The 144,179-nt window shown below is 44.8% G+C and overlaps 3 protein-coding genes and 1 long non-coding RNA gene across 4 annotated transcripts; 2 read left to right on the top strand and 2 right to left on the bottom strand.

Moving 5' to 3' along the window:
• Positions 1 to 17,139: 17,139 nt before the first annotated feature.
• Positions 17,140 to 18,254, top strand: LOC139281557 (lactosylceramide 4-alpha-galactosyltransferase-like). The gene has a single exon (XM_070901721.1). The coding sequence runs from the start codon at positions 17,154 to 17,156 to the stop codon at positions 18,252 to 18,254; it is 1,101 nt and encodes a 366-aa protein (XP_070757822.1). The 5' UTR covers positions 17,140 to 17,153.
• A 36,529-nt stretch (positions 18,255 to 54,783) lies between these two features.
• Positions 54,784 to 77,123, bottom strand: cdpf1 (cysteine rich DPF motif domain containing 1). Its single transcript, XM_070900613.1, has 4 exons — positions 76,837 to 77,123; positions 61,492 to 61,604; positions 55,933 to 56,044; positions 54,784 to 55,191 (listed from the first exon to the last, which is right to left on the bottom strand). The coding sequence occupies exons 1-4, from the start codon at positions 76,897 to 76,899 to the stop codon at positions 55,060 to 55,062; spliced, it is 420 nt and encodes a 139-aa protein (XP_070756714.1). The 5' UTR covers positions 76,900 to 77,123; the 3' UTR covers positions 54,784 to 55,059.
• A 63-nt stretch (positions 77,124 to 77,186) lies between these two features.
• LOC139280858 (uncharacterized) lies at positions 77,187 to 97,050 on the bottom strand. Its single transcript, XR_011596784.1, has 3 exons — positions 96,557 to 97,050; positions 77,397 to 77,557; positions 77,187 to 77,265 (listed from the first exon to the last, which is right to left on the bottom strand). It is a non-coding gene; the product is annotated as an uncharacterized lncRNA (long non-coding RNA).
• nampt1 (nicotinamide phosphoribosyltransferase 1) lies at positions 96,740 to 127,991 on the top strand. Its single transcript, XM_070900612.1, has 11 exons — positions 96,740 to 96,983; positions 105,157 to 105,313; positions 108,241 to 108,344; positions 110,523 to 110,651; positions 110,815 to 110,973; positions 111,477 to 111,613; positions 115,163 to 115,388; positions 116,925 to 117,044; positions 119,121 to 119,261; positions 119,942 to 120,076; positions 126,053 to 127,991. Exons 1-11 carry the CDS (start codon positions 96,930 to 96,932, stop codon positions 126,161 to 126,163), a joined length of 1,473 nt encoding a protein of 490 aa, XP_070756713.1. The 5' UTR covers positions 96,740 to 96,929; the 3' UTR covers positions 126,164 to 127,991.
• The last annotated feature ends 16,188 nt before the right edge of the window (positions 127,992 to 144,179 follow it).

The following is a 144,179-nucleotide window of genomic DNA, read 5'->3' as shown; positions in this document are numbered from 1 at the left end:
ACTGAGTACTGCAGACGTGAGTAAGTGTGACCTTAGTTCCTTTATTCTAACTCCATGTGTTGGTACAGCATCGGAGACCTGCTGATATACAGTGCTCCCAAGGATGCTAGGATCCCTTGGGACTCCAACAGGTATGCCCTCTGGTGGTGGTATAATACTGGTTACATAGGGTTGCATACATAACATCACTTTCTCCCAAAGTCAATAGTATACTTATTTACAGGGTGAGACGATCTGGGGCCTTTCGCTTCATAGTCGATCATCTCAGTACAAATGAATGTATAGGTGAGTTGGTTGGTTCTTCGCTGGACTGCTGTGCAGCTGTGTAGCTGGCCTTGTTGGGCTGCTGGGGATGGTGAGTTTAGCTTCGTGGTCAACCGTGATGTCGGTTGCCACTTGTGTGTGTGTTGGAGGGTCGAAGTTGGTGGTGTCCTCTTTGGGCTGCTCGTGGCTGTCAGTGAATCACAGTTTGGTTTGGTCCAAATGTTTTCTACAAGTTAGTCCATTTGCGAGATTGACCTTGTAAAGTCCTGTCCCCTCAGTACAGATTCACACGAGGCATGTAGTGAAGTCAAGGTCACTCTGGACCTGCACCTTTATTTCACAGCTCTGGAATGCTGCACTTGCCTGAGACCTGTCCTTATATATCTGTCTCTTGCAAGTGCAACCCTGGTGGTAAGGTATGCTGGTGGTTACAGGTCATATCTTATTACAGTCATGTATAGCATGTTAGGATACAGTTATATATAATAATGTAAGATACATGACAGACCTGAAACACCCTACTCCCTTCTTTGGCTATGACAGTGCCAGCAAGCCATTTGGGACCATGTCCATAGTTGAGTACAAATACAGGGTCATTGACTTCAAGAGCATTGAGGAGGTGCGTGAAGAGGAAGTCGGGACTTCGGCGAGAGGCCTATAAAAGGCACAGCAGGGAGTCCAGGGCCCAGTGTCGAGGAGGTGCATGGAGAGGCTTGTGCAGCTACAGAGAGAAGGCAAAAAAGTAGTAAGAAATAGAAAGGTGACGTCACAACCAAGTGGGTAAGTGATTGGCTGTTGATTGGTGAGTAGTTTTTCTTTTTTCTCTTCTATAACAGTGAGTAAACTTTAGCATTGTTGTTGCCAATTTAAGTGTATCTAAGGGTTAAGTCTTGGCAGGAGAGCTCGGACATGTGTTATGCTCCTGCTGTACTATGTGGGAAATCAGGGACGCCTCCGGTGTCCCTGACGACTACGTGTGCGGGAAGTGTATCCACCTCCAGCTCCTGACGAACCGCGTTGCGGAATTGAAGCTGAAGGTGGATTCACTCTGGAGCATCCACAATGCTGAGAATGACGTGAATAGCACATTTAGTGAGTTGGTCTTACCGCAGGTAAAGGGTCCACAGCCAGATAGGGAATGGAAAACCAATAGGAAGAGCAGTGCAAGTAAGGTAGTGCAGGGATCCCCTGCGGTCATCCCCTTGCAAAACAGATACAATGCTTTGAGTACTGTTGAGGGGGATGACTCATCAGGGGGGAGCAGCAGCAGCCAAGTTCATGGCACTATGACTGGCTCTGCTGCACAGGAGGGCAGGAAAAGGAGTGGGAGAGCGATAGTGATAGGGGATTCAATTGTAAGGGGAATAGATAGGTGTTTCTGCGGCCGCAACCGAGACTCCAGGATGGTATGTTGCCTCCCTGGTGCAAGTGTCAAGGATGTCTCGGAGCGGGTGCAGGACATTCTGAAATGGGAGGGTGAACAGCCAGTTGTCGTGGTGCACATTGGTACCAACGATATAGGTAAAAAATGGGATGAGGTCCTACAAGACGAATTTAAGGAGCTAGGAGATAAATTTAAAAAGTAGGACCTCAAAAGTAGTAATCTTGGGATTGCTACCAGTGCCACGTGCTAGTCAGAGTAGTAATCGCAGGATAGCTCAGATGAATATGTGGCTTGAGCAGTGGTGCAGCAGGGAGGGATTCAAATTCCTGGGGCATTGGAACCGGTTCTGGGGGAGGTGGGACCAGGACAAACCGGACGGTCTGCACCTAGGCAGGACTGGAACCAATTTCCGAGGAGGAGTGTTTGCTAGTGTTGTTGGGGAGGAGTTAAACTAATATGGCATGGGGATGGGAACCAATGCAGGGAGACAGGAAAACAAAATGGAGACAGAAGCAAAAGACAGAAAAGAGATGAGTAAAAGTGGAGGGGAGAGAAACCCAAGGCAAAAAACAAAAAGAGCCACTTTGCAGCAAAATTATAAAGGGTCAAAGTGTGTTAAAAAGGCAAGCGTGAAGGCTCTGTGCCTCAATGCGAGGAGTATTCAGAATAAGGTGGATGAATTAACTGTGTAGATAGCAGTTAACGGATATGATGTGGCTGGCATCACGGAGACATGGCTCCAGGGTGACCAAGGCTGGGAACTCAACATCCAAGGGTATTCAACATTTAGGAAGGATAGACAGAAAGGAAAAGGAGGCGGGGTGGCGTTGCTTGTTAAAGAGGAAATTAATGCAATTGTAAGGAAATACATTAGCTTGGATGATGTGGAATCAGTATGGGTGGAGCTACAGAATACCAAAGGGCAGAAAACGCGAGTGGGAATTGTGTACAGACCTCCAAACAGTAGTAGTGATGTTTGGGAGGGCATCAAACAGGAAATTAGGGGTGCATGCAATAAAGGTGCAGCAGTTATCATGGATGACTTTAATATGCATATAGATTGGGCTAACCAAACTGGAAGCAATACGGTGGAGGAGGATTTCCTGGAGTGCATAAGGGATGGGTATGATTTGGTGGCCATTACACAAACGTGGTTGCAGGGTGGCCAAGACTGGGAATTAAACATACAGGGGTATCTGACGATTCGGAAAGACAGACAAGAAGGGAAAGGAGGTGGGGTAGCTCTGTTAATAAAGGATGATATCAGGGCAGTTGTGAGAGACGACATTGGCTCTAATGAACAAAATGTTGAATCATTGTGGGTGGAGATTAGAGATTGTAAGGGGAAAAAGTCACTGGTGGGCGTAGTTTATAGGCCCACAAATAATAACTTCACGGTGGGGTGGGCAATAATCAAGGGAATAATGGAGGCATGTGAAACAGGAACGGCAGTAATCATGGGGGATTTTAACCTCCATATCGATTGGTCAAATCAAATCGCATGAGGTAGCCTGGAGGAGGAATTCATAGAATGCATACGGGATTGTTTCTTAGAACAGTATGTAACAGAACCTACAAGGAAGCAAGCTATCTTAGATCTGGTCCTGTGTAATGAGACAGTAAAAATAAACAATCTCCCAGTAAAAGATCCTCTCGGAATGAGTGATCACAGTATGGTTGAATTTTTAATACAGATTGAGGGTGAGGAAGTAATGTCTCAAACAAGCATACTATGCTTAAACAAAGGGAACTACAGTAGGATGAGGGCAGAGTTTGCTAAAGTAGACTGGAAACACAGACTAAACGGTGGCACAATTGAGGAACAGTGGAGGACTTTTAAGGAGCTCTTTCATAGTGCTCAACAAAAATATATTCTAGTGAAAAAGAAGGGCAGTAAGAGAAGGGATAACCAGCCATGGATAACCAAGGAAATAACGGAGAGTATCAAATCCAAAACCAATGCAGATAAGATGGCCAAGATTAGTGGGAAAATAGAAGATTGGGAAAATTTTAAACGACAGCAAAGAATGACTAAGAAAGCAATAAAAAAAGAAAAGATAGATTATGAAGGTAAACTTGCGCAAAACATAAAAACGGATAGTAAAAGCTTTTACAGATACATAAAACGGAAAAGAGTGACTAAAGTAAATGTTGGTCCCTTAGAACATGAGAAGGGGGATTTAATAATGGGAAATGTGGAAATGGCTGAGACCTTAAACAATTATTTTGCTTCGGTCTTCACAGTGGAAGACACAGAAACCATGCCAGAAATTGCTGGTCACAGGAATGTGGGAAGGGAGGACCTTGAGACAATCACTATCACTAGGGGGGTAGTGCTGGACAGGCTAATGGGATTCAAGGTCGACAAGTCCCCTGGTCCTGATGAAATGCATCCCAGGATATTAAAAGAGATGGCGGAATTTATAGCAGATGCATTCGTTATAATCTACCAAAATTTTCTGGACTCTGGGGAGGTACCAGCGGATTGGAAAGCAGCTAATGTAACGCCTCTGTTTAAAAAAGGGAGCAGATAAAAGGCAGGTAACTATAGGCTGATTAGTTTAACATCTGTAGTGGGGAAAATGCTTCAAACTATCATTAAGGTAGAAATAGCGGGACATCTAGATAGGAATAGTGCAATCAAGCAGACGCAGCATGGACTCATGAAGGGGAAATCATGTTTAACTAATTTACTGGAATTCTTTGAGGATATAACGAGCATGGTGGATAGAGGTGTACTGCTGGATGTGGTGTATTTAGATTTCCAAAAGGCATTCGATAAGGTGCCACACAAAAGGTTACTGCAGAAGATAAAGGTACATGGAGTCAGTGGAAATGTATTAGCATGTATAGGAAATTGGCTGGCTAACATAAAGCAGAGAGTCGGGATAAATGGGTTCTTTTCGGGTTGGAAATCGGCGGTTAGTGGTGTGCCAGAGGGATCGGTGCTGGGACCACAACTGTTTACAATATACATAGATGACCTGGAAGAGGGGACAGAGTGCAGTGTAACAAAATTTGCAGATGACACAAAGATTAGTGGAAAAGCAGGTTGTGTAGAGGACACAGAGAGGCTGCAAAGAGATTTAGATCAGTAAAGCGAATGGGCTAAGGTTTGGCAGATGGAATACAATGTCGAAAGTGTGAGGTCATCCAGCTTGGGAAAAAAAACAGTAAAAGGGAATATTATTTGAATGGGGAGAAATTACAACATGCTGCGGTGCAGAGGGACCTGGGGGTCCTTGTGCATGAATCCCAAAAAATTAGTTTGCAGATGCAACAGGTAATCAGGAAGGCGAATGGAATGTTGGCCTTCATTGCGAGAGGGATGGAATACAAAAGCAGGGAGGTCCTTCTGCAACTGTATAGGGTATTGGTGAGGCTGCACCTGGAGTACTGCGTGCAGTTTTGGTCACCTTACTTAAGGAAGGATATACTAGCTTTGGAGGGGGTACAGAGACGATTCACTAGGCTGATTCCAGAGATGAGAGGGTTACCTTATGATGATAGATTGAGTAGACTGGGTCTTTACTCGTTGGAGTTCAGAAGGATGAGGGGTGATCTTATAGAAACATTTAAAATAATGAAAGGGATAGACAAGATAGAGGCAGAGAGGTTGTTTCCACTGGTCGGGGAGACTAGAACGAGGGGGCACAGCCTCAAAATATGGGAGAGCCAATTTAAAACCGAGTTGAGAAGGAATTTCTTCTCCCAGAGGGTTGTGAATCTGTGGAATTCTCTGCCCAAGTTAGCAGTTGAGGCTAGCTCATTGAATGTATTCAAGTCACAGATAGATAGATTTTTAACCAATAAGGGAATTAAGGGTTATGGGGAGCAGGCGGGTAAGTGGAGCTCAGTCCACAGCCAGATCAGCCATGATCTTGTTGAATGGCGGAGCAGGCTCGAGGGGCTAGATGGCCTACTCCTGTTCCTAATTCTTATGTTCTTATGGTTTTCTAGACCAATATGTCGAGGAACCAACTAGGGGGGAGGCCATCTTAGACTGGCTGTTGTGTAATGAGAGAGGATTAATTAACAATCTCGTTGTGCGAGGCGCCTTGGGGAAGAGTGACCATAATATGGTGGAATTCTACATTAGGATGGAGAATGAAACAGTTAAGTCAGAGACCATGGTCCAAAACTTAAAGAAGGGTAACTTTGAAGTATAAGGCATGAATTGGCTAGGATAAATTGGCGATTGATACTTAAGGGGTTGACAGTGGATGGGCAATGGCAGACATTTAGAGACCGCATGGATGAAATACAACAATTGTACATCCCTGTCTGGCGTAAAAATAAAAAAGGGAAGGTGGCTCAACCGTGGCTATCAAGGAAAATCAGGGATAGTATTAAAGCCAAGGAAGGTCCCCTGTAGGTCCCCTGCAGTCAGAATCAGGGGAAGTCATAACTGGGAATAAAGAAATGGCAAACCAATTGAACAAGTACTTTGGTTGGTATTCATTAAGGAGGACACAAACAACCTTCCGGATATAAAAGGGGTCAGAGGGTCTCGTAAGATGGAGGAACTGAGGGAAATCCTTATTAATCGGGAAATTGTGTTGGGGAAATTGATGGGATTGAAGGCCGATAAATCCCCAGGGCCTGATGGTCTGCATCCCAGAGTACTTAAGGAGGTGGCCTTGGAAATAGCGGATGCATTGACAGTCATTTTCCAACATTCGATAGACTCTGGATCAGTTCCTATGGAGTGGAGGGTAGCCAATGTAACCCCACTTTTTAAAAAAGGAGGGAGAGAGAAAACAGGGAATTATAGACTGGTCAGCCTGACCTCAGTAGTGGGTAAAATGATGGAATCAATTATTAAGGATGTCATGGCAGCGCATTTGGAAAGAGGTGACGTGATAGGTTCAAGTCAGCATGGATTTGTGAAAGGGAAATCATACTTGACAAATCTTCTGGAATTTTTTGAGGATGTTTCCAATAGAGTGGACAAAGGAGAACCAGTTGATGTGGTATATTTGGACTTTCAGAAGGCTTTCGACAAGGTCCCACACAAGAGATTAATGTGCAAAGTTAAAGCACATGGGATTGGGGGTTAGTGTGCTGACGTGGATTGAGAACTGGTTGGCAGACAGGAAGCAAAGAGTAGGAGTAAATGGGGACTTTTCAGAATGGCAGGCAGTGACTAGTGGGGTACCGCAAGGTTCTGTGCTGGGGCCTCAGCTGTTTACATTGTACATTAATGATTTAAACGAGGGGATTAAATGTAGTATCTCCAAATTTGCAGATGACAGTAAGTTGAGTGGTAGTGTGAGCTGCGAGGAGGATGCTATGAGGCTGCAGAGTGACTTGGATAGGTTAGGTGAGTGGGTAAATGCATGGCAGATGAAGTATAATGTGGATAAATGTGAGGTTATCCACTTTTGTGGTAAAAACAGAGAGACAGACTATTATCTGAATGGTGACAGATTAGGAAAAGGGGAGGTGCAACGAGACCTGGGTGTCATGGTACATCAGTCATTGAAGGTTGGCATGCAGGTACAGCAGGCAGTTAAGAAAACAAATGGCATGTTGGCCTTCATAGCGAGGGGATTTGAGTACAGGGGCAGGGAGGTGTTGCTACAGTTGTACAGGGCCTTGGTGAGGCCACACCTGGAGTATTGTGTACAGTTTTGGTCTCCTAACTTGAGGAAGGACATTCTTGCTATTGAGGGAGTGCAGCGAAGGTTCACCAGACAGATTCCCAGGATGGCGGGACTGACATATCAAGAAAGACTGGATCAACTGGGCTTGTATTCATTGGAGTTCAGAAGAATGAGAGGGGATCGCGTAGAAACGTTTAAAATTCTGACGGGTTTAGACATGTTAGATGCAGTAAGAATGTTCCCAATGTTGGGGAAGTCCAGAACCAGGGGTCACAGTCTAAGGATAAGGGGAAAGCCATTTAGCACCGAGATGAGGAGAAACTTCTTCACCCAGAGAGTGGTGAACCTGTGGAATTCTCTACCACAGAAAGTTGTTGAGGCCAATTCACTAAATATATTCAAAAAGGAGTTAGATGTAGTCCTTACTACTAGGGGGATCAAGGGGTATGGCGAGAAAGCAGGAATGGGGTACTGAAGTTGCATGTTCAGTCATGAACTCATTGAATGGCGGTGCAGGCTAGAGGGGCTGAATGGCCTACTCCTGCACCTATTTTCTATGTTTCTATGTTTCTGTGTAATATCGCGTGACAAAATTGCGTGATCATGGTACATGCTTTGTTGATGCCGCCTTTCCTCGACGTGATCATGGAGATCAGGGTGGACAAGAGAGAGACTTGTTTTGAGCGCCCTTTTCATGAGCAGCTCGGCTGGGGGAACCCTGGTGAGCAAGTAGGGTCTGGTGCGGTAGCTGAGCAGGACTCGGGACAGGCAGGTCTGCAGAGAGCCTTCCGACACGCGTTTCAAGCTTTGCTTGATGGTTTGGACTGCCCGTTCTGCCTGGCCGTTGGATGGGGCTTGAAAGGGGCAGATGTGATTTACTTGGTCCCATTGCGGGTCATGAATTTCTTGAATTCAGCGCTGGTGAAGCAGGGCCCATTGTTGCTGACAAGGACATCGCAGGCTGTGCATGGCAAACGTGGCTGGTAGGCTTTCAATAGTGGCAGTGGATAAGCATCCATAACACCCAAAAACATTTTGTCTAGAAACAAGCCAGTAAAGTCAACATGGATCCTAGACCACGGTTTGGAGGGCCACGACCACAAACTTAGTGGTGCCTCCCTGGGTTCATTGCTCAGTTGAGAGCAAGTGTTGCATTGGCGCACACAAGACTCCAAATCTGAGTCGATGCCAGGCCACCACACATGGGATCTGGCTATAGCTTTCATCATTACTATGCCTGGGCGGGTACTGTGTAGGTCGCGTATGTACGTTTCCCTGCCTTTCTTGGGCAAAACCATGCGATTACCCCACAAAAGACAGTCCGTCTGCATGGACATTTTGTCTTTGCGCCACTGGAATGGCTTGATCTCTTCCTACATCTCCGCTGGGACGCTGGACCAGCTCCCATGGAGGACACAGTTTTTTTACAAGTGACAGTAAAGGGTCCTGGCTGGTCCAGGTCCTGATCTGGCCCGCCGTAATGGGTGATTTTTCGTTTTCAAATCCATCCATCACCAAGAGCAAGTATGCAGGCTGTGCCATTTCCAACCCGGTGGTGGGCAATGGTAGCCGACTGAGGGCGCCAGTGCAGTTCTCTATGCCTGGCCTGTGGCGGATTACATAGTTATATGCAGACAGCGTGAGCGCCTATCTTTGGATGCGAGCAGAGGCACTGGTATTAATCCCTTTGCTCTCTGAGAATCGCGATATAAGCGGCTTCTGGTCAGTTTCTAACTCAAACTTAAGACCCAAATAGATACTGTTGCATTTCTTTTACCCCGTAAAAAGAGCTTCTTTTTCAATCATGCTGTAGGCCCTTTCGGCCTTGGACAAACTCCTGGACGCATAGGCGACCAGTTGCAATGTTCTCGACTCATTTGCTTGTTGTAACACACACCCGACCCCATACGAAGATGCATCGCAAGCTAGCACTAAACATTTCCATGGGTCATACCGAGCAAGCGGTTTGTTGGAACATAACAGATTTCTGGCTTTCTCAAAAGCAGCCTCTTGTGATTTCCCCCATAACCAGCCATTTCCCTTGCGTAGCAACACATGTCGCCGTTCTAGCAAGGTGCTTAAACAGGGTAGGAAATTACCAAAATAATTGAGGAGTCCCAGGAACGACCACAGCTCCGTCACGTTCTGTGGTTTCGGCGCATTCTTGATGGCCTCCGTCTTGGCGTCGGTGGGTCTGATGCCGTTTGCCGCGATTCTTCTCCCTAAGAAATTGACCTCTGGCACCAGGAAAACACACTTCGAGCATTTCAACCTGAGTCCCACACGATCTAGCCGACTTAGAACCTCTTCCAGGTTCTGCAGGTGTTCGATGGTGTCCCGACCTGTGATCAATATTTCGTCCTGGAAAACCATGGTGTGCGGAACTGACTTTAGCAGGCTCTCCATGTTCCTTTGAAAAATAGCCGCGGCCAGTCGAATCCCAAACGGGCATCTATTATAGATGAACAGACCTTTATGCGTGTTGATGCAGGTGAGGCTTTTTGAAGATTCCACCAGCTAATGCGTTATAGGACGAGGTCAGGTCCAACTTGGTGAACGTCTTTCCTCCTGCCAGAGTCGCAAATAGGCTGCCTTGGGTAGCGGGTACTGGTCCTGTAGCGAAAAATGGTTAATCGTTACTTTGTAGTCCCCACAAATTCTGACCGTGCCATCGCCTTTGAGGACCAGTATAATTGGACTGGCCCACTCGTTGAACTCCACAGGTGCGATGATGCCCTCTCGTTGCAGCCTGTCCAGCTCGATCTCCACTTTCTCTCGCATCATGTATGGCACCGCCCAAGCCTTGTGGTGGATGGGTCATGCACCGGGAACCAAGTGGATCTGCACCTTCGCCCCTGAGAAACTTCCGATGCCTGGCTCAAACAACAACGGAAACTTGCTCAGAACCTGGGCACATGAGACGTCATCGACAGACGAGAGCGCTCAGCTGTCATCCCAGTTCCAGCGGATTTTCCCCAGCCAGCTTCTGCTGGACAGTGTGGGGCCATCTACTGGTACAATCCATAGTGGGAGTTCATGCACTCCTCCATCATAGGAGACTTTTTCTGCTGCGCTGCCAATTACAGGGATCAGCTCTTTAGTGTAAGTTCTCAGCTTGGTATGAATGGGGCTCAGCTTGGGTCTGTGTGCCTTGTTGCACCATAGCCTGCCGAAGGCCTTTTTGCTCATGATAGACTGGCTCGCACCCGTGTCCAGTTCCATGGATATTGGAATTCCGTCCAGTTCGACTTTTAACATGATCGTTGGACATTTCGTGGTGAAGGTGTGTACCCAGTACACTTCTGCCTCCTCAGTTCAAGTCTCTAGTTCAGTTTGATCCGCCATGGATCGATCTTCCTCTGCAACGTGGTGGTTTGCAGGGTTTGCAGCTCGTCTGTACATTCGCTGGAGGTGTCCCATTGTTCCACAGCCTTTGCACGCATAGTGTTTGAAGCGGCATTGATGGGCTCGATGGGTAGAAGACACTAAAAACATTCCAATAGTGGATAATCAAGGGACTATAGGGAGGGAGGAACTTAATACAATTACTATCATTAAAGAAAAAGTACTCGGTAAAATAATGGGACTAAAGGTGGACAAGTCCCCTGGACCTAAAGGCCTGCATCCTAGGGTCTTAAAAGAAGTGGCTGCAGAGATAGTGGATGCATTGGTTGTAATCTACCAAATTTTCCTGGATTCTGGAGAGGTCCAGCGGATTGGAAAACCGCAAATATAATGCCCCTATTTTTAAAAAAGGAGGTAGACAAAAAGCAGGAAACTATAGACCAGTTTTCCTAATATCTGTCATTGGGAAAATGCTGGAGTCCATTATTAAGGAAGCAGTAGCAGGACATTTGGCAAAGCATAACATAGTCAAGCAGAGTCAGTATGGTTTTCTGAAAGGGAAATCTTGTTTCACAAATTTGCTGGAGTTCTTTGAGGATGCAATGAATAGGGTGGATAAGGGGTAACCGGTGGATGTGGTGTATTTGGATTTCCAGAAAGCATTCGATAAGGTGCCTGCACAAGATAAAAGTTCACGGGGTTGGGGGTAATATATTAGTAAGGATAATGGATTGCTAACTAACAGAAAACAGAGCCGGGATAAATGGATCTTTTTCCGATTAGCAAACAGTAACGAGTGGGATGCCACAGGGACCGATGCTGGGGCCTCAACTATTTACAATATAATATTAATGACTTGGATGAAGGGACGGAGTGTAATGTAGCCAAGTTTGCTGATGATACAAAGATAGGTAGGAAAGCAAGTTGTGAGGAGGACACGAATAATCTACAAAGGGATATAAACAGGCTAAGTGAATGGGCAAATATTTGGCAGATGAAATATAATGTGGGCAAGTGTGAGGTTATCCACTTTGGCAGGAAAAATAAAAAAGCAAATTATTATCTAAATGGGGAGAAATTACAAAATGCTGCAGTACAGAAGGACCTGGGGGTCCTTATGCAATGAACACAAAAAGTTAGTATGCAGGTACAGCAAGTAATCGGGAAGGCAAATGGAATGTTGGCCTTTATTGCAAGGGGGATGGAGTATAAAAGCAGGGAAGTCCTGCTACAACTGTACAGGGTATTGGTGAGACCACACCTGGAGTACTGTGTACAGTTTTGGTCTCCTTATTTAAGGAGGGATACACTTGCATTGGAGGCAGTTCAGAGAAGGTTCACTAGGTTGATTCCAGTGATGAAGGGGTTGAATTATGAAGAAAGGTTGAGCAGGTTGGGTCTATACTCATTGGAGTTTAGAAGAAAGAGAGATGATCTTATTGAAACATATAAGATACTGAGGGGGCTCGACAAAGTAGATGCAGAGAGGATGTTTTCCCTTGTGGGGAAATCCAGAACTAGGGGACATAGTCTCAGAATAAGTGATTGCCCATTTAGAATGGCGATGAGGAGGAATTTCTTCTCTTAGAGGGTCGTAAATCTATGGAATTCTCTGCCCCAGAGAGCTGGGTCATTGAATATATTTAAGGAGGAGATGGACAGATTTTTGAGCGATAAGGGAGTGAAGGGTTATGGGGAGCAGGCAAGGAAGTGGAGCTGAGCCCAAGATTAGATCAGCCATGATCTTATTAAATGGCGGAGCAGGCTCGACGGGGCCAAATGTCCTACTCCTGCTCCTATTTCTTATGTTACCCTCCCTGGTGGCCCAGTGGACCAAGGTATTACTGCATACAGATCTGACCTGGGTCAGTTTGGAATCAGGATAAAACAGATCTGTAATATTTAGAAATGGATATGATCTGATGATTCTTAGTACATCCTGAAGGAAGCGAAGCGGACAATGGGTTGCTTGTGGAAAGCAGAGATAAGCAGAAAGCAGCTTGGATCATAGCAGGAAAAAGAAAGAGGGAGAACTGTTGAAAATAAATGAGACAGATTTGGGTGTGTCGAAGGATGGACAAACATCAACATTGCCTGTCGGAGTGCAGTACACGGACATAATAGAATTGTGGTTCTCCATTGTGCACCAAGGCCATGAAGGCTGATGCCAGTGTCAGGATCTGAATCGCAGCAACATGAACAACACTGAGGTAGATGCAAGAGTCAGGATAGGACACTGAATGGGTCAGAGCGATATACGTCCCGAGGTAACAATGGCTCCAATGAAGGACGTTGTCGCCAAGACAACATAGCAGTTGGTGTATTCCAATGTGCGATATGAAATTGTATCAGTTGTACTAGATATGACTGATGTAACATTACCAAATGGTTTATGTGATGGACTGTATTAAATGTGGCTAAATGTGACTATGAATGTTGTTAGACGTTAGATCATAAATTACTCCACGGTAGACAACGACGGTGGGGGTGGGAAGGAAATGGGAAGTGTTGAGTGAAGATTAAAACCAGGATAATCGGCAGACTTCCCCCCCGAAGGAAGGAAAGATCAATAACCAATTGAGTAGTGGGAGGAGCAGCCACAGGAGTAGATAGGTTAGACTTTGAAAATCAATACTATGATCAGGACAAATCAATAACACTTTTTTTTAAACTTATCTGAAGAAAATAAAGGTGATAAGGGACTTAATCAATAAACAGATGGAAAGCATCTTATCATTTAAAAAGATAGTGGGGACGATGAATTTAACTATGAATAAGATAAATGAGACAATTAATAAATATCCGATAATGGCTCTCGAGGGGTCACCAGTAGTTCGCATGCACCCTACTGGGAAGACCTCCCCCTGATGTGCTGGCCTGAGATGACACAATGGGACTGTTCACTTATTTACATTCCCCTTGTAAGGATGTCTCTGTCCACCTCAAGGGTCTGTTCCCAGCTTTGACCATTCCCTCCTATCTATATTCCCTCTGCTGGATCAGTCCCGATGGAGAGACCGTTTCCAGCTCTAACATTCTGCTGCCGTTAAAATCCTGGTTAAAGTGAAAAGTTTCAAAGCATTAAAGGTTTATTTCTTTCCATTGATTTGCTGCTATTGATTTAAAGGTTTTTTTTAAAAACAGTGCGATGAAGAGATCTCTGGTTCATACATGTAAAATTAAAAGGCATCACTTGCTATTGGATTGGAATCTGATGAATTATGAACCAAAGGCCCCTCCATCACATGTATCTGTCTCCCTATTGCCCCTCGATGACTCAGTAATTGTGAGCTGTTCTCTGCTCCACCCAGCACCAGCTTTAACTCCCAGTGAAAAATCCAGCAGCCCAGATGGTTCTTTAATTCATTTTCAGAATGTGGGCCGGCATTTATTGCCCAATACTAGTTGCTCTGAGAGGGTAGTGGTGAGCCTTCTTCATAGAATCATAGATTCATAGAAATTTATAGCACGGAAGGAGGCCATTTTGGCGCATCGTGTCCGTGCCAGCCAACAAAGAGCTACCCAGCCTATTCCCACTTTCCAGCTCTTTCCGTAGCCCTGTAGGTCACGGCACTTCAAGTGCACATCCAAGGACCCTTTAAATGTGGTGAGGGTTTCTGCCTCTACCACCTTTCAGGCAGAGTTCCAGACCCCCACCACCCTCTGGTGAAGAAATTTCCCCTCAAATCCCCTCTAAACCTCCTACCAATTACTTTAAATCTATCCCCCCTGGTTGTTGATTCCTCTGCTAAGGGAAATAGGTCCTTCCTATCCACTCCATCTACGCCCCTCATAAATTTTTGCATCATCATCATCATAGGCAATCCCTCGAAACGAGGATGACTTGTTTCCATGCCAAAAAGGGATGAGTTCACAGGTGTTTCAATGAAGGACCTAATATTCCAGAGCCCAAACGACATCCTGAAGGGTGGAAGATGCCTGTGCGTGGATTTTTTTAACGTGTGGTGGCTGTTGCACACCAGCCACCACTTGGGCTTGACAGTGCTAGGTCTTGGTCCAGTGGCAAGGATTACCCAAGACAACTGGAGAGCTCTGCTGCACGGACCGAGCGCGCACACATATCAGTGTGGGCTGGCCTGTGCTGCTCTTGGGCCCTCGCCTCTTCTGGCCTCGAACTCACGCCTCTCCCGATCATGTCCCTCTACAATCTCTCGCCACTCCTTCACCCCGATCTCGCCGCTCCTGCAGTACCTGCCCACGCTCCAATCACCGACCTGGACCTTGATGACATCCCTCTTCGCTGCCGTCGCTCTCCTGCACCAGCTTGCGCTGTACCTTGAGTGGTCATGGCCGCCACACTCAATGAGGTCTCCCCTCCGCCTCCTCTGTTCTACAGAAAACAAACACAGCCTGTCCAATATTGCCTCATCATCTTGAACCACTGCAATCTGTTCTTTGCAGCGATTTGATACAATCACTTGCTCGGCCACTTTAGAAGGCAATTAAGAGTTAACCACGTTGGTGTTTGGAGTCTGACCAGGTAAGAATGGTGTTTTTCTTTCCCTAAAGGGCATTAGCAACCCAGTTGGGTTTATATGACAATTCGACAGCTTCGTCAGTTTTACTGATACCAGCTTTTTATTTGTAGAATTTTTGAACTGAAATCAAACCCTCAAACTCCCCGGGTGGGATTTCAACTTGCGTTCCCTGGATTGTAAGTTCAGGCCTTTGGATGACTAAGACTGTAAGCACTAGGAGATGTATTCTGTCATTGAAGACCCCTATAGAAATAGAACTCCTTTTTGTCAGCCTGATTTATATATTTCAGCCCCTTGATGTGCAATGTCCTGAACATATCTAAAATTTGATAGCTCACTGAGCATTGGAATGTTACATAGTGATATCGTAATAGAAGTTATACGGATCCCAGTGCCATATAATTGTGCTTTAACACTGGAAAGTAATTACGTCACTGAACCTCCTGACATTGGATGTGACTGATTCTGGTACTGATGTACAATCAGATGTGCCGGTCCCAACCCTCCGTAGACACAACAATGAAAGACCTGGGTCACAACCTCAAAACCCAGTGTTCTTCAGTAACCAGTGCTTCTTTCCTTAATGGCTCTTGAGAATTCTTTATTTTTAGCTGGTGGTTAAACATCTGTGAGAGATCTGCCTTGTCATCTATTGCTGCCTGTCGTATAGCTCCCCCTAGTGGACTACTGCTCCACCTAATGGACAACCGATGTAATGCAACTACTGATGTAAATACAATAAAAGGATCATGTGGAAAGTCACATGATGACAGATTGGAGTCATCTTGTTGAGTGTGTTAGTGATGTCATAAGAATACACACAAACATTGAGTAACAAGGCTGTTATTTAATAAAAGGCTTCAACTACTACAAAGAGTAGTTGAGGCAAAGAGCATAGATGCATTTAAGAGGAAGCTAGCTAAATACATAAGGGAGAAAGGGATAGAAGGTTATGCTAATATGGTGGGAGGAGACTCGTGTGAAGCATGGACCAGTTGGGCGGAATAGCCTGTTTCTGTGCTGTAAATACTATGCAAAAATATGTTTAAAAAAGCATATATTAAGCAGTACTGCACTCCAGTTGCGTACTTTGTGAAGGAGGTAGTAAGTCTACTATATTTTTTTTTACAATTCTACAAATCAACTTGCTAGGATCTTGCCTGTTTTTCTTTTTTTGGAATCTGTGCTGTTTCAGATTTGAGACTCATCACTTGTTCATTGCTGGTTTTAATGTAAGCAAAACTCACTGCATTTTCCACATTCAGCCACCCTGGGAACATAAACAATTCACTAATTTTCAAAGTTAGTGACCTTGTGAATCCAAAATGAGCTTTCGAATTGAATGAATGGGAGGGGTGGCGGATGCAAAAGAGGAATTCCGATTCTGTTAAAAATCAAAGTTCAAGCGTGTTGGAAAATGAAAACCTCATGAGAATGTTGCCATTGTGAGTTTACGTTCTAAATCCATACAATGCCAGAAGCATCAACATCTGCAATGAAATGCCCGCACTTTTCGCGGGATCACAACAGCAACCGAAAAATCAAAAGTGAACGTTTCATTTTGTGAATTGTTTATACCAAAACCACAACGGTAACAATAACCGTCACGAAAGTCATAGTCAGTCAGCTTCTCTTCAGCTTCTATTGATTACTGATTGTTTTTTTATGTTTCCTTCTTGAACCATTCTGTAGTGAGAGGCAAGTGGTCTGTGGTGATCTGTTCTTAAGACTCTTAATGTTGCTCTTTTAGGAGCTATAAGACAGAAGGTGTGATTTTATTTCCCTCGCTGCCTGGAGAGTTCACTGCCGTCCCTCCCTCGATGGTGTCATTGCCTGTTTGGACAATCCTATTTCCTGTGGTGCCTTGTGTCAGAATCCCACTACTGCATTGCATTGAATTCTCTTACAATAGCTGTTTTAATTTGGCTCTGGTTTAATTCATTGAACAATAACTGGTCATAATATGAAAACTCAAAAATATTTTTTGTCTTTTTGTCTGTAGAAAAACTTAAGCTGCAAATTGGTACATTCGCTTCACGAAGGTTTAAAAAAAAAATGAGCCAGGGTCCCTCAAAGTCGCCTGAAGAAAAGCTGAAGAAGCAGAAGTCTTTCATTTGCAGATATTTAGTACCAAGGAATACAACATGTCTATGTATTTTGATTTCATTAAAGTTGGTTTCTTTGGTTACATTAATGCTGTGCTACAACTTCAAAAGTGCTGCAAAAAGTGAAGCTGTGAAGTTCAGGTTACCTCACCACATCAAATGCCCGTCCATTGACTTTAATTATGGTGGGAATGCTTCCCATCCCACTGAAAGTAATATAACTATTTTCTTTGTCGAGACCTCTGAACGAACCAACCCAACTTTTCTGTCCATGTGTTCTGTAGAATCTGCGGCTAGGTTGCACCGCACAGCCAAGATCGTCCTTTTTATGAAGGGCCTTTCAACTGTAAAAAACACACAAACCTTGGGGATTTCCCTGTTGAACTGTTTTCCTAATGTCGAGATCAAGCCATTGGATTTGAAAGATCTTTTTGCAGATACTCCACTGTCCTTGTGGTATTCAAGACTGGACCAATGGTGGCAACCCTATCGAATGCCAATTATCTCTGATGCCTGCAGACTTGTCCTCATGTGGAAATATGGCGGGATTTACTTAGACACTGACATTATTGTTCTTAAAAACCTGCTAAATCTCACCAACAGCATTGGGAGAGAACAAAAATATTTAGTGAATTCAGCCTTTCTGGCTTTTGAGCAGCATCATGACTTCATTGGACACTGTTTGAAGGACTTTGTTGAGCACTTCAATGGATGGCTCTGGGGCCACCAGGGACCTCAGTTAGTAACTCGTGTTCTTAAAAAGTGGTGTAAAAAGATGAGCATCACCAAGATCCAGCAGTGCAAAGGAGTGAGGATGTTACCTTCTGAGGCTTTCTATCCAATTCGTTGGCAGGACTGGAAAAAGTACTTTGAGGTGATGAGTGAGTCAGAGTCTCAGGAATTGCTGAAGAATTCTTATGCTGTTCATGTCTGGAACAAAAAGAGTTATGGTACCCAATTTCAGATAGGATCCAAAGTGATGATTGACCAACTCAGCTCAGACTACTGTCCTTTCTCATACCAAATAATGAGCTGGCAGGGAAATGCATAACACTGACAACAAAGCAATTATTGCCGTGTTACTTTAAGGTCAATCAAATTAAAGTAATCAAATCGGATCGAAATACAACCATAACGATACACCAAGTGGAAGAGTTGGAAATCTGCAAAGGCATTGACCTTAAATATATACATTTTAAAGTTATACTCCAGTTGATATGACTGACTGTGTATGTCTGTTTAATAATACTGCAGAGTGGTTGGCTGGGTGATAACCTTGTGTGTGTAACTGTGGTAGTAATAGATGCTGTATTTTTGCAGAGCCAAATATCAATCTTAGTCATGAGAAGGAGCTTGAGACATTTCTGTGTTACTTATCAAATAGATGTTCGGCAATTTCAAAATGTCTTAGCCAGGGTTGAGATACAGAGTTTACAATATCCTATCTGTTTAAATTGCAGTGCATTTGGAGTGATGAAAGAATAAATTGTACTCCCAGGATGGAGCAGGTTATCAAGGATAATTGCTGATTTCCTGTCAGTGTCCTGTGGCGCCTGTATATATCTGGCAATTTGCTGAAACTGTGGCATATACCAATCTTTGTAACTTGACAATATAAGAGTGTGTGCATTTTATATAGCAATTTTCACATCAAAGCGTCTGAAACTACAGCCCCAATATTGACAGGGAGGGTTTTCCGAGTAAGGGGGGGGGCAGAGTTTGGGATGGAAAATCCAGAAGACCAGGTATCCCCGCATTCTGTGGAGTTTTTGACAGGTTCCCTGGCCAGAAGTCAGCCTGATTGAAAAGCTTGGGGCTTCCAGTCAGGCAGGGAGCACACTGGAGCAGGCCACAGCTGTCGGTAAGGAGCCTGCAGCTGCTAGTGGGAGCGTCATGTGGTGGTGGTGGGGGGAGGGGGTGCTTTGGATGGGGGAGGGGTACGAAGGTAAGCTTGGGGGACCGGGAGGAAGCACTCTTGCTCCTCCAGTCCCAGAAGCAATACTGCAAGGACTCTTACCTTTTCCCCAATGCTGTCCGCTCCTCCCGTGAGCTGCCGGGTTTCCCGAAGCCTGGGGAAACTGGCCAGCCAGGGTTAAACCTGTTAGGGAAACTAAATGTGAGTCTCCCAGACTGTTATAATATTTAAATGGGTTCTTGGTGCGGGTTGGCTGCCCGCCCTCTGTCCCGCCTCCATTAAACTCGGAAGTAGGTGGGTTGGAATTGATTTGAGATTTTTTTACGTTTTACATCTCACCCGACCCCAACCCACCCATTTGGGGGTTAAAATTCACTACGTTTCACAATGAATTATTTTCTGAAGTGCAATGACCGTTGTTACATCGTTAAAGGCAGTAGCTACCTCTGCACAGCATCATCCCATAAATAGACACGAGATGCATCATCAGCTTTTAGGTGGTAGTGGTTGAGGGAGAAATGTTGACAATATAAGTAAAAATAACTTGCTGTTTTCCAAATAGTGCTGTGGAATCTTTAACAGTCAACCGAGAATCACCAAAACTGGCTGTCTGGGCCTTGATTTAACATCTCCTCAACCAAAGAGATGGGATCAGGTTATCTATTTGATCCTGAGCTGAGTTACCGATTCCATATCCTCTCCATCACAAAGACCACCAACTTCCACTTCTGTAACGTTGCTCACCTCCGCCTCTGCCTGGGCCCATTAGCTTCTGAAACCTCCCTCCAAGCCTTTGTCGCCTCCAGACTCGACTATTCTAACCTTCCACCTTCAATAAAGTTTAGCTCACCCAGATCCTATCGCACACCCAAGTCCTGTGCACCCATCACCCCTGAGCTCGCTGACCTACATTGGCACCTGGTCTTCCAATGCCTCAAATTTAAAATTCTCTTCCTTGTGTTTAATTCCTTTTCCAAACCACATCGAACCCAGCCATTTCCAGTTATAACGGAGGCGGAATGAGGGATGGGCGACGAATCTTCTTTCGGGAGTCAGGTCGGTTGTTGAAGCCTTTCAAGGCGGCTGCATCCCTTCATTCTAACAGGGTTTCTATTGTTAACGGCAGTTGGCCAGGTTTCCTGGAACTCGGGAAACGCTGCAGGTAAAAGGAAGTGAGAAGGGCTGGATCCATCACCAAACATCTATGGAGATAGGTCGCAGATCAGCCATGCTCTCATTGAATGGCGGAGCAGGCTCATAGGGCATAGAGGAGCAGGAGTAGGCCATTTAGCCCCATGACCCTCCATCTCCCTCTAGCGATCTCCAACTTTCCCCCCGCCCCCCCCCAATCTCCGACGCACCTCTGATTACTCCCTGACCACCCGTGATTCTTAATCACCCCTACCCTTCTAACCAGGCTGCAATCACCCACCCCGGTGATCTCTACCCCCAGCAACTTCTAAATCTACCTGCTGCGGCTTATTCTTGAACATTCTCTATCCGACAGGCAGCTAAACCATCAATCAGGCTGGCTTCCAGGCAGAGAATCCTTTTCTTCTAAAAAAAACAAGCATGCCGTGGAGTTAGGACTCCGGCATTCTGGAAACCCAGACTTCACCTGACCATAGATTGTTTGAACAGAAAATGTATGGTGGCTCACAGCTACGGCTCACACCGGGAAAAATGAAGAATGAAATCCTCTGGCCTGCTCCCACTTTACACAAAACAATCCTTCAACCTCACATACACCCATTCCTCATTTCCCATTGGGTCCGTCGTGTATTGACATTCACCATGGAACAAGTGAAAGGGCAAGTTGACACTCGGGATGCAATAATGAACATGACGTGGAAGTGGTGCTAATCAATAAATTTTATGTGCCGTTGTATAAAAAGGAAACAATCTAACCCTTATGCATACCCGTGGTGAATCACAATAGCATTCTCTTGCACTTCCTATCATTTCTACATGGTGGATCCCCTGTGGCTTCAGCAGAGGGAGGCAGGCTGCTCAGATCCCTGCTCTGACTGCGGAGCTGCTTTTGGCCTATGATCTCTGGGTTTTGGAGTCTCTGAGGGTCAAGACTGCACCACCTGTGCAGGGGAAGACTCGACATCAGGTGACGAGGCAGCATGTCGGGGACTGGCTGAGGTGGGGCGGGGTGGGGCAGTGAGTGAGAAGTGCGAGCACTTTGAATGGAGTTCCTACTACCATGTTCTCTTTAGCCAACATCTCTCTCCTGGACCAGCGCCACATCACTCCCACCACTCTGCTGGGGAGCAGCTTGGTGAAAATCAGTGACCTGTTGTAAGGGTAATGCATCTGTCATCCTGGTTAAGGTGACAGACATCTCCTGCACAGCCATGGTCATGGCTTGCATGGACTTATTTGAGAGCTATGCTTGAAGTTCGATGGAGGCGGCCTGTCTCTCCATGATAGACATTCTCGCAATTACCTGCGACACCAATCCACTACTGTTGGAGTTGGACTCTACGGTGGAGAGTGTGCGTGGTATGTCTGTCATTACCTGGCTAAGTTGCTGATGCACCTCTAGCATTCTCCTTTTCAACGGTGGACCCCGGGGTTCAGCATCTGTGTTCAGCCATCCCTGCCACCAGTATCTGCTCGTGCTCACTCGTGAGGTGTGAATCACCAGGTGAAAACCCAACTAACTGCCCAAGAGGACCCACCGAAGTGTGTGTATCTGCACTGGTGCATGGCTGTACATTGTGTGACGGTGCACCCTTCGAATGAATGAGGTCCTCTAAGGAATTGTCCTCACGATTGTCCTGCGACTCTGTATGCGTGAAGGCCCTGGACGCCAAAAGAAACAATACAATTTACTCGTGACAAAGTTGCGATCTTGAAAATCATCATATTTAGTCTTCCCATAGTTAAGTCATTGATGAAATAAAGTCAGCATTTTTGTCAGAGATATTCATAATTCTGTCATCAGTGAGTTCCCTGTCTCTCCATCTCCGATTGAAAGGGACGCAGATGTGCCACTTATCCCCAAGGCACTTCCCTCTGCATCTGTGAGCTGGACTATTTGTGGTGGGCCATCTCCAGTCCTCTCCCTCTCCTTTGCGTTTTGTGCTCTCTTCTACAAAAAAACAGACCTGTGAGTGGCTGAAGGTCACATATTCAGCCGATGGATGCAGTGCATTCGGTGAGGGTGACTATCAGACAGATCCATCATATTGCATAAGGATTGGGGTGAGTGGGGGCAGCGGTGGATGGATAAATGAGGAGGTGAAGAAGTGCAAAGGAAGTGAACTATGGGTGCTGTTGAAATCCAAGTGGGTGTGAGGAATGATGTGATGGAGTACGCTTAGCAAGACAGAGTGAGGTGGGTGGGTTGTATACCACAGGGCGTATGTGAAGCAACACATGTACTCACTTTTCCTGACCTGATTAGGTCATTAAATCACTTCTTGCACTGCACTTAAGACCGGGGCACAATGCTGCTGCTGCTCACCCCCTCAGCCACCTCCAACCACGCCTTTTTGGTGATGCAGCAGGTTTCTTCCTCCCATTGCTGAGGAAAATGATCTCCTGCCTGCTCCTGACTGCACCCAGCACTAATTCAATGGAAGCATCATTAAATCCGTATGCTGGCCTTGCTCATCCTGAATCCATGTCTGCTAACTCTCACCATCTCCCTCCAAGGCCTCCTAGCTCCGCCAAATTCAACTTTTACATCGGCTCTTTAAATAGTGGAGCTGGGATCGCATCCTGCAGGTGCTCATCACGCCCGCTGTCGCAGCTTGGAGACACGAAACCCGGAAGGAAATATTTAATTAGGCTGCCATGTTGAAATTGGACATTCTGACTCGCTAAAGTTACTTCTGTGCACCCCCAGTCAGAGCCCACTTCTGCATTAATATCTGGCCCTTAATATTTTGAGAACAGCTTGTGCAGAGACATGTTCCACCAAACGAGGTGTCATGTCCCCATTCTGAAACACACCAAACCTCCAACATGCTTGCTAGTTTGGCTATTGCTGATATCTTCAGTCATCAGTATTTTGACTTTTTCAGCCTGTTATAACTTTTGAGTTTTTATAGATCTGTTTTCTCTCTCAATGAATTTTCAGCAGTTGACAGAAGCAAATCTGGTTGTCTCTGAACTGGAAGCTGTACTTTTATTGGTGTCTGGCCTTTCGCAGAGTGGTGTGATGAGGATGAACTATTACTCTAACTTGAAGTAATCCTGCTTATTGGATGTGCCTCGATCTTGCATTACAACATTGCTCGCTTTACATTGGTGAAATACTAAATGTAACCCGAGTTTTCCAGTCCAAAGTATCTGAGAATATTTAATAACCTTTCAATGTGCAAATATGAGGTACAAAAGAATTTAGCAACTACTATTGTATCAGAAATCTCTTGTACATATGTATTCTGTCCAGAACTTTGACATAGTTTTTCCTCCGGCTTTTTATGTCATTATTTAACATTGTTTAATCAGTTATGATTATTAGTCCTTACGCAAGCAGCTCCTGGTGATATTGTACTTGCAGTGATTGGTAGTGTAGCTCCACTGTATCCTGCGTTGCTGCCTCCTACACATTTAAAAACAAATAAAGTATATTTTGAGAAAAGGCTCTGAGAAATGACTTTGGATTGACAAATTTGTCCTTGATCTCTAAGCTTATTTTGATGTTGGTGTTGACGTGGACTTAAATCATGAGGGTAGATTTTCCGATTGTCTGGCTTGGAAATTTGCACAGTGCCCATTTTGGGGGGGGGAAGACGGGGGCTGCTGGGCCCAATATGATGTGGGATATCCACAACAGAATTGGTTAGGACCACCCTGTATTTGCCCAGGACACCTGCCTGAAACAATTGTTCGGTCCATTGCCTATTTCAGGCCCCTTTGCGAACTTGCACTGCAGGCTCCATTCATTATTTTACACACTCCCCCTGTGAGTTTTCTCTGGGGCCGGGTTTGGTGCCCACAGCTATCTGGCAGCAAACAATTGAGGCTGTCAAACCAATTGGCTGTGGTCCTGAGGCAAGCTTCTTTAGGCACATGCTGTGGGGCAGGACCCAAATTGCACCCCCACTTTACAGGCACTATCTGATTTCCCGGCTGTGATGCCTGATTACTAGACACGAAGGGGAAGGAAGGAGCCTGGGCTCCTTTCCACGAGCGCTCAATCAGACTGGCCTTTGGGCCGTTCTGAAATTGGGCCTCAAGACTCATCGACATTTTCAGGGCCAGTTGCCAGCACTTGACATACCCCGAGAAAAATGCATTTTGGGTCACTGGATGTGACCCTCCGGTAAGTTTCTTGAGGGGTTTAGATCGGTCAACGGTGGAGGGAGGCAATTGCCAGGACTGCGGAGTTGGGAGAGCCCTGCTGCTTCTCCTGCCTTCACAGAAGGAAAACATTAAACACTTGCCTTTCATTGAGTGTGTGGGGGGGTTAACTGAAGAATCCTGAGAAGTGATTCAATGTTATAGGAATCTGCTGAGACTTCAGAATCGCAGTAATACTGGTTTAATACGTGGGAATCTCCTGGGCAAACCAGCAAAGTGTAACAATAATACAGTTCAAAAATCAAACAGCAACTTGTATTTATATAGCACCTTTAATGTAATGAAACGTCCCAAGGTGCTTCACTGGCATATTATGATATTAAAAATGTGACACCGAGCCGCACAAGTAGAAATTAGCACAGGTGACCAAAAGCTTGGTCAAAGAGGTAAGTTTTAAGGAGTGTCTTGAAGGAGGAAAGAAAGAAAGGTTAAGGGAGAGTTCCAGAGCTTGGGGCCTAGGCAACAGAAGACACAGCAACCAATGGTTGAGCGGTTATAATCAGGGATACTCAAGAGGGAAGAATTAGAGGAGTGCAGACATCTCTTGGGGGGAGGGGGAGGGCGTTGTGGGACTGGAAGAGATTACAGAGATAGGGAGAAAGCAGATTCCTACACAATTGAACTAAATGTGCTATCATGAAGAAGCTAAGATACATTTCCATCTGCATAGCTTTATACTGTATACATTTTACCAGACAGGCAAAAGGGATAATCAGTTATTGTTTTCAGTACACAGGAACAATCTGTGGTTTACATCCAGGAGGCTATTGTCTGGACTTCATTTCAAACTGTTAGAAATGCCACAAGCAAATCCATACATTAGTGACAGTTCCTTTGGTTGAGAAAATATGTTGTACATCAGAATCTTCTATTGTGTAGAGAGAGCACTGCCCAGCGATATTGAATGGCGCACTTGGGGTTGATTTTCACTGCCTTTGCCGTTAATGAGTGCTAACAACCTCAAAATGAGGTCGTGGCCTGACTGCCCAGTTAACACCAGCGATGCGGCTGCCTCCACTTCAAAAAGGGCCTGTCAGTGGGTGTCAAAAGCGCCCACCAGTTTCAGGCAATAGACCCCTTTAATACGGAAATCGGGGTCCTATGACATAAATGTCTGATCGGCACTGGTTGGAGACTGCGATCAGTTCTAGAGGCAATGAAACCGAATAGGCCCACCAAAGGTGAGTGGTAGATTATGTTTCGGCTCCAGGGCTCACAAAAATAATCTGAGCCGTTGCTGCCCCAGGACCCCACCCCTCACAATCACGACATCCCGCCGCCCCGCCCCACCACGCCCCCCAAACTCGGAATTTACTTGGCCGGTGGCGACATGGGCCCCATTTTGAGGCCTCAATCCGGCGAGCTGCACTCGGACACCTGTTCCGCACCCTGGCAGCGCACCTGCCAGATTTAAATGAGGCCGGGCTTCAAAATCGCGGGGGAAGCTTTCACTGTTGGAATGAACGGCCAATCTGCGCACTTTGCCGCTCAATCACCCAACAGTCAAAATTGGAGTTCTGTCATCACCGTGAAATATTGCTGGCTGAGAAATAGCTCGCACTTCAATTGTGTGGTATTGAAGGGAGGCATGATCGTCACATTCTGCAGTGGGTTCTTCTCGTTTGGTTTACGTTTGGTGGACAACAAGCCTTCTGGATTTCCTGACATTTCATGATGCAGCTCTTTGGAACTGCAGCAATTTGGAAGGTTTGCGTCAAGTTCCATACAGCTCATCCAGCTTGCGGAAGGCGCTCTCTGTCAAGCTGCAGAATCGTCACCAGGAGCAATTCTCAGGGCATTTAATAGTCAATAGATCATAGAGCTAATTTCATAAAGGGTTTTTCACCTTAGCTACTGTCGGAACTATAGTTGAGTTTTTTTATTTTAAAACTGAGCAGCAACTGTTTTTAATAACCTTATTTCAGACAACAAAATAACATTTCGCCTCGTTTAAACCAACTCTCCTCCCACACAAAACAAAAGGTAGAGACAAGCCATTGTAACAATGCTTTGAAGAGGATTTCTTTATCTGTTCACAGAAATAAACAAAATAAAAGCAATGTCTGTCTGTTTGCCCACCAACCACCTCTACTGAGTTGGTAAGACTGTTGACACCTCCACCAGTTATTTTCTTTTACATGAGAGATAAAGGGACGGGCTATCTGGCACTGTAACTGATAGTCCCCTAACTGGCATGATAACTATTGTGTAGCAAGTTATTCTGGTGTACGTCACGAACTCGAGCACCATAACATGATTCACAAAACACCTCTGCACACAGACTTACAGAGTGAGTTTGAAAGGTTGCTAGGGATTTCGTTTCAAGGCCGCGTTGGGTTGTGAGTTTCAGTCCTACTCCGAAATTTGAGCACATAACTCGAATGGCACATTATCTGAATCGTCATCTTTTGGGCGAGATGTTAAATAATATTCAAGCTGTAATTGTGAGTATGGAAACAGTTTCTTTTGAAGTGGCTCCTCCCACATTCTAAGGTCACTTTATATGAATTGCTCTTTATCTGTATTTGTGTAAACATTACATTGCCCAGTGACATTGGATAATGCACTTGAGGCTAGACTTTTGGCACATCGGCCATTTAGTGCCCATATAAGCGCTGAGATTCAGGCTATCGCCTATATTTGATGAAAAATGCAAATTCGCGCCCGATTATAGCCCATTTATCAGCAACTTTCGGCATACAGGAATGAGTTGCATTGCCCGGCCTATTTTTTTATTTTTAAATATGACATCATCCTCGTGCAAGGCCCAGAATATTACTTATAATGGAAACGGGTGCCCGACTATCACCGAGCGCTACTTTCGGCATTTCGCCCATAATTCGCCCAAATGATCACTCGCCCAAAAAGACGCTCAAGAAAAGCAGAACTCACCTGACTTTAACCCGGCGGTATGGATGCCATGGAGGATCTTTAATAAAAGGCTGCTTGAAGTAATTGGGAGGAGAAGTAATTTGTGAGTAATTTTAAGGGCGATTTTGAATCTTGCCAATCATCTAATCACTGTATTTGTTGAGGACAATTTAAGAAGACAGATTATTGCATTTCTAGTGATTTAAAGTGATGGGATCTGTCATTTCTCAACCAGTATTGATGACTACTCACATGCTGCAGAATAGAGATGGCAGAAAGTTCATTGAAGAGCATTATGTGCCCAATCAAAGAGTTGGCAGCCTGCTGAGGAGGAGGAGACGTTACACCCAACGCATTTACAGGGATGTTCCTCGCAGGTCGGGGCCATAAAAGGAGTGGCGAGTGGCAGCCATGGGCAGCGGGGAGGCCCCGATCTGCGAGGGAACATCAGCGGCAGCTCTGGGCCATAAAAGGAGTGGCGTGCGGCCCAGGGAGCAGCGTGGAGTCGTACCACTGCAAGGTACAGCACAAGCTGGTGCAGGAGGGCGACGGCAGCGAAGAGTGATGACATCAAGGTCCAGGTCGGTGATTGGAGAATGGGTAGGAACAGCAGGAGCAGCGAGGTCAGGGTGAAGGAGCTGCGAGAGACTGTGGAGGGACGTGATCGGGGCCCAGGGGAGGTGCGAATTTGGGGCAAAGGGCCCAGGGGCAGCACGGCTAGCCCACACTGCGATATGTGTGCGGACTAGGTCTGTGCAGCAGAGCTGGTCTCCAGTTGTCTTGGGTAATCCTTGCCACTGGACCAAGACCTAGCTCTGTCAAGCCCGTGTGGTGACTGATGTGCAACGGCCACCCCACATTTAAAAAATGCACACACAGGCATCTTCCACCCTTCAGGATGTAGTTCGGGTCCTTCATTGAAACACTTGTGAACTCGTCCTTTTTTTGGCGTGGAAGCAAGTCATCCTCGATTCGAGGGACCGCCTATGATGATGATTACAGGGATAAGCGATCATACCTGGACTTGTCCGCTAACACATGCGTTAGAAGGCTGAGATTTTAAAAGGAGGTCATCAGTGAGATATGCCAGCTCATTAACGGAGATCTGCAGCTTACCACCACCACCAGGAGTGCACTGCCCATTGAGGTTAAGGTTACTGCAGCACTTTCCTTCTACGCATCGGGCTCCTTTCAGGCCTCTGCTGACGACATTTGCAGTATCTCTCAGCATGCCACACATTGCAACATTCGACAGGATTTACGCTCGCAGGATGGACTTTATAAACTTCCCTATGACCAGGGAGGCACAGAGTGAGACGGCTTTGGGGTTCTCGAGAATAACAAACTTCCCCAAGGTACAGGGAGCAATAGACTGTACGCACATCGCCCTGCAAGCACCTTTCCAGGATGTAGAGATGTTTCAGAATCGAAAAGGATTCCACGCCCTCAATGTGCAGCTCATTGTCGACCAGAAGCAAATAATCATGGCAGTAAATGCAAATTTTCCAGGCAGCATCTATGATGTGCACATCTTGCGTGAGAACACTGTCTCTGACCTGTTTAAGAGTCAGCCACAAGGTCATAGTTGGATGCTGGGGGTAAAGGATTTGGTCTTGCCCAAGCTGGCTCATGACCCCCCTGCGTAAGCTCCAGATAGAAGGCGAGAAGCGCTACAACGAAAGCCATATAGCCACATGCAATATCGTCGAAAAGGCAAGTTCTGAAGCAGCTTTTCAGATGCCTGGCCCACTCAGGAGGTGACTTACAATACCACCCTGAGCAGATCGCTGAGTTGATTGTGGTGTGCTTCATGTTGCATAGCCCAGCTATCAGGGGAGAACAATTCCAGATGAGACTGCTGGTCCACGTCAGGAGAGAGGGGAGGCGGAAGTGGAGGATGAGGAGGAGCACAAGGACCTCGGGGAGAGCAATCAGCCTGGCGATGAGCCCATGCCCCCACGCGCCCCCCGTCCTGCCCCCCCCGCCGCCACAACATTGGAAAAGCCCCATGATAGTTACGCAGCTGAAAAACTGTTGCGTCAGCAGCTCATAAATGAAGTTACATTGGTGACGGTTACAGTTGCGTTATGTTTCATCCTTGCCTGGCCATGGCCATTGTTTGCAACCCTTGTCTTGATGTTTTACCTTATGTTATTAGAAGACACTTCATAACAATTGTAAAGTTAAATAAAAAATTTTAATAATTTAACAGGTGGTTTAAAAAATTTTAACAAACATATATAACGCCCACCCCCCAACAGTGAACAACATTTTTTCCACAACAATATAACAAGAACAACCTCCCACCATCCCCAACAGTCAACAATCAACACATTTCTTTTAGTAGCAAAACAATAATAGACGGCTCCCCCCGACCCGCCACCTGCGGCCACGCTTCCCTCCTCTAACGTAACCCACCCCCCCCCCTCATTGCAACCCCCAGTTTCCCGCGTAATCCCCGAGTAACGGGACCAAGACATCGTGCAGCAGAGCACCTCAAGGGCTGCTGCTATGTGTAGGGGAGTGACGTCGGTAGAAAGACCTCAGTGGATCGAGAAGACGATTGCGAAGAAAGGTCTTCCGAATCAGAAGGAAGTTTTCCCTCCTGTCTCACATCTGTCATGCTGGTTGGTGGTACGGCACCGTGGGGTGCAGTGCCGTATCCCGAAACTATTGCGTGCCACAGGCATCGACAGAGTCGGGTCATTCGCCCCATTGACGCAGCCATCTGTCCCATGCCCTCCGATATTCTGGCAGTGCGGCAATGTTGCCAGACAGCCCACCAAGCGCCTGGAGGAGCTCTCGACCAATGTCGACGCTCACCCTCGACAGTGACCCCATGTCCTTGTTGAAATATGCCTGTCGCAGTGCGTGCCTAGCTCGCCGACTCAACCTCCGCGGGATCGGCATGGGCACTGGACGACTCAGAGTGCCCTGCTGCAAGCCGCTTGGCCCCGCTACTTCATCCGTTGAGGATGACATAAGAACATAAGAATTAGGGACAGGAGTAGGCCATCTAACCCCTCGAGCCTGCTCCGCCATTCAACAAGATCATGGCTGATCTGGCCGTGGACTGAGCTCCACTTACCCGCCCGCTCCCCGTAACCCTTAATTCCCTTATTGGTTAAAAATCTATCTATCTGTGACTTGAATACATTCAATGAGCTAGCCTCAACTGCTTCCTTGGGCAGAGAATTCCACAGGTTCACAACCCTCTGGGAGAAGAAATTCCTTCTCAACTCAGTTTTAAATTGGCTCCCCCGTATTTTGAGGCTGTGCCCCCTAGTTCTAGTCTCTCCTACCAGTGGAAACAACCTCTCTGCCTCTATCTTGTCTATCCCTTTCATGATTTTAAATGTTTCTATAAGATCACCCCTCATCCTTCTGAACTCCAACGAGTAAAGACCCAGTCTACTCAATCTATCATCATGAGGTAACCCCCTCATCTCCAGAATCAGCCTAGTGAATCGTCTCTGTACCCCCTCCAAAGCCAGTATATCCTTCCTGAAGTAAGGTGACCAAAACTGCACGCAGTACTCCAGGTGCGGCCTCACCAATACCCTGTACAGTTGCAGCAGGACCTCCCTGCTTTTGTACTCCATCCCTCTCGCAATGAAGGCGAACATTCCATTCGCCTTCCTGATTACCTGCTGCACCTGCAAACTAACTTTTTGGGATTCATGCACAAGGACCCCCAGGTCCCTCTGCACCTCAGCATGTTGTAATTTCTCCCCATTCAAATAATATTCCCTTTACTGTTTTTTTTCCCAAGGTGGATGACCTCACACTTTCCAACATTGTATTCCATCTGCCAAACCTTAGCCCATTCGCTTAACCTATCCAAATCTCTTTGCAGCCTCTCTGTGTCCTCTACACAACCTGCTTTCCCACTAATCTTTGTGTCATCTGCAAATTTTGTTACACTACACTCTGTCCCCTCTTCCAGGTCATCTATGTATATTGTAAACAGTTGTGGTCCCAGCACCAATCCCTGTGGCACACCACTAACCACCGATTTCCAACCCGAAAAGGACCCATTTATCAAGACTCTCTGCTTTCTGTTCGCTAGCCAATTCTCTATTCACGCTAATACATTTCCTCTGACTCCGCGTACCTCCATCTTCTGCAGTAACCTTTTGTGTGGCACCTTATCGAATGCCTTTTGGAAATCTAAATACACCACATCCATCAGTACACCTCTATCCACCATGCTCGTTATATCCTCAAAGAATTCCAGTAAATTAGTTAAACATGATTTCCCCTTCATGAATCCATGCTGCGTCTGCTTGATTGCACTATTCCTATCTAGATGTCCCGCTATTTCTTCCTTAATGATAGTTTCAAGCATTTTCCCCACTACAGATGTTAAACTAACCGGCCTATACTTACCTACCTTTTGTCTGCCCCCTTTTTTAAACAGAGGCATTACATTAGCTGCTTTCCAATCCGCTGGTACCTCCCCAGAGTCCAGAGACTTTGGTAGATTATAACGAATGCATCTGCTATAACTTCCGCCATCTCTTTTAATACCCTGGGATTCATTTCATCAGGACCAGGGGACTTGTTTACCTTGAGTCCCATTAGCCTGTCCAGCACTACCCCCCGAGTGATAGTGATTGTCTCAAGGTCCTCCCTTCCCACATTCCTGTGACCAGCAATTTTTGGCATGGTTTTTGTGTCTTCCACTGTGAAGACCGAAGCAAAATAATTGTTTAAGGTCTCAGCCAATTCCACATTTCCCATTATTAAATCCCCCTTCTCATCTTCTAAGGGACCAACATTTACTTTAGTCACTCTTTTCCGTTTTAAAAATAGGTAAAAGCTTCTACTATCTGTTTTTATGTTTTGCGCAAGTTTACCTTTGTAATCTATCTTTCCTTTCTTTATTTCTTTTTAGTCATTCTTTGCTGTTGTTTAAAATTTTCCCAATCTTCTAGTTTCCCACTAACCTTGGCCACCTTATACGCATTGGTCTTTAATTTGATACTCTCCTTTATTTCCTTGGTTATCCACGGCTGGTTATCCCTTCTCTTACCACCCTTCTTTTTCACTGGAATATATTTTTGTTGCGCACTATGAAAGAGCTCCTTAAAAGTCCTCCACTGTTCCTCAATTGTGCCACCGTTTCGTCCTTGTTTCCAGTCTACTTTAGCCAACTCTGCCCTCATCCCACTGTAGTCCCCTTTGTTTGAGCATAGTACACTCGTTTCTGACACAACTTCCTCACCCTCAATCTGTATTACAAATTCAACCATACCGTGATCACTCATTCCGAGAGGATCTTTTACTAGGAGATCGTTTATTTTTCCTGTCTCATTACACAGGACCAGATCTAAGAATGCTTGCTCCCTTGTAGGTTCTGTAACATACTGTTCTAAGAAACAATCCCGTATGCATTCTATGAATTCCTCCTCCAGGCTACCCCGTGCGATTTGATTTGACCAATCGATGTGTATGTTAAAATCCCCCATGACTACTGCCGTTCCTTTTTCACATGCCTCCATTATTCCCTTGATTATTGCCCGCCCCACCGTGAAGTTATTATTTGGGGGCCTATAAACCATGCCCACCAGTGACTTTTTCCCCTTACTATCTCTAATCTCCACCCACAATGATTCAACATTTTGTTCATTAGAGCCAATATCGTCTCTCACAACTGCCCTGATATCATCCTTTATTAACAGAGCTACCCCACCTCCTTTCTCTTCTTGTCTATCTTTCCGAATCGTCAGTTTAATTGCCAGTCTTGGCCACTCTGCAACCATGTTTCTGTAATGGCCACCAAATCATACCCATTTGTAATGATTTGTGCCGTCAACTCATTTACTTTATTTCGAATGCTACGTGCGTTTAGGTAGAGTGTTTTAATCCTAGTTTTTAAACCATGATTTTTAGTTTTGACCCCTCCTGCAGCCCCTTTATATTTAGTGGCCCTTTTTGTTTTTTGCCTTGGGTTTCTCTGCCCTCCACTTTTACTCATCTCCTTTCTGTCTTTTGCTTTTGTCTCCTTTTTGTTTCCCTCTGTCTCCCTACATTGGTTCCCATCCCCCTGCCATATTAGTTTAACTCCTCCCCAACAGCACTAGCAAACACTCCCTCTAGGACATTGGTTCCGGTCCTGCCCAGGTGCAGACCGTCCGCTTTATACTGGTCCTACCTCCCCCAGAACCGGTTCCAATGCCCCAGGAATTTGAATCCCTCCCTACTGCACCACTGCTCAAGCCACGTATTCATCTGAGCTATCCTGCGATTCCTACTCTGACTAGCACGTGGCACTGGTAGCAATCCCAAGATTACTACTTTTGAGGTCCTACGTTTCAATTTAGCTCCTAGCTCCTTAAATTCGTCTCGTCGGACCTCATCCCTTTTTTTACCTATATCGTTGGTACCAATGTGCACCACGACAACTGGCTGTTCACCCTCCCTTTTCAGAATGTCCTGCACTCACTCCGAGACATCCTTGACCCTTGCACCAGGGAGGCATCATACCATCCTGGAGTCTCGGTTGCGGCCGCAGAAACGCCTATCTATTCCCCTTACAATCGAATCCCCTATCACTATTGCTCTCCCACTCTTTTTCCTGCCCTCCTGTGCAGCAGAGCCAGCCACGGTGCCATAAACTTGGCTGCTGCTGCCCTCCCCTGATGAGTCATCCCCCTTAACAGTACTCAAAACGGTGTATCTGTTTTGCAGGGGGATGACCGCAGGGGACCCATTGACTACCTTCCTTGCTCTGCTCTTCCTGCTGGTCTTCCATTCCCTAGCTGGCTGTGGACCCTTTACCAACTCACTACACATGCTACTCATGTCATTCTCAGCATCGTGGATGCTCCAGAGTGAATCCACCCTCAGCTTCAATTCCGCAACGCGGACCGTCAGGAGCTGGAGGCGTTTACAATTCCCGCACACGTAGTCGTCAGGGACACCGGATGTGTCCCTGAGTTCCCACATGGTACAGGAGGAGCATATCACGTGACCGAGCTCTCCTGCCATGACTTAACCCTTAGATACACTTAAATTGGCAACAACAATGCTAAAAGATACTCACTGTTATAGAAGAGAAAAAAGAAAAACTACTCACCAATCACCAGCCAATCACTTACCCCCTTGGCTGTGACGTCACCTTCCTATTTCTTTCTACTTCTTTTTTGCCTTCTCCCTGTAGCTGCACAAGCTGGGCCTTTATAGGCCTCTCGCTGACCCCGGACTCACGCCTCAGCGACCACGAGCTCCCGCTGCCTCTCGCGGCCTTTATAGGCCTCTCGCCAACCCCGGACTCACGCCTCAGCGACCACGAACTCCCGCTGCCTCTCGCGGCCTTTATAGGCCTCTGCCGATCCCCGGACTCATGCCTCAGCGACCATGAACTCCCGCTGCCTCTCGTGACGTGGCCGCAGGTACCACAGATGAGATTTCTGGCTCATCATCCTCCTCCTCCTCGGTTTGTTCTTCATCACCTGTGGTGAGCACGACCTGCAGCGATAGTGGTGATGCTCCAGGGGCCTCCCGTTGCGCCTGGAGAGTCTGGGGAGCTGGAAAACACAATTGAGGTTAGTAGAAGAGAAGGGAAGACATAAGAATATGTACAAGGAGCAACACTACTGCAATAAATGTGAATGAGAGACGTTACATATGATTAACATGAGAGTAAAGAAGCTGCATGCATAACATTACATCATTCACATATTATAATCAAATGGCATTAAATTACTTTAAATTACCACTGGTTTACACATTACTCATGTGATGCAACAATGGGATCTGCACCACCATGGGTGGCAGAATGATTATGCCTGCCCACTAAGGCTGCGGCACTCTCCTCCAGATCAGTGAGAGGATACAGGTCAGCAGGCCCTATCCGGTCCGCCTCCGCTCTGCCTGATTCTTAGATATCTTCCTCTGCAAACGTGACAAGAGCATGGCATAAGCTAATTGCCTAGATACTATTATGGAAACACAACAGATATTGTAATCCACAATTAATCACCCCACATGCTATTCATCGTTAACGCTATATGCTAATATGGTTTGTATCCAATGGATGCATGGTTATAACATCTACGTTCAGAGAGAATATTTAATAAGATCGTGTTTAGGAACTAATGCTTGACACCAACCCTCTCGTGTACAATTCCCAGGAAAGGCTCCATCCGCAGGCTGTGCCATTCGGCGCCTGAGGGGAGGGAGGGCGGATTATTGCAATCGATGGTGGACCCCGAGGGAGGGAAATCAGGACCACTGGTGAGCTCGGGAATGACAGGACCATGAGGGGAAGGGGCACCGTGTCCCTGGGCTGTGCTCGGAGACCTCCGTGTGACCACAGCCAATGTCCTAAAGTATCCCAGTGCAGGCTGGGTCTCTGTGTGATTGACAGCAGCCAGAGAGACTCACACAGTCTGGGTACAGCTGACCGGACCCCTCAGTGCTCAATCGTGCCTCCATCTACCAACCTAACCAAAAAGGAGATGGTGCCCAAGTTAAAGAGTTGCTCACAGCACACAAGCAGTGATATAATTTAATAATTCTCCTTCTAAACTAAAGTGGTAGAAATGCCGAGTGTTTGCTATCTGTCTGTTTTCAGTCATTCTTTTGGTCCCAATTTTCGATCAAAGCCTTTAAATAATAATGAATACTGCCGATTAAGCTTAAGGTATCTCAGCGAAATTAGAGTAAAAGGGCGCAGGTTCCGACCCCAGTCCAAATCTTAACAGGGAAGCTACCAAGATTACCCAGCTTCATTACAATCTGGCAGATTCACATTCTAATTAATGAGTTAGTGCATCATTACAATTATAAATTTAATAATTTAATACTTATTCTTGTTGATGCTACAAGACTGTTCCAGTGCTTGCGGCACTGGTCTGCCTCACGCAAACCGTGCCCAAATGTTTTGATAAATCCAGGGTGGAGGTTTCCCACGCCCACCCTGGGTTAATTGGCCCCACCGAGACGCGACCTCGTTTACTAAGGCCTCATCAGCCTCGCAACCTCGTCTGACAAAGCTTTCGCCCTCCTTCTCCCTGCAACTCTCTCCCGAATTCTCCTTGGACATCTCCATCATGTAGTATGTTCAGCGCTCCTTCAAAATACACCCCCGTCGAAAAGCTTCCTTCTCTCGCTCCCTCCCTTTGCATTCTGAGCATGCGCTGATGACCCCTGATCTCCCGAATCGGGGGAGAAGTTCTTTGCCTGAAAAAAAAACGCTGTTGCTATGGATGCCAGCCTTGCCCAACTGAATACATCGCTATCACCCATTTCACATCGCTAAGGCTATCGCCAAATTACAAAGGTGAAACTAGCGTTTTTTAAAATGGGCGATATGCCAGCGACTCTGAAAAATAAAAAATGCATTAAGGCCGGAAATATCGCTAAAGGCCATTTGGTTGAAGGTCTTGGTGATAGCTAAGAGTGTCATTTCCTGTTTTTCAGGGTTAAAAATCAGTCAACCTTGTATGACATTTTCTTTCTGCTCTACACACAGGAATAAAATTATTTTTTTTAATATATAAATTAGCTCAATCTGACTGATGCGCAGTTTTGCAGGAATAGATACAAGACATCTGTAGATTGTTGCCATGGAACAAATGGTGTTTTTTTTCTATGACTGAGTACAGAGCCTTTATTCTGGCCACCAGCTTCCCTAATAGAAGTCTAGGTAAGTGCGAGTGTCCTGCGATGATGGGTCTTGAGCTGCGTAGAGTGCTAGTGATTCCCCTGATCAGCAAATATCTTTTGTATTTGACATCCTGTTGATTTTTTGAAAATAAATGCTTGACTGGCAGCTCAGTCTGATTTGAAGGGAAAACAATGTCAATGCCCTTTGTTCTGTAACATCTTGAAAGCAATTTGGAAGTAGATTTTGGGCTGTCTTACACCAAGTTAGCAGTCAGTCTGAAGCCCTCGGAGATTGGGAGTTGGTCACAGGCTCTGGTAAAGCATTGACGAATAAGAGGTAGGGGCACAAAGCCAATTTCATGTTGTGTGTCAGCACAGGAGAAGCATTCTGATATTCAAAAGGAGAACAATAAAGTCAAAAGTCCGTTCATATTTAATCCTGTCAACGGTTTATGTACTGTGCAATAAATCTGCTAAATAGTTTGTAACCTAAGACAAGGTCCAGAACAGTTAAGTTCACTTCCTGAAACGAAGAAAACCACTTGGAGGAATATCAAATAAAAAATATAATGGAATACTGTGACAGGGATTCTGAAGTTTTCTATATTTACCTAGATATTGGGCAGGTCAAGTCATGCTCGTACGGTGAGGAGCTTGCTCATGTAATGCTGGAAAGATATGAAAGCGACCAAGAATTGACATGGTTCCAATACCATTAACTTATTGTATGTTGTCATTATGAACCTGATTCAATACTGTTTTCTAAATTAAAAGTGCTGGCCAATATTTATCCCTCAACTGACATCATTGAAACAGATTATCCGGGCATTTATCACGTTGCTATTTGTGGGGGCTTGATGTGCGCAAATTGGCTGCCGCGTTTTCTTACATTATAACAGTGACTACACTTCCAAAGTACCTCATCAGCTGTGAAGCACTTGGAAAGTCCTGAGATCGTGAAAGGCGCTGTATAAATGCAAGTCCTTCTATGTAAATACAAGATGCTGAGCACAGATTTACATTGACAATGGTCCAATCAATTCTGATAATGGTGATCTTGAGACACTTCAAGTTGTCCTGATTCCAGTCAAAATGTTAGTCTTGCTCGATAATCAGTGACTCTACTTCTGCAGAATGGAATCAAATGGGCACAAGTTTTGGGTGGAGTTTTGGAGCAACTAGTTTAGTTTGGAGTATCTTAGAAATCGCAATTCTCGGCACTTAGTTTGCTCCAGTTCTAGTGAGTTAGTTTAGGTTCGTTTTAGTTCAGGTATTTTTTTTCAAAAGGGGGTATGTCCAGCCACTTAGGTCTGTTTTGCAAGTTTTGGCAGTGAAAACTTACTCCAAACTAACTTAGAATGAAATAAGTGTCCACTTTTGTAAGTTCTGAAAAACCTTACCTTGAGTTAAGTTCAGTGCAGGCACAGCCAGAGACAGGGGGCAGGAAGCATTAAACACAAATGACTAAAGCGTTAAACACATCACTTAAAATGGCCTAAAACCTCTTTCGATGATATTTTGCCTTATGTCTGCTGAATGAGGACAGTTGTTTCTCTATGTTTCTCTTTGTATAAATAAACAAGTGTAGGCTCCCGGCTGAGGCAGACACATCAACTCCTAATTATGGCTAATGTGATCCTTTGGAAATCATCATACCCCATTAGTCCAACCTATTACTTGAATGACTCACTTCGGACTAGATTGTCTCTCATTTGTAAAAACTAACTGTTTGGAATTGTGCCTCTGTCAGGGATTGACTGTTAGAGTAACGTGTTGTAACCCACCCTAACCCACCACTGTCTCCCACACCCCCAGCAGCACTCTTAACCCCCGCCCCCCTCCCCACCTCCCAACCCTTCGCTCCGTGTGTCCCTCCTCACTCCTACACCCCCAACACCACTCTTTCTCCCCCCCACCCCCAACCCAACCCCTTGCATCCAGCAGCAGGACCGATCTGTGCGTCTCAAATACTGTAGGGCAATCAGTCACTGGCTTCCTCAGCCCACGGACATCCATCCCACTGCAACAGGAGATCTCCGAGCCATGACACGCCACACCAGCAATGCCCTTCGATCATGGCTAGGTGCGGGAAGCAGGCATGACTGCAGGTGTTCCTAATTGTTGTGTGTTGATGGACCATGATTCAGTTTTAATGTTAAGTAATAAACTTTATTGAAACGTTTGCAATGTATTTTACATTAGTGCAATAATAAAAGCATTCTTGTATCAAATTTGATATGACTCTTTCCAATCACTTAAAAACGCCAAATACTTATAAAGTTTTAAAGTTAAATTTCAATTTGTGAACAAGATCACTGAAAAACCTTAAGATAACTTTTAACGCAGTAAATTTAAACAACTTATTAAATGTGAGAACATTTATACTTTAAGATCACTTAAAAACTCTGAGATCACTTATATACTTGTACAGTTACAAAACTTAGTAAACAATTTCAATTTGACAACAGTTACAACAGTGGCATCAACAACTACAACATCAACACCAGCAGCAAAGAAAGGCTGCACCCAGCTCTCATCCACATCTCGGTGCATGTGCACTGCCTCATGGGGGGGCGGGCTGGCGGTAGGGGGAGAGAGGGGCTGGGGGGGAGAGAGGGGGGGTCCCAGCTTGGGTCTCTACAGAGGCTGATACTGGGATTGCAGTGGGAGTGGCATTTGATTGGCCGGGATGTGTGCGCTTATTGCAGCAGCTAACTGCCTGATGGCCTCTGCCAGTGTTTGCGCTGCTCCAGAGATTCCCGCACTCAGTTCACGTGGCATAACTGCTATTTGTCCAGACAGTGCTGTTAACTAATCACCAACCCCTCTAATGGTGCCCTCGAGTGAATGGGTAAGGCCATTGCCCTCCACACCAAATGCAATAACGTTAAGCTCATTTGTTGAACGCTGCATCTCAGGAGAGCCTACTCGGGTTCTCCTTCCACTTGCCCCGGCTCTGCCTCGCGGCACCCCTCCAGTGCGAGGCGCAGGGTGGGATGGTGGAGCCCTGGGTGTTCCACACTGCATTCCACCACCACCACCACCACCACCATCACTGGGACCTGCTTCCTCTGACAGTGGGGAACTGGGTGTTCCAAGCTGCATTCCACCACCACCACTGGGATTCGCAACCTCGGAAGATGTGAAACCATGGAACGTCTTATCAGAACTTACATCACTAAGCGCAGATGGGTATGTGAGGAGATGATGGCATGCCGCATCAGAACTTAAAGCACCTTAAAGCAGTACTTAAAGGATGGGGGTGGATGAAAGAGTGGAATGTTGGACAAGAACTCATGGTATTGTCTGGGAGAGTGAGGCCCTGCACTATGGACTGATCCATATTACGATCAACATTCTCCCCTGAACACATATCCATGCCCCCCTCCTCCACTCCACCGCCTTAGTCTTGATCGCATGCATCTGAATCTTCCTCTGAATCTTCTGGATTGGCATGATGATCTGCAAAATATAACCAAACAGTCAAATGGTTAGCAGCACAGGAGGGGGCAGGATGGGTGGCATGAGTAGTTTTGCACGTAGCAGGCTGGGCAGCAGGTTGATTTGAAGGGTCACATTTTCAGGACTTACCTTCTCCCAATTGTGTGGCCTAGCTTGTGCATCACTGATTGCCTTTCTCCAGGCACGACTCATCAGGGCAGCGACCCTCTGTTCCAAGGGTGTCAGTTGGTGCAGATTTGGCAGTCCTCCTTCTGTTCATGTTCTTTCCCTTCTGTTGTGAGCCAATTTCTTCTGCAAAGATGAAAATATAACTTTTTAGAGAGGGTGCCTTTCTGCTGGGTGGGACATATACAGCTGGTCACATTTACAATTGCAATTCTATTGAGAAAAGAAAGGTATTACTTACACTAACGACTTGACCAAGGTTCTGCCATTTATTTTTACACTGGGCCCCAGATCTCCTGGTATTCACCACTCCGCAGTATTTGGCTGCAACTAGGTCCCAGCATTTCTTGATTTCTTTGGGTGCCACCTTTGTGCGGCCACTGTTGCTGGAGTCCAACTCCTGCCATCTCCTCTCAATGCCATTAACTAGTGTCTCCACTTCTTCATGCAAGAAGTTCTTCGTTCCCGCTGAACGTTCTTGCTTTGCTGTACTGGATTTCCACTCAGTGATTTTTAAAAACACAGTCCTTTCCTTGCATGCACGTGTGTGCAGCACTCCTTTGCACTCCAAGAATCACTTAAAGACTTTTCACTCCTTCCCTTCCTGCACCCAAAAATCACACAGCTCGCTTTAACAGAGTGCCACGTTCTCCCTTTAAATGACCTTGCTTGCACCTATGCAGCACCTTTGCAACACTCTTTTGCACTCCAAGAATCAGTTAAATACTTTTCACTCCTTTTCCTACCTCCAACCAAAAGTCCCAGTTCGCTTTAAATGAGTGCCTGCCACGTTCTCCCTTTAAATGGCCGATTGCCAAGGTCGAAGACCCATTGCGCATGCACGCACGCTGTAACGCGCATGCGCAAGGATGCCGACTGAGAAAAACACACAGGGCCCTGGCCCCGCCTGCCTGCTGGCTGCGATCGACTTGCTCCGCCCCCCTCAGACTCCGCTGCACCACGCCACATTCCAGGACGACCCGAGAATTCCCCAGTAAGATGTCGGCGCACTTTTTTCCCCAAACAGGTTACTTAAATCACGGAGGTGCGCCGTTTTAAGCAGCATCGGAAACTTGGGCCCAATTGACTTATCCACAGTCTTCAAATTCTCCCCCATTTAAACTCCAAATGAGTAGAGATTAAAAGTAGAGATATATGGTTAAGTTAATAATTATGAAAATCAGCAACAAAAAAGACTAATTTCTTTTGTTGCAATATAATTGTAGGAAGGTTGATAAACCTATCCTTTTTCCAGGGGTGGATTAAACTAATGCTATGAATTAAAAAAGTCAGATTTTCATATATTAGTGTAAGTCAGTTTTAAATGGTTGAAGTCGTGGAAATCGGCTAAGGTAGTGTAGTGGTTTAATTAATGAACTAGTAAACCAGGGAACATGAGTTAAACTCCCACCATGGCAGCTTGAGAATTTGTGCTCAGTTTTTAAAAATCTGGAACGAAAAAGCTGGTATCAGTAAAAGTGGCCATGAAACTGTCAGATTGTCATAAAAAAAAACACTCATGGGTGTCCTTTAGGGAAGGACACCTGCCGTTCTTACCCGGTCTGGCCTATATGTGACTCCAGTCCCACAGCAATGTGGCTGACTCTTAACTGTCTTTTAAGTGTTCGGCCAAGCAACTCAATTGCATCAAACTGCTCTCAGCAACCAATTGGGATTGGCAACAAATACTGGCTTTGCCAACAATGCCCATACTCCACGGGTGAATATAACATTTTAAAATCTCACCATGTGGTAAGTAGTAATTCATTTCCTGTCATCAGACTAATTATTTACAGCTCTAGGTGTAGCTTTGAAGGAATTCAGTCCCATAATTTAACCACGACATAACGTACGCGATTTCCACCAGTTCTCAATCGTTACCACAAAACATGAATTCAAGTCACAGTCGAAAATTGCATGTCGGTGAAATTTAAAGGGAAGTAATAGAAGAGGGGACATAAATTCTAACACCTTTTGGAAAAGCTTTCCAGGAACCTCAAGCTGTTGGCAAACTTTACCAAGGCTGCAAGAGCAGACGGGTAAAACTGTCGGGCAAAAGGGAAGGGAAAGAAAAGTCAATCGGCAGGCATGAGTTGTAGACAAATGATGGAGCAGCCCAACACCCTTTTCAATGGCTCTGGACGTGGTGTTGCATGAGGTGGTTGTAAGGAAGACTGGCACTGTTTGTCACTCCATGGCACCATCCCGTTAGGTCAGCAGCGTGGCATGCTGTGGCAAGGAGATGGAGGCAATCTTCAAGCTGCAAATGACCTGTACCATCACCGCCAATGCCAGCTCCATGGTGCACATTTACTGCAAAGACACCTGCTGCTGATGGAACAGCTCTGCATCTGTTGTGACGGAGCCTGTGAAGACAGGTCCGCATGGTTGTTGCTACCTTTATAAGGTAACATTAGGGAGGGATCTTGATGGCCAACTGATACCATAACATAGGGGCCACCAGTTGATTTATGATCAGCGCTTCTCCCTTGTAGGACAATACTTGGTGTAGTCCAATCCGGCAACCTAGGTGAGCAGTGACTTTGGTCTGTAACTCTGCCCACTTTGACGGCTAGGTATAGGAGGTGTGTGGTGCTCCAGGTGAAGGCCTGGTGCTCCTCTGCCAGAGAGTCCTACCAAAAGTCCAGAACATTTGCCTCAATTAATCCTCGTGGAGGACTTAAGTCGACGGGATCCATGACAATGTTGTTGGTGTCAGCCTCCATACCTGGCTCGCGCAGAGCTAGTCCTGACAGCCTCTTGCATAAGAGGCAGAGGTAAGGCTCTATGCAGATAGCATATAATTAGCGGTACGTGGAGCATCAGTCACTCATTACTGGCCACCATCACATGCAAGAAATAATCAACATGCAACAACATTATCCTATCCCATGAATTTCACTTGTTTATCTTTATCTAGAACACACATAGCAATGCATTTTAAGGCTGTGATGCACCTCATGGTGGAATGTTAAAACACTAGCCAAACTTCACTCTTACAGTTTATGGTGTCAATTCAAACTCCAAGGTGTGTAATTGCTTTGAAACGCGTTTAGGTTTGCATGTCCTATATCGCAATGTATCACTATTTCAGGTATAATACCTCACTTCAGAAAGATTTTCATATATTTCCGAATGAAAATTAAGGATTAAAAGCCCAAATCATGGCACTTGAACAATTGTTATTTCACTCCTCTGCAATAGGTCAATTGCTTAAATCTAAATGCCCAACATCAAAATGGTCTAAACAAAGTGAAAGACATTGGCTCGGATTTTTCAATAGGAATAACAGATAGACTGTCAACGCTCACTGTTATAACAGAGTAAATCGCACAGCAACTTCCGGGGTACACACATGCGCAGTTAAACGTGGAAATCCAGAAGTTGCTGTCAGAGATACCCTGCTCCTCCATAGGGTGTGCTGTAACAGTACCTCGCCGATAGACTCGTCACTGAAATCAATGCAATGGTGTGAAGTTGCTGTACTTGCCCACTAGTTACCCACTGCAGATAGCAGAAAAAGTTAGGGCTGGTGCATTCGGGGGGAGTAAGTGAACTTTTAACAGAGTGATAAGTGGTAATTACTGCCAAACAACCTCTCTGGTCCTCAATATGTAATTTTACAAGTGTGGAGTCTCCTTCCTTCAGAGATTAATTAGTGATGGAGACTATTTTTTAATTAAATTTTAAAAAACTTTTTCTGCCTGATTCTCTTATCTCTCTCTCTTAATCCCATCTGTCTTTCCTAATCTTTATTTCACTTTCTGTACACAATTTAAATCTAATTTATATTTCCTGCTTTATATTTCCTGGTTTAAACTCTGCATATCTCAGTGAGGATTCTTCAGTCTGATTGGTTGAAGAGTCTCGCTGTTGCTTGGCTTGCTCACAGATGCCCATAGAGGACGCTGTGCTGGGTCAAACAGCAGATTAGAGTAAGTCCCTGCTCAAATGTCCGAGAAAACTTTGTGAGCAGCTGTCAGTCAGTGGCACCCTGCAACATGGGAAGCCTGTTATCCTGACGAAGCCGCGTACTCATTCTGACTGCTTCTCTCTGCCAAGAAATACAGGGCCTCATTCACCTCCATTATACAGGAGTGGATGGTAAACTGGGCGATATTACAGATGTTGCTTGCTCCAGCCTGGAAGGAGCCCGATGCGAAGAAGTTCAAGGTGAGGGTCACCTTTACAGTCACTGGCAATGCTGTCCTCGCCCTAGACTGAGCCGCAGGTCTGCCTGCAGCAGGTGGCAGTTTTCATTGAGCTTTTCCTTAGTAAAACGTAGACGTCGCACACACTGTTCATCACTGACGTTGTTATAGGAGAATTGCTCCCCGAACACCTTGGCCGGATATGGCCACCTGCTGAATGCCCTTTTCTCCCGCTCCTCCTCCTCCTCCTGCCTCTTCTAGCAGCTTGTCCTGCTCTGTGTTGCCTCTGCTCATTCTCCCTGTCATGTTGCAGGCCAAGGGGGATACAAACCACTACACCCATGCCTGGGAGCAACTGGTCTCAACAGACCCCTTGCAAGTCAGTATCAAGTCTTTGAGCACATGCCACACCACTCCTTGTAGACTTTAGGCAAGATTTCGAGAAAGCACCCAACATTTCCACAAGCTCAGCAATAGCTAGTACAAATCAATCAGCAACTAACGATCTGCATACATCCAGCGCACACTCCCAGCACTGATGCTAACACCCTCACCAAAATACCGTCCGGCATGCACCAGCATTCCGCGCACATTGCTCGGACGCCATTTTCAGCTCAAAACGCCATCGTAGCGCCCAAACAATTGGCGGTGTGCAACCAAATTTTTAGCCCAAGTGAGTTTAGTACCTAAATGCAGACTTGGCCTTCACTAGACCAGTTAACATCTGGCTTTTATAGTTTCTGACTTGTGTTTATCCAGCTGAATGGCAGCTTACAAAGAATCCATGTGATGGAAATAATTACCTTGATGGGTCACCAAAAATAATGTACCCTTAAGTGGGATTTATTTTGTTACATAAAAGGTAAAATTTATCCACTCGAAAGTAAAACTTTACTTTAGCATTGCCTTTGGGAATGTTAGAAGCCTAAAGGAAATTCTGAACAACTTTGTAGGTCTGTCCTCTAAGCAGAAAGCTTAGTGAAATTTGAAAGATTTAGGGGACGAAATTGCCCCTCTGAGAAAGGCCCGATGGCATCTCCAGGAGGCATTAATGGAACGCGATAGGGTTTTTGCTCGGGCGCAGACACCCTCCCCCTCCCCCCCACCCCCAACCCCGGAATTACCCCAGGGTTCGGCATGCATCACACCCCGCGATTAGTGGCACAGTGCAAGCACGGCGATGATGTCATCGCCAAACTCGCCAACCCCTTTGCAGCCCGCGGGGGAATTGGCCCGCGGGACGTGAGGTTGGCATGGGGCGATGCCACCGACAGCTTCGAGGGGTGAGACACTGTGGTGGCTGGAGGGCCTGGCCGCCCTTAAAGCGGGGTGGTAGCGCCGCCGCCGCCAGCTTCTTTCTGTCGGCCGACTCTTCAGTTGGCCCCGACAATGGCTGCCACTGGTGTGGCTGGGCCGCCAACGTGCAGTCTGGCACCCCCTCTTGGGTGCCGGGCCATTGGTCCAGCTGACTGCCTCCCTGGTGGCCCAGTGGGTGCCACTAAAGTGGCTGCAGAGCTCGCAATGGCCCTCCCCTTTAAAAGGGGAGGGACATTGTGACACGTCAGCATGATCCGGCATATCAGCGCCGCGCACCGTGACCACCCCATTACCGCCCACAACTTTTTTTACTCCATGGCCCCAATTTCTCCCGTTTTGGCAGTCCATCTCACCTGGCGCTAAATTTTCAATATTTCAAATTATGCGCCCAAAGCCAGGCACGTGGCCCCTAAGTATTTAATCGAACAAAAGTAAACTTGTAAAGTCCGTCACAACTGTTAGTTAATAGCTCAAGTGTTTGAACACTGTATCGCTGATAAAATAGTCTTCTAATGATACAGAGAAATGTCTAGATGCTACATTAGTTAAGCAAAGATGAGAAGAAGATGGCTGAAGAAAAAGACAAAAATTCCACGTGGCAACTCACTGCAGGTGATCCCAAAGGGAAGCCAAACATTCCGGGATGCAGCAAAAATACCCAATGGTGCAATAACCCATACCAAGAGAAGGACAAGGTCCTTTGTCTTGTATCTCAGAGAGATAGCTTAAATACTGGAAACGTACTTGTGACACATTGAAAACAAACCCTAAACATAACCTTGCTCAACAGCACTGTAATCTGAAAATGAACATAGCTGATACATTGAATTAAGCAAAGCCCAGCTAATGCTGAAATACTGCGAAATATGTAAACTATATTTTTGACAATGGTGATTTATACTCTATTACTTAATAAATATTTATGTTTATGTACTCTTTAAAGTTTAGCCTCGCAATTTTTTATTTATTCATTCCGGGATGTGGGCGTCATGGGCAAGGCCAGCATTTATTGCCCATCTCTAATTGCCCTTGAGAAGGTGGTGGTGAGCCGCCTTCTTGAACCGCTGCAGTCCGTGTGGTGAAGGTGCTCCCACAGTGCTGTCAGGGAGGGAGTTCCAGGATTTTGACCCAGCGACAATGAAGGAACAGCGATATACTTCCAAGTCAAGATGGTGTGTAACTTGGAGGGGAACTTGCAGGTGATGGTGTTCTCATGCGCCTGCTGCCTATGTCCTTCTCGGTGGTATAAGTCGCGGGTTTGGGAGGTGCTGCCGAAGAAGCCTTGGTGAGTTGCTGCAGTGCATCTTGTAGATGGTACACACTGCAGCCACAGTGTGCCAGTGGTGGAGGGAGTGAATGTTTAAGGTGGTGGATGGGGTGCCAATCAAGCAGGCTGCTTTGTCTTGGATGGTATCGAACTTCTTAAGTGTTGTTGGACCTGCACTTATCCAGGCAAGTGGAGAGTATTCCATCACACTCCTGACTTGTGCCTTGTAGATGGTGAAAAGGCTTTGGGGAGTCAGGTGAGACACACCCCTGCAGAATACCCAGCCTCTGACCCACTCTTGTTGCCACAGTATTTATGTGCTTGGTCCAGTTAAGTTTCTGGTTAATGGTGACCCCCAAGATGTTGATGGTGAGGGATTCGGCGATGGTAATGCCATTGAATATCAAGCGGAGGTGGTTAGACTCTCGCTTGTTGAAGAGTCATTGCCTGGCACTTGTGTGGCATGAATGTTACTTGTCACTTATCAGCCCAAACCTGAATGTCGTCCAGGTCCTGCTGTATGCGGGCATGGACTGCTTCATTTTCTGAGGAGTTGCAAATGGAACTGAACACTGTGCAGTCATCAACGAACATCCCCACTTCTGACCGTATGATGGAAGGAAGGTCATTGATGAAGCAGCTGAAGATGGTTGGGCCTAGGACACTGCCCTGAGGAACTCCTGAAGTGAACTCCTGGGGCTGAGATGATTTTAGTCTATTAATTATGTTATCAAATATGTTAAATGAAGTATGTTAATTGATGCATCTTTGCAACTGACTTCATCCGTGATTTTGACGGAGCTGAGTTAATGCCGCTTTGCTCAGTCTTGTAATGCATCCCTATGCTGATCGGTTTGGCTTGATAGCTACTAATATAATTTGGACCGGGTTATACAAAATGGTCTAAAGACAACATCGTTAAGGCATCTTATAAACCTTAGATATGAATGGAAATTTCCAACCCAGTTTTCTGATGTGTGCCTATTCGGAAAGGCAGGGGAGGCGGGGAAGAAGATTTATCTGATACCCTTTCACTAATATTGATTACCAATTGGGATTGTGGATGCAAAATTTTATGTAACTTATGGATTTATTGTTAATCAGCTTTACACATTGAAAGCTCACGAGGCCAAGATTTGAGCTGCCCAAGACATGCGGGCCATTATTAAGCTACAGTCAGTCTTTAACATGCATGAATTTTGATGCCATTGCACCATAGTGGGGCGGGGCAGGGGTATTAAAGTGAGGAATAGAGAGAGAGGGAGGGAGGAGAAGAGATGAGGGGAGTGGACTATATAAAATGCTTCAGGTCTTTTGAGGTTGCATACTCCGCTTATATCCCTTTAACTCTCTAGCACTGGCTCAAGGCTTGATGCTCCCTTCCCTCGCGTTTCTCTCAGCTGGTTCAGTGACCTTTCCTTGAATTACCTCTGGTGTCACTGATCTCTTGAGCTGCTGGCCATTCACTCTGTACCTGTCATGTCTCTGCTGATCAGATACTCAGTACTTGCCTCATTTCCTGCCGCCAATCTGTGCTCTGCCATTTGGCAACAACCATTCGCATTGATGTAGCACCACCTCCTGGCAACAGTTGGGAATTGCATGCATATTGAAAGTTGCAGATTAGCATTACTGGATGGGCAGTAATATAACATTACCTGAGCCCCATTGTAATTAATCTGCCACATAATGTGGCTACATAGCTCCACTTGCATTTTATGACAATCTCAATGATTTTAATAACAGGTTTTGCAAACTGTAACTGAGAGAATTTGAACTCTTGGTGAAAAATCAAGAACTGAAGTGTTCCAGCTAAGAATAAAAGTCATACTAAGAGTAAATGGTTAATAAGATAAGCTGCTTGTGGAATTGTCAGTGAAAAGGGGATTGAGCTGTTGGCAATCAAAGGAGTCGAGTCACAAACCCTGACTTAAAACGAAGGATGGTGATTTAAATGGAGTTACTGTAGTCAGTATTTCAACTTGCAGATATTGAAAGGTTCATGTTGGTAGAGCTGCTGCTTAAATGAAAACTGAGCCCACAACTGTGTCACAGTCCCAAAATGGCATAATACCAAGCCAAAAATGAACTCCTTCAAGTGGTGATTGTGAGTCCTGAAATGTTAAAGCAGTCACAGGCTGCCATTGAAGAGGAGCTACTCATAGAGGGGTTTAATAGCTGGACAAATCTGGACACAAAGTCAGGAACTTGTAGACGTACAAAATGAAACTTCTGTACGTTAAAAAGCTAAGTAATCAAAATTAGCTATCACACCCTCTCTTGTGCTGAATATATTTTCACACCGAGAAGTTAAGCATGGGGCTGACAAGGGGGAAACAAAACAAATGCAAATGGAGTCACATATAAAGAAATAAAACAGCAGTTAATGCAGAACTCCAGAAAATGGAAGCTAAAATTTAGCAAAGGTTTAAATATTTTAAACAAGTTAGCTCAAAAAGAAACAGAATTAACTGGTCCGTAGCAGAAAGGATAACGTAGACTGTTCACAACCTCGGCATCCGATTGAACAACCTATTCTCTCCATCACCTAGTCCGCCTACTTCCACTCTCGTAACATCGCCCGTCTCCACCCTTGCCTTAGCTTATCTGCAGCTGAAACACTCATCCATGCTTTTGTTATTTCCAGGTTCGACTATTCCAATGCTCTCATGGCCAGCCTCCCATCTTCCACCCTCTGTAAAGTTCAACTTGTCCAAAATTCTGCTGCCTGTATCCTAACACACCAAGTCCGTTCAGCCATCATTCCTGTGCTCGCTGACCTACATTGGTTCCCATGTCCAGCAATGCCTCACATTCAAAATTCTCATTCTTGTGTTCAAATCTCTCCAGGGCCTCGTCCCTCCCTATCTCTGCAACCTCCTCCAGCCCTACAAGCCTCCGGAACTCAACATTCCACTAATTCTGCCCTCCAGTGCATCCCCCACCCCACCAATGAAGGCCGTGCCTTTGGCTATCTAGGCCCTAAGCTCTGGAATACCCTCCTCAAACCTCCACCTCTCTCTCCACCCTCTTCACATACTTCTCTCACCAAGCTCCTGGTTACCCATCCTAATATTTCCATATGTGACTCGATGTCAAAGAATGCTCCTGTGAAGCACCTTGGAACGTCTTACTACATTAAAATCACTATATAAATGCAAGTTGTTGTTGTTGTTCTTGTTCTAGTGTCAAGAAATAAAAAATATCCCAAAAGGAGCTCCAATTACAAGGGAGCAGAAGGCAGGGGAAACGCCCAGACAAACAGAGCTCATATAAAATAAAGATGAGCTAATAGGATAAAAGGAGTATACTGTTACAATCAAAAGAATTAGTCAAAAAGGAGTAACGTTTAATGAAAACTACATCAGGCAGTGGGACAGTGCTTTGGTTTTAAACAGCAGAGTAAAGGAACAAGGCTCAGGAAATTTAGATGGCAGGTAAAGGCAGGACTTAGAGGTCAGATATAACCAAGCTCAAGATGAAATTAAGCAGCTTAATCGTCTTATATGTTCTAATTACGAATGTGTCAGAATGAAGACTATGGTGAGGATGTTACACTAAAAGTTAGAAGCAGTTGCTGGTCAACCGGAACAGATGCGAACGCAGAGTAGAGAACAGTGTAATGACTTGGACATTCTCAGTGACACCTGTCAAGAGGCAGGAACCTGTCTTTCACAGCTTGCAACCTTGACCTCCAACTTAGAGTCAACTTCGCCATCATCTTTCTGCACCACAACCGATTCTCATTCCCACGGCAAAAACCTCCATCCTCTGATACTCTACCCTTCAAATAGCTTCTGGATTTCACTCGCCCGCTACACCCATCTCTGAACTTGGACAATTCGTCGATGCTCCACGCCAACTCCATCCTACCTACGTCAACTTTTTCCCTCCACAGGACCTCTGACTTTAACTCTCTACTCCCTCCTATTGTCGCCAGCCTATTCTCTGTTACTACCAGAAAATATGTATCCCAGTAATTGCTATATAACCAGGCCTATGTTACTTGAGATTTTCCCTGTGTCCATTTGCGTGCGCATTTTGGCTGCCGTTCCGTACCCAGGCCATTCTCTTCTATTTCCACATTTTGCCCCCATTTTTCTTTTCTCTCTATTCCTCCCTGGCTGCTCTTTCCTGTCGTCATGCTGCCTTTCAGCCCTCCTCTCTCGGATACTCTGCCCTCCAAAGTCCCTACCCCAACCCTTTATTACTCTTTAACATTCCTACTCTCCTGTTGTCATCCCAGGTTGACTTCTTCTTAGATAAGCCTACAGCTTCCCTCTGTGCCTCTCTTGGTATCCTCCAAAGGGCTCGCCGTGGCACTTGTTGTTGCCTCCTTACGAGCAGCAACACTAACTGTCCCATCCTACTCTCTCACCGACCTTCCCGCAGAGCACGCCTGCTGGGGGCTAATCTTGCCAATCTCCTCACTGTCCAACTCACACCCCAGCGCTGACCCTGTGGGTGCTGGCAGTGGATCAGCTGTTACCAACCCTCTCCGCATCTCCCTGCAGAACGTCCGTTCACTTGCGAACAAGTCCCTTGCCATCTGTGAGCTTATCGTGGATGATTGCATCGACATCATGGTCCTGATGGTAACTGGCTGAGGAGTGATGGCACCTTACACTTAAGCGAAGTCTCCCCACCTGGCTATGCCGTCCACCACTTGCCCTGCCCAGAACGCTGTGGTGGCAGTGTGGTTCTCATCACCAAATCACACCTTGGTCAGTCCCCCTACCCGTCTAGCACAATCTCTGCCTTTGAATATCTCACTTTATTCCACCCCTCTCACCTCTCATTTCAAATTCTCGTTCTCTACCACCCACCCAAGTACCATTAAAATTTTATCACCGAGATATCTTCATCGCTTTCCTCCCTTGGCCTCTGCACCAAGCAACTTCTTATCCTCGGTGATTTCAACCTCCATCTCAATTCATCATGCTCTCTCTCCTCTGAGTTCACCAGCCTCCCATCCTCCCTTAATCTCTCCCGCCATGTGAACTCCCCAACCCATATTCACGGCCACCCCCTTGGCCTTGCCACCTCTCATGGTCTTGCTGCTCCCATTGTGTCAATTACAGATAAGGCCATCTCTGACCACTTCCTTGTATCGCTCTCCACCTACATCCCCCACCACCATCCTCCCCCCCCTCCCCATCCCCAAACCTACCTCCTTCAGTAACCGCCTCTGGAAAAAACTCTCTCCCAACTCTCTTATAACTGTACTTACAAAACCCAACTATCCAGCTTTTGGCCCTCCATTCACCATGACATTTCTGAAGCTCAACCATACCCTCCCCACTAGCTTTGATACCTGAATCCCTATTTAAAACAATTAATCTCTCCCATCCTGACCATTCCCCCTGATACGGCCCTCATCTTCGCTCCCTTATGTCTAAGGGACACAGACTTGAATGGATATGGTGGACAACTGGTTTAGCCATTCACCACCAGATCAGGCTGGACCACATAAAGCGTTATTAGGTCCTGCTCTCGTCTGTCAAAACTACTCACTATTCCAGGATCATTCTGGAATGCAAAGATAACCCCCGGCTTCTATTCTCTAATGCTAGCCATCTTCTTAAACTCCTCTCCCCCATCTTTTCCACACTCACCTCCATCAACATGTGTGAGGAGCTCATGGATTTCTTTGTCTCTAAAATTGAGACCATCCAATCAACTGCCTCTGCCACTTGCCTTCCTTCTCCTCGCCCATTGGGCCAAACCTCCTCTAATGTTCCCCCCTGCCCTAGCCCTGAATTATCATCTTTCTCCAGTTTCTCGCCAATCTTCTCTCATGACCTCTCCGCACTCATCTTGTCGATGAGATCCACTTCCTGCTCCCTTGACCCTATTCCCACCAAAATGCTGATAACCCAACTTCATTTTCTGGCTCCCATGTTAGCTGATATTGTTAACGGTTCTCTTTCCTTTCTTCAAATCTGAATTGTGGAGCTGCTGAAAAAACATGCATAGTGTTGTGATATTTCTCTTCCCCCAGCTGTATGGCCCCAATGCTACAGACAACACATTTTTCGATATCAAAGTCTATTTATTACCAAAGGAATACATGATTTTAGTGCTGAGAATTATACTAATCTTGTTTATAAATCAAAATGTTGCGAGTGAGTGATGCATCCATCTAAGGAAGCTTTGGCGATGCCTATGCTCCAATATGTTTTGCCCCAGAGTAGTGGTATGGAGTTTACCACCAGTTTCTTATACGGTGAGTGCTTGATCTCGACAGTTCTGTCAGGGAGATATGCACAGCAGAAGCAAGGTGCATTCTGTCAGAATAAACATGCACTTCTGGTCATGAGTGGTACCAGGAAAGGACTATGAACAAGAATGGTTCAACCTTGTAAACCATGTACTAAGGATAAACATAAGTGGGGAGAAATTAGCCTCCTCTGTGCCTCCTGTTCGCGCCTGCAGGGAGCGATAACATAAGAATTAGGAGCAGGAGTAGGCCATTTGACCCCTCTAGTCTGCTCTGCCATTTTAATGAGATCATGGCTGACCTTCTAACTCAACCGCACTATCCCCATATCCCTTGATTCCCTTAATATCCAAACATCTATCGATCTCTGTCTTCAATATACTCAACGACTGAGCATATACCCAACGACCGGTCACTACCGGCTTTCTGACCGAGCACGGCGAGAGTACCGATGCCCGTGAACTTCCCTTGCAGGTTAGCGGCGGCGGTAAACCCAACGCCTCGATCTCCTGCGCCCCGGAGATCGTGATGTCATCCAGTGCGCAGCGCCTCGGTACCGGCCCAGATGCTAACTTCACTTCCACCCTGTGCAGCATTGCCGTGCCTCAACACTGGTAGCTACAGGAGGCATTGTAAGGCCGGCCAGCTGCTTGGGGAGTGGTAGTTAAAGGAATTGCTGGTGAGGTAAGGGAACATTTTTTATTCAACACATTTTTTTTCAATTTTTCTACTGCCGCAATTGATCAGCCCTGCACTCTGTTAGAGTGCTTGGGGCTGATCATCGCGGATCGCGGGTGCCATCGGTGAGCAGGGGCTTAGATTTATTGCAGAGCCTGCAGCAATGGTCCTTCCCTTTAAGCGCTCTGCCACTATCGTCCCTCTTGCCTGGATTAGCATTCTAAGGGAAGTGGTAGTGCTTGATTTAGTGCTCCACTTCCCTCCTGGAACGCTAAACCGCAAGTTCGCATCCGCTCGAATTGCATAGTGCCCGGCGATACTTTTGCACTTCCACAAAAGTTAGCACCCCAAACAGGGGGGCGGGGGGGAGGGGTGCTACGCAATTTCTCCCCAAAGGGTTTTTTTTCTGTATTGGTGACTGAGCAATGGGGCTGTCTTTTTCCTCTTGTAGACCAATTCTGTCAGTTAGTATTGCTGCTTCAGTCTATTGGCCCTGCAATTCAAACTGAAATATGCTTTCCAAACCTTCTCACCTTCATTGCGGAATAGATGCCTTCACAAGCTTCTTTCAACAAAGTAAAAAATATATATATATTTTTTTCTTAAGGCTACTTTATTTTTCCAATGTAGTTTACTTGAAACCATTTAAAACATGCTTCATGCAGATGATGCCAAAATATTGCTTGTTACATGGAGTAAATTTGCTGGACTTTTACAGCAAGTGTTTCCAACAGAAATGGCAGAGTTCATTTGGAATAAACTATTGACTTTTACTTCATTTTTAGAAAAATAAATGCCCTCTCGAAGGTCCAGGTTATTGTGAATGTTTGACTCCCACGTTTTCTTCTTAAAACTGATTCTGTGCTGTGTTCAACTGGAGCCCTGAGGGTTTTGCTGAAGCTGCTTCTTCTGTAGGTCCAGCTGAATCTCTCCAGGAAATTCATCCAGGTGCTCCTTTACACAGGGAATGCAGAATCGCTTTGTATAGAAAAGGCTACATTCCTAAAAGGATTATGAAAGTATTGCAGAGAGGGAGAAAAGCAGTAAGTTCAGAAAAAAGATGGTTTTCCAAAGAGTGGGTGTGCTTGTGATCCCACACCCCTCGCCCACACACCCTCTATCACAACTGTCTCCTACTCTCTTTGTGGCATTTAGCTTTTTCAAAATTATATTGCAAACTCCCTCCCACTCTTGGTCCTTGCCTCAGTACCATATGCCACCCATTTGCATTCTTCTGAGCTCTTGTTCAGATTCTAATTCATACTTTACAATGCAACAGACAAAAGCAGTTAAAATTAAGATTTTGAGAACCAGAGGTATGTGATTGGTCAAATGTCTGGTCTCAAGGAGAGCAGGAATGGACAAAGAAGGAGGCTTGCGAGCCCAAACCAAGACAAGGCAAGCTGAGGAAGGGGAAGGCTACGCAAAACACCTTCGGGGACAACAAGCAAGTAAAGGTAGCGGAAGGTACGGTCAGGTCAGCGAGCAGTAGGAAGGACACGAAAATACAGAATAGGGTAAACAGACAAGGAAGAGAACGGGAGAGGTGAGCAATGCAATGTAAGGGATTCTAAAGCAAAGTGACGAAGTGGCAGCAAGGGCAAGCTAAGGATGGGGAAGGCTCTTTGACAGAACAGGGCAAGGCAGTACACAAAAAGGCAATGCAGGTAATGGAATGCAATGCAATGGAGTGGTTTTGCTTCCTAAATTACTGATAAATAAGCAATGATGTGACATACTCACCTGCCCAACACACACGGCACTGTTGCACAGGCTACAGTGTGAGCCAAGGATGAGAAACTTGTCTTTTTGAGAGGTGAATGGATCATTCATGGTATAGCACTTCTCCAACAATCTATGGAAAAAAGCATGTCTATTTGTACAAATATTGTGGAATGGATGGGTAATCTCTACTCGGTCCTGCTGAAATCACCATTCTAGGTCACTTCAATGTTGTTCTCCAACAGTGGTTCAGCTTCTACACATCAAGCTGGTGCTAATGCCAAAGCCTTTATCTTTAATGGGCTTGAAAAACTTGTCATTTAGCAAATCTAATCTGCTATCGTTTTCTTGTATTGAGGTCACTTAAACAATATTCTACAAAGAGAAAATGTTTACACGCAAGTTTATATTTATCAGGGTTGACATTGTGTTCATGTAGTTCATGGGCTAAGTGCTCCACGCACAGAACATATTCCCAGTTTATTCAATAGTAACACATTCTTTTTCATTTAATGTTCTCTAGGCTTTCAAGGCAGAGAAGGTGGTAACTAGGCAGCTGAAGGAAGATGTATTGACCACTATCACAGGTCTAAGAAAGGTTGAGAGGAGTACTTTGTGTGGATCCAATCCAGATGAACAAATTCTACCACTTTCTACAAAGCTTTCCGGGGGAGTAATCTGGATTCCCATCTTTTTTGAGGGTCCAGAAAAATCAAGATGAAGCAATGAAACATTAGGGGCTAGAACCTCCACTTTTGTGCTTATCACCCAAAAATGGGCGTTATTTCCGGCGTGGGAGGTAAAAAAGGGTTTTCAGATCGCCGGCTTCTCACCCATTCTCAAAACACCTAGTTTATATTTTTGAAAATGGGTGTTACCATGAGTGATATCAAAAAGGCGGTAGCGTTAAATTTTTTTGACCCTCTGCCTTAAAGTGTGGCCATCCGTAGCAACGACATAGCAACGCTCGATTACCGCGATTCTGGAGGTCAAGGATCACCATGACATGCACAGAAGAGAGAGAGAGAGAGGGAGCTCAGAGGGACTGAAGGCGTGTCTGGGTGTGGTGTGGCTGCTTTGGGAGGAAGGAGGGAGACTTTAGAGCTTCACAGCAAGTAGGCAAACAAAAAATAGCTATTCCCAGCCACATATTTGGCCGAATTTGTCCTATAATGGAGGGAGAGGAGGAGGCATCACAGCACGCTGTGGAAACTGATGCTGGAGAGAGCAGTGAGGTGGGAGAGGAACACATTAGAGGCCACAAAAGAGCCAGGAGGTTCTCGGATGAGGCAAATGCCTCCCTCCTACAGGAGGTCGAGTCACTCTGGGGTCATTTGACACAGGGAGGGCATGAGAAGCCCACCCCAAAGGCCTACCAGAGGATATAGACTGAGATATCAGAGGTGGTCTCGTCGGTGACCAATGAGGTGCGTGAGGGAAACCAATGCCGCAAACGATGGAACAACTTTGTGGGATCTGCAAGAGTATTACATTGATTTACATGTACTTATGTATTTATATAATTTGATTTGTAACAGTTATGAGTGACTATCAGCAGATGTGAGGTCTTGCACTTTTACCGGGACTGTTTTACTCAAAGCCTGTGGTCATGGTGTATGTCTTTAGGTAAAGAATGATAATAATCATATTAATCATGATTACATCTGTTGGTTATATGTTGTATCAGTCTCTGTGACAGTACCTAGCAATGATATCACACAATGATCTCATGCCATGTCGTCATGTCATCTTTTACAGAAGAAGCTATTGTCGACAAGGTCCGTGCAGAGGGGGGCCACCAGTCCCCAGCGACATCACAGAGATAGAGGAGTGAGTGCTAGCACTCGTGGGGAAGCACCCCCGGACAGCCACGGATGCATCTGCAGACCCTGAAGTGATGCCACGTGAGTAAAGCTTACACCATTGCGTGACGTAAAGTCAATAGATGTCACACCAACTCATATCAGAACAATCATATATGATAGATGATTTCTAAAAGTGTCATAGAAATAATGCTGGCCTAATGAAAATCATTGCAATGCACAATATGTTGATGGTCATGAAATGTGATGTCTGCGATGATTTTGAGAGCAGTGGTACTTTTGTCGTGCATATGCTGGACTCACCTTGTCACCCTAGCACCCCCTTCTCCTCTAATAACCTCATTTGTGTCTTGCAGCTCAGCCAGCAGTGCAGCCCCAAGCAAGACCACAGAGGCCAGAAGGTGGGGGCACGGGACAGGAGTCAGCAGATGATCCTACCGCATCTAATGATGAGGAGATCCGATTGTCGCCCATCAATCCTGGGTCTGTTCTCGACAAATGAGAGCACGGACTTCTTAGAACCTGCATCGCCACGCTCCAGAACCAATTCCACCCCAAGGCCATCTAGTGGTCTTCCGGTCATTCCCGCCTCCACTCTGGAGGTGCCGGCCTCAAGCACCTTTCCACAGGGCACCCCATTTGTCCCCAGGAGAGTGCCGACCCTGCGGAGGCCTCGTGGACACTGCAGGTCTGTTCCACGAGCGCAACATGACAGCGGAGATATGGTACAGTTGTCCAGGAGGACTGCAGATATTGGTGAGCAAATCCTTGAAGCATTGGGAGGCATATCCCGACACCTGGCCACCATGATCGAGTACATTCCACACATGGCGGAGTCCCTGGATGCGATAGCCAGGAACACTGCTGCCACAGGCCTCCCACTGGTCCCAGAGCGCGGCACTCCACTCCTAGGTTCCGCACCACCACTGCGAACGACAGATGAGAGCAAGGACCAAGATCCTGCTTCTGCATCAGAGAATGTTGGCCCCTCGGCACCCCACGCTCCCGTACCCGTGCAACCACCGCATCTGCCTTCATCCCCCCAGTGAGGCACCGCCTGAGGAGCTCTTCACCATGGAGCGAGGAGTGGAAGGGGTAGAGATGGGGAGAAGGCGAGGGGGGAAGGAAAGTGAGGTGCATGTGCGCAGGTGATGGCTGTGTTATATCTCCATCTGGGTGTATGCAATTTGTTTTAATGTATGGGGGCTGGGGACCATGCTCCTGCTTTGCCTTTGTATTCTGTGTTGCTGGACATGTTGAACATGTGATTTATGTCAATGGTGGAAAAAGTGGGGTGTGGGCGGGGGTTGGGTGTTATTGGCTGTGATACTTATGATTTCAGATCAATGTTGGTATTAAACTTTTGTTATTGAACATAACCTTGTTGCGCAATGTCTCAGATAGCTGGACCGTTACATTGGTGATTCCTTACCATGAAAGGGTTAAATACAAGTTAACATCAATCAACTTAATCTTTAACTGGCACCAAGGTGATAGGCGCCATTGGTGTCTGAGCTGCACACACACAGCAGTGTGTCAGCGTTGTCACTCACATCAGTGCTCTTTCAGTCAAATCTTTCCGATATCAACTCCTCACGTAAGAGTGGGATTTAACAAATGCCAGCCACAGCGCTGGTGTTCATTTCAGTTAGTTCCACTTTTTGTGGGTGTTTTTTTGAGCAAGCGATATTGTGGGTGATATGTGTGCGAGGTGGTGAAATTGAAGATGGGCGATCTCCATGGCCGCTAGTTTGGGTAAATATGCTCTACGACAAAAAACAGTGGGCGGGCATTAATATTGAATCTCGCCATTAATTCCGTGCAGAAAGTAATGCTGGGCGATATTATGGGCGTTGAATTCGCCCATTCTGCTGATTCCGCTCAAAAAGGAGACTTATCGCCGAGTGTTATTTTCCCAATGGGCGGGCGGTGGGATTTTTTCTCGGCATTAAGCCCATTGAGAAAATAACGCTCGGCGCTAAGTCTCCTAAAAAAGCCCGTCAGTTTCCATTTTGTGCCAGAATGGGCAATATATGGGCGTTATATGTCATTTCAGCGGTAAAATGGTGGTTAAGTGAGCGTTAAGCATGCAAAAAAAATGGAGGTTCTAGCCCTAGGTTTCTATAGAATAAATGCTCAATGAAGTTAATGAAAGTGAGAAGCCTGATGGCCACAGGAACACACAAAACTATTACCAAAAGCAGTCCTGAACTGAAAGTAACTTTTGATCAGATGTTACTGAAAGTTGTAATTTTCCGATTTAAAATAAAGCATTGATTACGTTACGGAGGAAAGGTAAGGACCCCTCTATATTGAAGGTCTGTTATCATCAACTCCAAGATTTTGACATTTATTTTGTCAAATCAGCATGGTTACGCAACTCCCACACTTTACGCATGTAGATAGCGTGATTCTATAAAGGGATACTTCTCATCAAATATGGTAAAAGGTTGTGTAGTCTACCAGGTCAGTGATCTGTCTCATCTTTTCAATAAAGTAGTTTGTCATTTTTTGGGGGCAATTGACTTGCGTATCTGCCATCATCCCACACCAATGGGGCAGGCACCAGGCAATTCCATTCCATAACCAATTGCCTATCAGAAAATTTCTGAGGGTAATCTGGAGTGGCTTTTCCCTGGCAGTCTGCTTCAAGATCATGAGTGGTGCAGGGCTTTTAATGGAAAAATGATCAACAAAAATCCATCAATCTCAGATTTAAAATTAACAATTGATCTAGCATTAACTGTCATTTGCGGAAGTTCCACACTTCTACCACCCTTTACGTGTCAAAGTGTTTCCTAACTTCACCCCTGAAAAACCTGGCTCTAATTTTTAGGCTATGTCCCCTAGTCCTAAACACCCTACCAGTGTAAATAGTTTCTCTCTATCTACCCCATCAGTTCTCCTTAATAGCTTGAAAACTATTAAAACTATCACCCTTAACCTTCTAAATTCCAGTGAATACAACCTTAGTTTGTGTAATCTCCCCACGTAATTTAACTCTTGCAGCCAGGTATCATTCTGGTTTAAAAATATCTGTAGGTCTAGAGTTTCCTCCTTGGGCTCAACCCAGAAGTTAGACCCGAAAATGTGCCCAATGTTGCTCTCATTTTTGCGATGTCAAGATACACCCAAGTATTGCCCCAATCTCATTAGAGTACACATGAACTTAAAATGAGTACAAATCAAGGTAAACAATCAGGGGTTTCAGTGAAGATCATTTTTTTTAAACACTCAAAAAATTGCAATTAAAGGACCAGAAAATGATTTTGTGTCTGGCTGCGCCTGAAAACCTTGAGAGACTCCCCGAACAAGCGCATTTAGGCTATTCGCATTTGAGAGCTGGGAGCGTGCCCAGTTTGGTGGGTGGAGATTCTGTTCGGACAGAAGGTCTGATTGACGGACGTAAAAGATCGAGAAGACTTGGGGTGTATTGTAGTTACACGGGTAACCCACATACGCTCAAAATTCCGGCATCTTTTAAGCTATGTAATTGGTTTGCACACAGATTACAAATGTATCTGGGCGCAAACGTGGAGGAAATATAGGCCGTCATGTTTAAATAGTCACTGCGTACTTTAAATATAAACATGGGAGACTAAGCATGACTGCTCTTTCAAAGAACCAGCACAGGCACGATGGGCCATATGCTCCCCTTCTGCACTGTAAGTTTCTACGATTCTATAAAATAGATGGTGGGAATCTGTACAATCTGTCGGTGTTTGACCCGCCATTCTAAACCTCGAAAGTCACTAACACAATAGAGCGTGCATTTGGTGGTTTCTGTCCATGATAGTTGTACGGTGCTCTGAGTCCACACAGCCTGCATTCAAACAATCCTTTTGGCTCCGGCTCTTCAATGGACTGCATCTGAAACAAAGGTAGAAGAAATCATTTCAACTTCATTGCACTGCGCACATGGCAAAAGCAGGTTTTCATTTACAGACACATTAAGCAAATAGAATTATTAGCATTAGCACTCTTACAATTGGCAGCACACACATTAGAAATCAGTTTCCAGCTAGCCCCATGAGACTAGCTATGCAGACTCGGAGGGTCCAGATTCACTTGTGGGTTTGTACGCAGTTATCTGATCTTTATCAGTGGGGCACAACAGTTGGCCTTTATGAGTAGCGGGGAGAACTGATCAGTGAGAGTTCCTACTTTTAATTGTGATCCAATAACCCACTGTTTAAAGTACGCTTCATTGGGGGCGAGAACAAGATTTGATTTGACTGTGATGCCTCCCCAATGTTGAATAGCCTTATACCACTCACTCTCTGGGCTCGACTAAAGAATGGCAGCTTGCATTCTCCCTAGTTGTTAAGTCTCCTCACTCCCTGAGTTACTGCTGCCACCCCCACATTCCAAATTGCTGCTCGAACTCCCACGACCAGTCTCCAAATCGTTGATTTTTTCCTTAAATGTAGTTTACTATCTTCTCATTGGTGCTATTTTTCAATGTTTTGGAAGATGAGATTGTAACATTATTTTCGGTTCTGCAAAATGTAAATGTTAAAGAACTTTAAAAGGAAAGCGAAAGATATATAGATGGGTAGCAATAATAGCCGGTGGGTTAAAACAGGAACGCTCATCAATAATAAAACTTCTTTGATGTCCCTGATCTCCAGCACCTAATAAAAATTGCTCCCTATCAGGGGTCTAGCCTTGGGCTCAAGCACATGCCAAATCTGCAGAATTTATCATACGTACTATAATATAACCTCAGCAACAAAATGGTGACATATGAGTAATGCTTCGAATCTGTCCTTGCTGCTGCCCAAGACAGTGTGGAAATAAATTTGTACATAGCAGTGTACATGACATGTGGTTCTCTACATCATCGCACAAATATCACTGCACAAACCAAAGAATGAGCCATCGCCCTGTCAGCCCTTGTCACAACACTCAGTAAAGAAGTTAGTTGTGGCTCAGTCACAAGTGTCTGACTGGAAGCCAATTTCATTGACGAATCAGAAAAAGGTTTCTCTTTTGAGATGCTCAACAACAACAACAATTTGCATTTATATAGCCCCTTTAATCTAGTAGAACGTCCTAAGGTGCTGCCCGGGAGCATAATCAGACAAAAATGGACACCGAGCCAAAGAAGGAGATATTGGGATCGGTGACCAAACAGTGCAATTCCCTGCACCTTCTCAGAAAGCTGTACAGTTGTGGGTGTGCCGATTTGTTCAAGTTTGGTGATGCACAATAGACTTTAACCATTTTCTCCAGGATTCTCACTTACAATAATCTGCGCTAACAATAGATATGTATACAAAAGCAAAATACTGCAGAGGCTGGAATCTGAAATAAAAACAGAGAATGCTGGAAATCTCAGCGGGTCAGGCAGCATCTGTGGAGAGAAAAACAGAGTTAATGTTTCGGGTCGATGACGATTAGAACTGGCGAATGTTCGAAAAGAACAGATTCTTAAGGAACACTGAAAGGGGGAGGGGAAGAAAAAACAAAAGGAAAGGTCTGTGATAGAATGGAAGACAGGAGAGATTAGAGAGACAAAAGGGATGATGGGCTGACTTGAAATGGTAATGGCAGAGGTTAGTAAAAGGTTAATCTGGATAGGGTAAGAAAGGCGGAATAATGACCAGCTGCCATTAGAGACAGAGATTAAAAAATTACATAAGATCAGGGTGGGGGGAGTGGTGTAGAAGGGAGACAAAGATGGGCAGAGGTTATGGTCTGAAATTGTTGAACTCGATGTTGAGTCCAGAAGGCTGTAAAGTGCCTAATCGAAAGATGAGGTGCTGTTCCTCGAGCTTGCATTGAGCTTCATTAGAACAGTGTAGGAGTCCGAGGACAGAGATATCAGAGTGGGAGTGGAGCGGGGAATTAAAGTGACGGGCGACCGGAAGCTCAGGGTCACACTTACGGACTGAACGGAGGTGTTCCACAAAGTGGTCACCCAATCTGCGTCTGGTCGCCCCAATGTAGAGAAGACCACATCGTGAGCAGCAAATACAGTATACTAAATTGAAAGAAATACAAGTAAATCGCTATTTCACCTGGAAGGAGTGTTTGGGGCCCTGGATAGTGGGGAGGGAGGAGGTAAAATGGCAGGTGTTGCATCTCCTGCGCTTGTACAGGAAGGTGCCGAGGGAAGGGGAGCTGGGGGTGACTGCAGAATGGACCAGGGTGTCACGGAGGGAGCGGTCCCTTCGGAATGCTGAGAGGGGAGGGGAGGGGAAGATGTGATTGGTGGTGGGATCATGCTGGAGGTGATGAAAATGGCAGAGGATGATCCGTTGAACCTGGAGACTGGTGGGGTGAAAGGTGAGGACAAGGGGAACCCTGTCATGGTTCTGAGAGGAAGGGGTGAGAGTAGAGGTGCAGGAAATAGAACGGACACAGTCAAGGGCCATGTTAGCCACGGCGGAGGGGAATCCTCGGTTGAGGAAAAAGGAAGACATGTCAGAGGCACTAGTGTGAAAAGTGGTGTCATCAGAGCAGATGTGATGGAGACGGAAAAATTGGAAGAATCAAATGGAGTCCTTACAGGATGCGGGTGGGAGGAAGTATAGTCCAGGTAACTTTGGGAGTCAGTGGGCTTATAGTGAATATTGGTCGATAGTCTATCCCCAGAAATGGAGACAGAGAAGTCAAGGAAGGGAAGGGATGAGTCGGAAATGGACCAGGTGAAGGTGAGGGAAGGGTGGAAATTGAATACAAAGTGAATGAACTTTTCTAATTCAGCGCGAGAGCAGGAAACGGCACTGATACAGTCATCAATCATTCGGAAAAAGAGGTGAGGGAGGGGACCAGAGTAGGACTGGATCAAAGAATGTTCCACATATCCCATGAAAAGGTAGGCATAGCTAGGACCCATGTGGGTTCCCATAGCAACACCTTTAATTTGGCGAAAGTGAGTGGAGTTAAAGGAGAAGTTGTTCAATGTGAGAACAAGTTCAGGCAGGCGGAGGAGGGTGGTGGGGGATGGGGACTGGTTGGGCCTCTGCTCGAGGAAGAAGCAGAGCACCCTCAGACCATCCTGGTGGGGGATGGAAGTGTAGAGGGATTGGACGTCCATGGTGAAAAGGAGACGGTTGGGGCCAGGAAAGTGGAAACTGTTAAAGTGACAGAGTGCGTCGGAGGAGTTGCGGGTGTAGGTGGGAAGAGTGGACAAGGGGAGAAAAATATAGGAAGAAATAAGTTCTGTGGGACAAGAACATGCCGAGGAATAGATATGTATGTCTTATTGTGAGAACAGGAATTAGCTGCTGTATTTCAAATAGCTAATGTATTGGAGTTAGTTATATACAGCACGCAAAAGAAATATCAGAATTGAAATTTAAGATTAAAGATACTGGAATCCAAAATTTGTCAAGTTGCGTTTATTGAGATCACACTTAGTCTCATAAGAACATAAGAAATAGGAGCAGGAGTAGGCCATTTGGCCGCTCAAGCCTGTTCCGCCATTTAATAAGATCATTGCTAATCTGATCTGGGCTCAGCTCCACGTCCCTGCCCGCTCCCCTCTCTGTGCTAGTCACATTCCAGTGAAGTAATGTACTGCACCTTAAGGATAGATCCATGTTTTAATGTTGTATTTTAGTCTAAATGCAGATCATAAACTAGATTGTTTCTGGGAGTTGGAAGAGTGACTACAAGCAGTCATTACAAAATAATGTTTTTTGGGGGATGGAGCGAAATACTGACGTGTGATATTTTTGTATTTTTTTTAACAAGGATTAATAATTATAGCAATAAAACTAAGGCAGAAAAGATATTTTTAAGTAAAGATTGAATAAAAAAGCACCGTGATGTTTTTATTCTGCTTTGAATAGGCGAGTTTAATTGTAATTGATCCCTTGTGAGCTGCCACAGTTTTGATGTATAAAAGTTGCTATTTGCCAATAGATAATACGAGCCATATTCAAGATGCTTCATTGGGAGTAAATGGAAGCTTTATGATAAAACTTCTTGTGTGTTTTGTGCTTATCAATTTTCTTTATTCTGTCTCTGTTTTTCTTCTAACTGATTGAAACTGCTTGAACAGAGTGACCTTGGAGTATATGTCCACAGATCCTTAAAGGTAGCAGGACAAGTCGATAAGGTAGTTAAAAAGGCATACGGAATGCTTTCCTTTATTAGCCGAGGCATAGTATATAAGAGCAGGGAAGTTATGCTAGAACTGTATACAGGTGCAGCGTCGAAAATTCGGAACCCTCGGGACCGAGACCGTCTGGATTCCGGGCTTTTCCCGACTTTCGATCGTCTTTCTGACGTCATAAATCTCGGAATGTCAGAAAGGGGGGGCGGGGTCCCCGTCGAGGAGCTGTTCAGGCCGGCCAGTCCCGTCGAGTAGGTCGTCAGGAGGGGCCCCGTCGCGGAGGAGTAGTTCGGGCGGGGCCGGCCCTGGAGGAGGTGTTCGGGCGGGGCCCCGCCGAGGAGAGGCTGTTTGGGCAGGGCCCTACTGAGGAGGATCTGTTCGTGCCGGCATGCGAGAAGGCACCGCGGTAAGGGCAGCAGCGGCGAGCGGGGCGAGGTAAGGGTAGCAGCGACGAGATAAGGGCAGCGGTGACAAGGCGAGGCCCGAGGTCGAGCAGTGGTGGGGCCCCGAGGTCGGCGGGTCCGGATTCCAGAACATTTTATGGATTCCGGACGACCCTGCCTCCGATCGGTCTGGAGTCTGGATTCTGGAACATTCCGGATTCTGGAACTCCGGATTTTCAACGCTACACCTGTACAACACTAGTTAGGCCACAGCTTGAGTATTGCATACAGTTCTGGTCACCCGTTACAGGAAAGATGTGTTTGCAGTAGAGAGGGTGGAGAGGAGATTTATGCGGATGTTGCCAGGACTGGAAAATTTTAGCTATGAGGAAAGATTGGATAGGCTGGGTTTGTTTTCTTTGGAACAGAGGAGACTAAGGGGAGATTTAATTGAGGTGCATAAAATTATGAAGGGCCTAGATAGAGTGGATAAGATAGACCTATTTCCCTTAGCAGAGGGGCAAGAACCAGGGGGCATAGATTTAAGGTAATTGGTAGAAGGATTAGAGGGGAGATGAGGAAAATAAATTTCACCCAGAGGGTGGTGGGGGTCTGGAACTCACTGCCTGAAAGGGTGGCAGAAACCCTCATCACATTTAAAAAGTACTTGGATGTGCACTTAAAGTGCCGTAACCTACAAGATTACGGACCAAGAGCCGGAAAGTGGGATTAGCCTGGGAAACTCTTTTTCGCCCGACATGGACATGATGGGCCGAATGGCCTTTTTCGGTGTTGTAATTTTCTACGATTCTATGAAAATTCCTCCCCTACTCAATTATGAATGCCTAAAAGTAAAATTTATTGCATAATAAACATTTTTTTAAATCACAAAATGTCGCAAACTCACCCATAAAACTGGTTCTTGCAATTTTCCCTCCCTCACTTCCCCAAACAGCATATTTTTGGCCCTCTCCTATCCCTTCCTCCTCCACCCCTACAATCCCAGAGCCTTACTGGCCAGCTGCCTCCCCATATTCTGACGTAACAATGCCGATCGACGCAGAGATCAACAGGTGCAGCGATGCCAGCGATCTATCTTCAACATAAAAGACTAAGATCGCCAAGAGTTACCAGATGGCTCGGACTATAACACGTGCAAAGGAGCAGTAAAATTCTTCATATGCACAGGTGCGAATAAACCCCCAGTTTTAATTAGTCAGCAATCGTTCAGGTTCACTCGCTGGACACACCAGTGAAGAATGGCTATTTGAGCAAGGTACTGAAAGGTGCTGGCCAGGTGGAACCATAGCTTAACAAGCATCGACCATCGGGAGAAAAAACAGGAGCCAACAAAGACCAAATAAAAAACTGAGGCTTCGGTTTAACATATCATCCGAAAGACAGCACCTCCGACAGCACTGCACTGGAGTGTCAACCTAGATTTTGTGCTCAAATCTCTGGAGTGGGACTTGAACCCACAACTTTCTGACTTAGGGGCAAGACTGCTCCTTACCCACTGAGCCACAGCTGGCTCTTGGAATTCCTGTTGGAATTAAAGACATTTTACTAAAAACTAGAAAGAAAAACTTGCATTTATATGGCACCTTTCACAACCACTGGACATCTCAAAGTGCTTCACAGCCAATGAAGTACTTATTGGCGTGTAGTCACTGTTGTAAAGTTAAAAGTTTAAGATCACATTTGTTTAAAACCAAAGTTGTTTACAGTTTATTAAATTTTATATTGCTGTTCTACTAATTTTGTACCAAGATATACAGACCAGGGATCAGAAGTTCAACCCCCGGTCTGAATGAACTGATCTTACCTGGATCAGCAATTCAAACAACTGCCTCCTGATTATTATACAGTGACCTCCGATGGTGTAATGTCTGTAAGCTTGTAATGTTTGTAGTTCCACACTGTGGATGTGGATGTATTGTGTACTGCAACTGCAGAGTTAATAATAAACAGAACCAGGCTGTTCCGGAGGCTTCCGACAGAGCTGCCTGCCATGTTAGGAACTGTGTGTGCTGTGCTCTGTGAATATATCAAATTTGTCGATGAGATGGGATTTTTCGGATGATTTAAAGCTTAAATTTTGTTGGTGAAGGATTCAGCCAGCCGACAGAGAGACTTTGGAAGTTTCTGTTTTTGGAAAAAGTTACAAAAATCCGAGGTAAAATACAGCACACGGTGTGAACAGCTAGAGATTAAAATGGCAGGTGTAATGGGACATTTAGGCGAATATAGACACGACCGGGAACATTTTAAAGCATTTGTGAATCGGCTAGAAATGTATCTCACTGCAAATAACATAATCGAAGTTCCAGACAATGCAGTCCAGAGCCGTGCTGTGTTGGAACGTAAGAGAGCAATCTTCTTATCGGAGGCAGGTCCGGCATTGTATGAAAGGCTGGTAAATCTGCTTGTGCCTGACGAGTCAATGGACACAACGCTTAAAAAGATTTTAATGAAGCTGGAGCAGCACTATAATCCTAAACCGTTAGAAATTGCTGAAAGCTATAGTTTCGGGATTCGGAATCAAAAGACTGATGAAATTATCAGTGATTACATCGTCGCATTAAAATGCTATTGATGCACTGTAATTTTGGAAACATTCAAAACTGAGCATTACGGGATCGTTTTGTTTGTAGGGTGAAAAATGATGCAATCAGAAGGAAGTTATTGACGACGGATGACTTGACTTTTGAGATTACTGGTCAGACAGCGAGGTCGACGGGCATGGCCGAACAATATTCCCGAGATTAAATAATAATTACGGTCATCTGTCAACCGAGGTAAATTATCTGCAGGTTCAAAGTAAAAGACGGTGGGGGCCCAAAGTCTCAGAAACTAGAAATTCTGGCAGTTGGGCCCCAAGGTTTCAGCAACGGGCAATGGTAACAGAGCGTCGAAGTCGTGCTATAGGTGCCTGGGACAACACATTGCTCAAAGTTGTCCATACGTGAAGGCAGAGTGTTTCTTCTGCAGAAAGACTTGGCATCTTGCGAAGGCATGCCGACTGAAGGGTAAATCAGCATTCAAAGCTATGAGTAGAAATCCCAAGAGACTACATAGCATGGAAGAACAACAACAGGACGAGGAGATGTTAAGAGTTATACGTCATCAGGAGCACAAGGTTAATAGACAGCGATTTGGAAAGTATCAAAATCCAAATAGCTGTTGCGGGATTCAAGATACCAATGGAAATCGACACGGGTGCATCCGTGAGTGTAGTACCGGAGTCGCTGTACGTTGACAAATTGCGTGATTTCCAACTGGAGAAATCCAAGATAGAGCTGCGAGGCTACTCGGGAGAGAAAATTCCTGTGGTAGGTCGTATCACTGTACCGGTGAAATATAAAGATCAATTTCAGAACTTGCCTCTAATAGTAGTGAAAGGAGACAAGTCTGCCTTACTCGGAAGAAATTGGTTGAGCTCACTGAAGCTGGATTGGAGTGAGATTTTCTGCGTGGAAGCGAGATTTTCATCAACGGATGAGGTTATCAAGAAGTATTCGAAGGTGTTCTGCGAAACGGGCAGTCTGATCCAAGGCTTCAAGGCGAGTGTCAGGATACAGAAGGACGCTAGATCGGTTTACTACAAGCCACGTTCCGTAGTATATGAACTCAAGGAGAAAGTTGAGCAAGAACTCAAAAGACTAGAGACTGAGAACATTATTTGTAAGATAAATCGATGTAATTGGGCTACACCCATTGTTGTTGTACCTAAGTTCGATGGTAAGGTAAGATTGTGTGGTGATTATAAAGTAACTGTAAACCAGGTTCTAGAGGGTAATGTCCCCAATACATTGTCGAATATAGAAGATTTGTTCACAACACCGACAGGTGGTCAGATCTTCTCAAAACTGGATCTTACGAATGTCTACTTACAGCTTGAACTAGATGAGGAGTCCAAGTCATGTTTGACAATAAATACTCATCTAGGCCTATATCAATTTAATAGGCTACCATTTGGAGTGTCTTCTGCCCCTGCCATATTCCAAGGGGTGATGAACCAGATTTTGCAAGGTATTGAAGGGGTAGTATGTTATTTGGATGACAAACTAATTTCAGCACCAAATAGGCAAATTCATAATAACATATTGAATGAAGTCCTCAAACGGCTAGAGAAGCACAGAGTACGAGTGTCTGCTCATAAGTGTGTTATTTAAAAACTCAGCGGAGTACTTAGGGTACAGAGTAGACATAGATGGTTTACATCCAACCAAGGAAAAACTGGATGCAATCAGAAATGCACCCACTCCCAGGAATGTCACTGAACTTCGAAGTTCCTACCAAATTTGGCTACAGTATTACATCCACTGAATGAACTTTTGAAAAAACAGGTCCATTGGAAGTGGTCAAAAGAATGCGATACAGCATTCCAGGAGTGTAAAAGCAAATTGGTAGCGAGCACCATGTTAGCTCACTATGACATATCTAAGGAGATTAAGCTAGCATGTGATGCCTCTCTGTATGGAGTTGGGGCAGTGATCGCTCATGTATCACGTAGTGGGGAGGAGAGACCAATTGCTTTTGCTTCATGCACTCTCAGTGCCAGTGAGAGTAATTATGCGCAAATTGAAAGGGAAGCTTTGGCATTCATTTTTGGGGTCAACAAGTTTCACAAATACTTGTATGGTTGTAAGTTTACCATCTTTACGGACCATAAGCCCCTAACAGCAATCCTCCATCCAAAGCCCCCAGTTCCAATATTAGCTGCAGCCCGAATGCAGAAATGGGCTTTAATTTTGTCAGCATATACATATGATATTGAATATAGACAATCAGCTGATCACAGTAATGCTGAGGCAATGTCTAGATTGCCTTCCTCAGCACAAGCTGCACCCGATAGGGAAAAAGAGTTTTATTTTTAATACATTGATGAACTGCCAGTCACAGCTGAAGAGATTGGTAGGGCAACCAAATGTGACCCAGTGATGTCAAAGGCATATGATTATATTGCAAATGGATAGCCAAACCAGGTAACAGACAAAGATACACATCCATTCTTCATTCGTAGGAATGAATTATCAGTCGATAAAGATTGTATCATGTGGGGTGCAAGAATGGTTATACCAAATAAATTCAGGTCCAAATTATTAGGAGACCTCCATGACCAGCACCTGGGAATGTGCTTGACCAAGAGTTTTGCACATAGTTATTTATGATGGCCAGGTCTTGATAAAGATATAGAGTACATCGTGAGTCAGTGTACAACATGTCAATCAGTAAGCAAGCAACCACCATCAGTACCATTACAGCCATGGAAATGGCCTCCCAGGGTGTGGCTACATATTGATTTTGCTGAGTTAGAAGGACAACAATTGTTCATTGTGATTGATAGCCATTCGAAGTGGGTTGAAGTGTTCCCAATGTGTAAAACATTGGACATTTTACGAAGATTATTTTCTTCATTTGGCCTCCCTGAAGAAATTGTTTTGGATAATGGACCACAATTTCGTTCAGAAGAATTTGCACAACTCACGAGCAAAAATGGTGTGAAACATACCAAGGTTCCACCATACCATCCTGCTCCAATAGTGCAGCAGAGCGCACTATACAAATTGTAAAACGTGCCCTCATAAAACAAATTTTAGATCCAAATCCAAGGAAACGATAGTTGTCATTGGATCACAAATTGGCTAATTTTTTGATTACATATCGTAATACTCCTCATACAACTACTGGTATAACTCCAGTAGAGTTGTTTCTCAAACGACAGCCACAAACCAGATTCTCGTTGTTAAAACCAAATTTGGCACAGTCCGTAGAAGAGACACAATTAAGACAGAAAGAGAATCATGATAGAGGTAGAGTAAAATAGAGAAGTGTGAAATTAAATCAGAAGGTGAGAGTGAAGAACCATCACCATAAATGGTTAAAGTGGTTACTAGGAAGAGTGGTGAAAATATGTGGTCCTCGCACATATTTGGTAAAAATGTTTGATAATGGACAAGTTAGGTTTGTTCATCTTGATCATATTTTACCTAGACATGGAAGGAGTTGAAGGTGGGAATGATTCAATTATTTCTGACTCATCAGATAGCTTTGATACACCAGTAGCAAATCCTAAATCCAATGTACTGGAGACAAATCCAGGAGAGAATTAGAATGAAAGTCTGAGTCCGAGTCAGGAAAACAAAGAGCCTGAAGTCTGAGTGAGTTCAAATGAAAATCAAGGAAATTCCGTGGAGGAAAACGTTCCTCAGGATGAGCCTCGAATGAGTGTGAAATCGACACTATGTTTGGATGGTTCTGCTCGAGAGTGTAGGTATCCTTTTCGAAATAGAAAGCAAGTTAAATTTGTAAATATGGAAAAAAAAATGTCTATATCCTGTTATGTATAAAAATTTAAGTTATGTATGATGTTTGTTATAGTAACTTCTTCATTAAGGAAGGAGAAGTGTAATGTCTATAAGCTTGTAAGGGTTTTGGAGTGAGTTAAGAACACTGTCAAAATCAATAATACAGATCAACTTTTTTTTAACCTGTCTATATAGAAGTGTAAATTTGTTATTTTCAGAAGTTCTTTCATTTTTTTTTTACTCACTCACACACCACCACCGAAAGCAGGGCTGAAGGGTCGTAGCTTTGGCCGGCAGAATCAGCCCTACGCCCAGACACAGCGGCTCGGGGCTCGGTTACAAAACAAGCCACAGTAGGGGGGGGAGTGAGAGAAAGAGAGGGAGAGAGAGAGCGAGGTACCAATTGGAAGGCTTCGAGCCCGGGAAGCGAGGTACCTTCTGCACTGCAATGAGTGGGGAGTGGGGGGAGAGAGAGAGAAGGGGGGAAGTCATAATATTCCAATTAGTTAAGGGGGGGGAGGAGAGAGAAGTCACAAGACTCCAATTAGTAAATGGAGGATGGGGAAGAGAGGATAAATCACAAGACCTTTGGATGTGGGCCATCCATACAGACCTTGGGGAGAGAGAGAACTGAAAACTTGTCCTGTTTTCCTGCCGTTTTGAGCTTCTTTCAAAGGTTAAATTTAAGTATGGGGGCAATACTGACAATGCCATACCTTGTGCGAGCCTTCTGCATCATGGTAGGAGACAATTGATTCAACTTCATCGCATCAGGAACATCAGAGTCCGTAGGGTGCTGGGCAGGAGGCCTTACCCACCTCAGGTATGTCGAGACAGGCATTCATACCGCCACCTGAGTGATGCAGACTGTGTCAGCAGGCTGTGTTTCCGCAAAGAAGTTGTAAGTGAGATCTGTGAGCTGGTCAAAGCAGACCTGCAACCTAGAAGCATCAGGAGGATTGCTTTGTCAGTTGAAGTGAAGGTTACAGCTGCACTTTCATTCTATGCCTCCGGGTCATTTCAAGCTACAACTGGGGATGTGTGTGCCATCTCTCAACATGCAACACATGTCTCCAGGTCACGGCTGCACTGTATGCGCGTAGGAATGACTTCATAAAGTTCCCCATGACCGCCCAAGTAATCCATGACAAGGCTGTGGGTTTCTCCAGGATTGCTGGTTTCCCAAAGGTACAGGGCTGCATTGATTGTACCCACATCGCTTTGCAAGTATCTTTGAAGGATTCCGAGATGTATAGGAACAGAAAAGGCTTCCACTCCATTAATGTGCAGCTCGTGTGTGACGACATGCACCATATCATGTTAGTCGATGCAAGATACCCTGGCAGCACCCATGATGCGTTCATCCTACATGACAGCAATATATCTGCCATGTTTCAGCAGCTGCAGCCAGAAGGGCAGAGCTGGCTACTAGGAGACAAAGGGTACGGCCTCCCCACCTGGCTCATGATGCCCCGACACGTAACCCGGACGGAAGCTGACCGTCAATACAACATTTTGCACATTGCGACGTGCAGCATCATTGAGAGGACCAAGGGCATATTGAAACAGCGTTTCCAATGCCTAGACCATTCCAGGGGCTACTTGCTATACTCCCCTGAGATTGTTGGTCAGTTCACTGTTGTGTGCTGCATACTGCGTAACTTAGCCATCATGAGGTAGTGGAAGACCCACCTGCGGTGAGAGTGGCTGATGATAATGATGTGGAAGATGCAGGAGGAGGAGGAGGAGGAAGACGACAAGGATAAGGAAGCCATGCAAGTACCTGAGGCTGGAGCACGACGGCAGTGGAGGCCATCGTGCCCCTTTAACAATTGCTCAAGCCTTGCGCCAGCAGCTCATCCGTGAACACTTTACTGATGCCTGAGGGCTCAGTGACAACTATTCCACATGGACATGTTTACTGTTCCGTAATATTGGGGTCAAGTTTCGGCCTGGGTTGCTCCTATTTTTTTGGAGCAACTGGTTTAGAATGGAGTATCTTAGAAATTGCAATTCTCGGCATTTAGTTTGCTCCAGTTCTAGTCAGTTAGTACAGTTTCATTTTGGAACAGATTTTTTTTTTCCAAAAGGGGGCATGTCCGGCCACTTACGCCCGTTTTGAAAGTTTAGGCAGCGAAAACTTACTCCAAACTAACTTAGAATGGAGTAAGTGGAGATTTTTGTACGCTCAGAAAAACCTTGCCTGCACTTTACAAATCAGGCGTAGGTTACAAATCAGGCGTAGGGAACGAGGTGGGGGGGGTGGGGGGGGGGGCCGGAAGGGAAGTAATTAAATTCTACAAGCATTCAACAGTCATACTTATACAAATAAAGAGCCATCCTGACTAAAAAATTATACAGAAAGCAAAGACAAAATATTGAATATTCCTACCTGTGTGAAGCAGCAGCAGCCTTCGAGCTGCGGTGCTACAGGCAGGCCTTCCATGTAGGAGACAGGGGCGGCATCAGTGACTCGACGGCAACCCAACAACAGCAGCATCAAGCAGCCTTCAAGCTGCAGTGCTTCAGGCAGGCTTTCCTTCCATGTAGGAGACAGGGGCGGTGTCAGTGGCTCGATGGCAACCGAAGACACAGCAAGCAGCCTTCGAGCTGCGAAGGAAACTGAGGCCATTCGGTCAAGGACAGGGAGAGGCAGCCAGATCGCCAGTTTGAAACTTAAATTTGCAGAATGGGTGCTGCATTGTCAACACCACGGATTATGCAATGGTTCGCCAGCAATTCACTGCATAGGAGAGAATTGATTAGAGCTCACCGCACCAGGAAAGTCATATCCCGTAGGCTGATGGGCAGGAGACCTTACCCACGTCGGCAATATCGAGCCAGGCACTCGTACCTGGGCATGAGCGAGGCTGATTGTGTCAAAAGGCTGTATTTCCACAGAGAAGTTGTCGTTGAGATCTGTGATATGCTGTGAGCAGATTTGCAGTCCAGAAGCAGAACGCCAACTGCCTTGTCTGTTGAAGTGAAGGTAACAGCTGCACTTGCCTTCTATGACTCGGGGTCATTTCAGGCTACAACTGGAGATATGTGCGCCATCTCTCAACGTGCAATACATGCCTGCGTTTACCAGGTCACGGCTGCACTGTACGCGCGGAGGAATGACTTCATCAATTTCCCAATGACCGCACAAGCAATCCATGAGAGGGCTGCGGGCTTCTTCAGGATTGCCGGCTTCCCAAAGGTACAGGGCTGTATTGATTGTACCCATATAGCCTTGCGAGCACCTGTGGAGGATTCCGAGCAGTACAGGAATAGAAAAGGTTTCCACTCCATCAATGTGCAGCTCGTGTGTGACGACATGCAGCGCATCATGTCAGTCGATGCGAGATACCCTGGCAGCACCCATGATGCGTTCATCCTATGCGACAGCATTATATCTGACATGTTTGAGCAGCAGCCAGAAGGGCAGAGCTGGCTACTGGGAGACAAAGAGTACGGCCTGACCACCTGGCTCATGACGCCCCTACGCGTGACATAGACAGAAGCTGACCGTCAATACAACATGGCACACATTGCGACACGCAGCATCATTGAGAGGACCATTGGCATATAGAAACAGCGTTTCCGATGCCTGGGCCATTCCGGAGGCCACTTGCAATACTCTCCTCAGATTGACGGTCACTTCACTGTTGTGTGCTGCATGCTCCATAACTTAGCCATCATGAGGCAGCAGGAGCTGGTAGTGGAACCAGAAGATCCACGTGAGGGTCCAGTGCATGATGATAGTATTACGGAAGAGCAGGATGTGGATGAAGATGACGATCAGGAAAGCATGCAAGTGTTTCTGAACTTGGTACCAAGCTTATTCTTTCTAACGTCTCGGGTACGGCGCACCTTTTCGGGTTAGGGGTGGGGGTGGGGGGGTATCGGCGTCAGGCGGCAAGTTGGAGGGCCCAGGCGGCAAGTTGGAGGGCCCGGCTTGAGGCACTTCAGAGGCTGGTGTGGGGATTGAAGTGGGAGTGACAGTTGATTCTGTCAATGGGCGCGGGGGTCTGGGCGTGTTCCCTTATTGCAGTAGCTAACTCCAACATGCTGTCCCTCAGGCGTCGTGACAGTGTCTCAATGACCTGCAACATTCCCTCCCTCATGTTGGTCAAAACTGTCTGCACTACCTGCAACATTCGCTCCCTCATGGTCAGTGACGTGGTTTGTACTACCTCTGACATTCCCTCCCTCACGGTCAATGACGTGATTTGCATTAACTCTGACATTCCCTCCCTCATGGCCACTATTCCCTCACTCATGGTCCCGGATATCATTCCCATTTCTCGTGTCATTGCTGTTACTTCTCCCGAAGGTCCCGCCACCTCATTACTCACCCCACTGATGGCGTCCAGGAGTGATCGGGTAAGGGCAATGCTCTCCGCACTCAATGACATCATCTGAACCACATCTGTTAGATCCTGTACTTCAGGAGAACGCGGTCCAGCTCTCCTTCCCCTCCTCCCCACAGGTGTGCCTCGCTGCACTCCAACACTGGGACCCGCAATCTCGGATGGTATGAAACCATGGAATGTCCCATCAGCACTCAAACCACTAGTCAAGAAAGGGGTTGTCACCTCAATGAGCAGCACCTCCTCCAAAGTCAGTACAACAGTGAGAGCTTCATCCAGTTCTATCCCCTCCCACTCCCCCCGCCGCCCCTCCGCCATGTTCTTGGTCTGGAGGGTTGAATTGGAAGATGTTCTCCTCTTCAGGCTCGACCTCGTCTGAATCTTCTTCTGCATCCGCAGGGTTGGCCTCAAATTCTACAAAAGGTAACAGAACAGTCAAATGGTTAGCAGCAGAGGAGGGGGCAGGATAGGTGGCATGAGTAGGCTCACATCGCAGGCCAGGCAGCAGGCTGATTTGAAGGACCATGATGAATTTGCAGGATTACCTTCTTCCTTGAGTGTGGGCCCAGATTGTGCAGTGCTGATTCCTTTTTTGCGGGTAGGACCCATCAAAGCAGTGACCCTCTCTTCCAAGGGTGTTAATGGGTGCAGATTTGCCGGACCTCCTCCTATTCAAATTCTTTCTCTTATTATGTGCCACCTTTCTCTGCAAAGATGAAAATGCAACTTTTTAGAGAGGGTGTCTTTCTGCTGGATGGTACATATACAGCTGGTCACATTTACAATTGCAATTACATTGAATAAATGAAAATAATACTTACACTAACTACTTGACCAAGGTCCTGCCACTTCTTTTTACACTGGCCTCCAGATCTCATGGTGGTCACCACTGCGCAGTAATCTTCTGCAACTTGGTTCCAGCGTTTCTTCATTTCTTTTGGTGGAACTTTTATGTGGCCTCTGCTGGTGTCCAGCTCCTGTCACCTGTTCTCAGTCATGGTAACTAGTGCCTCCACTTCTTCCTGTAAGAAATTCTTGATCTTGCACCGTGTTGCATCTTGTATTGTTCCAGCTGTGATTTTTCCAATGCTCTCACACAGCACCCCTTCTCACACACATAATTGGCTCTTTAAAAATGGCCAATTGTCAAATCCGAGCTATACTGAGCATGCGCGTCCATTGGAAAGACATCAAAAACATAACTTTTTTTCCCCATGCATGCGCAGAAGGTGCAGCTTTGTTTTTTGGTGCAGACAGCAGGCTCCACCCCCCGAGGCAAATGGACACGCTGCGCGGCGGCAAATTTGAATTATACATTGGGGAAACTTTGGCAAATTATTTCTGTAGCATTTCTGCTCTAGAAAAATGGCCATAACTCTGGCAATATGCCAGAAAACGAGCTTGGGGAAAATTGAGCCCTACAATTGGCTTCAGCAGCCTTACATCAGGGAGAGGAAAACTGTCCAGGTACTCTGCTCCTAGCTGCATGCGCCTCTAGAAACGTGCATGTCCAGTAACTGGGTCAGAAGAGGACTGGGCTTCTCTGTGACGATCCCTGTGATTGAATAGCCTCACTGCTTAGACTCACAGAAAGAACTGCTCCTTGGGTGAGATACAGGATGACTGCTGGTGTCTGTGGATCTGTGCCCCAGTAAGAACCACTGACTTCAGGAAAGGAAGGGAGAAAATTTGGGCTGGCGTTGAAGAAGGAATATTATTTTAAAGGACTGTAAATTCAAAGTAAATAAAAATTGTCACTGTTAATCACTGACCCCCTTCAGGACACTGTTAGCTACGTCAGTGGGATAGGACTTTCAGTGCTTGGGCCGTAGGTGGTCTTGACGGTGCAAAAAAGTCCACGCACGTCGTGATTGTCAGCTAGTTGCTGGATTTCCTGCGCTTTTTCCACCCACCATCTGTTCTTTAGGTCACTGTTTTTTTTGTTGGATCTCAGCCTTCAGTTGTCTGTAGGTCTGTTTTCTTTCTCTCGAGTTGTGATGTTGTTTCCAATTCAAGAATGCCTTGCGTTTACGATTTATTAGCTCCTGGATCTCCTAGTCGTTCTCATCGAATCAATCTTGATGTTTTCTGCTAGAATAACCAAGGTGATAATTATGGTGGACTTGAGGGTAGACTAGGCGCTGTGAACACTCTGCGGCTCCGGTTGAGTGGGAGTTATCAGGTTAGCTGTGAGACGTTGACTGAATAGAGCTTTCTTTGCAGGGTCTTTGAGTGCTGCAGCGTTGATTTTTCTGACCTCATCACTCTTATCTAGAAGGAGGAGAGCATGCCAGGGGATCTCAGAGATGGCGTAATCGTGACCATCATCAAGAAAGGTGACAACTCCGATTGCGGTAATTACAGAGTAGTTTCTCTGCTGTCTGCCACAGGGAAAATTATCGTAAGAATCCTCCTCAATTGTCTCCTTCCAGTGGCTGAAGAGCTCCTCCCAGAGTCGCAAAGCGGATTCCGCCCACTAATGGGCACAAAGGACATGAACTTCACCACGCAACAAATCCAAGAAATATGTAGGGAGTATCATCAACCTCTATACATGGCCTTCTTTGACCTCACAAAGGCCTTCAACTCTGTCAACCATGAGGGATTATGGAGCGTCCTTCTCAAATTCGGCTGTCCTCAAAAATTTGTCACCATCCTCCGCCTGCTTCACAATGACATGCAAGCCGTGATCCTTACCAACGGATCCACCACAGACACAATACAAGTACAGACCGGGGTCAAGCAAGGCTGTGTCATCGCACCAATGCTCTTTTCAATCTTCCTCGCTGCAATGCTTCATCTTGCCTTTAACCATTTCCCCACTGGAGTCAAGCTAATCTACAGGACAAACGGGAAACTGTTCAACCTCTGTCGCCTCCAATTCAGATCCAAGGTTGTTCCAACCTCTGTCATTGCAGATGATGCTTGCGTTTGTGCACACTCAGAAGTCAAACTCCAAATCATCGTTAACACCTTCACCGAAGCGTACGAGCGAATAGGCCTTACATTAAACATCCGTAAGACAAAGGTTTTCTACCAACTTGCCCCCGCCACACAGCACTGCCCCCCAATTATCAAGATCCATGATGAGACCCTGAAAAATGTGGACCATTTTCCATACCTCAGGAGCCTACTGTCAGCGAGGACAAACATCGATGACCACCTTCACTGTGCCAGTGCAGCTTTCGGTCGCCTGAGGAAAAGAGTGTTCGAAGACCAAGATCTCAAATCTGGCACCAAGCTTATGGTCTAGAGCCCTCCTATATGCTTCAGAGACATGGACTATGTACAGTAGGCACCTCAAAGCACTGAAGAAGTACCACCAACTCTGCCCCCACAAGATCCTGCAAATCCATTGGCAGGATAGGCGCACCAACGTCAACATTCTCTCTCAGGCCAACATCCCCAGCATCGAAGCATTGACCACGCTCGATCAGCTCCGATGGATGGGCCACATTTTCCGCATGCCCGATGCTAGACTCCCAAAACGGGCACTCTAGTCCGAGCTCTGTCATGGCAAACAAGTCGCAGGAGGGCAGAAAAAACGCTTCAAGGACACCCTCAAAACCTCCTTGAAAAAATGTAACATCCCCACCGACTCTTGGGAATTCCAGGCCCAAGTCCGCTCAAAGTGGAGGAGAATCATCTGAGAAGGTGCCGAACACCTCGAGTCTCTTCATCGGGAGAACATGGAAGCCAAGCACAAACAACGGAAGGAGCGTACGACAAACCAAGCACTCCACCCACCTGTCCCTCCAACCACCGTCTGCCCCACCTGTGACGGAGACTGTAGAACCCGAATTATAGATCAGTCACCTTAGAACTCATATTAGTGTGGAAGCAAGTCATCCTCGACTCCGGGGGAGTGCCTAAGAAGAAGTAGAGACTGTGTCAACTGAAGTTCAAAATTTCTGTAGCTTTCCGCCGTTTTGACTGTGTGGTTACTTTTTGTGATGATTACTTCCCTGTAAGTGTTCCTGGTGAGCCGATCAACTTGAAATTTCAGATTTCCTTTCATGTTCATTTTCAGCTGAGTTTGTGTTTCTATTTTATTCCTACTTTTGTTATTTACCTTTTCTCTTTGGCTCCTGAATTTGGAAGTGCCTATCAAAATAGTTTTCTCACCTTCACGGGGAGTTGGGAGGAGGGGTGGGGCGGGGGGCAAGGATCCACCAAAATGATCTCTTCACACAGGATCCCACACACAGGCCCTGAACAGTTTCTGCAATTGGTGGGCACCACAAGGAATAGAGGGTCTGATAGACACAGATAATGAGACGAGGATTTTGATTCTAAGTGTCTTTTTGGTTTTGTTCAAATTAGACTTTATGTTAAAATTATTGTATTAGTTGTGCCTCTTGAACCAAGGGGACACTTGCAAGTTTGTTTCCTGATAATGACACTGGGGAAACCCAGGGTCACCCTTATTTGATTAACTAAAAACAAAAGGCAATGAACAGGTTGAAGCATTGCAGGGTGTAGAGGCGATAGTTGATATACATAAACACATTATGATTTAATTATTATTTGTGTATCATCACTGTTCTATATGTAGTTATTATTGTTTGTTTTAACACTCATCCTTATTTTCAAATCTCTCCATGGCCTCGCCCCTCCCTATCTCTGTAATCTCTTCCAGCCCCACAATCTCCCGAGATGTTTGCGCTCCTCTAATTCTGCCTTCTTGAGCAACCCTGATTATAATCGCTCGACCATTGGTGACCGTGCCTTCTGTTGTCTGGGCCTTAAGCTCTGGAACTCTCTGCCTAAAGCTCTCTGCCTCTCTACCTCTCTTTCCTCCTTCAAGATGCTCCTTAAAACCTGCCTCTTTGCACTAATTTCTACTTATGAGGCTCGGTGTCAAATTTTTTTAAATCTCATAATACTCCTGTGAAGTGCCTTGGAACATTTCACAACGTTAAAAGCGCTATATAAATACAAGTTGTTGTTGTTGTGGGAAGTGCCCTAGGGCAATGGTTCTCAAATTGGGGTCCACGGACCCCTGTGGATCCATAGAGACTTTCCAGGGCGTCTGCAAAATAATGTGAAACTCCTTATCGAGCACTTCAATTGAATAGAACTGCAGCGCTTGTGTGTTTTAAGTGTTCCTTTGCAGGAGCAGAGCACGCAAACTGAAGCTATAAACCCCATCGATAAGCTCATAGCAACAGGCGATATGTTACGAACCCATGGATCCGTCCATTATAAGACAATGTCAATGGAAAATAGATTCCTGACACTCCTTAATTGTTGCAACAAAAGCATGTTGGGGTGTATCCATGGAAGAACAAATGAGCCGTTTCAGTTATGAGCCCTTCCTCAGCAAGTTTATTCAGTTGGACCTCTCTGGTCCGGCACCCTCAGGACTTGACCGGTTGTGGAACAGAGAATTTTCTGAACCACGGGAGGTCACGCTTAACGGTACTGTCGACAGCCCCTGGGCTCCTGAGTCTGCATGCGCGTGCTGGCAGCCTATCACTGATTGACAGTCATTCCAGCCGATCGCTGAACCCACGTCTGAATGTCTTTGCCCACTGTCATGTTTTACTAAGAAAATTAAAGCTGCTTTAACAACTTTGAAGCCTCTTCTACTTTGCAGCAGTGCAGATATGCAGTATGGGCCCATTCAGCCTCGACTGTACCTCCAATCCAGGGCAAGTTCTGACCTCCCTCTCCCTCTTGATTACCAAGTTTGAATGGAGTACCGACACAATTCGATTGATAGCCATTCCAGCCGATCGCTGAACACACTCACTGTTTCACAGCTGCTTTAGCCAATCAAAACTTTTTTTTTTAATAAACCCTCCTCTCCCTCAGGCCCAACTAATGCCGAACCACGGATGTTTCCAGATTAGAGAGCCTTGGATTGGAGAGGTACAATCTGTACCCATAAAGTCTTGTCTATTCTCTCCACAGATATTGCCTGATACGCAAAGTATTTCTAATTTCAGATTTCCAGCATCGACAGTATTTTGTGCTGTGTTCATACTCTATTTGTTTGTTACAGTACACTAGATAGGCAATAGGACCCTGCGGGAGCTATTCACAGTTGCTGTAAACATGCTGGTTTTGGGACACCATTTTGAGAGTTGCTATAAAGGACACAGTTAAGTTACCTTACTCCTGTTTCAGTTAATCTGTTTATTTATACACAAAACATTTTGCTTTTAGTTCACTTTATTTTCTGCACCAGACATGATTTGCTTTTGAGTTCCTTTTACCATCTGGTCTCATTGTGCATGTTGATGGCATGTGAATAGATTACTTTATAATATTTGCATTTGATAATGTACCAATTATAATGCAGCTTCAGAATACCACAAGTGGCCAGTCTGCAAATTCTATCTCTGTGTCAGCCAGTGGCTCAGTGGGTAGCACTCTCACCTCTGAGTCAGAAGGTTGTGGGTTCAAAGGGCCCAAAATTTCACATTGCCTTTTCTTGGTGCTATTTAAGATTAACGGCCAATTTTTTAAGCTGAAGTAGCTCCAAAAAAAAATCCGAAGTTTTGCCACTTTTCTGTTTGAATTTGGCGCAGCGCAGAAAGTCCTTAGCTTCTGTGGGTGAAGCTAGTTGATAGCGCTGAAAAATGGAGGTCCATTCTGTGCATGCCCAAGCATTTAGGTTTCCAGAGTAACATTTAATTATACAGTTTTACTCTGTAGCTAACCCATGCTGATTTTTCCCATGCCGACCCGTTGAGATTACCAGCATTTTCTATTTTTATTCCAACATCATTTTGCTTTTGTATCCATGCTGTACCTGCCCTGGGAGTGTTTTGATGCTGAAATTCCCCGTCCCAGCCGACGGCTCCCAACTAGCCTGCCGTAGCCACCCCTATCCCTGGCCAATTGGCCCACCATTGCCGCCCCTATCTCTGGCTGAATGGCCCCCCCGCTGCTGCCCCATCCTTGGCCAAATGGCCCCACCATTGTCGCCCCTATTCCTGACAGAATGGTTCCCCGCTGCAGCTGGCCAAATGGCCTCCCGCTGCAGCCGCCGTTATCCCTGGCTGAATGACCCCACCATTGCCGCCCCTATCCCTGACTGAATGGCCCCCCGTTGCTGCCCCTATCCCCGATCGAATAGCCCCACCATTGCGGCCCCTATCCCTGGCTGAATGGCCCCCCGCTGCCGCCCCTATCCCCAGCTTGGCTTCCACTTCCCCCCTGGGCTTTTTTGGAAGACAAGCGTCGAGCTCCTGTGTCCAGCCAATGGAGTGATCCTGCAGGCCAGCACTCCGACCCTGTGTGCCTCGAGCCCGGTGAGCGGCGGTTCGATGGTGGAATTTCAACTTGCAATTTACTGCAAAAATAAAGTTTATCTTTTCCCTCTGCATAAACAAACATTTTTAATTAGTTTGGATATAATATAAGTCTTGTTCCCTCCCTCCAAAACCTATAACTCAGCTCCGATAAACAAGATGGCATCTGTAACACCGATATCTATCTGACTCCGATTTGGTAAGGTAAGGTTTTTCAAGGCGATCCCCAGCATCATTTTTGAAAAATCCTTATTGGCGAAACTCGCAAAAATGGTGTTATGGGTGGGTTTGACCCTGAGTGACATCATAAAAATTTTAACTAAAAAAAATCATCCGTTACCCATTAAGAACGACGTTATACCCTTGGTGAAACTTGCAAAATTAAGTTAGCTCCAAAAAACTGATACCTCCAAAAATTTGGCACTAAATGGTGGCAAATTTTGGGCCCCAAGTCCCACTCCACAGACTTTGGCCCCAGTCTATATGTAGATTAAAGTCACCCATGATTACTGTATTACCCTTGTTACATGCATCTCTAGTTTCCTGATTTATACTCTGCCCTACATTACAATGACTGTTTGGGGGCCTATAAATAATTCCCACCAATTTTTTCTGCCATTTGCTGTTTCTTAGCTCGACCCAAACTGATTCTACTTCTTAATTTTCTGAGCTAAGATCCTGTCTCTCTACTGTCTTAATCCCATCCTTTATTATCTGGGTTACCCCTCTTCCTTTTCCATTTTGCCGATCTCTTCTAAAAATTAAATATCCTGGAATATTTAGTTCGCACTTTGCAACCATGTCTCCGTAATGGCTATTAGATCAAACCTATTCATTTCTATCTGCGCTATTAATTCGTCAAGGTGTAGTTGCAGGCTCTTGCCATCTTATGTAAATGTAAAAGAAAACTTGTATTAAGCACTGCCATTAACGGTCCAGGCAGCAGGCGGTCGAGGGGGTCGTTCGGCCTGACTGCCTGCTTCTCTTCCGTGGTTATGTTCGCGCCCGAGTATTCCCTGGAGATGGAGCACGCAGTGTCCGCCGATTGACTTGAGGCATTCTGCGACCATTGGGCGCCGGAGGGACTGGAGTGCTTCATTTAAATGTGGTTTAATTTTGTGGTTTATTGGTTGTACTCCGTTAAAAAGGGTCACTTGCTCACGATCTTATTGGTGATGGCACCAGCCATCACTCACCGAATTTTAACATAAAGGGGGTGAAATTGGGTATCGCCACTTTTGGGCCGTTAACTTTTAAAAGTTTGAAAAATTAGCGCCAGGCCCTAATCATTTCAAACTTTAAAACAATTTGGCGTTTGCGCTACAAGAAGGAAGTGCAGCGCAATCGGCAGCAGGAGGGGCGGTGAGTGGAGCAGTGCTGCACGGAAAGGCTCCTTCCCTCCCTGAAAGGGAAGGGCCATCGCTGCAGGCTCTGCAAAGGAAAAAAAACTTACCTTCTCCACAACGGCAGCTACGATCCCGCCCGATTAGCCCAGCACTCAAGCAGGCTGCTGGGCTGATCAATCAAGGCAGGAACCCGTGAAAAAACCTGCGATCGAGAAGATAATTTTTTTTTTTACTTAACTCGGCCACCTCGCCTTTAAGCATGGTCCCTGAAATGGCCGGCCGATGCACGCCTCCTGCAGCTGTCGGTGTTTTCGCCCGGCGATGCAGCAGGGAGCGAAACGCAATTCCGGGTCCGGGACGCTACCGGGGCGATGCGCACGGTGATGGTGTAATGATCTCCGGACAAAGGATATCGGGACACATCTCCGTACCACCGCTGCAAAACAAATTTAGCAGGAGTCGCTGATCTCGCCGCGCCACAAAACCAGAGGCACTAACAGGAAGCGCAAAGGAACACAAATTTACCTCCAAAAGGTTTATTCAGTGCTGCAGGCAACTTACTGATAATATAAGCTTGTGCAAAATGGAGTAATAATGCATATTAAATCATGTTAACGGTCTATAGAGTTGCTGACCATGGGTTAGCAGAAATTCAAACTTGCCTGCCATTAAGTGAGTAATTGTGAATAATCTGAGGTTAAATAAATTCATTCTGCCGGGAGAAATTGAAACTGTTTACTACAGATTGATAATTTTTCTAGTTTGACCCTTCAGCTGATAAAAAAAACTGGGAAATGAAAGTGAAAGCTCTGGATTTCCGAGAATCTGTGGGAGCTTTTGAGCAGGATGATTTACCAATTTAACCGTTTTAAAAGAAAACAAATGTATACGTTGCCGCTATTCTTAGAGTTATCTATTGCATAGGTTAAAGTTGCATAATTTTAAAAGGAAAACGATTTTATTTGCGCTATGAATTGTTTGAATAGACCAACACTTGACGCTCTGACACACAACTAAAGTCATCCCATGAGTTTCTTTGTTTTAAGAGATTTCCGTTTTTGGTTAATCTAGGGTGTCGCCGTTCAGAATGGGATAATTTTCCACTTTTTGTATTCAGTTTTGGCATTAAGTACGAGTCACTGTGCACAGGGCTTGGGACACAAGCCCGATAACTTGCCTCAGACCGTCCTTGTGATTTAGGTGAAACTGTAGAGTGTAAACCACCCGTTGTGTCAAATGGATCAACTCCCCTAGCTTTTCTATCGTTTTATTTTTTTAGCTCCGTGGAGCACTGAGAGCAGCTCTGAGATCTGCAGTTACCAAGGCTGGTGGTGGGCCAATTTAGGGGGGCTGGGGGTGGGGGTCAATGATTACTAATCCATTTGAAACGGAATCCGTCAACTAAAAAAGTTTGAGAACCACTTCCCTAGGGCACTTGCAGTAAGGATACTTTTTTCCATCTGGTGACACTGGGGAATTCAGTCACCCGCTCCAGGTAGTTATAAAAAGGCCCAAAGCAGGTTGAACTGATTCATAGAAAATTCGGCCCTTCGAGCCTGCACTGCCATTCAATATGGTCATGACTGATCCTCGATCTCAACACCATATTCCCACTTTTTCCCCATACCCCTTGATGCCTTTTGTGTCTAGAAATCTACCTATCTCCTTCGTAAATATATTCAGTGACTTGGCCCCCACAGCCTTCTGTGGTAGAGAATTCCACAGGTTCACCACCCTGAGTGAAAAAACTTCTCCTCATCTCAGTTTTAAATTTCCTACCCCGTATCCTGAGACTGCGACTCATTGTTCTAGACTTTCTAGCCAGGGGAACCATCCTCCCCACATCCAGTCCGTCCATCCCCGTCAGAATTTTATACGTTTCAATGAGATCCCCTCTCATTCTTCTAAACTCTAATGAATACAGGCCTAGTTGACCCAACCTCTCCCCATACGACAGTCCTACCATCCCAGGAATCAGTCTGGTGAACCTTCGCTGCACTCCCTCCATAGCAAGTATATCCTTTCTTAGGTAAGGAGACCAAAACTGCACACAATACTCCGGGTGCGGTCTCACCAAGGCCCTGTATAACTGTGGTAAGATATCCCTGTTCCTGTACTCAAATCCTCTTGCAATGAAGGCCAACATGCCATTTGCCTTCCTAACTGCTTGCTGCACCTGCATGTTTACTTTCAATGACTGGTGTACAAAAACACCCAGGTCTCTCTGTACATCGACACTTCCCCAAGCCATCACCATTTAAATAATACTTTGTTCTTATGTTTTTCCTACCAAAGTGGATAACTTCACATTTATCCACATTATACTGCATCTGCCATGTGTTTGCCCAATCACTCAATCTAAATCACCTTGCAGCATATTTGCATCCTCCTCACAACTCACAATCCCACCTAGTTTTGTGTCCTCAGTAAACTTGGAAATATTACATTTGGTTCCCTCATCCAAGTCATTAATATAGATTGTAAATAGTTGAGGCCCCAGCACCGATCCCTGCGCCACCCTAATAGTTACTGTTTGCCAACCGAAAAATGACCCTGCTTTCTGTTAGTTAGCCAATCCTCTATCCATATTACCCCCAACCCTGTGAACTTTTACCTTGAGGTGGTGGTGAGCCGCTTTCTTGAAATGCTGCAGTCCATGAGATGAAGGCACACCCACAGTGTTATTAGAAAGGGAATTCCAGGATTTTGATCCAGCAACGATGAAGGAATGGCAATATGCTTCTAAGTCAGGATGGTGTGTGACTTAGAAACATAGAAAATAGGTGCAGGAGTAGGCCATTCGGCCCTTCGAGCGTGCACCGCCATTCAATGAGTTCATGGCTGAACATGCAACTTCAGTACCCCATTCCTGCTTTCTCGCCATACCCCTTGATCCCCCTAGTAGTAAGGACTTCATCTAACTCCTTTTTGAATATATTTAGTGAATTGGCCTCAACAACTTTCTGTGATAGAGAATTCCACAGGTTCACTACTCTCTGGGTGAAGAAGTTTCTCCTCATCTCGGTTCTAAATGGCTTACCCCTTATCCTTATACTGTGACCCCTGGTTCTGGACTTCCCCAACATTGGGAACATTCTTCCTGCATCTAACCTGTCTAAACCCGTCAGAATTTTAAACATTTCTATGAGATCCCCTCTCATTCTTCTGAACTCCAGTGAATTACAAGCCCAGTTGATCCAGTCTTTCTTGATATGTCAGTCCCACCATCCCGGGAATCAATCTGGTGAGCCTTCGCTGTACTCCCTCAATAGCAAGAATGTCCTTCCTCAAGTTAGGAGACCAAAACTTGTACACAATACTCCAGGTGTGGCCTCACCAAGGCCCTGTACAACTGTAGTAACACCTCCCTGCCTCTGTACTCAAATCCCCTCGCAATGAAAGCCAACATGCCATTTGCTTTCTTAACCTCACATGTATCCACATTATACTTCATCTGTCATGCATTTGCCCACTCACCTAACCTATCCAAGTCACTCTGCAGCCTCATAGCATCCTCCTCGCAGCTCACACTGCCACCCAACTTAGTGTCATCCTCAAATTTGGAGATACTGCATTTAATCTCCTCGTCCAAATCATTAATGTACAATGTAAACAGCTGGGGCCCCAGCACAGATCCTTGTGGTACCCCATCCAAAAAAAAACAAAAAAAATACACAAAAAAAAGGAAAAAAGAGGGCAGTTATAAGTGTCTGGAATGCCCCCCAGATCGGGGGGCACTTGATTTAACTGTTTTTGTTCTCCAATCAAAAGAGTTGTGGTACCCCACTAGTCACTGCCTGCCATTCTGAAAAGCAGCCATTTACTCCTACTCTTTGCTTCCTGTCTACCAACCAGTTCTCAATCCACGTCAGCACACAACCCCCAATCCCATGTGCTTTAACTTTGCACATTAATCTCTTGTGTGGGACCTTGTCGAAAGCCTTCTGAAAGTCCAAATACACCACATCAACTGGTTCTCCCTTGTCCACTCTACTGGAAACATCCTCAAAAAATTCCAGAAGATTTGTCAAGCATGATTTCCCTTTCACAAATCCATGCTGACTTGGACCTATCACGTCACCTCTTTCCAAATGCGCTGCTATGACATCCTTAATAATTGATTCCATCATTTTACCCACTACCGATGTCAGGCTGACCGGTCTATAATTCCCTGTTTTTTCTCTCCCTCCTTTTTTAAAAAGTGGGGTTACATTGGTTACCCTCCACTCCATAGGAACTGATCCAGAGTCTATGGAATGTTGGAAAATGACTGTCAATGCACCCGCTATTTCCAAGGCCATCTCCTTAAGTACTCTGAGATGCAGTCCATCAGGACCTAGGGATTTATCGGCCTTCAATCCCATCAATTTCCCCAACACAATTTCCCGACTAATAAGGATTTCCCTCAATTCCTCCTTCTTACTAGACCCTCTGACCCCATTTATATCCGGAAGGTTGTTTGTGTCCTCCTTAGTGAATACCGAACCAAAGTACTTGTTCAATTGGTCTGCCATTTCTTTGTTCCCCGTTATGACTTCCCCTGATTCTGACTGCAGGGGACCTACGTTTGTCTTTACTAACTTTTTTCTCTTTACATATCTATAGAAGCTTATGCAGTCCGTCTTAATGTTCCCTGCAAGCTTCCTCTCGTACCCTATTTTCCCTGCCCTAATCAAACCTTTTGTCCTCCTCTGCTGAGTTCTAAATTTCTCCCAGTCCCTGGGTTCGCTGCTATTTCTGGCCAATTTGTATGCCACTTCCTTGGCTTTAATACTATCCCTGATTTCCCTTGATAGCCACAGTTGAGCCACCATCCCTTTTTTATTTTTACGCCAGACAAGGATGTACAATTGTTGTAGTTCATCCATGCGATCTCTAAATGTCTGCCATTGCCCATCCACAGTCAACCCCTTAAGTATCATTCGCCAATCTATCCTAGCCAATTCACGCCTCATACCTTCAACGTTACCCTTTTTTAAGTTCTGGACAATGGTCTCTGAATTAACTGTTTCATTCTCCATCCTAATGTAGAATTCCACCATATTATGGTCACTCTTCCCCAAGGGGCCTCGCACAATGAGATTGCTAATTAATCCTCTCTCATTACACAACACCCAGTCTAAGATGGCCTCTCCCCTAGTTGGTTCCTCGACATATTGGTCTCGAAAACCATCCCTTATGCACTCCAGGAAATCCTCCTCCACCGTATTGCTTCCAGTTTGGTGAGCCCAATCTATATGCATATTAAAGTCACCAATGATAACTGCTGCACCTTTATTGCATGCACCCCTAATTTCCTGTTTGATGCTCTCCCCAACATCACTACTACTGTTTGGAGGTCTGTACACAACTCCCACTAACGTTTTTTGCCCTTTGCTGTTCTGCAGCTCTACCCATATAGATTCCACATCATCCAAGCTAATGTCCTTCCTAACTATTGCATTAATCTCCTCTTTAACTAGCAATGCTACCCCACCTCCTTTTCCTTTTATTCTATCCTTCCTGAATGTTGAATTCCCAGTCCTGATCATCCTGGAGCCACGTCTCTATGAAGGAATAGCAATATACTTCTAAGTCAGGATGATGTGTGACTTGGAGGGGTACTTACAGGTGATGGTGTTTCCATGCGCCTGCTGCCCTTGTCCTTCTAGGTGGTAGAGGTCACGGGTTTGGGAGATGCTGCTGAAGAAGCCTTGGCGAGTTACTGCAGTGCATCTTGTAGATGGTACACACTGCAGCCACGGTGCGCCGGTGGTGAAGGGAGTGAATGTCTAAGATGGTGGACGGGGTGCTAGTGAAGCGGACTGCTTTGTCCTGGTGGGTATGGTTCTTAATGAATACTTTGCATCTGTTTTCACAAAAGAGAGGGATGATGCAGACATTGCAATCAGGAGGAGGTGTATGAAATATTAGATGAAATAAACATAGTGAGAGAGGAAGTATTGAGGGGTTTAGCAGCTTTGAAAGTGGATAAATCCCTAGGCCCGGATGAAATGTATTCCAGGCTGTTAAGAGAAGCAAAAGAGGAAATAGCAGAGGCTTTGACCATCATTTTCCAGTCCTCTCTGGCTACAGGTGTGGTGCCGGAGGACTGCTGACGTGGTATCTTTGTTTAAAAAGGGAGAAAGGGATAGACCGACTAATTACAGGCCAGTCAGCCTAACCTTGGTGGTGGGAAATTATTGGAAAAAATTCTGAAGGACAGGATAAATCTTCATTTAGAAAGACATGGATTAATCAAGGACAGCCAGCATGGATTTGTTAAGGGAAGGTCGTGTCTGACTAACTTGACTGAATTTTTTGAGGAGATAACAAAGAGGGTCGATGAGGGTAGTGCGTTTGAAGAAGTGTATATAGATTTTAACAAGACTTTTGATAAGGTCCCACATGGCAGACTGGTCACAAAAGTAAAAGCCCATGGGATCTAGGGCAAAGTGGCAAGTTTGATCCAAAATTAGCTAGAGGCAGCAAGCAAAGGGTAATGGTTAATGTGTGTTTTTGTAACTGGAAGGCTGTTTCCAGTGGGGTTCCGCAGGGCTCAGTACTAGGTTCCTTGCTTTTTGTGGTCCAGGTGCAGTGTCTCGCCCTATTCCACCCCTCTCCCCTCTCATTTAAAATTCTCGTTTTCTACTGCCCACCCAAGTACCATAAAAATATAGTCTAAGTAATTCTTTTATCATTGCCAATAGACATTATGAATGAAGTGTGAAATCTGCATATATGCAGTCCTCAAAGTTGGATCAATTAGCTTGTTGACCTTCCACTGTTGAAGTTCCTTGTTGCAGTACTCCACATTTGAACCAACAGGGACATCCTCGTATTGTATATTTCAGCACACCAGTTTCTATCTATCTATTACTTATATTTCTTCACTACTTTCCTCCTTCTGCCTCTGCACCGAGCGACTTCTCATCCTTGGTGATTTCAACCTCCATCTCAATGCATCATCCTCTCTCTCCTCTGAATTCACTAGCCTCTTGTCCTCCCTTAGGGCTCAAGTTTCCACATGATTTGCGCCTGATTTTTAGGAGCAACTGGTGGAGAACGGACTATCTTAGAAATCGCAATTCTCCACATTTTTCTTTCTGCAGTTCTAGTCAGGTAGAACAGTTTCACTTTGTTACAGAATTTTTTCTTCAAAAGGGGGCGTGTCCGGCCACTGACGCCTGATTTCAAAGTTTCCACAGTGAAAACGTACTCCAAACTAACTTAGAATGGAGCAAGTGAAGATTTTTGTAGAACTGAAAAAACCTGTTCTACACATTAAAAAATCAGGCGCAGGTTACAAACTAGGCGTCCAGAACGAGGTGGGGGGGGAGGGGGAGGGAAGGGAAGTCATTAAATTCTATAATAAATCCTTATTTATACTTATACAAATATTATACAAATAAATCCAACCTGAATAAACATTTATAAGCAAAGAAAAGATTAAATAAACCATCTTCCTACCTGTGTGAAAGTGCTTCAGGCAGGCCTTTCGGGACCGAAGGCTGAACGGGCCGGCCCGAGACTTCGGGCAGGGCCCGTCCCCAGCACCAGATTTACAGGTAGGTGGCGTTGGGTCGGGTCGGGGAGGTTCGGGTCGGGGGGAGGGAGGGAGAGAGAGAGGGGGGAGGGAGAGAGAGAGAGGGAGGGGGGAGGGAGAGAGAGGGAGGGGGAGGTCAGGTCGGATCCAGTCCGGGGGCGGGGGGGGGGGAGCGGGAGTCGGGTCCAGGGGGGGAGAGAGCAGGAGCGTGTGTCGGGTCGGGTCCAGTCGGGGGGGGGGAGCAGGAGCACGGGTCGGGTCCAGTCGGGGGGCGGGAGTGGGAGTCGGGTCGGGTCCAGTCGGGGAGCGGGAGTCGGGTCGGGTCCGGGGGGGGAGTTGAGTCGGGTCCGGGAGTGGGAATCGGGTCGGGTTGGGGGCGGGGGGGGGGGGGGGGGGGGGAGCGGGAGCGGGAATCGGGTCCGGGGGGGGAGCGGGAGCGGGAATCGGGTCGGGGGGGGGGGGCGGGTGTCGGGTCCGGTCCGGGGGGGTGGGAAGCGGGAGTCGAGTCGGGTCGGGAGGAAGCAGGAGCTGGGCGTGGGAGGAGCCTTATTCACGCAGCCCCAGTGAGGCCATTCGGCCAGGGCTAGGGGCTGCGTGCTTCGGGCCACTCCCACAGTTTCGGACGCCTGGAGCTACTGCACTTGCGTGGCCACTGTAGCGCGCATGTGCAGAGGTCCCGGCACTGTTTTCAGCGCAGGGACCTGGCTCCGCCCCCCCACAGCTCGTGCTGCGCTGCGCCGAGGGCCAGAGGACCTGCAGGGAGGTGGAGAATACCGAGGATTTTTTTAGGCGCACTTTGTGGCGCGAAAAACGGGCGTCCAGGTCGGGACTGCGCCGTTCTAGGCGCGTGTGGAAACTTGGGCTCTTAATCTCTCCCTCCATGTAAACTCCCCAACCCATATACATGGCCAACCCTCGAACCTTGCCATCTCTCATGGCCTCGCTACTCCCATCGTGTCAATCGCAGATAATGCCATCTCTGACCATTTCCTCGTATCGCTCTCCACCCCCAACCATACCTTCCTCAGTGTCTGCGCCTGGAATAAACTTTCTCCCGACTCTCCAGTTGACCACTCCATCCTTCTCCAACGCCTGTCCACCATCATCCAAATGGGTGGGATTGCACTCACCTGGTTTCATTCTTATCTATCTAATCATAGCCAGAGAATTACCTGCAACGGCTCTCTTCCCGCTCCCACATCGTTGCCTCTGGTGTCCCCAAGCATCTATACATGGCCCCCTCCTATTTCTCATCTACATGTTGCCCCTTGGCATCATCTGAAAACGCAGGGTCAGTTTCCACATGTACGCCAATGACACCCAGCTCTACCTCAATACCACTTCTCTCGACTCCTCCATGGTCTCTAAATTGTCAGACTGCTTATCTGACATCCAGTTCTGGATGAGCAAAAATTTTCTCCAATTAAATATTGGGAAGACCAAAGCCATTGTTTTCGTTTCCGTTCCGTTCCCGAGCCACTGACCTCATCCCTCTCCCCAACTTTTGTCCGAGGCTGAACCACACTGTTTGCAACCTTGGTGCCATATTTGACCCTGAAATGAGCTTTCAACTACATGTCCGCAGTATAACTTAGACCATCTATTTCCACCTCTGTAACATCGCCTGTCTCTGCCCTTGCCTCAGTTCATCTGCTACACTCCTGGCTGGCCTCCCACATTCTACGCTACGTAAACTTGAGGTGATCCAAAACCCGGCTGCCCGTGTCCTAACTCATACCAAGTCCCGCTCACCCATCACCCCTGTGCTTGCTAACCTACATTGGCTCCCGTTAAGCAATACCTCAATTTAAAAATTCTCATCCTTGTTTTCAAATTCTTCCTTGGCCTCGCCCCTCCCCATCTCTGTAATCTCCTCCAGCCCCATAACCCCCCCCCCCCCGAGATATCTGCGCTCCTCTAATTCTGCCTTCTTGAGCATCCGATTATAATCGCTCAACCATTGGTGGCCGTGCCTTCTGTTGCCTAGGCCCTAAGCTCTGGAATTCCCTGACTAAACCTCTCCTCATCTGTATCTCTTTGCTTCTTTAAGACACTCCTTAAAGCCTACCTCTTTGATCAAGCTTTTGGTCACCTGCCCTAATTTCTCCTTGTGTGGCTCGGTGTCAATTTATTTTGGTCAAACATCCCCACTTTTGACCTTATGATGGAAATCATTGATAAAGCAGCTAAAGATGGTTGGGCCAACAACACTGCCCTGAGGAACTTCTGCAGCGATATCCTGGGGCTGTGCTGATTAAATGGCAATCACCAACCATCTTTCTTTGTGTTCGGTATGGCTCCATTCAGTGGAGAGTTTTTCCCCGATTCCCATTGACTTCAATTTTACAAGGGTTCCTTGATGCCAGTCGGTCAAATACTGCCTTGATTTCAAGGGTGGTCACCCTCACCTCACCTCTGGAATTCAGCTCTTTTGTCCATGTCTGGAACAATGCTGTAATGAGGTCCGGAGCCAAGTGGTCCTGGCGGAACCCAAACTAATCATCAGTGAGCAGATTATTGGTGAGTAAATGCCGGTTGATCGCACTACGTACTTAAATGTAGTCACTGGTGCAATGTAGGAAATGGTAGTAATACCCATCCTACTGTATGGCTCAGAGACGTGGACCATGTATAGTAGACACCTCAAGTCGCTGAGAAATACCAACGATGTCTTCGCAAGATCCTACAAATCCCTGGGAGGACAGACGCACCAACGTTAGCGTCCTCGTCCAGGCCAACATCCCCAACATTGAAGCACTGACCACATTTGATCAGCTCCACTGGGCAGGCCACATAGTTCGCATGCCAGACACGAAACTCCCAAAGCAAGTGCTCTACTCGGAACTCCTCCAACGCAAACAAGCCAAAGGTGGGCAGCGGAAACATTACAAGGACACCCTCAAAGCCTCCCTGATAAAGTTCAACATCCCCACCGACACCTGGGAGTCCCTAGCCAAAGACCGCCCTAAGTGGAGGAAGTGCATCTGAGAGCGCTGAGCACCTCGAGTCTCATCGCCGAGAGCCTGCAGAAATCAAGCGCAGGCAGCAGAAAGAGCATGTGGCAAACCTGTCCCACCCACCCCTTCCCTCAACGACTATCTGTCCCACCTGTGACAGAGACTGTGGCTCTCGTATTGGACTGTTCAGCCACCTAAGGACTCGTGTTAAGAGTGGAAACAAGTCTTCCTCGATTCTGAGGGACTGCCTATTATGATGAGGAATAGGAAATGGGGGGGGGGGGTGCGGAGTGGGCAGGGGCCTGAATGCAATGGCAAGTTATGTCCAGTTGACTGATATAGAAGGGATTTTCTAAAAGCAATCTGCTCAGCCATTCAATCTGGAAATTCATAGTTCCCGCTCTCGGGGAAAGCAACTCAACAGCGGCTCCTCGACCAATCGCCGGCCACCGCCTGTCACATGTCGACTTGCCTCACTCCGGCACGGCTCGGCCCCCACCCCACCCCACCCACAAACACACACCCCCAACCATCACACGCAGCGAGCTGGACATGCAGCTCCACCCCGCCCCCCAAATCACCGCCTACAAAACGTACCCGTGACCAGTACCTTACCTTTCGCGCGCACAACTGCCCGCGGCCTCTTGCCGTTCACGGCCGCCTGCCAAGTCAGTCTCCAACCGTCATCGCGCCGTCACTGTCCCTGGGGAAGGGAAGGGAAGGGAAGAGGTCTCGCGAGAGTGTCGCGCGCTGGCGCGGTGCCCGGCGGCTGGGCTGTGGTGTTGGTTGGTTGGGGGGGCGGGGCGGCGAGCGGGAGGGACAGGACAGGCGGCACGCGCGCGGATGCTGGCCCATTCGGCAGCGGTGGGAGAGTGTGTGTGTACGTCGGGCAATCGCTGTTCCTCTCAGTCCTTCATCACCATCACCCTCCTCCTCCGGAGCGACGTTACCAGGGCGAGGGGGGCAGTCCGCCGCTCGCACGCTCGAGATGGACAGCCGCAACGGTGACTTCAACATCCTGCTGGCCACCGACTCCTACAAGGTAACCGTGCGCGGGGCCACCGGCCTCCTCCGCTACCTCTACCCGCGGTGCGGCTCAACTCTTTTTTTTTGGCCGTAGGCCGCGTTACTTCCAGTCGGAAAGGTTAAAGCCATGGCCGGCCATCTATATTTATACCGCGTTCTCCTGTGCCCCAGCCCCCATCCCATACACACACACACACACGGCAGCCAGGGCCCCGGCCTCTCCCTCACCGGTCGTGCGGCGTTAACTGTCCGCTCCTGCCCCGCCCACAGCCCCGGGGCTCGGTGCTGAGCCAGGGATTTCACTGAAGGAGGAGGAGCTGGCGCCCGTCGGCATCCGCTTTCGGAAACCTCCGCTTGGCCATTTCGGGGGAAATTCAGTCTTTCAGCTCACTGAAACCTGTCCTGCTGCTTACCCACATCCCCTTCACCCTGTTCAGTGTTTGCCATAGTGTCCCCCGGATTGTTTGTTTCTTTTCAGTAGAAATTGCCTATCTCTTTTTTAAATTAAAACAGAAAATCAATTTGAAATACGTGCAATAGTTTTTTTTCTCTCTTCTCCTCCTTCCCCCCCCCCCCCCCCATTTAAATCATATTCCCTGGTAATTGTGAATAATCTGCCGGGGGAGAAATTGAAACCATTTACTGCAGATTGAGCATTTTTCCACCCGTCTGCACTTTAATCCTTGAGGTGGAAAAAACTGGGAAATGAAAGTGAAAACTCTGGATTTCCGAGAATCTGTGGGTACTTTTAAGCGGAGTGATTGACTAACCTTTTTTTAAAGAAAACAAATGTATACGTTGCCGCTATTTGCGCTATGCATTGTTTGAATAAACCAGCACTTGACACTGACACAAAACGAAAGTCATCCCATGAGTTTTATTGTGATATTTTCGCTTTTGGTTAATCTAGGGCGTCGCTGTTAAGAATGGGATAACTTTCCACTTTTTGTATTCTGTTTTGGCATTAAGCACGAGTCACTGCGCCCAGGGCTTGGGACACAAGCCCGTTAACTTGCCTCAGATCGTCCTTGTGACTTGGGTGAAACTGCAAAGTGTAAACCACCCGTTGTATCAAATGGATCAACCCCCTAGCTTTTCTATCTATTTTTTCCAGATAGGTTTTCTTTATCTGCCCATTTACATACTGGTTAGGTCTTAATTCTTCCTATTCCAACTATATTGTCTAACTAAAATTGTCAGTTTCAACCGAAAGGTGGCAGTGTTTCTCCGTATTATTTAGCAAGAATGAAACTGCTGTAAAGTTGATCACTGGAGATGCGACTGACTTTCCTGTTAACAAGACAGTGTGAAAGTGAAACGTTCAGGGTAAAAAGCGAATGAAGTTTATCAAGCCTGTATGGCTCATACTGGATTATAGCGTGATTATTTGGTCTGAGATGCATTGCTTTTAGAACCATAGAACCATAGAAAATAGGTGCAAGAGTAGGCCGTTCGGCCCTTTGAGCCTGCACCACCATTCAATAAGATCATGGCCGATCATTCCCTCAGTACCCCTTTCCTACTTTCTTTCAATACTCCTTGATCCCCTTAGCCGCAAGGGCCATATTTAACTCCCTCTTGAATATATCCAATGAACTGGCATCAACAACACTCTACGGCAGGGAATTCCACAGGTTAACAACTCTGAGTGAAGAAGTTTCTCCTCATCTCAGTCCTAAATGGCCTACCCCTTATCCTAAGACTGTGTCCCCTGGTTCTGGTCTTCCCCAACATCGGGAACATTCTACCCGCATCTAACCTGTCCCATCCCATCAGAATCTTGTATGTTTCTATGAGATCCCCTCTCATCCTTCTAAACTCCAGTGAATAAAGGCCCAGTTGATCCAGTCTCACCTCATATCACAGTCCAGCCATCCCTGGAATCAGTCTGGTGAACCTTCGCTGCACTCCCTCAATAGCAAGAATGTCCTTCCTCAAATTGGAGACCAAAACTGAACACACTATTCCAGGTGAGGTCTCAAGGCCCTGTACAACTGTAGTAAGACCTCCCTGCTCCTATACTCAAATCCCCTAGCTATGAAGGCCAACTTACCAATTGCTGCCTTCACTGCCTGCTGTACCTGTATGCCAACTTTCAATGACTGATGAACCATGACACCCAGGTCACGTTACACCTCCCCTTTTCCTAATCTGCCATTCAGATAATCTGTCTTCACGTTTTTGCCCACAAAGTGGATATCCTCACATTTATCCACATTATACTGCATCTGCCATGCAATTTGCCCACTCACCTAACCTGTCCAAGTCACCCTGCAGCCTCCTAGTGTATCCCTCACAGCTCAAACCGCCACCCAGTTTAGTGTCATCTGCAAACTTGGAGATAGTACCCTCAATTCCTTCATCCAAACCATTGATGTATATTGTAAATAGCTGGGATCCCAGCATTGAGCCCTGCGGCACTCCACTAGTCACTGCCCGCCATTCTGAAAAGGACCCGTTTATCCCGACTCTCTGCTTCCTGTCTGCCGACCAGTTCTCTATCCACGTCAGTATATTACCCCCAATACCATGTGCTTTGATTTTGCACACCAATCTCTTGTGTGGGACCTTGTCAAAAGCCTTTTGAAAGTCCAAATATACCACATTCACTGGTTCTCCCTTGCCAACTCTACTAGTTACATCCTCAAAAAAATTCCAGAAGATTTGTCAAGCATGATTTCCTCTTCATAAATCCATGCTGACTTGGACTGATCCTGTCACTACTTTCCAAAAGCGCTGCTATTTCATAATAATTGATTCCAACATTTTCCCCACTACTGATGTCAGGCTAACCGGTCTATAATTACCTGCTTTCTTTCTCCCTCCCTTTTTAAAAAGTGGTGTTACATTAGCTACCCTCCAGTCCATAGGAACTGATCCAGAGTTGATAGACTGTTGGAAAATGATCACCAATGCATCCACTATTTCTTGGGCCACTTCCTTAAGTACTCTGGGATGCAGACTATCAGGCCCCGGGGATTTATCGGCCTTCAATCCCATCAATTTCCCTAACACAATTTCCTGCTTTATAAGGATATCCTTCAGTTCCTCCTTCTCACTAGACCCTCGGTCCCCTCGTACTTTCGGAAGGTTATTTGTGTCTTCCTTCGTGAAAGCAGAACCCAAGTATTTATTTAATTGGTCTGCCATTTCTTTGTTCCCCATTATAAATTCACCTGAATCCGACTGCAAGGGACCTACGTTTGTCTTCACTAATCTTTTTCTCTTCACATATCTATAGAAGCTTTTGCAGTCAGTTTAAGATGCTTTCTGTTTAAAGCATCTTTCTTTTCTTTCCAATTCCCCCCACAAATCCAAATTGCTCATCAATTCACAAATGGCTGAAATGCATTCTTTGCTTGCCAGCCTTTTGATGTCCACTTGTACACCAGGCTTGATTACACACGTCCTGGTTTGTTACTGTGGCTTAACTGTGAAGGTTAAGTATCAGCTGTGACTCAGTGTTTAGCATACTGGCCTCTGAGTCAGAGGTTGTGGGTTCAAGTTCCACACAAAATCTAGGCTGACACTCCCTGTGCATTGCTGAGAAAGTACTGCACTGTCGGGGGTGCCATCATTTGGATGAGACATTAAACCGCAGCCCCATCTGCTCTCTCTCGAGGATGTAAAAGATCCCATAGCACTATTTTGAAGAACAGCAGGGGAGTTATCTCTGGTGTTCTGGCCAATATTTATCCCTCGATCAACATAGCCACACAGATTATCTGGTCATTATCACATTGATGTTTTTGGGAGTTTGCTGTGTGCAAATTGGCTGCTGCGCTTTCTACAATCCAGCGGTGACTACACTCCAAAACTACTTCATTGGGTGTAAAGCACTTTGAGACGTCTGGTTGTGAATGGTGCTATTTAAATGTGAGTCTTTTCTTTTTTGCAGTCGCTTGGGAGTTTATACTTCTAATTTTCATTCACTTTGGGTACAATATAAAATGTGAAAATAGTACAATTGGAAACAGTTTCACAATACAAGTACTGAAAATATTTTTTCTTGTCTAACATGGGTGGAATCTCATCCCCATACTTTCCAAACCAAGCTACTAAGAAATGTACACGAGCAGTTTCTAGTATCCAGTCGGATTCACATGGCATCCTACTGGGATTTAATCAGTCGAGATCACGGTTAAGCTTGTCCAACCAAAACTACCCTACTCATTACAAGGTTAACTGAAGGCGAGTGGGGCAATTTTCAGGTTTACTCCTGCAGATTCCACTGGTAACCAGCCTTTTTTTCTCAATCATCAGCAGTGTACTAGAATACTATGAAATCTGGCTCGGGTATTAGATGAGGGAGTTTGACACAGGATTAACTCTGTTTGAAACTTTCATTGCCTGGTGTGTTGTCTGGAAGTGCTTTGACGTCAGAGGCACTGCCAATCTTCTCCCCATTTCCTCTCCCACTCTTGGGAGGATGGTTTGTCAGACAAGTATGGGTTGGTAGTGGACAATAGGTACCAGGACTCCTCATGGGTGGCATGGTGAACAGCATACCAGAATTATGTGAGTGTATTGCCACCATGGACTCACGGCATGCTCCATGTGGTGAGTCCAGTAATTCGTATGGAACATCAACAGATCATATTGTTGTTCCCCCTGACTCTATGGGCACATAAACATGAAACTGACCTCCAGATAATGTTTTCCAGCAGGTTTCCTAAGTTGAGTTTCCTCACCAGCCATGTAACAAACATTTGCTTTTGGTGTCATAGAAGGACATACATTGGGCCCTTCTATGACACTATACACTCTATGCACTTGGAACTGTAGTTAGGACAGAATGTAGTTGGAATAAGAATAATTAAAACCTAACAATATGGTTACGTACGTAAATGGGCAGATAAAATAACATGAAAACCTAGCTGGAAAAAAAAACTGACTATAGGAAAGCTAGGGGAGTCGATCCATTTCACAACGGGTTGTTACACTCTACAATTCCACCTAAATCTGAACCTAATTCTGAACACATTAGTTAAAAACTAAAATGTCTAATGAAATGTCTTATCACTGAACGAAACTCATGGAATGACTTTCATTTTGTGTCTGAGCATCAAGTGCTGATCTATTCAAACAATTCATAGCGCAAATAAAATTGTATTCCTTTTAAAATGATGCACCTGTAACATATGCAATAGATAGCTGAAAGAATAACAGCAACATATATATATATTTATTTTTAAAAGATTAAATTAGTAAAAAGGCAACTTGAGTTACTTCACTCAAAAGCCCCCACAGAGATTTCACTTTCATTTTCCAGTTTTTTTTGCACCTCGAGGATCAAACCTGTAGTAAATGTTTCAATTTCTCCTGCCAGAATGATACCAGGCTTAATTGGCAGCAGCTCTGTAATCTAGCTCTCTTAATGGACTTTGGCAAAGAGACATGCCTGACCAGGCTTGTGCCCTCAGCGGGGTACCTAGTGACATTTTGTTGTAAGCTGGAACTGTCTTTACCTTCAAACGCACCCCTCCTTTTTTCTCTTCTCCCTCCTCTTTCCCCCCTTCCTCCCCAGCTACCCCACACACTTTTGCCATTTTTGCACTTCACAATTTGGTCCCACATTTTGCACTGAAGGAGCCCATCCATTGTATCCCTGAGTTCTGATTCAAGAAGGAAAACTCTTTGGACAGATTGAACCTGCAATCGACTTTTCTGCTGTTGAGAAAAGTTGTTGCCATTTGCTCCTCCTTTGGATGATCACAAAAGACTGTCCAAGCTGAAGTTGGCTGAATCAACAATTGGGACAGGTGCCAATCATTATATTTCAAGAACTCCTCTTTTTGCTGTACAAAGCTATAATACCACATTTGGAGGTGCCCACCACTGTAACCCACTGATTCAAGATGGTGAGTAGAGCGCATCAGACCTTCAGGTAAGTTTGCCAATAAGCAAATACCATTTCAAAAAGTAGCACTGCAATTCTTTTAGGAATGTCCATCCCTTATTGTGCTGTTCAATATACTGATGGAGACAATAGATAGGTGACTGGACAATCTTGTCTGACTTTTCCATCTGAAGAGCTGGGTTTGGTGAGGCTACCATTTCATGGATCATGGTGTTGGATTACATAGCTCTGAAGTCAAAGATTTGACCCTTCACTCCCATGGCTTCCAGCTTCTTGAGGTACTAGGTCAAAAGTCTTATGAAAATTAGTGAAAGCAATATAAACAGGTTTCCTCTGAAGCTTGCAACTCTGTAATCTTGCATAAAACTATAAAGTATCCTACATGTTCATGAGTTAAATACATCCTGTTCTTTTAATTACTTGTACCTCCAAAGTGTCTGACACCACGACAAGGGCCACTGATTTTATTGGTATTTTTTGGGGCTCACTGGAATTTCATTTCTGATTTTTTGAAAAAAATAATCCGAGTACAACTCTCTAAATAAATAGAATGTCGATCATCACCATTCTCCTCCCCAATCCTAGGCCTAGGTCAGCTTTAGGAATTTATCATGAATTGCATCCATGCCTGTTGCTGTACTATTAGCTAGGTGATTGTAGCATCAGCTGCTACTTTCTCAAAATGGTTCATTAATCTTAGGATCTGTAGAACATGCAGTCAGCTTGCCCTACATCTTACTGCCTATTGGGTCAGCTAGTAACTCTCCACTACTTTCTCCAAATCATGATGATTTAATCACAGGTCTTGATCATTGGTATTAGCCCAAAGGGACCCTTTGGACCCTAGTTTACAAAAGGATTCATGGTCAAGAAATGACGATACCAAAGAAGGGCGTTCAGAATTTAGTGCATGTGCAGCCTATTGCTGAAATCCTGAAGCTGCGGTTCACTACTTCTCCACCGGCTGCGTTGTGATCCCTAATAGAGCCGGCAATCTCTCAAATCAGGGAAACTGACAAACTACAGCTCTTCTGCAGTAATACTGCTGTTAAATTCCCCACTGAAAGTTAGGCCCAAAGAGATTAGGTGTAACTGGGGTTTTAATAGCATATTGGCTGCTAAATAAAGGTTATAGCCCTGAAAAACTAATTTTGATCAGTGTCAAATAATCAATTTTTTAAAAAAAATTAAAAATGTTAAACTAACATTTTTTTAAATTGTATGCATCTTTATTTCAGGCTTTCCTTTTCCCCATGAGAGCCTTAATCTTTGTTTTCTCAACATTTTTCTAAATTAGAAATTTAAGAACTTGCCTACTTCCTTCGCTGTCTAAGAATTCTGTGCTTTGATTGACTGCTTAGACAGCATGTTGACGTCATAGCAGCTTGCACTAGGGGATCCCGACTATACTCCGGTGATTTGAATTCCACGTTGAAAAACCCGAACTTCGTGCTTACTTCCGGGCCAGCGACAAACGCCTTTATTTCACTGCTGATTGCAAATTCTGCACCTATATTTTTATCTGATGTGCACGTTTTGTTTTTAAATCAAAGCAGTAAAAAGTTGTAGTGCCTGGGGCTGTGAAGGGCTCCTGATGTCTCAAAAAACATGAAGAAAAACATTGTAACTTGCCCAAAAAGGTATGGTCACCAGGGAGCACCAAACTATGTTGAACACATTTCACCCTGAGGTGGGCATTATAGTACAGGGAGAACCCAGCAGAGCTATATAGATAAGTATTTGCTACTTTTGGTTATAATGGAAACTTTCATTTCAATCATAACTGCTGTTGCCAACTTGCCATGATTTCTCTGTTTAGTTTTTAGATCGCTATAGCACAAGCCATATGTTTATATGCCAAATCAAGGTATTGATTTGCAAGATAAGTTTATACCTAGTACTGGCACATGGTTGGCATGCTATTTTGGTCTGATTAAATCTTGGCTTGAAATTGAAGGAGCTGCTGGTGATTGTGGACTTTGCTTCAGTTTCTTTTTGGCACCTGTGTTTTGCCTCCGACTTGGTGTAAAGTATGAAGTTGCATGGATTGGTAGCCCTGAATCCACAATATCCTCGAGCTCGGAAATTTATGTCATTAAAGAAATCACAAAGAAATCAGGAAAAGCCTAATACTGTTTTGAAATGTTTTCTACCAGCAATTTATTATATACTGGTGACGGTTGTCATAAGCTACTGTGGCTGTGTTCAATTGTGTTTTTGTGTATCTCACTTCCTTTAGTGCTACTTGGTGCATTGTAAAAAATATCACTTTTCAATTAGTCTTTGGGTATACTGTATTTACGGTGTTCCACTTTGTTCATTTACAAAGGTGACTCACTATCAGCAATACCCACCCAATACAAGCAAGGTATATTCTTACTTCGAATGTCGTGAGAAGAGGGCAGAAGATCTCAAATCCAAGAAGGTGCAGTATGAGGAAACTGTGTTCTATGGATTACAGTATATTTTGAAGAAATATTTAGCAGGTTTGTTTTAGAAACTTGATCTTGCTATTAAATGTGTGTATTCAGTAAAGCTGGTATTTGGATCACTTTTGGTATTGCTACCTATACTGTAACATATAATTGCTACTCAAGATTTCTTGATGCTCCTGCTCAATTATGTTCGATAAATGAGGAAAATAGAATCACCCAATCTGAGATGTATAGTTTCATCATAGGCAGTCCCTTGAAGCGAGGATAACTTGCTTCCACGCCAAAAAGAGATGAGTTCACAGGTGTTTCAATGAAGGACCTAATATTCCAGATCCCGAACTACATCGTGAAGGGTGGAAGATGCCTATGCTTGGATTTTTTTAAGGTAGGGTGGCCATTGCACACCAGCCACCACACGGGCTTGACAGAGCTAGGTCTTGGTCCAGTGGCAAGCATTACCCAAGACTAACTGGAGACCAGCTCCGCTACAGAGTGAGTGCGCGCACACATCGCAATGTGGGCTGTCCCATGCTGCCCCTGGACCCTCGCCTCTCCTGGGGCCCAGCTTCACGCCTCTCCTGGGCCTCGGTCACTTCCCTCGAGAACTCTTGCCGCTCCTTCGCCCATCCTGCTGTGCCTGCCCGCACTGCAATCAGCGACCTGGCTTCGTAGCCGTCGCCCTCCTGCAGCAGCACATGCTGCTCCCTGCAGTGGCATGCCGCCGGATGCCGCTCCCTCCAATGGCCCTGGCCTGCTGATGGTCTTGCAAGCCGGGACTGCGCCGATTTCCGGGCAGAGCCGCCGGACGCTGCTGCCTCCAATGGCCTCGGCCTGCTGATGGTCTTGCAGGTCGGGACCGGGCCGCTGCACCCTCCAATGGCCCCGGCCTGCTGATGGTCTTGCAGGTCGGGACTGTGCTGATTTCCGGGCCGCTGCACGCTGCACCCTCCAATGACCCCGGCCTGCTGATAGTCTTGCAGGTCGGGACTGTGCTGATTTCCGGCACGCTGCACCCTCCAATGACCCCGGCCTGCTGATGGTCTTGCAGGCCGGGGCCGCGCCGCTTTCCGGGCAGGACTGCCGTAATGTGTTGATGAATGTGGGTTCATACAGACATTGAAACAGTTACATAACATTCTTCAATGTAAACTTTAGATGTAGATCCACTGTGTTACAGGATTTCTTCCTGGATACTAGGGGAGGTGTGTGCAGCTTGCCTGCATTGGTACTTTTTTGCACAGTTAACTCTTTACACAACTTGGCCTGCCCAGATTTTGCAGTTGGCCTTGAAGGAACGGCACTCACCGTTCACTTCGCTGACAGTGCCCACAACATTTTTGCGGGCTTTTGAGCAGAAACTTGCTCTAATCCGACGTCTGATCCAGTGTGGTGCCCTCTACAGGACATCCGTGGTGTCTGAGCAGGTCACGCAACAGCAAGGCTCTTCAACCAATCGGATTGAAGAATCCTCATTGAGACATGGAGTCTAAACCTAAGCAGGAAATGCAAATTAGATTTAAATCATGTACAGAAAGCAAAATAAAGATTGGGAAAGGCAGATTGAAAAAAAAATAGATTTTTTAAATGTTAAATCTCCAACACTATAACTTCTGAAGGAATGAGACTCTACACTTGTAAAATTAATTTTTCAGGGCCAGAGAGCTTGATTGGCATTAATTATCACTTATCACACCGTTAAAAATTCACCTACACCTGAACGTATTAGCTCTAACTTTTTCTGGCGTCTTCAGTGGAGAACTAGTGACTAAGTACCCTAACTTCACGCAATTGCATTGGTTTTGGTGCTGAGCCTATTGGCGAGGACTGTTCTGATGCACCCTGTGGAGGAGCAGAGTATCTGACAGCAACATCCGCGCTTAACTGTGCTTGTGTGAATGCCAGCAGTTCGATTTACTACATTATAATGGTGAGCACTAACTATCTTGTTCTCGACACGAAATCTGGGCCATTGAGTTTGTTCTTACCATATTCTTATTGACATCTGTCTTGAATTTACATTTTAAACCCCTGAACTTGTACCATCCTGGGCATGTAGCAGTATTGTTTTCGGTTTGCTTTCTCTATCCCATTAAGCATTTTATATATCTCAAAGGTCCCTGCAGACATATCACTGAGGCCTTGGCTTATCCAGTAGTAGTTCATTGTTGTTGCCTCTGACACTGGAGTGCAACCAAGTTGATCCCCTCTGCACTGCCTCGAGAGCCTGGGTGTTCCATGATTATTACGGTGACCAAAATTGTATGTAGTACTCCAGGTACAGCCTGACCAAGACACTGTACGGCTTTAACATGATTTCTTGGGATGCAAACTCACCTGATTGGATAAACTTGATTTATTACTGCCTCACTGTTTAGACAGTGAGCACAGTCAACAAGCACCTTGAAGAGCTCCACTTTTCGTTTGGCAAATTCTCTTACCCAGAGTACAAGTGCCTCCTGGCACTCTGGAATACAGTAAATTGGACTGAACATTTATCAATGATCAGCCCAGTGTAAAGCCTATTCAGTTCTTCATAATATCTTGGCTGCTTCCTCTGAGTCCACAGGTTGCCTAGCTTTGTGCTATCTGTAAACTTTCATCTAACTACCAATTGAATAACATTTATTTTAATCCCAAATGCTGCTTTCCTCTCGGCTGTACAAAGATTGTTGACTTTACTTGGGTGAAAGAGATTACTTATTTGGTTACCAATTCATTACAAAAGGGTGAATGTTTGATTACTTTGACATGCTTTGATAATAAAATTGGTAGAATACTGTGACAATGAGAGCACTAAAGTATGAACAGGCTTTCCCAAAATGGTCTTTTCAGGAAATTAGTGCTGTTATTTTTTTTGTGCAGTAATATTTATAACGGTTAGGTCTGTTGGCTTTGCCACAAGAACTTAATGGAAAAACTCAAAATGGATCAATTGTTCAATCTCTAAATGAAAATTACTTCCTCTAAATTTCAAACAGGCAGAGTTGTAACAAAGGAGAAAATTCAAGAGGCCAAAGAGGTCTACCGAGAACATTTTCAACATGATGTATTTAATGAGAGTGGCTGGAATTATATTCTTGAGGTAAGAGATTTAAGATTTTGTCTGCTGTGAACTAGTGTCAGGAGACTATTGATGATTTTACTCCCTTAAACCTGCTGTTTTGGTTGCCAATTTTTGGCTTTCCCTTCTGAGCATTTAATTATTGCCAGAATAAGGTTTGGGTTATCCATTAGTCCCTTTACCAGATGACTATGCATGAGCTTTGGTAAATATCATAGGCTCTTTGACTGCAAGAGACTTCATAGTCCAACCAATTGTATTTCTTGATGTTATGTGTGCATTTATGGATAAAATTTCTGGACAGCAAGTGGAGATGGGATAAGACTTTGGCGTTACATTTTTTTGTTTCCCCCTCTTCACCTCACCATGCCCCAGTAACCCAGGGGTGCTGAGACAATTTGTTGCACGCTTCCTGCTGGCTTGGTTTAAGATCAGTTAACTCAGCACAGACTGGGATCTGACTTTCTTGATGCTCACTGCGTAAAATGATTATACTTGCATAAATATGAGTGAACATAAGAAGCAGGAGTGGGCCACACAGCCCTTTGAGCCTGCTCCACCATTCAATAAGATCATGGCTGATATTCGACGTCAAATCAAGTTCCTGCCTGATCCCCATATCCTTTGATTACCCTAGAGTTCAAAAATCTTATCTCTGTCTGCCTTGAATATACTTACTGACTCATAATCCACATCCCTTTGGGGTAGAGAATTCCAAAGATTCACAACCCTCTGAAGGAAGAAATTCCTCATCTCAGTCTTAAATGGCGGACCCCTTATCCTGAGACTATGCCCCCTAGTTCTAGACTCTCCAGCAAGGGAAAACAACCTATTGATATCTATCCTTTCAAACTCAGTATCTTGTATGTTTCAATGAGATTGCCTCTCATTCTCCTAAACTCCAGAGTATGGGCCCAATCTACTCAATCTCTCATAGGACAGCCTTCTCATCCCAGGGTTTGGAGGCACGCTTTTTCATAAGTGTATTTTAGAATCTTGTTTTGTTTTGCAAATGTCCCCTGGCAGCAAAAGCTCCTCAATTACTGTTAATTCTTTAATAGGTAGAGTGTTAAGCAATGGACATTGAACATGAAACATTTGAATGCACATGTAAGCAATGGGTTGGTCATCAGTAAAAGTGGAGGAGAGTTAAGATCTTGGAGTGATTGACCAGTTATTGTATTCTGCTAGTGAGGTGTTAGCATTGGAATAGATAATGGATTTAAATGGCTAACATTTTAACTTGTCAACTTCTGGCCACATTTAAAATATTATGTGCAGTGGTGGGCATCCAATCTTGAGAAAGATAAGGCAAGATGTGAGTGGCTATCTGGCATGGGTGTGACATACTGAATAATAGTACCTCATTCACATTGGTATGCTACCCTTTTTGGACAAGTTGGCAATCTGGATTTCTGCAAGCATTACATCAACTTGCCATTATATGCGCAGCTTGTCATGGTCGGGTGCAGAATAATGGCCAACATCTGCATTGGATTCTGGGATGTTGTCAGCTCCAGGTATTAAGTTGAAACACATGCCGAGCTTGCCTCTTTTGACCTCATTTGAATTGGTACAGGCAATTGGTCAAATTCTGTTGCCAGAATAATTTCCTTTGAGTTTGTAACATTGTAGCAATAAAATTCTGGCGCAAGTTATGAAGACTTAGAAAACTGAACTTGTTAGACGTTCCTTTAATGAACACAACTTGCAATTAGTGTTTTTAATGTAGAAAAATATTCTGAGGTGTATCAGAGATGTAAAGAAAATATATGCTGCACCAAAATATATGCACATTAGGGGGGGGGGTGATATAAGACTTGGATAAAGAGGTGGGTTTTAAAGAGGCAAATGTAATATTTTGTGGAATGCAACTAATACAATAGACTAAGGTTTTGTATCAGTGTTTTTTTTCTTCATTGAGTGTCGATAGACATTTCAGAACTTTATCTTGTAAGTTTTACTTTTGGTTATTTGCCTGCCTTAGATCAGTAAGTGGGGTGATGTCCTTGATGGGGCAAAGTCTACGTGGCTTATGGGATGAAGAATTTTGGGTAGTTTTTTTCCATTATTTGAGTTTCACCAATTTTTCATAAAGCACATGAAAATTATAGCTTGCTTTTGCTAAATTGTATTTTGATATTGTATAACAAAAATGCTGATACCTTGTTGCTTTTGGATTTTGATTCTCCATTTTAGAAACATGATGGTCACCTTCCAATAGAAATAAAGGCTGTTCCTGAAGGAAGTGTCATCCCTCGGGGAAATGTTCTCTTTACAGTTGAAAATACAGATCCAGAGTGCTATTGGCTAACTAACTGGGTTGAGGTATGCACTTTGTTTCTTTGGGGGAGTAAACAAATATTTGCAAGATATTCAGTCATCCAATTTTGTGCACTTTGCCCTTAATCTCGCTGTGGCTTGGATGTGGAAAGAATATAGTCTTTTGGAAACAGCGCTGACATATTTCTCTCTTCTTTTGGCTTTCCAGACTAGTCTTGTTCAAACTTGGTATCCAATCTCTGTGGCTACCAATTCCAGAGAGCAGAAGAAAATTTTGGCCAAGTACTTGATGCAGACTGCTGGTAATTTGGATGGACTGGAGTACAAGCTGCATGACTTTGGCTACAGAGGGGTTTCATCGCAAGAGGTAAGGACTTTGTGCAATTATCATGAATTTTTCCTAGTAGAGGTTTAACTGAATAATCACGATGGCTTGGGTAAGATGTCAGCCAGATTAACAAAACATTTGGAAGTCTTGAGTTCACAAAACCCTCTGTCTATTTACATTTTCTGCCCAAGAGAGTGAATTGGTGACTTAGTCGCAGTCCTGTGTTCACATTGCTCTGGAATTAATATACTGGGAACAGTTGTGCATGTGTGTTTCCTGTAAGGAGGTGCATGGTTGGAGTCAGAATCTTATCGTGGGAAATTATAATTAATTTTGCAAATGTTGGAAAGACTGCATGACCCGGATGTACGAACACTTTGTAAAAAGCTAAATTTACTTAATTAAAAGTAAATAGTTCCTATAAAAAGTTATGCTGTGCTGAAATTGTTACTTGAGTATGTAAATGTTCCAAAACCATGGCTAAATTTCATGCAGTTCAATTTAGTCACCCACATGTCACAATAATAAAAGATCTCTTTTAGACGGCAGGAATAGGGGCATCTTCTCATCTAGTAAACTTCAAAGGAACAGACACAGTTGCAGGAATCACGGTAATCAAGAAGTATTATGGAACGAAGGACCCCGTGCCAGGCTTTTCCGTACCAGCAGCAGAACACAGGCAAGCACTTCATAATTTTACTAAAGATTCTTGACTCTAGCTTCCCAAATGCAAGGCAGTAAATTTTACATTAAATGCTATGAGGAAGACTTTGCAAAGTACTTGAAATTCAATTTTGAAACTACTTACAATGGGCTCAAGTTTAGGACCCCCGCTAGAACGGCGCACATCGGAGAGGCCCGCCTAATTTGTAGAACTGAAAAAGCGCCAAATACTTACCTCGCGATTCTCCGATATCTGTAGGGCAGTTTCCAGCTCAGCGCAGCAGGAGCTGCTGGGGGCGGAGCTACAGCCCTGTGCCAAAAACAGTGCTGGAGGCTGCACGTCTACGCAGTCGCTCCTGGCCCTCCCAGCGTGTCCTGTCTCTGACCCTATCCCTGGCCGAAGGGATGTCGCCCCTATCCTGGGCCGAGTGGCCTGCCGGTACTTAACTCTTCCGCAGCGGCCCGCCCGGCATCTTCTTGGGGCAGGCCCCGCCCAAAGTCCTCGGCGGCAGCGGGGCCTGGCATCTTGCTGGGGGCGGGCCCTGTCTGGAGTAACCTCCTCGGTGGCGGGGCCCGCCCGAAGTCCTGGGCAGCGGTCATCCATCTGCTGGGGGCGGACCCCCCCGAAGTGCCATCCTCGTCTGCGGCGGGGCCCGCCCGAAGTCCTGGTCAGCAGACCGTCGTCTGCTGGGGCAGGGCCCGCCCGAACTCCTGGTCGGCGGTGGGGCCCGCCCCACCGGCATCTCCTGGGGGGGACCCCGTCCCAGCAGGCTTTTGGCGGGCTCCTGGTGCTGCAGTCGGTGAGTAGAAACTTTTTTTTTGATTGATTTTTATTTATCACTTATTGATGGCTCTATTTGTAAAAGTGAAGTGTTTAATGCTTGTAAACTTCCCCGCCCCCCCCCCCCCCAATCTATCATTCGTGACGCCTAATTTCTAAAGTGTAGGCAAGGTTTTTCTGAGCGTACAAAAATCTACACTTACTCCAAACTAACTTAGAATGGAGTAAGTTTTTGCTGCCTAAACTTGCAAAACAGGCGTAAGTGACTGGAGACGCCCCCTTTGAAAAATAAAACTTCTAAAATGAATTTATTCTAACTTACTTGAACTGGAGCAAACTAAATGCCGAGAATTGCAATTTCTAAGATGCTCCATTCTAAACTAGTTGCTCCAAAAAAATAGAAGTAACTCGGGCCGAAACTTGAGGATGTCAATCTATTCCCTTAAAACTAATTTGGTTCATATTTCAAAGTGAATGTTACCATTTGTGGACCCCTACCTCAGCAATTGAATCTTAAACACTACTCACATTTTAACCAAACCCCATTCCATTATAATACTGATTTCTTTTTTACTAATGGTTTGTTAGTCTCCTGTTTTGAATCCTCATTTTAGGTCGGACTTTGGAGAGGTTTACGATCGGGTTTTCGCCACGATTTGACCCTCTGTGGTGAAAACCCGGTCGCAAAGCCTGGGCGAGATCCCCGGGTACCTGTTTGTGGTGGCGCTTCCAAGTACCGACGGGGAGAGTTGCGCCGAAGTGGAACGACTCTGATTGCGTTTGCAGCTGAGTTTTGGCACTCTCCCGACCCGTATGCCGTGCCCCGAACAGTGCAGCCCTGCCAGCAGCGGTAAGTCAGAAAACTTGCAAAAAAGGGAAGTTAAAAGTTTTTTTTTTGCAGTGACTAATTAGTTAAGGATTTGGAGAATGTTTTTTGGAAAAAAAAATTTCCCCCACTCAAGCCGCCTCTCGCAGTGCTCCCGGTCCCGCACTAAAGCTGGCGAGGATCGCGTTTTTGCGCCGAGAACACTTGTGCAATGCCTCCCTTTGTGATGCCTAAAGGCTGAAAATTAGGCATTAAATCGTTAGCGCAACGAAAATGTTTATTTTCACTTATCGCTTGCATTTTCACCCAAAACCTGAACATCCAACCCTTTATGTTCTAATTGCAAAACCTATTTTACTTCACTGGCAGTAGAGAAGTTCTTAACTATACCTTTTTGTGATTTACTGTTCTTATTTCTGAGAATATTGTCATACAAGAGTTTGTTTATATCCTTTTATATTTATAAAAGTCCAAATATGATACTAATGGCCCAAGTTTCGGGTGGAGTTACTCCTATTTTTTTGGAGCAACTAGTTTAGTTTGGAGTATCTTAGAAATCGCAATTCTCAGCATTTAGTTTGCTCCAGTTCTAGTGAGTTAGTTTAGTTTTGTTTTAGTTCCGTTTTATTTTTCAGAAGGGGGCGTTACCAGCCACTTACGCCTGTTTTTCAAGTTTAGGCATCGAAAAGTTGCTCCAAAATAACTTGGAACGGAGTAAGTGTCGACTTTTGTGTACACAGAAAAAACCTTGCGTACACTTTAGAATTAGGCACAGGTAAGCCAGAGGTGGGGTGGGGTGGGGGAAAGGAAGTTAGGGGATTTTCCAAAGCATTAAACACTTCACTTAAAAAAAAAAAATATATATAAAAGAACCATCATCAATAATTGATAAATAAATCAATAAATAAAAAATAAAAAGTTCCTACCTCACCTACCCGTTCGGGAGCCCGGCCAGGGCAAGGGGCTGCATGCTTCGGGCTCCTCCCACACAGCCAGCAGAGCGCACACAGAATCTGGGGACCAGGAGCTACTGCGCAGACTCCACTGCGTGCATACGCAGCTGCCGGTGCTCTTTTTGACCAGGGCTGTGTGCTGCAGACTGGAAATCGGCACTCTACCTGCCCCAGGAGCCCATTCGGCCAGGGCTAGGTGCTGATCCTGCAGGCTGGAAATTGGCACTCTGCCCGCTCCAGGAGCCCATTCGCCCAGGGCTAGGGGCTGCGTGCTTCGGGCCCCTCCCACACAGCCAGCAGCACGCGCACAGAATCTGGGGACCAGGAGCTAGTGCGCAGCTGCCGGCACTCTTTTTGGCCCAGGGCTGTAGCTCCGCCCCCCTGCTAGTGTGCTGCGTCGCAACAGGCTTGCTGCACTCGGAAGAATCGCGAGGTAAGTTTTTGGTGCACTTTTCATTCCACAAAATAGGCGGGCCTCTGAGGTGTGCCATTCAAGCGGATATCGGAAACTTGGGCCCGATGTATCTGTCCAGGAAATTGTCATCTTGACCATATTCCCTTCTGCCATTTGCTGTTTGCAGGATAGACTGACTGGAACTATTTAAAATTTAAAATCAATAAATCCCTCGGGATTCTTAAACTGTATTCAGTCCTTAATTCATCTTGCAGAAGTTCTACTTTGATATCCCCTGCTTGTACTATTGGCTCATTTGCTATCTCGTTCCCTCTTAAGAACGTAAACTTAATCTTGCAAAGTTTCCTGTGGCATGTATGTATATGTTCTGAAGAGCTGAAAATAGCAGTGAGTCACTGAAATTGCTTAAAATTACTTGTTCCCGTGCATTATAGTTTTGAGGAGTTTGTCTTGTTGACTTAATTCTAATCAAGCTTCGTAAATCTTGAACTGATAGGGTTTCTTTACTTTTAGGGTAGTTTGTAATTGTATGCCAATCTGTCATTTGGACTGCTTCTTAAATGGTTTATATATTTCCTTTCTGTGAGCAGTACGATTACAGCATGGGGAAAAGACTGTGAAAAAGATGCCTTTGAACACATAATGAAGTTGTTTTCCACTGTGCCTGTATCAATTGTCAGTGACAGTTATGACATATATAATGCTTGTGAAAAAATCTGGGGTGAGGACTTGCGAAGTTTGATAGAGGCAAGAAGTCCTGAAGCGCCGCTCATTATTCGGCCGGATTCAGGAAATCCACTTGATACAGTTTTACAGGTAACTTGTTTATCTCTTCTTGGAATATAGTTTCCTATGTTACTTTGGATAGCTCCTCTAAATGTGCTGCAGAAGTATTGATGCGTATTTAAAAATTGTGAAAGTGCTCATTTAATATATTTGTATGGGAATTGAAATGGTGAAATAAAATATAATTTGTACTTGATATTTAGAAATGTAATTTATAATTAATATGTAGTATTTATTTTCTAAGAATTTAACGAGGTCTTAAGTGGCTCAGGCTGGTCTGATTCTTTTTGATTTGTTCGAATTGCACCTGAAGTTGAATGCTGAAGTTAGAATGGAGGTTTGTTTATGCAGGATGTTGCTAGCGATGTTCTGGGACTGAGAAGGAAAGGAAATCAGAACTGTGCACTTGTGAAACCGCTGAGATTGTTTTCTGATGACTAACAATATGCATGTTTCTATATTTTCTTCAGACTGAGATTAGAGTACTCTAAACAAAGCACCTCCCACTAAACTTTTTCATTGAATCAGATTGGCAGTACTGTTAATTTCTTTCCAAACTTGTACAAATCTTAGCTATACAGTGAGACCAAATGACTTTGATATTACTTTCAAGGATTTCCTAGACCGACTGAAACGGGCTCTAACCAATAAATCTGCATGGGCAAATTCTGTATACATGAGAATACTATGAAACTTGAGATTTAAAAAGGAATTTCTTCAAGTGTTGGAAATACACATGTAAAGAGGAAATAAAAATTGCCGTATATTAGGTGTGTACCCTTAATCAGAACTCTGAAGGGGATGTACCCAAAATGTCATAACAGGACTTGTCTTGACGCCTGCTGAGACTAGGGATGAAAACTATTAAGTGCCCACGGTCATCATGAAGAAGTCAATAAATGAAGGGGAAGTCTTCAGGTTTTGAAACAAACCAACATACTACACATTTTCAGGAAATATAAAAACAAACCAGAAAACTACAGAAGTGTTCGTAACGGGCAAAATAATGGAATCTACCATGAGAAACATGTGTAAAAATAGCATAATAATGAGCCAGAAGGAGCAGATTCTGCCTTACCAACTGTCTTGATTTATTTTAAATTAAAGCAGCCAGTGGATGTTGGAAATTCCTAGGATAGAAAGCCTTTAATAAAGTTTCTCTAAGTGAGATTGGAATAAGATCCAAATTAGGGACAATTTTGCATTGTCCTATGCCCATTCGGATCTAGATTGCCCAAGAATGACCTTTAGAGCCAACAGATATAAAAGGTTTGAATCTCATTATTCTGTGCTAGATTTGATTCAGAAATGTCAATTTATGTAACTAACTCGCCCCTGAAATTGCACTGATCTGTTCCAGACCCACTTTAATGGTAGGTCTAGTTCAAATTGGATTGGAGCGAAAGATGCAATGACTATAGACTGTTTGATATAAAAACAAATGCACTGTTCTGCACAAAGCAGTTTCATGTTATGGTTGGGCTTGAAATATCTAGTCAAATAATTGACCGTTGACGTTGAATGTCAACTGCTGAATTATCAAAATGTCAATTGTCTGACCAACAGGTTCTTGAGATCCTTGGAAAGAAATTTCCACCATCCGCAAACTGTAAAGGTTACAAAGTGCTTCCTCCTTATTTGAGGATTATTCAGGGAGATGGAGTGGATATACACACTCTGCAAGAGGTAAGAGTGTACAGTCCACCAACATAATTGCTAGTACCAGATTTTACTATCATGTTCTCATGTTTTCATGTAAAACTGAAGAAATACGAACAGGAGTAGGCCGTATGGCCTCTCGAGCCTGCTCTGCCATTCAATAAGATCATGGCTGATCTGATCATGGACTCGGCTCCACTTCCCCGCCTGCTCTCTATAACTCCTTATCCCCTTATCATTTAAGAAACTGTCTATTTCTGTCTTAAATTTATTCAATGTCCCAGCTTCCACAGCTCTCCAAGGCAGCAAATTCCACAGATTTACAACCCTCGGAGAAGAAATTTCTCCTCTGTTTTAAATGGGCGGCCCCTTATTCTAAGGTCATGCCCTTTAGTTCTAGTCTACCCCATCAGTGGAAACATCCTCTCTGCATCCACCTTGTCAAGCCCCCTCGTAATCTTATACGTTTCGATAAGATCACCTCTCGTTCTTCTGAATTCCAATGAGTAGAAGCCCAACCTACTCAACCTTTCCTCATAAGTCAATCCCCTCATCCCCGGAATCAACCTAGTGAACCTTCTCTGAACTGCCTCCAAAGCAAGTGTATCCTTTCACAAATACGGAAACCAAAACTGCACGCAGTATTCCAGATGTGGCTTCACCAATAATTTGTATAGCTGTAGCAAGACTTCCCTGCTTTTATACTCCATTCCCTTTTTCTCGAGACTGGGTTTTTACAGAAACTACTTGCATGATCGAAAGATAACCATTCAAAGCTAAGTATACTGCAACATCTATTTCACATCAAAGCGGATGGTGTTGGGAAGGATAACCAAAAGCTTGGACAGAACTGATTTTAAGGAGGGCCTTACAGGAGGAGAGGTGGAGGAGTTTAGGGCGAGAATCTCAAGCCACTAGGGCTACATCACTGAATGCACGACTGCCAATGTTGCGGCAAGAGGAGCAGCACCAGAATCAGCAGAGTGGAGAATTTGTTTGTGGGTGGGGGGTGGGGGGGTAGGTACAGTGTTGATGGGTACAATGATGGGGAGGAGTGAGACCATTGATGAGATTTTTAAACTTGAGACGTTGATGGGGCTGGTCAGTATAGACTAGCAAGGATGAGTGGAACTTGTTGCACTTTTTTAACTAGCCCTTAGACATTTTATAGTTTTTTGAAAATTATTCATTCATGGGATGTGGGTGTCGCTGGCCAGGCCAGCATTTATTGCCCATCCCTAATTGCCTTTGAGAAGGTGATGGTGAGCCGCCTCCTTAAACCACTGCAGTCCATGCGGTGAAGGTATTGTTTTTCGTGGCAGTTTGTTACAACTAAGTGGCTTGAGGCTTTTCGCCATCTACAAGGTATAAGTCAGGAGTGTGATGGAATACCCTGCACTTGCCTGGATGAGTGCAGGTCTAATAGTCGAGCAGATTCACCATCCAGGACAAAGCAGCCTGCTTGATTGGCACTCCCTCCACCACTGGCATACCATGTCTGCAGTGTATACCATCTGCAAGATGCACTGCAACAACTCGCCAAGGTTTCTTCGACAGCACTGCTCAAACTCGCGACCTCTACCACCTAGAAGGAAATGGGCAGCAGGCGCATGGGAACACCTTCACTTCCAAGTCACACTATCCTGATGTGGAAATATATTGTTCCTTCATAGATATTGGGTCAAAATCCTGGAACTTCCTCCCTAACAGCACTGGGGAGTACCTTCACCTCACGGACTACAGCGGTTCAAGAAGAGGGCTCACCACTACCTTCTCGAGGGCAATTGGGGATGGGCAATAAATGCTGACTTTGCCAGCGATGCCTGCATACCAGGAATGAAAAAAAAACTAATAAAAGTAACAATGACTGATATCAGAAGGTTCTTCACGCTAGAGAGTGATTAACTTGGAATGGACTTCTGTCTACAGTAGTGGAAGCAAAAACACCGGAATCTTTAAGAAACAATTGGATGCAGCTGTGGTGGGAGTGCAGAATTATTATGGCTGGATAAAGTAAGATGAGCCGAATGGCCATCCTCATCAATAGGTATATTGTAGTGTACCATCTGTAAATGTCTAAAAGGAGCATGCATTGTTTTTCAGATTGTACAAGGAATGAAAGAGCATAAATGGAGCATTGAGAACATTACCTTTGGATCTGGTGGCGCTTTGTTGCAAAAGATGACGAGAGATCTTCTGAGTTGTTGCTTTAAGTGCAGTTATGTAGTAACCAATGGCCGTGGGGTATGTTTGCTATGTAGAGTTGTTGGTCAGTATTTTCAACAATTATAGGTCCAAAGACAGCTATTGTGCATTGATGTTTAGGTGGAGAAATTACTTTGGGCTTGATATCCATACATTTGGCTGTATATTCAGGCTATCAATCGACTCTCCAGAGCAATAAACAATTACTCCGATTGTCTTGTAACGCAGGAGTGGGGAAAAAACATTGAGCTGCTGATCTGATTATTTTGGTAGTTCAGTCCCTACAAGTAGACCTAGATAATTATCTACAGTAAATTAAATTGGTTGTCCCACAGGCTGGAAGGGCAGTGGGGTAACGGAGGTGTCTGATACAATATGGGATCAGTGTTGTGCTTTACAGCTACAACTATTTTCTCCTACAGTTAACTTGCTGGTGTGTGATGATGCAGCAATTCCTACACTACCTTGCCTACACTAGGTATGAGGACAGGCGGTGAGTGTTGGTGCACTACTTGATCCACACGTGCTTTCCAGTGGTGGTCATTGGATAACAGTTATGAACCTGGAACCTTGCTGATTCTTCTGGGTTCATACCATAAACATAACTTTGAGTAATGTTTTTCGTATAGGTATTTCAGTATACTATAGTAATTGCTTTCTGGTTCAACTTATAAACGGTACTTTAGCATGCCTGTAAATAAACCATTTCTCATTTTTAGGTGAATGTTTTCAAAGATCCAGTTGCGGATCCAAACAAGCGATCTAAGAAAGGGCGTCTGTCTTTGCACTGTACTCCTTCAGGGAATTATGTTACACTTGAAGAGGGTAAAGGAGAGCTTGAGGAAAATGGTCCTGTAAGTAATTTCATATGTCCTGTTTTCTCTCTCTTTCTCCCCCCCCCCCCACCTCCCCAATCCCCCTTCAAACAACATAGAAAGCTTAATTAACCTTGGTATTTGGGTCACATTAAGTAGATTAGAAACTGATCCAAGCATTAACATCTGTGGGATTCTACTCTTGCCTCCCCAGACTGAGATTATACCACTCATGAGTACTGTTTTCTATTTTTTTGAAACTTTAATCCAGTCCAATGTTGTATCCTGGATTCCTGTTAGTTTAAGGAAATCCTTACTGTGGAACTTGTCAAAATCAAATTGTATCCCAATATTTTAGATATCATCAACTTCATACATTGCCCTCAAAAGAATATACAAACCAAATGATTCTGGATCATTGGCCACATAAATACAGACAGCTTTTCTCTTGGAACGGTATAGATAAAGGTTATGCAGTGTGTGTATGAGTGAATTTTAAATAGGTGCTTTGAGGTAACACGAGGCTTATTGCAAAAATCAAAACGCGCGATATGAGAGGGAATGTAGCCACCTGGTGAGAAAGATGGTTGTGGGGGCAAAGAGTAGGGGTAAATGAACAAATAATATTCAGATTGGTCATGGTGTGCCCCTTTTTGTTAAATTATTTGAATATAGGCACAAGATTTGCTGGTATCAAATCAAGGGAGAATGATCAGGTATGAGAGAGAATGCAGGAGGGCCTAGGTTAGTAGAGTGGGCAAATAGATTGCAGAGAAATGTGAAATAGTACTTCGGTGGTGGGAGAGAAGTGGTTAAAAATAATTCCATCAAGATTATTAAAACAATGGAGGAACTGAGAACCAGGAGGCAGATACATAGATCTTTACAGATAAATGCAGGTAGAAAAGGCCAGGAACACAAAAGACATGAGATTCTGCATTTTTATATATGGGACACAAAAGCAAGGAAGTGATGACATTACTTATACGACATTTCATATATTGTCAGTAGCTTTGAGCACCTGATTACAGGAAAGAGATTGGAGTAATGGAAAGGGTACAGTGAAAACTGCATTTGAAGAACGAAAGGCTGATATTTTTCTCGGTAAGATTATGGGGAGATTAAAAATTCTAAATATTTTGAGGATAAACTGAGGGCATAAATTTCCATCTACTCCTTCCCTGTGTCACCATGTAGTATCCTTCCCAATGTGCTGCCAGACACCCCCACCACCCTTTGGCATCCCTATTGTTATGCCACCCAACTTTTAGCCTCCCCCTTCCCCCTCCACGTCTATCTGCTGTCCTCACTACTGTATCCAGTCTCCATTGTCCTTGTACCATAATTCTCCTTGACCCTCCTATGTGATTGCCCAACTTACCCCTGTGCAATTCACCATCTTCTCCACAGCATCGTGAAATGAGAATTTTGGCCTGCATATCCTTGCTCCCTTGACGATCTGTACTCAGTCCTGCTTCTATTTGTCAAACTGGAGCTGGGTTATAAAGCACATGTAGCACCATAAGCAGATCATAATAGCACTTTAAGAATATATAGGAACGTGGGCCTCAAGCCTAATCTGCCGTTCAATTAGTTCATGACTGATCTGTACCTCAACTCTATTTAACCTGTCTTTTTTGCCTTAATGCTTTTCCCTGACTCAAATCTATTGATCAGTCATGAAAATGTCAATTAGCCCAGGATCCACATCCTTGCTCTATTTAAAAAAAGATTTGCCTTTCACATCTCAAAGCGCTTTACAGCCAATGAAGTACTTTTGGAGTGTAGTCACTATTGTAATGTGTGAAATGCAGCAGCCAATTTGCACACAGCAAGCTCCCACAAACTGCAATGTGATAATGACCAGATAAACTTTATGTTGATTGAAGGATAAATATTGGCCCCGGGCACTGGGGATAACTCCCCTGCTCTTTGAAATAATGCCATGGCATTTTTTACGTCCACATGAGAGAACAGACAGGGCTTCTGTTTTAACGTCTCATCTGAAAGATTGCACCTATGACAGTGCAGCACACCCTCAGCACTGCACAGGGAGTGTCAGCCTAGATTTATGTGCTCAAGTTCCTGGAGTGGGACTTGAACCCACAAACTTCTGACTCTAAGGTGAGTGTGCTACCCACTGAGCCACAGCTGACACCGCACTTATAATTGTGCCCCTTTGTTTTCAATTTCCCCCGTCAAGCTTTCTTTATATCTACCCTATAAATTCCCATATAATTTTAAAGAGCTTGATCAGATCAGCTTAACCATCTAAATTCAAGGAAATACAAACCAAATTTAAACCTTGGTAACATTCTGGTGAATCTGAACACTACCCCCTCCTAGACCCAATATATCTTTGCTGAGGTTCGGTGCCCAAAGCTAAACGCAGTACCCTAGGTGGGTCTGACCAAGGCACTGTACAACTGAAGCATCACTCCTCACCTTTTTTTGTATTCTAATCCCCTTAAGGTAAAGGCCAATATTCCATTTTGATTACATTTTCTACTGTGTGCTAATTTTCTGTGCTCTGTACACTTGGATACCTAAATCCCTTTACTCCGCCACAGCTCCTTGTCTCTCACCATTAAGAAAATATTCCAATTGGTATTTCTCAGGTCCAAAGTGGATGCCCTCGCACATCTCTTCTCCTTTTCTCCCCCCCCACCCCCAAAATCATAGTTTTGTCCCCTTACTTGGTCTGTATGTCCCTTTGTAACATCCTGCTCCACACTACTGGCTGTGCTTCCTAATATCATGTCATCAGCATACTTGGCATATAAGCCCTTAATCCAAGTCATTAATATCTGTTTGGGAAGCTGAGGCCCCAGATTGCCAGCAAAAACAGTAAAGCTATGGGACAGGCTGAGGGAAGAATAGCAATAGGAGCAGGACTGGGTGAGTCAGCAAGAATATGTGGGCAATAATGCATCCAAGTGGGAATGCATCCAAGGGTCTCAGCAGGCAATTTCCCATTTGGTGTCGAGTAGGGGCAAGTAGGAACAGAGCAAGATCTTTTGCAGAGGTGGGAGCAACAGGAATGGGAATTAGTCCGATGAGGGAAAGGTTCGGCAGCATTTGGGAGGGTTAGTATGAGGAGTGGAAATGACACCTGCTTCATATCTTGGGACTGGTGGGGTGATCGTGGGCTGCCCCAACCGGTGAGAGAACACCACCATAGGTCGAGACTATAAATATAGCTGGAGCGCCGGGCCCTGGAATATCGTGATGGAGGTGCAGCGAATGAGGGTACGGGGCCCAGAAGAGCCAAGGTCCCAGAGGCAGCACGGACCTGCCCACACTGCGATATGTGTGCGCACTAGGTCCGTGCAGCAGAGCAGGTCTCCAGTCGTCCTGGTTAATTCTTGCCACTGGATAAAGACCTAGCTCTGTCAAGCCCGTGTGGTGGCTGATGTGCAACGGTCACCACACGCTAAAAAAATTCACGCACCGGCATCTTCCACTCCCTCAACTGGAGTTCAGGATTGGAACATCGGGTCCTTCATTGAAACATCTGTGAACTCTCGTGGAAGCAAGTCATCCTAGTTCGAAGGACCGCCATGAGGGATGATCTTGGGATGGGATGTGTTCAGAGCAGAAATCCTCCATTACCTTTGCCACCTCTAATTTAGGCAAGATCCTGTTCAAAGCCTTTGTAGTTTAACGAATGGGCTTCCTCAAAGTCATGGCTAAACCTTCAAGGAATTCCATTCCTGTAGTTAAAAGAAACCTCATTCCTATCCTTAAGTGGGAATTGGCGTTTGAAGTGTAGGGAGGGTTGTCCAGTGATTCTAGAGATGCACAGGTTTACAATTTTGTTAGATGTGCACAGAGGAAACCTCTTCTCTTCCCCCACCCCCCCCCCCCCCCCCAACCCCGACTACTAAAATCAACATTTAAAATTCACAAAAGGTCTTAGTAAGGAGTGGAAATTTTTCTTTTTTTAAAAAAAAAGTGAAAAGACCCTCTTGAGGAAATGCTGGTTGCTGGAATGTGAAAGTATGTGGATATAGAAAGTAGTGGTCAGAGTATTTTTATTTATAAAGGAGGCCTGGGGGTGGCACAAAAGGGGAACAGGATGTTTTCAAAAATAGAACGTGGCTGGTGTCTAAAAGAAAAGTAGTTATGCTGTTAAGGTAGGCACTTTAAACATATTGAGAGCACTCATTGTATGTGCAGCATATTTTTTTAATTTTAATTTTCCTGAACACCATTTTGGAATGGATCTCAGCACTTATTGTACAAGCAACTTGGGTTTTCACAATGTATTAATCTTTATATTGGGAGTTTCCATTATATGTTTAAAAAAAAAATACTAAAAAATCTTAACAAAAGGAAGTAAGGTTTGTGGATAGGAAGTTTGTGTCCAATGTAAAACTTGCAATATGTAGATCGATGTCAGGTTAACATGTTGAGTATGATCACGAGAAACCCGGTTTCTTTTTTGAAGTCCAAAAAGAAAGGCAGATTCCTGAAATGTTTATTTTCCATCTTAATTGCTCCATTGAACTATTCTATTTTGCAGATTGCTTGGTTAGCTGAATATTTTTCTTGAGCAAAGCTAATCCAGCTTTAAAAATCTTCTGCTTTTCCTCAACTGATCTTTCAATCATTTCCCAAATTTAAGTTCAAGCCTCCTTTGAATTTAGCCTTTCTAAAATCTACTGTTTGTCCTTCTCCTTACTGAGGCCTTTTAATTTTAAATGTAGTAGTGGGGGGGAGGTTTCCTCTGCGCCACATCTAACAAAATTGTAAACCTGTTAGAGAAAAGAACAAGCGTGTGATTTCATGACACCATTGGAAACTCCCCTAGTAGCATTTAGTAAACTTGAGTAAGTTCTGCTGCATTGCAGATGTTATAAATACAGGAGCATCAGACTGTATTTGGCCTATTCTTATACATCACCTCATTCCAGCTTATTTATTCATAGAACAACATGGTTAAAGCATGGCTGCTGAGAAGTGCACTTAGTCACTTAAAGGGACCATAGAAATTAGCAATTCTGCAGATGCAGTTTTCCTTTTATTCTTGCTTCAAGCAGACAATATGCTTGTGAAGACCTCTATCCATTTTGCCCCTTCAAGCAGAACTAATGATTCCTATTGTGAAATGGATAAAATCAGTAAATGGGCACATAGGAAATGTATCCTAAACTCAGTCTGATCTGGATAAATAAATCTAATTAAACATTTTGCTATTCTGCTTAGTGGCAGAGTAGTTTTCTATTCTCTTCTTTCCAAAGTCATTACAGTTCCTTTCCTTGAGGTACTGCTGATGCACTCGAGTTGAAATACTTATCACTTGTCTGTAGTATGCTAAGTACTTGTTCTGGACGAGTGGAGGGAAATTATACGCAAGGTCGTAGAAGTGACAAGCTAGTAGCTTGCAAAAGAAATGTCGGGAGGGGCATGGTGAATTATTGAGTTGATGCTGAATTAGCTTAGAAAAGATGGGACAATGGGCGAGGAATGAGAAGGAAGAACAAGAGCACCAATGTCAAGGAAACATCACCTCACAGGTTCTCCAAGTCGCACATCGGACTTTGACATGCCATTCCTTTGTCGCTTAGTCAGTGTCCTGTGATTTCCTACATAATTGTAGGAGCATAATCGCCACAAGGAGTACAGCACTTCAAGGAAACTGCCCTCTGCCACCTTCTTAGCAACTAAGGTTGGCGAATTTAAATGTGGCCTTGACTGCATCACTCGCTTCCCGAGAACAAATAAAAAGACCTAATGAAGGGGTAGGTATTGCAACAATGATGTAATGTTCATGTTGCATGTTTAAAGAATGATGTGTGAAAGCGTAAATCCAAAATAAGATGAATGTTAGTGAAGTCTATCAGGAATAGTTGAAGTGCATTTCCTTCCTTAAAATTTAGAGGCACAGCAATTTGTACATTACCAGCTTATGGCTGTGTCTGCCAATTCGTAACTTTAGTTGACCAGCATTGTTATTTTCTTAACTTGCAATCTGATCTACTTGTATCTGACTTAAATGTTCTGAATTTACAGGATCTCCTGCATACAGTTTTCAAGAATGGGAAAGTTATAAAGAGCTACACTTTTGATGAAGTGAGGGAAAATGCTCAGCTGAAGAGGTGTAAATGGGAAGACTTTCCATAAATCAGAGTTCATGTCAAATATATATATGTACACAATGTCATAAGTCTGTTGTGGGTTCAATGCACAGATGTATATATTATAGCAGTTTTAAAATTTACCTATAAAATTGAAAAAATTTATAACTACTTTATGCTGTGCCACGTATAAACAGCAAATAAGTCAAACATACCCTGATCATCCAGTGCAGTTTGTATTTTTAAACTGATGCTTGCTGTACACAAATTTGAAGTGTGTTGCTTTGAACAGCTGCTGCTTGTGTTGTAATATGTAAATTGTGAGGTATAATAGTGGCAACCTGGAATTATGAAGATGTGCAGATGTTGGTCATGTGTTTGGACTGGATAACCTACTTGACGAAAATTTGGCCAATATTGGAAGTAATTTAGATATATATTTTTAGTGTACATGTATACCAAATCCTTTTCAATCTTCCTATCTTATGGAGTTTTTTCTTTTAATGGGGTTCTATTTTATAATTCCAGACTGTTCCAGTTTGGGAATAAGGTCAGTTTTGCAGAATAAGAAATGCAGTTGTGGCAGTGTACACCTATTCTGTTAAGCAAAGTTTTTTTGCGCACAAATTTGTTTAGATTTTGAGGGGATCGGTAGTTAATAGTGCACTTTTTTATAGACCTATTTGTGTGCTGAAAAATGTAGGCTTTTTAAGAACTTAAACACCAAGGAAAGTGAAATGTCCAAACACAACTAAATTTGCAGCTTGATGGAACAATCAAAAGTGAATTTATTCTTCAAGGACTGTCGTTTTGTCAGTTAATTTTGATTAGACTTGCCCATGCACTTGTTGAGCTACAGTATTTTATTTCGTCATGTTTCCAAAATTGATAGTAAGGGTACTTTGAGATGCAAAGTTTATTTTGCCTTTTTCCTATGTACAATTTAAATTCAGTTAACTCTCCCAACAAATGTTTTGTACACTGAGGTAACAATGGGATGGAAGGGGGAATTAGACACATCAATTAGCATATTTCTCCCCCCCCCCCCCCCCAGTAGAAAGTTAAAATAAACCTAATTTTTCTCTTGCATTGCCAATGTAAGTAATACATTTTGTAACTCTTCGGCCTTAAATTCTACCTTCCATCCTATTGTAGTTTTCTACAGAAAATTCAATTCCTGAGACTGTTGTATGCACCAGTGGTGTGTAGTATGCTTCATGTATTCTGTACTATTGTTTCATGTTTCCAGATTTGGATGATTTTTCATGTTTTTAGTATTCCTTACTGTAGCAATATACCTAAATATTAAAACCGATCGTTAGACTATGCAATAGGATTTTTTTTGAACATGTCAAGTGAACATATTGATTCCATTCATCTGTGATGAAATGGCTTGAGCAGAAATTTTTAAGGACAAGATCATGAAAATCAAGTACTTTAGGTGTAGCAAATTCTGTTTGTCCTTTTTCCCCTCCCAGCATAGAAGCCAAGAGCCGGAAGGACATTTGCTACAGTTCTAACTGGTTACAAACAAAATGGTTTAACCTTAAATGGCTCATCAAATTTGAACAGGCTCAAATGTCATTTGTTGTCTGACCTAGGGCTTCCTTTTGCAGTTGATGTTACACAGTGATCATAGATTGTGTCTGGGGGCGAAAGTGGGAAGAATGTTATCCAAATGTTTATTAAAAGCAACTGGAGCACAAGATCAAACTGGACAGTAAATGATAGAACATTAAAATAAATCACTATTTTTAAGTTTGTTTACTAAAACAAAAGTAGTTCAGCTTGGATTAGTCCAAATTGCAAAATGTTACTGTCTTCACCCTCCAGATTTAAGGAATTCGTGTATGAATAAATGTGTTAAATGAAAACTTTTGTAGTGAGCTCTTCTTGAAGATCAATTATTGCCATTAGCTGATCTAACTGTTCTGAGAATTGCAGATTTCTCTAAAAGAATGAGCTGAGCAGAGTGCAAACAATTTGGTATCTGGTTTTGATGAATAAATTTCAAAGTGAAGTCATGAAATTGAATAACTGATGCAAATTTTCACTTCTAACTAGATCTGAGAATTGAATAACCATAGGAGGAAACTGCCGAGGAGACAAAAAAACTTGTCACTTGACATAACATAAGAAAATAGTAATCCAGTGAACGAAACGTCCAGAATACCAACCAAATAGTTAATTTTATGGGCTCAAAATTGGCCAGGAGTTGCTCCATTTTTTTTTGGAGCACCTTGATTTTTCTGGAATATCTTAAAAATCCACATTTTGCACATTCAATTTGTGCCCATGTAAGTGAGTTAGGATTTTTTTGGTTTTTTTTCCAAAAGAGGGCGTTACCAGCCACCTATGCCCGTTTTGGTCATTTAGGCCTCTTTGACCAGCTAATAGTTACTCCAAACTAACTTAGGCCAGCGTATGTAGAGAGTTAAGAAATCAGTGCAGGTAGGTCAGCAGAACTTAATGACTTGACTAAAGAATGTGAATAGGATCAAACAGCTATACAGGACATCACATAACAAACTTCACAAAGTTACTTTACTATACAACAGAAGCATTCATAGAAGCTTAAACTATAAAAATAAAAAGTAAAAGATAGTTAAATTAAATTGCCCTAATCTCGCCACTAATTTGTGCCAACAAATCATTACTTGCCACAACAAATCTTAGCAAACATTAACATAATGAGCAGCCAACAGCAATGCTATTCAAACAAAGCCCAAGAGATAAAATGCTGAACTGGAGCTTTCAAGCTGGTTTCAAAGTGGAGAGCTGCATAGTGCCAGTCATACTTGGAATCACATTTTAAAATAACCAAACACCAGCTAACTACTTCCTGTATTCTGCAATAATTATGGAGTTATGTACTTAATTATAAACTTACTACAACACACCATTGCAGCCACACGATCGCTATGTCCAGTCTGAACAAGGCATTTTCTCCTGCAATGGGCCGGCCTGTGCAGTAGGCCACACGGCCTGGTATAGGGGCGGGATGCATCAGGTTCCACGCTGCAGCACGCACAGAGGCTGGGGGCAGGAGCTACTGCGCATGCACGTGCACTCCAACGCACGTGTGCAGACATCCCGGCACTGTGTTCAGCGCAGGACGCTGGTTCCGCCCCCAACAGGCCATGCTGCATGAAGACCCGGGAGAGGCTGGACAGCGTCCAGAGTGGGGACCGATTTTTTTTTTTTTTAATTTAAATTTTTTTTTTTTAGCAGTTTTCCACGCAGAAAGTCGGCGCATCTCCCGTGAGTGCGCCGAAAAAACGGGTGAGCCAATTTTGAGCCCAATGTCTCTAAATGTTGCTGTCATTTCAGAATCTTCCATGGACTCAGCAGGCCTCAGTGCAGCACTTTTGATCCAAGTCTTGTCATTTAGAATTGTTAGCTACCTGATCATGCAGCTCACCTTTAAATGGGTTAATAAACAAAGCAACCTGATTGAGGAACATCTCTTACTAGGGTTGGCTTCCAAGCAAGTGCTGCTAACACAATTTTCAATGCAGGTGGCTGGGGTTGAAAGAATCTTTAAAACTCTTAGAAGTGGAATGTTATAAAATTTCTTGCCCATCCTTGAAGAATTCTTGTAGATGTGTGTGAGACTTGGAGCAGCTATCATGGGCGACTTTAATCTACATATTGATTGGGCTAACCAAACTGGTAGCAATGTGGTAGAGGAGGATTTCCTGGAGTGTATTACATAGAAACATAGAAAATAGGTGCAGGAGTAGGCCATTCGGCCCTTCTAGCCTGCACCGCCATTCAATGAGTTCATCGCTGAACATGCAACTTCAGTACCCCATTCCTGCTTTCTCACCATACCCCTTGATCCCCCTAGTAGTAAGGACTTCATCTAACTCCTTTTTGAATATATTTAGTGAATTGGCCTCAACAACTTTCTGTGGTAGAGAATTCCACAGGTTCACCACACTCTGGGTGAAGAAATTTCTCATCATCTCGGTCCTAAATGGCTTACCCCTTATCTTAGACTGTGTCCACTGGTTCTGGACTTCCCCAACATTGGGAACATTCTTCCTGCGTCTAACCCTGTCAGAATTTTAAATGTGTCTATGAGGTCCCCTCTCATTCTTCTGAACTCCAGTGAATACAAGCCCTGTTGATCCAGTCTTTCTTGATAGGTCAGTCCTGCCATCCTGGGAATCAGTCTGGTGAACCTTTGCTGCACTCCCTCAATAGCAAGAATGTCCTTCCTCAGGTTAGGAGACCAAAACTGTACACAATACTCCAGGTGTGGCCTCACCAAGGCCCTGTACAACTGTAGCAACACCTCCCTGCCCCTGTACTCAAATCCCCTCGCTATGAAGGCCAACATGCCATTTGCTTTCTTAACCGCCTGCTGTACCTGCATGCCAACTTTCAATGACTGATGTACCATGACACCCAGATCTCTTTGCACCTCCCCTTTTCCTAATCTGTCACCATTCAGATAATAGTCTGTCTCTGTTTTTGCCACCAAAGTGGATAACCTCACATTTATCCACATTATACTTCATCTGCCATGCATTTGCCCACTCACCTAACCTATCCAAGTCGCTCTGCATCCTCCTCACAGCTCACACTGCCACCCAACTTAGTGTCATCCGCAAATTTGGAGATACTACATTTAATCCCCTCGTCTAAATCATTAATGTACAGTGTAAACAGCTGGGGCCCCAGCATTAGGGATGGTTTTCGAGACCAATATGTCAAGGAACCAATTAGAGAGCTGGCCATCCTCGACTGGGTGATGTGTAATGAGAAGGGACTAATTAGCAATCTTGTGCGAGGCCCCTTGGGGAAGAGTAACCATAATATGGTAGAACTCTTTATTAAGATGGAGAATGACACAGTTAATTCAGAAACTAGGGTCCTGAACTTAAAGAAAGGTAACTTTGACCGTATGAGGGGTGAATTGGCTAGAATAGACTGGCAAAGGATACTTAAAGGGTTGACAGTGGATAAGCAATGGCAAACATTTAAAGATCACATGGATGAACTTCAGCAATTGTACATCCCTGTCGGCAGTAAAAATAAAATGGGGAAGGTGGCTCAACCATGACTAACAAGGGAAATTAAGGATAGTGTTAAAACCAAGGAAGAGGCATATAAATTGGCTAGAAAAGCAACAAGCCTGAGGACTGGGAGAAATTTAGAATTCAACAGAGGAGGACTAAGGATTTAATTAAGAGGGGGAAAATAGAGTACGAGAGGAAGCTTGCAGGGAACATTAAAAACTGACTGCAAAAGCTTCTATAAATATGTCAAGAGAAAAAGATTAGTGAAGACAAACGTGGGTCCCTTGTAGTCGGATTCAGGTGAATTTATAATGGGGAACAAAGAAATGGCAGACCATTGAACAAATACTTCAGTTCTGTCTTCATGAAGGAAGACACAAATAACCTTCCGAATGTATTAGGGGACAGTGGGTCTAGTGAGATGGAGGAACTGAAGGATATCCTTATTAGGCGGGAAATTGTGTTAGGGAAATTGATGGGAATGAAGGCCGATAAATCCCCGGGGCCTGATAGTCTGCGTCCCAGAGTACTTAAGGAAGTGGCCCTAGAAATAGTGGATGCATTGGTGATCATTTTCCAACAGTCTATCGACTCTGGATCAGTTCCTATGAACTGGAGGGTAGCTAATGTAATACCACTTTTTTAAAAAGGAGGGAGAGAGAAAACGGGTAATTATAGACCGGTTAGCCTGACATCAGTAGTGGAGAAAATGTTGGCATCAATCATTAAGGATGAAATAGCAGCGCATTTGGAAAGCAGTGACAGGATCGGTCCAAGTCAGCATGGATTTATGAAAGGGAAATGCTTGACAAATCTTCTGGAATTTTTTGAGGATGTAACTAGCAGAGTGGACAAGGGAGAACCAGTGGATGTGGTGTATTTGGACTTTCAAAAGGCTTTTGACAAGGTCCCACACAAGAGATTGATGTGCAAAATCAAAGCACAGGGTAATGTACTGACGTGGATAGAGAACGGGTTGGCAGACAGGAAGCAGAGAGTCGGAATAAACGGGTCCTTTTCAGAATGGCAGGCAGTGACTAGTGGAGTGCCGCAGGGTTCAGTGCTGGGACCCCAGCTCTTTACAATATACATTAACGATTTAGATGAAGGAATTGAGTGTAATATCTCCAAGTTTGCAGACAACACTAAACTGGGTGGCGGTGTGAGTTGTGAGGAGGACGTTAAGAGGCTGCAGGGTGACTTGGTCAGGTTAGGTAAGTGGGCAAATGCATGGCAGATGCACGATAATGTGGATAAATGTGAGGTTATCCACTTTGGTGGCAAAAACATAAAGGCAGAATAGGAAAAGGGGTGTTGCAACGAGACCTGGGTGTCATGGTACATCAGTCATTGAAAGTTGGCATGCAGGTACAGCAAGCAGTGAAGAAGGCAAATGGTATGTTGGCCTTCATAGCTATGGGATTTGAGTGTAGGAGCAGGGAGGTCTTACTGCAGTTGTACAAGGCCTTAGTGATGCCTCACCTGGAATACTGTGTTCAGTTTTGGTCTCCTAATCTGAGGAAGGATGTTCTTGCTATTGAGGGAGTGCAGACTGATTCCAGGGATGGCTGGACTGTGATATGAGGTGAGACTGGATCGACTGGGCCTTTATTCACTGGAGTTTAGAAGGATGAGAGGGGATCTCATAGAAACGTATAAGATTCTGACGGGACTGGACAGGTTAGATGCGGGAAGAATGTTCCCGATGTTGGGGAAGTCCAGAACTAGGGGACATAATCTTAGGATAAGTGGTAGGCCATTTAGGACTGAGATGAAGAGAAACTTCTTCACTCAAGAGAGTTGTTAACCTGCGAAATTCCCTGCCGCAGAGAGTTGTTGATGCCAGTTCATTGGATATATTCAAGAGGGAGTTAGATATGGCCCTTACGGCTAAGGGGATCAAGGGGTATGGAGAGAAAGCAGGAAAGGGGTACTGAGGGAATGATCAGCCATGATCTTATTGAATGGCGGTGCAGGCTCGAAGGGCCAAATGGCCTATTCCTGCACCTATTTTCTATGTTTCTACGTGAGACAGCCTGTTTCCCATATTGTTTTAAATCCTGATTATTTGGGATATTGCATCAATAAAATTCTATCGAACATTTGCCCTTGCATTAGTGTTGTATAAACGGGTCTACAATTCCCTAATGTCTTATTCCATATCTGCATTTGGGGTAGTTAGTTGTCCTATAAAGCTCCTTCTTTATATTTGTAATTTCCTTGCGTATACTATGGTATATTATGTGATTGAGGAGTTTTGAATAAATTTAAGGCTTTGTTTTTACACAATGTATGTTTACTGCTTTTAAATTGGCAAACCAATATTACTGCATCTGTAATTCATGCACAGTTGTGTAGTTCTGAAGAACTTGAAGCTTGTTGCCTATTCCTCCCTTAAAACCTATCTGGACAATATAATTTGTTTAAAACATTTCTTTTGATTCCTCTTGTTGCTGTCAATAATCTCCCTCTAACTGTTTCATTGAATTTGCTGAGTTACTGTGTTCGCTAAAAGCCCAAGTGAAATATGATGTGTTCCACCTATCTTGATAAAGAAGTGCAATTTAAATGAAGTCCCATAGAATGATCCACTGCATGGAATTCTATCCAATAGCACTTGGAAACATTCAGCCCGGATTTTGCAGTTAGTGGCGAAGGAACGGCACTTACCATTCAGTACACTTGCAGCAGCCTACAGACTTTTCACTGGCCTTTGAGCAGCAACTTACTGTTGTCGGGTGTCTGATCCAGAGCGACATTCTCCAGAGGGGATCTCGAGTGGCATTAAAACAGGGCAAACAACAGCATGTCTCTTCAACCAATCACATTGAAGAATTTTCAAACATGCAGACCAGAATTTTGCAAGGGGTTGGCGGGTCAGGTGGGAACGTTTTTTTTTAAACGGGTCGGGAACCCGCTGCCACTCGCCTTTCCCAATGTCAGGTCTGTCAATGCTGAGCAGACCCAACCGGCAATGGCAAGGGACCTAATTAAAATGATTAGCATCTAGTTGCCAGATGTTTAACATCCTTTTTTCACGTACTTTTTGTCTTTAACTTCATGACTACGCGATCCCCGCTGTGCACAGACGACGACTGTCAAGCCGAGGCGTGCGCTCAGTGGCCATTGCTCCAACTGATTACTTGACGGCTTCAAATGTACAGTTTAAAAACTCCCACCTCTCTGATACTCACTTTCCTCAGGCAGAAGCTGTTTCTTCATTTTCAGCGCACATTCTGCAGACTTTCCACTGTCCAACCACTCACCTCATTGGAAGAACTGTCACCATTGACATAATGCTTGTTATCTCTACTTCAGCCATGATCTATTTTATCAACATAGGTGCCCTCTCGCCTTGGTCCTCGGAATTCCACCACGGTCAGCCCTAACATCTGCAGTACCAACAAGGAGATCAACCTTCTCCGCAATCAACTGATGCTGTACGAGACAGGGTAATGGTACCCGACCACATTGCTGTCCAGGAGGCTAGGGATGCCCTCATGCTGGCCAGATTTTACTTGATGCTGTACACCCTAGCTGTCACATTGATGTGCCAGGTTGATACCCACACCAACACCATAAAGCATCCCTACAATGCCCAAGCCATTCCTTTCACACTCCTGACCATTGCAGGGGGTACTGTTATGTCTCACCATTCACTGCAACTCACTAAGCCCTTCCAAAGGTGCACACAAATCTGCGCAACTTTATATGAACATTGCATAAAACACCCAAGTGCCTATCCGTGTTAGTGGTATGATTGCACTAGTGTGAGGGGTGGCTAGTTAGATGGGGATTTGTCAATATAGATAGAAAGGGATGGGTACAGGTCTATGGTAAGTTGGTGTGAATAAGGATGTGCGATAGGGAAGGCAGAGTGATGGAGATGTGATGAGTGGCACAGCAGGATGAGGTTGAGTGGCTTTGTACTAACGTCTCATGATCTACTGGGATCATTGAAACACTTGCGCACTGCACCCAGGTCCTGACCACATCCCTGCTTGTGCCCTTCTCTGCAATGTGCAACCATGCTGTGTTAATCTCCTGGGGCGGGCTCTTCTGCCCATCGGCAGGGAAGAGGAACACCCTGCATGGTGTGAATCCCTCCATAAGCATATGGAAGGAATCGTGGGAGAGACTGGATGCAGTCATTGTCAGTGTTTGCAGCAGCTCAATGCTGTAGAACACTGACAGCACAAAATGTTAAGACAAATGTGGCCACGGTCCCTTTACTGAAACCGGCTGATGACACATCATGAAATGACATCACCAAACCCACTTCCTCTAATTGGCCAGGAACCACGCTGGGTGGGCTTTACAAGCCCAATCAACGGAAAGTAATTTTACACAGCGGGATGATGGAGACAGCAGCGGGGTCAGGTCCCGACACTGACATCGCCCGTCACGGACCCGCCAAAATAGCAGCCGCAAAGTCTAAACCAGGAAGTATAAATTAGAATAATTCATTTTAAAATGATGTTTAGAAAGTGAAATAAAGAGAGAAAGGAAGATAAGATTGAGAGATGAAAGACTGAATTAATTTTTTTTAAACTCTCGGCAAGTATTGAATTTTGAAGGAATGAGACTCCACACATAAAATTTTAATTTTCAGTGGGAGAGAGGTTCTTTGGCAGTAATTAAGACTGAACATGCAGCTGAAAATTAATTTACACCCGAATGCACCAACCCAAACTTTTTTTCTGGCACATTTAGTGGGTATGTATAGGAACTGCATGTCCTTGCGTGGATTTCATGCTGTGTCTGTCGGCAAGGTACCGTGTAATTCAGTTTGTGCCGGAACAGGGCAGATCAGACAACAACTTCCGTATTTCCGCCATTAACTGCGCATGTATGGATTCCAGAAGTTGCTGTCGAGTTTTACTCTAATAGCAGCACCGTTATTAACGCAAAATCCAGGCCAGTCCTTAACATTGGATTTTTAATTGTTTACTGAATTACAATTTTATCGTTTGTTGCAGAAAGCTATAGTAAATGTGCTGTTTGCTCACTGGAATGAATTGAGAGTTTTGTGTTGTCGGCCATTAATGATCTTGTACTGCAGACAAATAGGCACAATTTTGTTTTAAAAAGAAAGCACAATCTCTTACCTTCAAATGAATTTGGGTTTTGCTTAAAATAAATCTGTTTATAAATCAACATTTATCAGATTGATAGTTTGCCAGAATTAAAACTAGTGAAAAGTTTTCAACCTCAACTCCACTTTCCCGCCTGATCCCCATATCCCTTGATTCTCAAAGATCAAAAGTCTCTCAATCTCTGCCTTGAATATACTCAACGACTGAGCATCCACAGCGTCTGCGGTAGAGCCTTCCAAAGGTTCGCAACCCTCTGAGTGAAGAAAGTTCTCATCTCAGTCTTAAATAGTTGATCTCTTATCCTGAGACTGTGCCCCCTAGTAATCTCCAGCCAGGAAAAACAGCCTCTCAGCACCTACCTTGTCAAGCCCTCTCAGAATCTTGTGTTTCAAATAGATCACACCTCATTCTTCTAACCTCGAAAGTGTATCGACCCATTCTACATAATCTGTCCTTCTAGGGCAACCTTCAGATCCCAAGAATCAATCTAGTGAACCTTTGGTGCACTCCATCTAAGGCAAGTATATCTTTCTTGAGTACAGAGACCAAAACTGTACACAGTACTTCAGGTATGCTCTCACCGAGCCCTGTACAATTGCAGCAAGATTTCCTTACTCTTCTACTCCTAACAACATGCCATTTGCCTTCTAATTGCTTGCATGTTAACTTCCTGTGTATAGTGTACAAGGACTGACAAATCCCTCTGAACATCAACATTTAATAGTTTCTCATAATGACCTTCTGACGAAAGGCCATCGACCTGAAATGTGAACTCTGTCTCTCTCTCCACAAATGCTGCCTGATCTGCTGAGTACAGCATTTTCTATTTTTTTCAGATTTCTAGCATCTGCAGTATTTTGCTTTCGTGTTTTTAATAGTTTCACAAAAAATATTCTGCTTGTCTATTCTTCCTACCAAAGTGCATAACCTCACATTTCCCCACATTATACTCCATCTGCCACCACCTTTCCCATTCACTTAACTGTCTATATCCCTTTGCAGACTCTTCTTGTCCTCCTCGCAGCTTACTTTCCCACCTAGCTTTGTATCATCAGCAAACTTGGATATATTACACTCTGTCCCTTCATCTAAGTCATTAATATAGATTATAAATAACTGATCCTTGCGGCATCCCACAAATTACAGCCTGCCAACCTGAAAATACCCGTTTATTCCTACTCTCGCTCTTTTCTGTCCTTTAACCAATCCTCTATCCATGCTAATATATTACCCCGAACCCCATGAGCTCTTATCTTGTGTAACAATCTTTTGTGTAGCACCTTATTGAATGCCTTTTGAAAATCTAAATATACTACATCCATCGGTTTCCCTTTATCTATCCAGCCTCAAAAAACTCTAATAAATTTGTTAAACACAATTTCCCTTTTATAAAACCATGTTGACTCTGCCTAGTCATATTGTGATTTTCTAAGTGCCCTGTTGCCACTTCCATAATAGTGGATTCCAGCATTTTCCCGACAATTGGTTAACTGGTCTGTAGTTCCCTGTTTTCTCGCTCCCTCCTTGAATACCGGAGTTACATTTGCTACCTGCCATTCTAGAATTTAGGGAATTTTGGTAGATCACAACCAATGTATCTACTATCTCTGCTAGGATGTAGGCTATCGGGTCCGGGGGATTTATCAGCTTTTGGTCCCATTAATTTCTCCAGTACTTTTTCTTTACTAATAATTACTTTTAAGTTCCTCACTCTCATTAAGCCCTTGCTTCTCCACTATTTCTGGAATTTTTTTTTTTGTCTTCCACTGTGAAAACAGATACAAAATATTTGTTTGATGTCTGACATTTCCTTATTCCTCATAATTTCTCCTGTCTCAGCCTCCGAGGGTCCCACATTTACTTTTGCTACTCTTTTTTTACACACTTGTAGAAACTCTTGCAATCTATTTTTATAGTTCCTGATAGCTACTCATTCTATTGTCTCCCTCTTCATCAATTTTTTGGTCATCCTTTGCTGGTTTCTAAAACTCTCCCAATTCTCAGGCTTACTACTCTTCTCGGCAATATTACAAGCCTCTTCTTTTAATCAAATACTATCCTTAACCTCCTAAGCCATGGATGGATCACTTTTCCTGTGGAGTTTTTATGGCTCCATGGAATGTATATTCATTAAAAATCTTTTTACGCAGTGAGTTATGATCTGGAAGGCATTACCTGAAAGAGTGTTTGCAGCAGATTCAACAGTAACTTTCAAAAGTTACTATTGAGTACATACTTCAAAAGTAAAAATTTGCTGGCCTATGGGGAAGAAAAAAGAAACAAAGACTTACATTTACATAGCGCCTTTCACAACCACCGGCCATCTCAAAGCGCTTTACAGCCAATGAAGTACTTTTGGAGTGTAGTCACTGATGTAATGTGGGAAACACGGCAGCCAATTTGCCCACAGCAAGTTCTCTCAGAGGAAAGAGCAGGGGAGTGAATAGCTCTTTCAGAGCTGGCACAGGCACAATGGGCTGAATACTCCTGTGCTGCAATATTCTATGCTTTAGTTTTCAGAAATGTATCGTGATGTACCATTTTTTTTAAATTTCCCCTTTGAAAATGTCTTATTTTTCCGCTTAATGTGGTTTGACTATTTACCACTGTCAAGTCTTCATAATATTGTCATGCATAAACATTTGAGGCATCAGAAGCTACATGTGTTTCACACTAGTTTGGAGGAACAAGTCATTTGCCCAAACATTGGAGAAACTGGGTGTGACAGATCATATTTCTTGATACTTCTGTATGGGATTCCAGTAGTTGGCCAGCCTGCTGCCACTTTAAATTTTGATTACTGCTTGCTGGAAGCAGTCTGTCCCATATGCCAGTATCACTTCAAACATGGATGAATTACTTCTATTGCCTAATGAATATTGGACACAAATTCACCCAGGTGTTATCTGTCCTTGTTTTTTACATTTGCCCCATTAGGGGAACCGTGGCTTTGTGCTGAAAGAATGTGTGTCTTTGAAAACTGTTTGGCAGCTTTATATCATTGTGAAAGATACCATTTTGGTTTGTGTGCCAGTTTGGATTTCAAAGCAAAGGGAAGTATATAAGTCAGTTTGGTAAGTCTGCTTTATTTCCTCTTGCTATATTGCTATACAAGCAGAGGTTAACAGGATTAACTTGGGAGTTTCTAAAGTGCTTCCCCATAGATGTGTGTACCAACTTGAGAACTGCTAAAACTTCAGGACTATTTTGAAATGGGGACAGTGAGATAAATATAAATTCCTCTATCTTTAACATAAGAACATAAGAAATCAGAGCAGGAGTAGGCCATAAGGCCCCTCGAGCCTGTTTCGCCATTCAATAAGATCATGGCTGATCTGATCATGGACTCAGCTCCACTTCCCTGCCCGCTCCCCTTAACCCCGTACCGTTTAAGAAACTGTCTATTTCTGTCTTAAATTTATTTAATGTCCCAGCTTCCACAGCTCTCTGAGGCAGTGAATCCCACAGATTCACAACCCTCTGAGAGAAGAAATTTCTCCTCATCTCAGTTCTAAATGGGCGGCCCCTTATTCTAAGATCATGCCCTCTAGTTCTAGTCTCCCTCACCAGTGGAAATATCCTCTCTGCATCCACCTTGTCAAGCCCCCTCATAATCTTATACGTTTCTACAAGATCACCTCTTATTCTTCTGAATTCCAATGAGTATAGGCCCAACCTACTCAACCTTTCCTCATAAGTCAGCCCCCTCATCCCCGGGATCAACCTCGTGAACCTTCTCTGAACTGCCTCCACAGCAAGTATATCCCTTCGTAAATATGGAAGCCAAAACTGCACGCAGTATTCCAGGTGTGGCTTCACCAATACCTTATATAGCTGTAGCAAGACTTCCCTGCTTTTATACTCCATCCCCTTTGCAATAAAGGCCAAGATTCCATTGGCCTTCCTGATCACTTGCTGTACCTGCATACTATCCTTTTGTCTTTCATGCACCAGTACCTCCAGGTCCCGCTGTACTGCAGTAATTTGTAATCTTTTTCCATTTAAATAATAACTTGCTCTTTGATTTTTTCTGCCAAAGTGCATGACCTCACACTTTCTAACATTATACTCCATATGCCAAATTCTTGCCCACTCACTTAGCCTGTCTATGTCCTCCTGCAGCCTCTCTATGTCCTCCTCACACATTGCCCTTCCTCCCACCTTTGTATCATCAGCAAACTTGGCTACATTACACTCAGTCCCATCTTCCAAGTCATTAATATAGATTGTAAATAGTTGGGGTCCCAGCACTGATCCCAGCGGCACCCCACTTGTTACTGATTGCCAACCAGAGAATGAATGAACCATTTATCCCGACACTCTTTTCTGTTTGTCAGCCAATCTTCTATCCATGCTAATATATTACCCCCAACTCTTTACCCTTCATGGGACTGTCTAGATATTAGTTTCATGCCATATTTGCCACAGTTTCTCCCAATAATTTCTTGCCACTAAAGGGCAGGAAATTATAAACATTGGACAAAATCTTCAATATTCTCTGCCGTTATATCTTGTGGAGATTGATTTCATGAGGCTGCTCTACCTACACTACATTACAGAAGACGCAATTGGAGGCAAGAAACTTGCAGCATATAAAGGGAAGGTAGTAAATGGTTATTTGCCTCTAGCTCTTGGCTTGTACTGGTAATATTTGCCCAATATATTTAGGCCTCAACCATTGACTAAAAGTTGAATTTCATCTGATCCAGTGGTTTCCAGAAAAGGATTCTCATTATATCTAAAATCCAGCTTGTTTTACTCTGGGGAAAAATCGGGATTATCCAGCCTCATCAACAATTTCTTTCTCCCACCCCTTTCTTGTGTTGTGAAGTAAACTACGAGAAGCAATTCCTTCCTCCCCTTCATACTTGACGTATCTATCTATTTTAAAGTCGGATACTGTTCCGATATGGTTCATCAAATGAGATTTAGCAAAGAACAGTTACCACCTCTCGAGACTTGCAAATTGCTTGTTCTGCAACACTAATGGATGACTCCAGAGTGAACCTTCACCAGTGACTTACTGTCTGAGTGCCAATGTTAAACCAGGTATGGATCCATTATAAATAGAGATATTTGTGTAGAGTGCAGCACTATTGTACTTTTGATAACCAATACAAACTGGTTGGCTTTGGGAAGAATACCTGAAGAAATTCATACAATAAAATAAATGGAAATAGAAATATTTTTTCATAGTGATGTGAAAAGCTAGGCCTTTGTGCATCAATATTGAATTTTGCTTGGTGGGGTGACTGGTTTGGAAAGCTAGGATGCAAGGGCTACAAATTCTGGTATTGTTCTATAATTCTTAAGTAACCATTACTGTACATACAAATAACCTAACCTGCAAAGAACCACTGATGTAGAAACTGGCATATGAATTGGTCATTGGATTGAGAGGTTCTGAAGTAAACTAAACAAAGGAAGCTGGATCTCCACAATTATTACTCTGCAATTGGGTGTTGGTATTGTTATGTATGTATGTAAACCTCACCAACACGTAAGACTTGCCACTAGGGGGCACACCTGTGGGAGACCTAAGGGTTTCCTGTGCACCCTGGGCAAGCAGGTATAAAAGGTAATCTACCATGCTGCTTCCTCACTCTGGAGTCTGAATAAAGAGACCAAGGTCACAACAGTCTGAGCTTACAATATAGCCTTGTGGAGTTATTCAGAACATAACAGGTATTATACATAAGAACTTAGTGGACATACAGTGACACCTCATTTAATTTTAAACAGAGGTTACATCCCCATACCTTGGCAAACAGAAAAGGGCATCGAAGTGCCTTTAGCTTCACTTTTTATATCAGCACTTGTCCAAGGCAAATCTGTGGCATTCCATACTTTCGAGTAATGTAACACCAATGGTTTCTCAATCCTGAAAATTGTTGCTGAACAAGAGTGCCCAGATCTACAAGTACAGAACTTTTTTTTGATTGGTTCAGGATTCATCCGATTCATCAGTTTCCACGTGTACACCCAGCTCTACCTCACCACCACTTCTCTCGAACCCTCCATGGTCTCTAAATTGTTAGACTGCTTGTCCGGTACTGGACGAGCAGAAATGTTCTCTAATTAAATATTGGGAAGACCGAAGCCATTATCTTTGGTTCCCGCCACAAACAGCGTTCCCTAGCCACTGACTCCAGCCCTCTCCCTAGCATCAGTCTGAGGCTGAACCAGACTGTTCGCAACCTAGGTGTCATATTTGACCCTGAAGTGAGCTTCTGGCCACATATTCGCGGCATAACTAAAACCACCTATTTCCACCTCCGCAACAGTGCCAGTCTCCGCCCCTGCCTCAGCTCATCTGCTGCTGAAACCCGCATCCATGCCTTTGTTACCTCTAGACTTGACTACTCCAACGCACTCCTGGTTGGCCTCCCACATTCTACCCTACGTAAACTTGAGGTCATCCAAAACTCGGCAGCCCGTGTCCTAACTCGCAACAAGTCCTGCTCACCTATCACCCCTGTGCTCACTGACCTACATTGGCTCCCGGTTAAGCAACGCATCGATTTCAAAATTCTCATCCTTGTTTACAAGTCCTTCCATGGCCTCACCCCTCCCTTTCTCTGTAATCTCCTTCAGCCTCACAACCCCCCGAGATTTCATCATTCCTCAAATTCTGCCCTCTTGAGCATTCCTGATTATAACTGCTCAACCATTGGTGGCTGTGCCTTCAGCTGGCTGGGTCCTAAACTCTGGAACTCCCTCCCTAAACCTCTCCGCCTCTTAACTTCTCTTTCCTCCTTTATGATGCTCCTGGTTCCATTCTTACCTATCTAACCGTAGCCATAAAATCACCTCCAATGGCTCTTTTCCTGCTCCTGCATTATTACCTCTGGTGTCCCACAAGAATCTATCCTTGGCCCCATCTATATGCTGCCCCTTGGCGACATCATCCGAAAACATGGGGTCAGTTTCCACGTGTATGCAGTGGCTCAGTGGGTAGCACACTCACCTCTGAGTCAGAAGATTGCGGGTTTAAGTCCCACTCCAGGGACTTGAGCACATCAATCTAGGCTGACATTCCAGTGCAGTGTCTTTCGGATGAGCCATTAAATTGAGGTACTGTCTGCCCTCTCAGGTGGACATAAAAGATCCCATGGCACTATTTCGAAGAAGAGCAGGGGAGTTCTCCCCGGTGTCCTGGCCAATATTCATCCCTTAATCAACATGACAAAAACAAATTATCTGCTCATTATCACATTGCTGTTTGTGGGAGCTTGCTGTGTGCAAGTTGGCTGCTCCGTTTCCCACATTACAACAGTGACTGCACTCCAAAATGTAGTTCATTGGTTGTGAAGTGCTTTGAGATGTCTGGTGGTTGTGAAAGGTGCTATATAAATGCAAGGATTTTTTTCTTAAAACCTACTTCTTTGACCAAACTTTTGGTCATCTGCCGAGGCATACGAAAGCATAGGCCTTACACTAAACATCCACAAGACAAAGATCCACCACCAACCTGACCCCGCCGCACAGCACAGCATCAAAATCCACGGTGCGGCCTTGGACAATGTGGACCATTTTCCATACCTCAGGAGCATGCTATCAGCAAGGGCAGACATCGACGACGAGGTCCAACACCGCCTCCAATGCGCCAGCGCAGCCTTCGGTCACCTGAGGAAGAGAGTGTTTGAAGACCAGAACCTGAAATCTGACACCAAGCTTATCGTCTATAGGCCAGTAGTGATATCCACCCTCCTATATGGCTCAGAGACGTGGACCATATACAGTAGACACCTCAAAGCGCTGGAGAAATACAACCAGCGCTGCCTCCGCAAGATCCTGCAAATCCACTGAGAGGATAGACGCACCAATGTCAGTGTTCCCGATCAGGCCAACATCTCCATCATTGAAGCACTGACCACGCTCGACCAGCTCCGTTGGGCGGGCCACATTGTCCGCATGCCCGACACAAGACTCCTAAAGC

Source organism: Pristiophorus japonicus, chromosome 15 (assembly GCF_044704955.1).
Source record: "Pristiophorus japonicus isolate sPriJap1 chromosome 15, sPriJap1.hap1, whole genome shotgun sequence".
Taxonomy (NCBI): domain Eukaryota; kingdom Metazoa; phylum Chordata; class Chondrichthyes; family Pristiophoridae; genus Pristiophorus; species Pristiophorus japonicus.
The sequence above is the reverse complement of the archived record's forward strand: the minus strand, read 5'-3'. Positions and strand labels throughout refer to the sequence as shown.

Coding starts and splice junctions, on each gene's coding strand:
- LOC139281557 (XM_070901721.1), top strand. CDS start 17,154: ATGAGCCAGGGTCCCTCAAAGTCGCCTGAAGAAAAGCTGAAGAAGCAG.
- cdpf1 (XM_070900613.1), bottom strand. CDS start 76,899: ATGATGTCATTGAGTGCGGAGAGCATTGCCCTTACCCGATCACTCCTG. Junction 56,045..61,491: donor CCAAATGCACGCTCTATTGT/GTTAGTGACTTT, acceptor TTTTTTCCATAG/ATTGTTGGAGAAGTGCTATA. Junction 55,192..55,932: donor GTGCCGTGTGTGTTGGGCAG/GTGAGTATGTCA, acceptor TAATCCTTTTAG/GAATGTAGCCTTTTCTATAC.
- nampt1 (XM_070900612.1), top strand. CDS start 96,930: ATGGACAGCCGCAACGGTGACTTCAACATCCTGCTGGCCACCGACTCC. Junction 110,652..110,814: donor GGCTAACTAACTGGGTTGAG/GTATGCACTTTG, acceptor TTGGCTTTCCAG/ACTAGTCTTGTTCAAACTTG. Junction 111,614..115,162: donor GTACCAGCAGCAGAACACAG/GCAAGCACTTCA, acceptor TTCTGTGAGCAG/TACGATTACAGCATGGGGAA.